This window comes from Akebia trifoliata, chromosome 7, assembly GCF_017979445.1.
Source record: "Akebia trifoliata isolate Shusen 1 chromosome 7, ASM1797944v1, whole genome shotgun sequence".
NCBI lineage: Eukaryota > Viridiplantae > Streptophyta > Magnoliopsida > Ranunculales > Lardizabalaceae > Akebia > Akebia trifoliata.
Genome location: NC_141381.1, coordinates 8,049,210 through 8,193,388, shown reverse-complemented (window position 1 = coordinate 8,193,388; position 144,179 = coordinate 8,049,210). Strand labels below are relative to the sequence as shown.

Genomic DNA, 144,179 nt, shown 5'->3' with positions numbered 1-144,179 from the left:
AGAGTCCGAGAAACGAGACTCCAGCTTTGTTTGAAATCATATTGAATTAATAGGATTATTTAAGTTCCTTAGCCTGAGAAGCTTGGCTACAATAGGCTCCAGTCCGATAAATGAGACTCAAACTTTTTCGAACTCTAAAAAGAATTTCAAATAGGATTTAACGAAGTTCCTACAATGTTATAACTCCAATTACCTTTGTTAAACCTTGCTATGATTGTTTTCGTTGCATAAGTGCATCTCAATTTTAAATCATTATTGTCAGTGAGAGAAGATCTCTAGGACCTGGCACATTTTTACTTAGTTTCACACAGCATCACACCATTGCACACACGTGCACTTTTGCATCAGTCAGGGAGAATCTTCTAAAATTCGAGGATCTGACATCTTCAATGAGAGTTCAAGCTCGAGGACCTGACAACCTTTTAGTTCGGGAAGAGTTTTACGCTCAAGGATCCGAACACCCTGACGAATTGCTAAATCAGGCTGCAAAATGAACTGTCACTAGCTTTGACATTCAGATATCGCACTATCTACCAAAATAGATTTGCTATCTAGTTTGCTTCAACCCTCTGCCAAAGAGGGGCATCTGTAGACACCCCATTTTTGCATCCGCCTGATTAATCAACTCGTCAACCCGATCGCAAGGATTCCCAATGATGGATGTGTATTCCATTGCTTTACTTTGTTACCAGATGTGTTTCAGAAATCCGGATGAGGTATCTCGAACTGACAAAAACTTAGAAACCACGCTATGCTAGGAAAATACGACCCCAGAAACATAGAAATCATCATCTTGCAGACCAAAAAGAAGTTTCACGATAAAAATCACTAAAAATTATCAAAATACCCCTAACCTCAAAACAACCCTAGAGCCTACGTTACGCTTAGAAAAACCCATTCGAACACATAAAATGACAAATCGGAACCAAATAAATTATTTCACCAATTTTAACATAATTTGACAAAATTACGAAAATGCCCCTCATACAGTTCACAACCATTTCACACAAAAAATTTCATAAATAACAAAAACTAATATTTCCATTGAATTCCTTACGAAAACCGATTCTAAAACATCTTGAAACATTAAAAACCGACTTAAAACGTGAAAAATCCTTTCGGGGGCAAAACGGTAATTTCACATTTTTCATAATAAAAAATTTCGAAATTAATAAATAAAATATTAAATAATTAAATTTAAACATTAATGAAATTAATTTAAAATTTTGAATCTAAAAAATCGATTAATCGGACTCTCAGGCAAAATTGTTGAGGGTTCGTGAGATATTTCTTTAAGGACCCCTCAATTTGGGGGTCCAAAGAATTAAAGAAATAATGAAGGGGGCCTTCTCCAAAAATTAAAAGTAAATCAAGCAAGACTAAAGTCAATGTATTAAAGTCAATCAAGTGAGACTGAAGTCAAAATTAAAGTCAATTAAGCAAGACTGAAGTCAAGTCAATCAATTAAGACTAAAGTCAAAACATTAAAAGTCAATCAAATAAGACCAAAAGTCATAATAGAATTCTAATTAAATAATAACTCTATCTAATAGAGTTCTAACTTAAAAATAATTCTACCTAAAACAATTTGAATTAAAACACAATTCTACCTAAAACAATTCTAATTAAAATACAATTCTACCTAAAACAAGTCAAATTAAAAACAACTCTAATTAAAAGATCTCTAATTAAACACTAACTCTATCCAAATCAACCCCTAAAAACATCTATAAATAGAGGTGCTCACACCCTATTTTCGTATCAAATTATAAACCCTAAGAGAAGTAGGTCTAGAAGCTCCCCTAGCCCCCCATAAACCCTAGTTTTGGAGCCCCAACTCCTTAGCTAACATCCCTCCTTCAATTTTAGTCTAGAAAACACCCAAAAGCCTTCTAAAAACACCCTCAAATCCACAACGAATTGAAGAGTTCAGATTCAAAAACAAGGAGATACCTTGCCTCGGAGATCCGAAGTCAAATCCGGAAGCAGAACGAAGTAAGGGAGCACGGTACAAGGAGTTCTTTTTGTCAGATCTGAGGGAACCAAGTCCTTGCCATCGGAAAGGTAAACCTTTTATTTTTATTTATTTTCTTATCTAGGTTTTAGCAATGTAATTTACTTGGGAATTTAGTAGAGACCGGCTTTGGCCGGGCAGGGTTGGTACCTAACACCTTCCAACCCCGTAACTTGATCCCCGAATTCAGTTTTTTTGGTTTTAGATTAGTTTTTATCCGTTTAGAGTCATTGATCGGTTCCTAGACCGTAATAACTAGGTGGCGACTCCCAAACCTCAAGGGTCAAAAGCGGATCCGCGCACCCCGCGGATCGAGGGCGCTTTCATATGGCAAGATCAAAGCCACTGGCACGATGAAAATCTCAAAAAGGACGTTGATGCGCAAAAATGTGGAAACCGGGTCTGGTGAAAATCGTAACTGGCACCAGGGGCAATAAGGGATAATAAAAAAAAACAAAAAAAAAAAAAAAAACAAAAAAACAAAAAAATAAAAACAGTAAATAAAAAAAACTCCTAGCCCGCAAGAGTATAAACTGTGAACGGCGAAATCCATCAAAAAAATCATGACCCAAACAGATTACAATCTTGAAAACACCAGGGCACTGGGAATGACTCTAAAGGAACCCAAAAGAGCAATTGACGTTTATATCCTCTGTGATTGGTAAAAACACCAAGATCGTAACAACCAAAGATTTTACAAACCCTGAATTTATCCTACTCATTTGATAAAGACATTTCAAAAAATTTTAAAAAAAAAAAAAAACTACTATTTTGGCCAATGATGAAAAATCTAGGACTTATTCAAACTTCAAGTTTTCAAAGCATTAGATACACCTGATGCCAGGTAAGTAAAAAACCTATTTTCCTTTTATTTCAAAAGCTTCACATTCAAAAAAAAAAAAAGTACCATCATTGCCACCGCAACGTCTGAAGCATCACGACTCACTAAGCGTAGTAGGAAACCACAATGGAGCCTTTCAAGTGATGACAGCAGAATTTCAAGTCCCTTCACCTCTGGTTCCGACTTGAGAGAGCTTCTTTGTAAGGTATTGTAAACAATATGACGAAGGGATTTGGGTGATGGTCGATGTTTCCTTTTATCATTGGCGTCCTAGCCCGATATTGAGATGTCGAAGAAGGCCATTAGGCTGTGTAATCCAAGAAATGTCAAATGGTCACTCCAAGGTTATATGGATCGAACATGTAGAAGTGGATAACAAAGCAGTTCACAGTATGCATAGAACACTGGTTAACTCTAACCTTAGATTTGGAGCAAAGCTATGGGTTGCTACCTTAAATCGATAGTGCGAACGCCTTACGAGTGTTATGGCTAGGACATGCAAGCTAGAGATATTGGTGTGATAATGAATCAAGAAGGGCGAAAGAGTATGAATACAATAGACTTATTCGCAACTTATGCACCTATTGATATCGTCGCAATAAATGTGTTCTTAATGGAGGCGACTCAGACTATATAGTCTTCCTGCCTTCAGATTTTGGTGGATTTGACTCCAACAACAAAATTCTCTCTTGGATTTGTAACAGCTGTTAACAACCATGTTGCTTGCACCATTGCAAGGATCAAAGACACCACTACAAGGGACAATGCATGAATAAAGAAGACTAACCTATGGTCCAACAGCAAAACTCTCTTGGATCTGTGACAACTGTTAACAACCATATTGTTTACACCATTGAAAGGATCAAAGACACCACTACAAGGGACAATGCATGAATTGAGAAAACTAACTTGTGACCCAGCAGCAAAACTCTCTTGGACCGATGGTAACTGTTAACAACCTTATCGTTTGCACAGTTGAAAGGATCAAAGGCGTCATTACAAGGGACAATGCATGAATTGAGAGGGTTAACTTATGGGAGAAATAAAGTGAGATAAAAAAAATAAAAAAAAACAACAACAAAAAAATCAAAGAATTTCAAAAATCCTTTCGAGTTGCACTCAACTCCGATATGTTAAAACACGACAAAAAAATATCCAAATTTCAAAAATCATCAAAATTTCATCAAATCCAAGATCTCACACGAGCTCCGCGCCATCGAGATCAAGGAATTAATAAGGCAAGACTCTATCAACCCCGTGCTTAAGTAGCCATTTTCTACAAAAGTCATCAATTTAACAAATAATTTGAAGTCGTGTTTCAACAAAGTTTTTTGTCCCGTACAAATAGGGGCTTAGTCTATTCTTTGCAGTTCTTTGCACGCAATTCCTGCAAAGAAGGGCAGCTGTAGACACCTTAATTTGAATGGGCCCATACTCGAAAGGGCCCAAAAATAGCAATGTTTCAATAAAATTGGCCAACGGGCCTCGATGGCCCGAATCATCGAAACATGACATTTTCACCAGAATCAAAGCCTCTAACACCTCTCAATGGGTTAGTAGGTCCACTAAAAGGATTCAGCATGCTCCCATTTACCCCGTCCAATTCAAAATATCGATTTTCCAAATGAATGGGCCAACGGGTCCCAAAGGCCCGAATCACTAAAAAGTGACATTTTGATCGAATCGAGGCCCCCAAGACCACCCAACAATCTAAGGGACCCACCAAAGGGATCGAACCCGTCCCATGATGACCCAACCTTCACCGCTCCACGCTTACATCCAAAAAAATTCGATAAAATCCTTCAACGAGCCAAAAAGCCCAATTTGCCACCACGTGGCATTTCTAATCAAATCAATGAGTTCAAAAATCACAAAAAAATTAATAAAATTAAAAAACGAGACTAGGGACGCCTACCACACCTATCCCTTCACAGCTCCATCTCCGAATTCAAAAAAAAACCTAAGCCCACCTATGGCCCATGAACCCTCAATTCTCCAAAAATCAATTTCTTATCTTAACCCCAACATAAACCTAATCCCACACCACCTAAAAACCTAAAACTTACCCACCCTAAAAAATCCAACCCAAAATGATCCCAACCCAATCCAAAACACCCCTAACCTTTCCTAAAACCCAAGCCCAATACCCCTAAGCCCAAGTCCATATCCAATTCATATCTAACCCACATCCCTAACCCATAAACCACAACCCACATCAACCAATCACTCATTTATCATCAAAAGATGACACATGTCATCATCCCCTCTCACCTCCCTCATCAAACCAACCACCCATCACTTTTCCCTAAAACATTAACTACCCACATCACATTTTCTCTCAAATCAAACACCATCAACCCACACCCTCCCCTAACCTACCCTCATTACTCCCTATAAACCTCCATTCTCTCAAATCAAACACCATCAACCCATCTTCCCTAACCTACTCTCATAACTCCCTAATCCCTATTCTCTCAAATCAAACACATCAACCCACACCCCCCCTAACCTATCATCATTATACCTCCCCCTAATCTACCATCATCATTTCCTATAAACCATCTCTACAACCTAAACCTATACCCATTCTCTCAAATCAAACACTCAACCTCTCCTATCAATTAAATCTAAATCTCTAACATCCACACATCATGTCACATGTCACCATCTCCTTCAACCTCCCAACCACCCTCTTACACCCTCCATTCTCTTAAAATCAAACACCACTCAATCAACCAACCACCCTCTTAAACACCGATCATTTCACCTCACCAAACACTCAACCCAAATGGTTTGGATAAGATCCAAACCATTTGGATCTAAACACTACCCATTTCCACTCATTACACAATTACCCCCACTTCCATTCTAAATTTCATACCCTTCACTTCTAAAACCAATGTCATTAGTCATTCTCCTAACCCTTCACCCCATTATACCCCTAAACATCCTCCAAACAACTATAAATACCCCTCCCCTCCTCCCAAAAATGGTTACCAAGTCTCCTTAAAAATAATCTACTCATCCCTCTTCTACTCTACTACTCTCTCATACCACCTTCTAAAAAAGTAACTTCACTCACATACTTCATTAATGATCTAAGAAGCATAGAAGAAGAAGAAGAAGAAGAAGTGAAGAAACTAGAGTGAAATTGGAGCTTCAAGGTGGGTTCTAGATTTCCCCCTCCCCTCTCTCTCTCTCTAACCTTCTTCTCTCCCCTCTTCTAACACCCCCCTCTTCTATTTTATTTTATCTTTTTCAATGATTGGGCCCGAAGGCTAAAAGTTCATAAGGGTCATTTCCATTAATGAAATGACCCTATGATCGAGCCGAAAGTAAATCCCTACTTAGGGTATAAATGCATCCACGTGGCAAATTTTTCACTTTCTTTTAAAAAAGTAAAATGATCGAGTTACGTAGAGGTTACTGTCACTTGGCGGGGAGAAAGGGGTGCCTAACACCTTTCCCTCTCTCCAACCGAGCCGCTTACCCGAATCTCTAAGTTTGATCAATCCTTATCTATCGTGAGTCACTAATTCCAAAAATATCATTTTTCAAAAAATGTTCATCGGGTGACCATTCACACCCACTTAGTACATGAATGGTGGCGACTCCAATTCATCGTAGATGTGGCCGTCATAATGACGAAAATCACGTATCTACAGTACTGATGCCCCAGTTTTATATACCCTAAGGTACGTGACTGGAGTTGTGATTTTCATGAATGACGTCATATCTCCGAAGAGACCGGACCACGCACTACTGCCACATTGGCTATATGGGACGTGCAAGCGTGCAAAATAGTAAACGTGCATGTGGTGTGTGAAAAATAGGGTGGGGTGTGCCTAGGGCCTTTTTCAAACAAAAGGGCCCATGGGCCTGATCATATTATCAGAAAATTGATACCACAAGAATACTAATCAAGACAAATACCAATCCAATCACATCCCATCACATCAACATTAAGATAAAAACTAAGCAATCAAACACATATCTTAATTACGATCATGGCACATTAGATAGGCAATCAACACAAGGACTAATAATTGGATCCAATCATTGAAACAAGCACATAATATTTAGTACAAACAAAAGAGACTTTTTTTTTATATTTTTTTTTATATGGTCCAATCAAGGATCGCTTTGGGCGACCCCCAAAACAATTTTGGGATTTCAATGACCATTGAATTGATGATAGAATAATAGTGGTTGGGATAAGGAGTGATGATTTTCTTTTTTTAAGAAAGAAAATTCTCTTTTTTTTTATCGCCACGTGATGAGGTCAATAACCTTTAGCAAGATTCGAAATCTTACTAAATTAGTGAGGATAACCTTACCCTTTGAATTCAACAAATTTTGAGGTTGGAAACCTTAAACACTAAAAAATCACACATTTTACACGTGGACAAGGCCAATTTGGTCTTTTAAAAAAAAACGGGTCCCTCACCATGATTTGTTTGTGTAACAAAACTCGGTAGACTTTTAGAATAAAAATTACAATAAATGGTTTGCCTAACTAGCAAAGGAAATTCTTTTTTTTTTTATTTTACTGCCGCCACCACATAATCAAAATTTTTTTTTATATATGTTGCTGGCAGTAACACCACAAACCTTTATGTTTTTTTTTTTTTTAGGGACAGTCTATAAAGGCAACTGGTCCAGTCAAAATTTCACAATTGAAATTCAAACTTTTGGCTGATGTGCTTAATACCTCTTCTTGCTTGTTTTTTACAAAACCAAAAAAACCGCATACAACGCTGGTAAAAATTGGTGTGAACCCTTCTCTGCCTTTTTTTTTACATAATAAAATCTCAACTTCATATCTTCTTAACTGTCGTCTTCGACATCATTGTAATCTAGTGAAAAGGAAAACTCGTAAACAAACAAAAAGGGAGAAAAAAAAATTGGACGAATTGAATTGGTGAATCAAGGCAAAAGAGGGACAGTTGCGCCATCAAAGTCGTCAACACAAAACTCGTCATCTTCGCCATTGTAGTATACAGATCTAACGGCAAGATCAAGTTGATCTTGGAACTATCTCTGCAACAGCCCCCTACCTTGGCTCTCTTCTTCGTTTTCGATCTAGATGACAATGGAGTTCCCTTGATCTCCTCCATCTCCAAAGAGAAGTCGGCAATAAGCTTTTCTTTAAAAAAATTTGGGTTTCAAATAAACTCAAAATATAAACTTTTGTCCGAAGAATCAAATCAGATTTTCAGAAAGAAACTACCACAAATTTTGTTTGTTTGTTTTTTTTTCTTTTTTAAAGAATTTTTTTTTTCAATTGAGATCCCACCCTTTCACTTGAAATCAATAATTTCCTATCGATCATAACCAGCAAACTCTAAAAAAATTTCAACAGACGAAAGTAAGATCGACTTTTAGTGAAATCGTTCAAGATCGGGTCAGTTTCAAGAGAGGCCAATGATTCCAATCTTTGCATCTTTACCTCGGCAGGAATCAGAAATCTTCTTTGAGTGCTAGGGTCCTAAACCGATCAGAATGGGAGGTTTCTCAAGTTTCAGTTGAAACCAATGGAACTGGGTATAAAATGTCTCTCTCTTGCGGTTGTAAAAAGAGATAGGTGGTAAAGAGAGAGAAAGAGAGAGTGAGGAGAGAGAGACGTCTCTCTCTTGCGGTTTTTTTCATTTTTGAACAGATGGAGAAGAAGATACAAACAGAAAAATGTGTTTTCTACTAATGGCACACCACGTAAAAATTTTTTTTTTTTTTTTTTGGAATTCTCTCATCATCACGAAAAATATTAAAAAAACCAATTTTTTTATTTCTTACCACATCACTCACAAATAATTTATTTTCACAACTCGCCGCCTATGCCTAATAACGTGCCAAAAAAATTCATCCAAATTTTCTTTTTTTTGTTTTTTAAAAAAAAAATCATAACTTTCATCCCAACCACCATCATTTCATCCTCAATTCATATGTCAATTTGAATATTTCATTATTTAGGATCATTCTAAATGACCCTCGATTGAACCAAAAAGAAAAAATTATATACCAAATCCAAAATATCCAAAATTGAACCAAAGGGTACCAATAAAGGATAATACAAACCCGAAAATAATCCAAATAAAAAAATGGGTCATTCCCATGTCATTAACCTTTGATATCCGACATTATTTAGGGGAATGACCCCAAATTGAACCATAACAAAGATGTGCCAAACAAAATATTCAACATCCCAATAATGATCAACAATAGAACCAAAAGACTTATAAAAATCAAAATAAAAAAATAAATAACTACAAATAAAATAAAATAAAAAATTAGGTCTTACAGGCAATGCTTCCCATACTTGGGATTTTTCAAGTTTGATCCTCAATAATCCCCAGTGGAGTCACCATTGAAAGCACCCTCGATCTGCGGGGTGCGCGGATCCACTTTTGACCTCTGAGGTTTGGGAGTCGCCACCTAGTTATTATGGTCTAGGAACCGAACTTGGACTCTAAACAGATAAGGAAAACTTATCTACAAAATAAACTAGGTCCGAGGATCATGTTACAGGGTTAGAAGGTTTTAGGTACCAACCCCGCCTGGCAAATGTCGGTCTCTACTAATTTCCAAATAGAACTACATTGTTAAAAAGATCTAATCAATAAAAATTTTAAATCTTTACCCTTACAAAGACAACGGTCTTGTTCCCTCAGATCTGGTAGAATAGTTCTTCGTACAGCACTCCTCGCTTCGTTCTGTCACCGAATTCGTTTCTGATCTCCAAAATAAAGTATCTCTTTCTGAATTTTTCTAATTTTTTATGGATTTGTGGGGTGTTTTAGAAGGATTTCTAGGTGTTTTTTGAGGTAAAGTTGGGGTATGGATGTTAGGTAAGGAGTTGGGGCTTCAAAATCAAGGTTTATGGGTGGCTAGGGAAGCTTTTTGACATACTTTCCTTAGGGTTTATTTTTTTATACGAAAATAGGTTGTAGGGACCCCTATTTATAGATTTTTTTGAGTGCTTGTTTTGATAGAGTTAGTGTTTAATTAGAATTGTTTTAGGTATAGTTATATTTTAAATAGAGTTATTATTTAATTAGAATTGTTTTAAATGGAGTTATAGTTAATTAAAATTATTTTAAATAGAGTTAGTGCTTAATTAGAATTACTTTAGATAGCTTTATAATTTGATTAGAATTCTTTTAGGAGTTTGACTTTTAGTCTCCCTTGATTGACTTTATGATTTTGACTTGAGTCTTACTTGATTAACTTTAAGATTTTAACTTTAGTCTTACTTGATTGACTTTAATTTTAATTAGGATTTCAATTTACATTAATTAATATTTTAATTATTAATTTTGAAATTTTTAATTATTAAAATTATAAAATTACTGTTTTGCCCTCGGAGAAGACTTTTTGCATTTTAAATCATTTTTCAATGTTTCAGGATGTTTTGGAATTGATTTTTTGTAAGAAATTCAATGGAAATATTGGTTTGTCTCATTTATGAATTTTTTTTGTGCGAAATGGTCGTGACTTTATGAGGGGCATTTTCGTAATTTTATCCAATTTTGTGAAAATTTGCGAAATGGTTTATTTGATTTTGATTTGTTGTTTTATGTGTTTAAAATGATTTTACTAAGTGTAATGTAGGCTCTAGGATTGTTTTGAGGTTAGGGGTATTTTGGTAATTTGGTCATTTTTTAGTAATTTTTATCGTAAAACTTCGTTTTGTCTGAAAAATGATGATTTCTATGTTTTTGGAGTTATATTTTTCTAGCGTAGTATGGTTTCTACAGTTTTGTTAGTTCAAGATACCTCCTCCGAATTTTTGAAACATATCTAGCAACAAAATATAGCATTGGAATAATCATCTATCATTGGGAACCGTTACAATCGGGTTAACGAGTTGATTAATCAGGCGAGTAAAAAATGGGGTGTCTACACATATATATAGGATATTATGTTTATTTTCATCAAATTTTTGAGTGCCTTGGAATGCCAACATAAATAGAGGAAACCATGTTAAAATTTTGAAGCGCCATCTAGTACCTCGAGATTTGACATTGAAATTTGTGTTAGTGTTTCGGCGTGCCACATAAATTATGTAAGATTCATAAACATGTATATAATATAAAAGATCAATAAAACTTTATGAAATTCAATTAAAAAAATCTTAAATCTTTATTAAAAATATAAGTTAAAAATTAAAAATTACAAAGCATAGTTTTTAATAAATCTAAATTGCATCATATTCTACACAACAATCCCTAATCCATTAGGGAACAACATCTAGATTATAACCGTCGCCTTCGCCATCATCACTTCTATGTCCATCATTATATGAATCTCCACCTTCTTCTACATGCATCTATTCTTATACTATTTCTTCATCATTTGTTCTCACTAACATCACATCTACTCCCAATGGTTTTTCAACTCCATCTTCATCATCTTCCTCTTGTATCTTGTTTTCATCTTGTAATTTGAAACGTCCTCTCCTTCTTCTTTGGCTTGAACATTATCCAAGTATTAGTGCAAAAGTTATTTGCTCAACTTAGGCACAAGTTAAGTCTTTTCCTTCAAACACTGGTTCTTCTTATGCATCGGTGAGCCACGAATGATCTCCACTCAAGTCTTCAATGAAGATAAGGTCATAAAATCTCTAATTCTCCTTCCTTTACTTGAATCTTTCATATAATTTTTTATTGTTTTGCCTAAAGACCAAATCATTGACTTCTTCTACTCAAGTTTATTTATTTTCTTTGTATGAATCTATTTAATACATAATAAATTTTAACTTAAGTTAGTAACTAGTAAGTAGTAACTACTAACTACTAACTAACAACAAGTAATAAGTTAAGTTGTTAATTTATTATACTATCTCAAATGTACTCCAATTTCATTCGCATTGTGATGCAGAACATGTTAGGCCAAGTATTCTAATAGCATATCTCTTCAAGGCCTTTGTAATTTGATCAATTCCATAAGCAAACCACCAATCGGCTGTATTTAATTATAAGTTATAAGTATTTTAATTTTAAAATACAAAGTACAAACAAAAACTAAATATATATTTAATTTTTTTCTAATTATTTATACTTGAAATCTTCGTAGTTCTATATCTCTTTACAATTTTCCTATCGAAAAATCTTTCGAAATTATTGTATCAATTTAGTTGCGACGAGATCATATCTTGTTCTTCTTGCATTGGAATCATCTTTTACAAGACATAAAAGTATCCAACCATATGCGTCGAATTTATCTCGTCATGATTGGCAGATTGGAAATATACGGTTGGATTAAGGATGTAGGCAACAAAATGTTAGATAGATGATATTTGATTATCTCATATCTTATTTATAATATCAACTAATTTATTATAATTTCTTTCTCTATATTGATTATTTTTCTTAATTTTTTTCTATTATTTTGGAGTGTAATAATCCAAACGGAGTGCAAAGGGAAATTTTTAAGTAAATGAATGCAATTGGTAATGAGGGTGTGCAACTAGTTGGTCCCTATTAAAAATAATAATAAATTAAGAAAAAAGTAAAAGAAAAACACTAAAGCTTGAATGGAGAGACAAAGGGAGCTCTATCCTTCTATCTATTGGATCGATAGAAAGGAAATGAAGAGAAACACGAATCAAATTATGAAAGAAAATACAAAATTTTCAAAATCAAGGCTATAAGAGGACAACGTTTGAAGAAGAATAGTACTTCTAGAAGGAAAAACCTCACCATCTATTTCTTTGTTTGAAAAGTCAAGGGACAAAGTCGAATGAGTTGAACGTGTTTACTCAACGAGGTCAACACATATGGTGAGTTGTGATTGATGCCAACTATCGATTCATCCGGTTAAATTTATGTTGAATCTCTAGGCCATGCACAAGTGGTCTGACTCAAGTCTCACAACTAGTGAACAATACTAAAGAAAATAAAGTTCAAGCTATGTATCTCTCTATCTCTCTCTCTCTCTTTCTCTTAACATTTTTACAAATTTAACCCTAATCCTTAGAGTGAAGCCAGTCTTAAAAATTTAGTAAGGTTTCAAATCTTACTAAGGGTCATTAAACTCACCTTGTGCATCCAAAAACATGATTTGATGCCACAAATTATGTAGATGACCAAATTCTATGAACTTTTTTATAAAATAAAATAAAAATAAAAAAGTATATTTTTTACATTAAATTCTTAATTTTAAATTTTGGAGTTGGATAAGAGTTCAGTAGGCATTAATTTCAAAACCTTGGTAAAAGTGCCTCAATCCATGGGTGTAGATCTGATATATGATTATTTTTTGAGAAAAAATCAGTTATATGTGATTTTACAAAGTTTCCACCTAGTTTTATGTCTTATAAACTAAAAAATGACTTTAAACGGATAAAATAAAAATTTTACGAAGAAATTACGAGTACGGGGATTAAGTTAAGGGATTGGAAAGTGTTAGGCACCAATCCCGTTAAGTGAAAGTTGGTCTATACTATTCTTAAAATTTTAAATTCAAACAAATGACTCTAATCTAAAATAAAAATGAAAAAATTACTTATTTTACTTGGGTGATTAGGATAATTGGTTTCCTCCTAAATTGACGGTGAGCGTTTCTTGTGCAAATTTTCTCAATTTGTATCCATCTCTAGATTTGTTTCCGAACTCCAATATGAGAATTTATGAATGTTTTTATAGTCAAGTCTAAGTATTTTTTAGGTTTTTTTTCAGGAGGAAAATTAAGGATTATAGGTTGGGTATTGAGTTTAAGGTTCAAATTTAAGATTTTGGAAATATTTTGACATGTTTCCTAGGATTTTTGAAGATACGCGGAATTTGGTATATGAGTTTCTTTTTTATAGAAGTTGTTGATAAGATTTGTATTAGATTATGTCTCTTTTAAATAATCCTATCTCTAACTAATGCTCTGGTGATTTTAGATAAAATTTCAACTGGTTCTAATTTGGATTCGATTCATTTGATTTATGTATAATTAAATCTTTTAATTTTTTTGATATCCCCAAGAGAGGGTTATTTATTTAATTATTTAAAATTATTTGATACCCCTATGGAGGATTCTTTAATTAAATATTTGGTGGGCCCTACTTGAATAACTGGGCATCACTTGGAATTGGGTCCATAGGCTTATTAGTTGCATTTATTTGTTTAAAAATCTTTAATTTAATTTATTAAAAGTTTTAATTTGATTCCACTTTACATTTATTAAGAATTTTAATTATTGGTTTCAGATTTCAATTTAAAATTTAAAAAATTATCGTTTTGCCCTTAAAAAGGTTTTTTTTTTCTATGGGATATCATTTTTCAACATTTTTGGATGTTTTAGAGCATATTTTTCACAAGGAATTTATGGGAACTATTTTTTTTTTTCATTTATGACTTTTTGACATGCAATGGGTTATTTTGATGAATTTAGTAAAAATTGACGAAGGGCTGTTTTTGTGTCAAGATTATTTTGATAATTTTTCTTATAATGTTTCTTTTAGTCTCAAAATGATGATTTCTATGTTTAGGGTTGCATTTTTCTAGCATAGTATGGTTTCAAGGTTTGTTTACGCGGATTATCTAATTTGAAAAGGTGTAAAAATTCACATAGTCTTTAAACAGACCAATTTTATTCCACCAATCCAATCTTATTCAGACTTGTCCAATTGTTTTAGTTCAAATAAATGCAATTGCAATCAACAAATAAATAATTATTTTTATAAAAAATATTATAACCTTCATTACTAGATGCCAAATCCAATTTAAAATATTAAAATTCTTTAACAATTTTACATCCTTACTATTCCCTTTATTTACATTTTTTTATTAGTATTACCAAGGTCAGTTAGTCAAAACGTTACAATCCCATGATCCCTATAATCGTGTTAGATAGTTTTAATCTTCTAAAATTTCAGGAAAAAATAACTTACAATACATTAAATAATGAACTATCTTATAGAATTGGATTATAAATTTAAAAGTTTTTAAGTAGTTATAAAAGAACGTTTAATAATAAATAAATCCTAATGTTCATAATACATAAGTGCACATGTAACTAGTATCTTGATAAATAATAATAATAATAATATAAATAAAAACTTAATAGACTATGCGATAGGGACATTTTTCTAAATTCACCCTAAGATTCTAAAATATTTCCTTCTTAGTGCCCCCACCCTAATAAAACTATAAACTCAATTAATTGAGATTAACGATTCAAATAATTGAAATCAACTATTTAAATCATCATCTTGAAATTTTGAATCATTTATCTTGATAATTCACGTTGAAACGTCAAGTTTGATGTTGTAACAATTTGAATTGTTGATCTTAGGACTGCAATCTAGGAAGATTAGGTAAGACGGGTAGGTTGGTGGGTATACCCAAGCTCAACTTAAGTGATAGAACCCTTAACCAGAGTTCAACTAAAGTTGAGCAATGAGGCTAAGCCCATTAACATAAGATCAACCCAAGCTTGAGCTTCTAAACTCAAGTTACCTAAATTAGGTGATTTTGGGCAGGTTGAACAAACTTAATTTTATTCTAAGTAGCAAATAAATTATACATCTTAAACAAAAAATACAATTAATATAAATAAAAATTGGGTATTTTAAAAACACGCCCTAATAAAATTGGTGATACTAGGTTTACCCCTTGCAAAATGCAAGATTAGGCTTGCCCCCTTGACTATAAGTCAACATTGTTTTTATTTATTTATTATGATTTAAAAGTGAAATTTTGTTTTTTTTCTCAAAATGCTCTTTAAATACTTAAATTACTAAATCAATTTTTTGAAAAGATTAAAATTTCAGTATTAAATCATCAAGAAAAAGCAATGCTGACTTACGATCAAGGGGGGTAAACCTAATCTTGCATTTTGCAAGGGGATAAACCTAATATCACAAAATTTTCCATGGGGTTGTTTCTAAAATACCCGTAAAATTATATCTTAAACAAGAAATAATTTAAAAACACTTTAAAAATAAATAAAAACATACTTAGATATTTGTATATTTATATATAAAGTAAAGCCTAGGTTGAGCTCGATCTAGCTTGCCAAATTGCAGACCTAGGTGAGTGATCTCAATAATTTATATTCAAATGTCAAGATCGATGATTTTGCCATCAATGGACTGAATAGTTCTAAAATATCGATCGCAAGGATTTGATCAAAGGTTGATCACACTCAAGTGAAAGTGAATTTCAAAAATATTTAAGTGTGTAAAAGCATCTTACATATGATATGTTAAGATATCAATTTATTACACTATGCTTCATTTGCTTACTTATTCCATCACTACTTACTCTCTGTTGCAAAAAAAAAAAAAAAAAATTACCACTTTTACAATTTAGGATTGAAACTTTTTAAGAGAATAAAAATATTTTTTTTCAATAAATTATTTATTGAAAAAAAAACAATCTTGTCTCCACTATTATCCTAGTTCTCACCTTAGTCAGTTAGAATAAAATAAATATTGATAACTATTACTATTTATTAGTAACTAAACACTCAATATATATTTTAATGATTGAAATTTCTTCTAATTAAAAGGATTTAGATAAATTTTGTAACTTCAGTAAATTTTAAAATTTTTAGCATCACAATATTGTGGTCTTCTAATTGTAATATTCACCAATTTTTCATTGCATTCTTTTATTTTTGGGGACATATATGACTAATAATTATTTAATAGGTCAAGATCCGTTGATTCCTAAGAATGACTCATCAAAAAAACACATGATCCCGTTCCAATAAATGGAAAATCAAATGGTTGAGATTTATCATCTGGTGAGTAAGTATCTCTGTAAAACCCCGAGTTTTCGATTCATATCTCGAGGCAAAATAAATAATAGACATTGAGAAAATCTTGAAAGTGGGACTTAGGATAAAACTTTAGGATTTTTTTATCATTTTTAATAAAATTTGACCTTACCATTGGATTCAAAATGATCGAAAAACATACTTTAGCCTGTAAGCACGCTCAAATGCGAGTCCCAACAGAAATGTTGTAAAATTACCAAGTCAGACCAGGTTGAAATAATGACTTTTTGTTAGAGTAAGAATTTTTAAAATTTAATCATACCATTGGATTCGTAACAAAAAATTATAAAAAATAGACTATTTACTTGTTATTTTTGGAGCCTAAGAAGTCGAATTATCGTCAAAAATGAAAACGATGTCAATTTTAGGGTCCCACTGTGCTAAAAAAGTAAAATTTTTCTAGAGATATAATTTGTAGAATTTGACCACACTATTATATCCAGAATAAAAAATTAAATAAAATAAAGTATTCATTCATCACTTTTGGAGTCCAAACGATCAAGTTATAGTTAAACGAAATAATAACTAAAATACCGATTTCGTCCCAAAAACTTATATAAATAAATTTTTTAAATTTTTTTACCATTCATCATCATTTTTAACTCATCAAAAACCAGCCAATGTAATTTAAACGAAAATTTTGTTTTTCTTCAAAACTTCAACCTCAAATTCACCGCGAACGGTCCTCTTTCGATAACCGACGCAGAAAGAAAAAAGGTCTGCAACCTCGACATCTACAAAACCCACCCAATATCTCTTTGTTTCATATTCTTTTTTGTCTCGTATCATCAAAAATCAGTCATATATATATAGATACGGAAGTTTTGAAACTTTAACCCTAGATTTCATCAGTTTCGATGTTAAACCATCTTTCATCGCAGAAGGAAAAAATGATGACGACATCAAAATCTTTGAAACCACCGGACCAGATTCAAAAATCAATCGTTTTAAAGTTTGACCTGTCTCGATTTATGTGCCAATCATCTCGATTTTCACTTACGCACTTCAATCATCTCGCATAGAGATTGTAAGGAACTCTCAATTTCTATTAGTAATTGTAAATTGTGAAAATTGCATTTAGGATTTTATTAAAAATTTGTAATATATATTTCTAAAAATATAGAATTTAATTAGTTATTTCAAATTCATGTTAGAACTTACATATTTGATATGTTTAATTGTATTTTATAACAAATTATACGTAGGTATGATATTTCACCGGGTTATTTCCATCAATTGAGTCTTATGCACTACTCTCAAATCAAATACTTACAACCTACTAAAAGCGCCCTCGATCCGCGGGGTGCGCGGATCTGCTTTTGACCTTTGAGGTTTGGGAGTCGCCACCTAGTTATTACGGTCTAGGAACCGAATATAGAGTCGAAAAGGATAAATCAACTAATCTACTACAAAAAATATGAGTCTGGGGATCACGTTATGGGGTTGGAAGGTGTTAGACACCAACCCCGCCCGGTCAATGCCGGTCTCTACTTATCCCAAATAAGACTACATTGCTAACAAAAAACCTAGATAGAAAAAAAAAATCTTACCTTCGAACACAACGATTCTATTCCCACAGATTTGATAAAATCGTTCCTTGTACCGTATTCCTTACTTCGTTCTATCTCCGGATTTGATTTCTGATCTCCGAGGCAAGGTATCTCTTTATTAGATCTAGATTCTTCAAATTTTTTTATGAATTTTAGGGTGTTTTTGAAGGATTTCTGGGTATTTTTCAGGCTAAAATTGAAGTATGGGTGTTAGGTAAGGAGTTGGGATTTCAAAATTAAGGTTTATGAGAGGCTAGGGAAGCTTTTTGACTTACTTCTCTTAGAATTTTTTATTTGATACGAAAATAGGGTGTGGAGGCTCCTATTTATAGATTTTTTTAAGGGTTTGTTTAAATAGAATTAGTGTTTAATTATAATTCTTTTATTTATAATTATATTTTAATTAGAATTGTTATAGGTAGAGTTATATTTTAGTTAGAATTCTATTAAATAGAGTTATTATTTAATTAGAACTCTATTAGGGTTTTGACTTTTGGTCTTATTTAATTGACTTTAAGATTTTTACTTTAGTCTTACTTGATTGACTTTAATATCTTGACTTTGGTCTTACTTGATTGACTTTAATTTTGACTTTACTCTTACTTGATTGACTTTAATTTTTTGGAGAACCCCCATTTATTAAATCTTTAATTCTTTGGGCCCCCAGATGGAGGGGTCCTTTAATAAATATCCAGGCAACCATCAACAATTTTACCTAAGAGCCTGATTGATCGATTTTTTTGGTTCAAATTTTTAACTTAATTTTATTAATATTTCACTTTAATTATTTAATATTTTATTTATTAATTTTGAAATTTTTAATTATAAAAATTGTAAAATTACCGTTTTGCCCTCGGAGAGGATTTTTTGTGTTTCAAGTCGGTTTTTGATGTTTTAGGATGTTTTAGAATTGATTTTTAATAAGAAATTCAATGGAAATATTTTTTGTGTCATTTATGAAATTTTTTGTGTAGAATAGTGTGAACTTTATGAGGGCTATTTTCGTAATTTTTTCAAATTTTGTTAAAATTGGTGAAATGATTTATTTGATTTCGATTTGTTGTTTTATGTGTTTGAATGAGTTTTTCTAAGCGTAACGTAGGCTCTAGGGTTATTTTGATATTAGGGGTATTTTGGTAATTTGGTCATTTTTTAGTGATTTTTATCGTAAAGCTTCTTTTGGTCTGCAAGATGATGATTTCTATGTTTCTGAAGTCGTATTTTCCTAGCGTAGGTGGTTTCTAAAGTTTTGTCAGTTCGAGATACCTCATCCGAATTTCTGAAACACATCTGATACCAAAATAAAGCATTGGAATAAACATCCGTCATTGGGAACCGTTGCAATCGCGTTGACGAGTTGATTAATCAGGCAAATGCAAAAATGGGGTGTCTACAGATGCCCCTCTTTGGCAAAGGGTTGAAACAAACTAGATAGCAAATCTATTTTGGTAAATAGTGCGATATCTGAATGCCAAAGCTAGTGACAGTTCATTTTGCAGCTTGATTTAACAATTCGTCGGGGTGTTCGGATCCTTGAAGGTAAAGCTCTCCCCGAACTAAAAAAATGTCAGCTCCTTGAGCGTGAGCTCTCACTGGCAGTGTCAGATCCTTGAATTTTAGAAAATTATCCTTGACTGATGTAATAACTGTGCAAGTGTGTGACTTAAAATCTGAGATAAATTTCAAAAAGTTTAAGTTGGAACTAAGTAAAATCTGAGCATAAAATGAATATAAATTGAGCATAAACTGAGCGTAATTTGAGCATAATCTGAGGATAAACTGAGCATAGACTAAGCATAAACTGAGCATAACTGAGCATAATCTGAGTATAAACTGAGCATAGACTGAGCATAAACTGAGCATAACTGAGCATAATCTGAGTATAATTTGAGCATAAACTGAGCATAATTCCGAGAAAACCCTCGGCGGTAACTGAGCAAAATCTAAGATAACCCTTGGCGGCAACTGAGCAAAATCCAAGTTTATCCTTGGCGGCATCTGACCAAAATCCAAGATAAGCGGCAATTGAGCACAATCCAAGTTAACCCTTGGCGGCATCTGAGCAAAATCTAAGATAACCCTTGGCGGCATCTGAGCAAAATCCAAGATAACTCTTGGCGGTGGCAACTGAGCAAAATCCAAGATAACCATTGGCGACAACTGAGAAAAATCCAAGATAACCCTTGGCGGCAATTGAGCAAAATCCAAGATAACCCAACTGAACAAAATCCAATATAACCCTTGGCGGCATATGAGCAAAATTGGTAAAGGAATGAAGGAATTTTTGGAAATAATGAATGAATTTGGAGAAGACTGATTAAAATGAATCGAAGAACGAATAAATCTGAAAGATAATGAATCTGGATGAGAATAATCGAATCCAAGAATAAATGGATCTGAAAAAGAATCTGAGAACGAAAGAATGCCATATCTCATACTCTAGGTAAATGAATTATTAGTTAATCTCTGGGCACAATCAAATGTGAGATCCGAAGTGCTTTTGTTTGAACCTCAAGATTTTATCCAAAAGTTTTATGAATTTAAAACCTGAGTTTTTATTTCTTTTGAACCTAAATGGTTTTTCAAAAAACTGGTATCAAGAGGGTAACCTTAAGTTTGGGGTTCCCATTATCTTTTAGGATTAATATTGCTCAAAAATAAAATGCCCCTAGTTTGACAATAAACATGGCAAACATCATGCAAAAATTAAAAATGCCCCTGGTATAATGAGGAAAATTACATATTTAAAGGAAAAAAGAAAATGCCCCTTGTATGAAGGTTTGAAATATTTGATTACCACAAGCGCAATAAAGATCGAACTTTTAATTTTGATTAATTTTATTGAAGATTTTAAGTCAGGCTCAAGAGAATAAAATATTTCCTTTTGAGACTCGTCATAGAATTCACCCATCTCTCCATTGGTTCACTTGGGGAAGTAAAAAATTTCAGATCGATCGTAGACGAGATACTTGTGGCTTCTGAGTCTGTGTCTGGTTTAAGCTAAGTATTAAACTTGATTATTCGGACTTCTGATGTTTCAGCTCGAATTGCTCTTAGTTTTTCTTCTCTTTGCTTTGTTGCTCTAACTTTTGCCTAGATCACCTTTTTAGGTTCTCAAACTAGCGAGCTTTCCTTTTTTTTTTTTTTTGATTATTGTCAAAGTTGTCCTTTCGGATTTTCAACCTTGTGAGCTTGCCTTAATTTTTGCCTAAGTCACCATTTTCAGATTTTCAACCTAACAGGTTTTTTTTTCCTTTCTTTCTTATGGAATTACTATATGATCATGTTTTGTATCTTTCCTGACTTTTCGCACGGTACATAGGAGGACTTTTATAGGTAAGCTTAGGACTGGGTATAAAAAGAAAGGGATTTTGAGGCTTAAAAATCTAAATGCCCCTGTGTGGCATTTCTTTTATTTTACCTTGAATTTTCTTCCCCATTTTGAAGATATTTCTTTTTTTTTCTTTTGAATTTTTTCTTGATTTTTTATTGTGTGGGGAAATAGATTTTTTCTATTTTGATGTGGTCAGGCCTGAAGTAACTTCTCAGGTTGTCTACGTACCCCAGAATTTTGGGATCAGACCAAAACATAGTTCGAATTCTTCCCTCCCCTGGGTTAGGTGATCAGGTTGAGAAATAAAAATTTTTTTTTTAACTTTATTTTTTTGAAAAAGGCTGCAAGGGGCTGAGAAAAGAGATATTGAACTTTTGAACTAGGTAACAGGAAATTGACTCGGCCGAAGATGACCTCCTTAAATGTAGTACTGCTTGATCTGGTCAAGGTTGGTTGGTTCTGGTAATTCGTTTCCATCATGATCTTGAAGTCTAACCGCTTTTCCTGGTAATATTTTCTTGATGATGAACGGACTACCCCAATTTGGTTTGAACTTCCCTCTAGGGTCAAAGATAGGTGTCTTTGAGTACCAAATCCCCGACTTGTAAGTGACGGACCTTGATCGTTTTGTCAAATGCATGGGCGACTCTTCTCTGATAAGCCTGCACGTGGTATAGAACTTTAAGTTGTTTTTCTTCAATCAAGTTTAGTTCTTCGTACCCTTGATGAGCCTAGTCTATTTTTAGCTATTGACTTTCCAGCAAGACCTTGAGATACGGGATTTTCATTTCAACTGGTAAAACTGCTTCCATATCATATACTAGATAATAGGGAATAGTTCTAGTGTAAGACTGTATTTGAAGTACAACACCTCCATAGTGTGAATGGTAGCTTTTCTGACCAATCTTGGTGCGATCGACACATTTTCCTGATGATAGTCTTGAAACTCTTACTAACTGTTTCAACCGTTCCATTGATCTGAGGACGGTAGGAGGATGATTTGTGATACCGGATCTTCAACTTTGAACACAGAGTAATGACTTATGCTTTGAAGTACGACCCATTATCAGAGATCAATTCAAAAGGTACCCCCATATCGACTGATAATATATGATTTGCAACTCAAGATGCAGTGAGGATAGCACTGATACATTTTATAACATCTTCTTTCATTCCATCGATATAGACGAGTATCTATTCCGTGTTGAACAATACCCAAGCTTGTACCTAACATACCCTCATATGATCACACGAACAAGTCTTTTGAAATTTCTGAGTAAATTCATTATCCCCTCGTGTTCCTCTAGGGATAAGATGATTTCTATTTAAATCTCTTTAGAAATTATTTTCTGTTTCGAGATCAAAGACCTTTCCTTTCTTGATTAAAGGTTGAGCCCAACTCTTATCTTTCTTGTTCAGAAGAGAAATCTATCAAATTATTAGTTAATTCATTAATGCGCTTGAGGTATTCAAAAATTTTCTTTATCCAATCAAATTCAGAAGGGGCGACAGACACCTCTATGACTCGACAAACTAAGTCTACTCAACAAAAAAAAGAGTCGACTTGAAAAGAAGACATGACCTTGCTGGAAAAAAAAGGACTCGAGCTAACCCAAATGACTCATGAAAACTCAAGACTACTCACAACGGGCTTAATTATGGACTGTGGATTCGAGACAATGCTTATAACCAGCAAGACTGAAACACTATGATCTTCAAGGAATAATTGGGCGATGTTAAGAAATTCTGAAGTCATTTCTGACTGTTGACTTGATATTGACGTTTGTTAGACTTATAACCCTAGCTAGACGATGGACGATTGAGCTTAGGTACAATGATAACCATTAAACCTCATTGAATGTGAATTTAATCAATTCCAGTATTACCCCCTTGATAACATTTTAAATGAACCCTAAAAATTCATGCAATTTATTTAGAAGGAAAATAATTCTATTACACTTTTGAAAATTATTGACAAATAATGTTTTTATTGAATAAAGCTTTTACAAATCTGATTATTTTTTGCATTTTCTTTTTAGAAAAATACATTTTAGTAATTTTTCAAAGTCCATGCAAAAAAGAAAATTTCCAAGGTTCATGCAAAAATATATATTTTGTAAATCATTTTTCCTTCCTTCTCTTTTCTTTTGAAAAATATTTTTCTGGAAAACACTTTTCTTCTGGAAAACATTTTTCTTCTTTTAAAATGGGTCGGAACCCGAATTTAGAAAATGATTTGATTTCCATTTTGATCTAAATGGCCCGGCCCATTATGATTGTTGGATCAAGATGGACTGGGTCATTATGAATTATTGCAAGAAATGAATTTTTTATTGGGTCGGTGCACCCATTTTAATTTCCAAAAGCAAAATTTTTTATTCTTGAGGACAATCATACATTCTGATCTCATACATCATTCACATACATTCATCAATCACAAAGTCTCATTCAATGAACAACCTGGGAACACCCATAATAAATTCGAGTCGTAACCTACAGGAAAAGTTTCTAGACTATAAGCTTAATACGTGCAATGCATTTTTATCTGGCCACCCTTGCCCAAGTACACCTATATACCTCTCGAGCGTACTCAATCAGACGATACGTGGTGACTTGGCTTAATATACCGTATAGGTGATAATCTAAAACTCCAACTCACTTCTCTGAAGTCAAAAACAGCTAGTTTGATCCCCAGTTGAGAGGTGGTGCATGATGCTGAGTAAGGGCCCACTTAAATACCTCTCGTCTAGAATAAACGTAGTTTATCCCCCTAGTACAGTAGGGTACAGCGAGGCAGGATCTCGCTTAGGCACTGGTTTTAACCAAGAAGTACAATTGATGTACTTAGATTATCTTTGATATACCTATGGGTACGAGTCAAGAGTTGTAGCTTTTATAAATGGTTTGGCATCCCACGAGGGGACCGACCACGTACCAGTACTACGTTGGCAAAGGGACATGTGACTGTGTGGCTTACAATAGGTCAAAGGCTCAGGTCACTCCAACCTGGGTGCATCGATATACCTTTCAGAGTCACTGGATCAGAAGGTACTGATGCCCCAGTTTGATATACCCTAAGGTACGTGACTGGAGTTGTGGTTTTCATGAATGACGTCACATCTCCGAAGAGATCGGGCCACGCACTAGTGCCACGTTGGCTATATTGGGACATGCAAGCGTGCAAAACAGTAAACAAGCATGTGGTGTGTGCAAAACAGGGTGAGGTGTGCCCGGGGCCTTTTCCAAACAAATGGGCCCATACGTCTAATTAAACCAATAATGAATCACATGAATATTTAATCAAAACAAACACCATTCCCACCACATAATTAAAGATAAGCACATCAAGCATATATTAATGTTAGAAGCAAGCATTTAATCCTTAGTCCGAACCCAAAAATTTTTTGATATATATATGGTCCAATCAAAGGTTACTTTGGGTGACCCTAAGAAAATTGAGGTTCCAAATAATATTGTACTAAGAATGGGATGATAATCGTTGAAATAATAAGCCATGATCATCCTTAAACAAATTGAAAGAAATAAGAAATTATATATATATATATATATATATATATATATATATATATATATATATATATATATATATATAGAAAACAAATTGACTTTTATTTTACCTAAAAAAACTCATTTTTTTTTAAATCGATTTTTTTTAAGAACAAAAGGAAACTAAATTTTTTTTTTAAATAACTATTACTAAAAAAAAAAAAATACTAAGAATCACACCAAAAAAAAACTATTGCCACACCAATCTGTTTGCTATTAAAGAAAGAATTTACGAATATCAGTCCTTTAAAACAATTGGGACAAAAATTGATATTACTAGCAACCCAATGTTTACTTACAACACACCAATTTTTTTGGAGAATAAATTATCGTTCATATATGGATTGGTATGTCTCAAATGAACATTGGTGTGTTAATAATAGCTTATGATGAACCGAGTCGAACAACTATGATTTCTGCCAAATTAAACGAAAATTACTCGAAATGCTTATTTAATTGTGGCTTCTCCCAATTCAGATCCTGAAATCAAAAGCTTGAACCGATTCCAAAAAATACCTCTTCCATCCAAATAATTCCCTAAATTGATAAGACTCCTCCGTCTTATTTTGGATACCGATATTGTGGATTTACAACACGTAAATGATAGAGAGATCCGAATTTCAATAGAATAAAAATGATTCAGATAAAATCTACAATTCTTTAACAGAAATCTCAGGATTTTCAGAACGAAATACCAATTCTTTTCTTGTTCAATTTGCACTAGATTCTTTAGGGAAAAGTATGAATCAATCGAAAATAAGAAGAATCAGATCCCAAACGCAATAAGAGGGGATTAAGATCACAATTCCAGCGTTCTCAGGCCGAATTTGAAGAATTTCACGAAGAAATCAGATCAAAAAATAAATTAGATCGGATCTAAATTAGACATTGATCGCTGGAGATCCGCTTAAATCGTTGAATCTCGATGAGATGCTGAAAAACCAACCCAAAAACACTAATTTCTTCAAACGTACAATGCAAGAACTAGTTTTTAGCGAAGTGAAGGATACTTGGTCCTCTTTGTTTTTTTTTTTTTTTTAAATCGGATAGGTGAAGAAAGAAAACATTCTTTCGGATGAGTTTAATCTAAAAAAGAAAGAACAAAGAAAAACATATTCGATTTTCAGAATTTAAGAACATCGATTAAAAACTTTCGATTGAAATCCAACCCTATGACCATCCTATCATTTCACTCCAAATCAAGCGCTCACCACCGATCGGAACCAGCAAGCCATGAAATTTTGTTCTTCAACAGCCAACAGAGACATCGATTAAAATGTCTGAAATTAGTTAAATTCCAAGAGGAATTGACGACTTCAGACCTTGCGTTGCAGCCTCCATAGAAATCAGAAATATCCTTCAAACAAAAATGGTTCTAAAAAATTGATCGGAAGGGAAAGTTTAAACCGATGGGATTGAGAGATAAGGTCGTTCGGTTTCTGCTGAAAATAATGGAGTTGGGGAAGAAAAGGAGTTGAAAATTGAATTAAATAAAGGTTTAAAAAACATAATAACGTTTTTATTAAAAACACACCACTTAAACCAAACGGGTTTGAAGATTAAAAGTGAGCATTCATTGAGGGCACCCCACCCAAACAAACGGGTTGCTGTTGCCAATCAGCACACCAAAAATCTCCTTTTTTTTTTTTTTTGCTGTTTTTTTTTCTTTTTGCTGCTTTTTGTTTGCTGTCAACGGACAACACAACAGCAACTCCAAAAAATCGTTTTTTTTGTTTTTCTTTATATTTTTTTTTGTTTTTTTTTCTTTGCTGTTTTTTGTTTGCTGTCAACGGACAGCACAACAGCAACTCCAAAAATCACTTTTTTTTTCTTTATATATATATTTTTTGCTATTTTTTTTTCTTCTTGCTATCATTGGACAGCACCACGTTTTTGCCTTAAAAAAATCATCACACTAAAAAAAAAAAAAGTAAATAAAACTAATGCTATTGAAATATAAACCGTTGAACTCCCTACAAATTATTTTTTTATTTTTTTAAGAAAACATTGTCGAAAGACAAATTGCACACATTACAAAAAAAATCTTTTTAAAAAAAAAAAAAAAACCTACACACACATCTAAATAAAAAAAAAATCATTATTCAACCACCATCATCCCATCTTCAATCAAACAATTCCTTTGAAATCTCGCGTTATTTAGGGTAATTTCGAATGGCTTTCGATTGAACCATAACAAAAAAAATGATAATATGCAATTATAGAATATCCATAATCCAAATACACAATCAATAAAATAAAATAAAATAAAAATAAGAACAGACAAACTAATAACTAGAAATAAAAAAGAAGTCTAGGTCGTTTTAGCAATGCTCCCATACTTGGGGTTTTTCAAGTTTGATCCTCAAAGTCCCCAGTGGAGTCACCATTGAAAGCGCCCTCTATCCGTGGGGTGCGCGGATCCGCTCTTGACCTTTTAGGTTTGGGAGTCGCCACCTAGTTATTACGGTCTAAGAACCGAATATAGACTCGAAACAGATAAATCAACTAATCTACTATAAAAAAATATGGGTCCGGGGATCACGTTTCGGGGTTGGAAGGTGTTAGGCACCAACCCCGCCCGGTCAATGCCGGTCTCTACTTCTCCCAAATAAGACTACATTGCTAACAAAAAATCTAGATAGAAAAAAAAAATCTTACCTTCAAACGCAACGATTCTATTCCCTCAGATTTGATAAAACCGTTCCTTGTACCGTACTCCTTGCTTCGTTCTATCTCCGAATCTAATTTCTGATCTCTAAGGCAAGGTATCTCTTTCTTAGATCTGGATTCTTCAAAAAAATTTATGAATTTTAGGGTGTTTTTGAAGGGCTTCTGGGTATTTTTCAGGCTAAAATCGAAGTATGGGTGTTAAGTAAGGAGTTGGGACCTCAAAATTAGGGTTTATGGGAGGTTGTAGACACCCCATTTTTGCATCTGCCTAATTCGACAATTCGTCACCCGATTACCGTGAATTCCTAATGATGAGCGCAAAGAACTCGAAGGCTTGTGAGTACTGTCCCTGATTCCCTTTGTTTCCATTATTTTCATATCCCCTACTCACTACGACTCGACATAGAAATTTACGCACGCTTAGGATCGCCACACGTCACACCCGATTTAGCAAGCACGTACGCTTAGGCTCGCCACATAGTTCGATAACCTAGAGACCTCGTCACGCTAGGAAAATACGACTTTGAAACATAGAAATAATCACGTTGGGACTAAAAGAAACCTCACGCCAGAATTCGTAAAAATCTGTAAAAATCGACAAAATGATGAAAATACCCCTCATAAATTTTGGACCTCCGAAAGACCACGAAAGTACCTCCATTGCACTCAGAACATGATTTCGAGTCTAACGTGACCCAAACCAATGAAAATAAAGAAATTTAAGAAAAATCATAAAAATGACCGAAATGCCCCTCAACCTCCAAATTCAACTTAGAAATTCCAATCCCTAGGAAAATGTAATAAAAATCAAAATCTAGTTAAAAATCCAATCTATTATAAAATAAAACTCAAATTAAAAATTAAACAATTCAAATTTAAATCAAATGGGAATCAAACTGAAAATTTAATAAAAAAAGCAAATCTAAGATTAAAAAATTAAACTAAAGTTTAAAATCAAAATTCAATGAAAATTAAAAATTAAAAATGACTCAACCGATTAAAATTTCATCGAAATTAAATTAAAAATCAAAGTCAAAATTAACTAATCAAAATCAAATTAAAAATTGAAAAACCAACCAACTAATAAATCGAAACCCAACTAAATTAACAAATTCCAAATCCAACTCAATCGAGAGACGAAACGAAATCAAAAATCAAATGGCCAATTAACAATTAAAACTCAAATTAAAAATTAAAATCAAATTAAATTTTTAGCCAAACTCAAAATAAAAACTAATCAATTAATAAAACTTAAAATTAAAAATTAATTAACAAACAAAAAATCAAAACAAAAATTAACCAAATCGATAAAATAAAAATTAAACCAACCAACCGTAACTCAACAACTCGAGACTACGGTGGTACGAATAGCGTGGGAACATTGCTCATCATCCTCCTAAAAGGGAATAAAAACTAGAGAAGGAAAAAACGTGTAAAAACAAGAGAAAAAGAAAGAGAAATAAAAGAATTAGAAGGAACAAAAAATGGAAATTTTGTTCCATAAAAGAGAGACGTCTCTCTCTTGAGGTTCTCTTGAAAAAGAGACTGGACGCTCTCTCTGACTCCCCTCGTTCCCAATATCTCTCTCTCACAGACGTCCTACACCCCCTCTCTGCCCCATTCCCGCTTCACCAAGCCTCTCACAGCACTTCCTCGCAGCGCCTCCCTTCACAGCATTTCCTTTCAGCACCTCCTCTAGCAGCCCTCACAGCAGCCCTATAATCGTCCCTATCTCTCTCTTTAAATGTCCATGACGCCTTCCCCACTCTCCTCACCTTCCAAGACTCTGCCAAGTTTCTCCTCCAGACGTTCTCTCTCTGTATCAGACTTTTCTCTCCCATATCCCCTCTCTCTCTAGACTCTCTTATTTCTCAGACTCTCCTTTCCTATTCTCTCTGATGACATAGCAGCAACTCTAAAAAAATAAAACAAAAAGGGACGCACAAAAAAGAAGAACTCTCACTCTTTCTCTCTCAGACCTCTTGGATAGCAAGTAATTGAAAGCAGAGAAAAGAAGGGAAGAAAAATAAGAGGAAAGGAACAACATACCTGCAACTCCCTCATTTCATCTCCATCAACACCCTTCATCCTCTTATATTTGCAGCCTACAACAACAGCACCCTTCTCTCTCTCATGTCCTCACTTCCTTGCAGCCGTTGCGACACATCTCGCTCACGTTCAGTCTCAGACAAGCAACGGTAATAGTAGCCATTTTTTTCTTTTCTCTTCTCGTATAACCGGCAGCCAGCACAGCAACTACTCACGGGTTTCTTGAGTTACGCCTGAAGGGACCTACAACAGCCACAATTTTGTGGTGGAGGTAAGTTGAGTTCATCTTTTATCGTTTATTTTTTTCTTTTTCTTCTTTCTCCTCTTTTTCGCGTTTGGTTATTTTGTATAGATGATTGTCCGATTTTTGTTAGTGAGTTCATAATGATCACTACATGTTCTTGATTTTGTTTTCCATTATTCGAGAATTTCATATACATACATGAATTGATGATTTAGTGATTTGCCATGCGCTAATATTTTTGGATACAGACATTTTGCATATGCATATGAATTGGTGATTCATCGATTTATCGCGTATTTCTAATTTTTTTATTTTAAAATTTTACATGTGTAGATTTTTATTCATCGATTTGCTTTATATTCACGATGTTTCGATTTAGAAATTTGATGTATATGTGAATATCCAATTCAAGAAATTTGTTAATATGTCAAAAGTGTTCATGATTTGATGATTTCGTATGATTTTCATTTTTGCCAGTTTCGAGATCCACATATGGTCATATTTTCTATTTTCTATTTCGCAAATTTCGGATTCATATTTTCTATTGTGTGAAATTCGTGTTTGAAACTTTCTAATATGGAAACAGCACAATTTTCTATTTTGGGAAGACATATATTTATAAATTTCTATTTTAGAAATTTCATGTTTTAACTACTTCCCTATTTAGAAGGTTTTGCATTTTCTATATTTGAAAATTTACTGTCTATCAATTTGGGTTTTCCTAGTTCAAAATTTTGATTTCTTTTGAAAGCCTCCCCTTTTGGAGGATTCAATTTACAAATTTCTAATTTGGGAATTCCGCATATATTGTTGAATTCTAATTTAGGAAACTTCAGATTCCAATTTGGAGATCCTAAGTTCTAGTTTGATAGTTTCTATTTTGGACAGTTTGGGAAATACTTGCAGGTGGAATTTCTTAATTGATTTTTAGATCATGGAGCTAATCAGGGCTTTTTCAAACCCTTCCATATTTTATGGAATTCAAAGAATGATCATGTAATAATTGGGACAATTTTAGCCATAGGATTTGTTTGGCAAACCCAATGTAAATTGACGATGATGATGGACTGTGACTTTGACTGTAGTCTTTGCATGTTGACCATAGGATGATTTTGGATCGTAGTAGACACCAATCATGTTGATCGGACGGGTTCGGTGCCTAACACCTCCGAAACTTGTAATCTGACCCCTTACCCATCTCTCTGATCCGTGGATCGACCCATATCCATTTGGAGTTAATTTTGGTTCCTAGACCTAAACTAGGTGGCAACTCCCATTTCTCAAAAGTCCCCCATTTACAAATCGGACCCCTATCCACTATTTAGTGAAAAGGGTCGAGGCCATTTCAGAGGTTAGGGAAGCTTTTTGACCTACTTCTCTTAGGGTTTTTTATTTGATACGAAAATAGGATGTGGAGGCTCCTATTTATAGATTTTTTTAAGGGTTTGTTTAGATAGAATTAGTGTTTAATTATAATTATTTTAGGTAGAGTTATATTTTAATTAGAATTGTTATAGGTAGAGTTATATTTTAATTAGAATTCTATTAAATAGAGTTATTATTTAATTAGAACTCTATTAGGATTTTGATTTTTGGTCTTATTTGATTGACTTTAAGATTTTTACTCTAGTCTTACTTGATTGACTTTAATATCTTGACTTTGGTCTTACTTGATTGACATTAATTTTGACTTTAGTCTTACTTGACTGACTTTAATTTTTTGGAGAACCCCCCTTTATTATATCTTTAATTCTTTGGGCCCCCAGATAGAGGGGTCCTTTAATAAATATCCAGGCAACCATCAACAATTTTGCCTGAAAGCCTGATTGATCGATTTTTTTTGTTCAAATTTTTAACTTAATTTTATTAATATTTCACTTTAATTATTTAATATTTTATTTATTAATTTCAAAAATTTTAATTATAAAAATTGTAAAATTATCGTTTTGCCCTCGGAGAGGACTTTTTGTGTTTCAAGTCGATTTTTAATGTTCTATGATGTTTTAGAATCAAGTTTTCGTAAGGAATTCAATGGAAATATTGGTTTGTGTCATTTATGAAATTTTCTGTGTGGAATGGTGTGAACTTTATGAGGGGCATTTTCGTAATTTTGTCAAATTTTGTGAAAATTGGCGAAATGATTTATTTGGTTTCGATTTGTTGTTTTATGTGGTTGAATGAGTTTTCCTAAGCGTAACGTAGGCTCTAGGGTTATTTGGATGTTAGGGGTATTTTGGTAATTTGATTATTTTTTAATGATTTTTATCGTAAAGCTTCTTTTTGGTCTGCAAGATGATGATTTCTATGTTTTTGGGGTCGTATTTTCCTAGCGTAGGTGGTTTTTACAGTTTTGTCAGTTCGAGATACCTCATCTGAATTTCTGAAACACATCTGATACCAAAATAAAGTATTGGAATAAACATCCATCATTGGGAACCATTGCAATCGGGTTGACGAGTTGATTAATCAAGCGAATGCAAAAATGGGGTGTCTACACCTACACCTCCCCCTAACATACCATCATCATTTCCTATAAATCATATTCTCTCAAATCAAATACTTACAACCTACACCTCCCCCTAACATACCCTCATCATTTCCTATAAATCATATTCTCTCAAATCAATCACTTACAACCTACACCTTCCCCTAACCTACCCTCATCATTTCCTACAAATCTCAATTCTCTCAAATCAAACACTTACAACCTACACCTCCCCCTAACCTACACTCATCAAACTCACACCCCTCTTCTCAAATCAAACACTTCTTCTCTCCCATCAACTCATCCAAATCTCTAATCTCCACACATTTTGACACATGTCACCATTTCCCTCACCCTCTCAAAAACCTAATTAATTACACTTTTACACAATCCATTCTCTTAAACCAAGTACCACTCCCCTTTCACCTCACCAATTAATTACCCTTTTACACACTCACATCCTCTCAACCACTCTCATTTATTTTATTCCACCTAATACTCAACCCAAATAGGTTGAAAGATCCAACCCATTTAGGTTACAAATAACCAATTTAACCCCCCTTCCTAAATAGCCTTCAATCTCCTTCAAATTACACACACCCCTCTCTTAAACCGCATATCATTCTATAATTTCTCATCATTTCACCCAACTCTACCCTTAAAAATAACTCTCAAACTCTATAAAATCCCCTCATTTTCAAGTCAAGAAGAAGGCTAATGAAAAATTTAAAAAAATACTCTCTCACTCTCAATTCTCTACACTCAACTTTCTATTCATTTCTTCACTACTTTCTCACACTAATCTCAAAAGAGTTACATTCTCATAACTCATTAAAGACTCAAAGAAGACAAGATAGAAAAAGAAGAAGGAAAGAAGGAAAAGAAAACTTTGAAGCTTTAAGGTGGATCAAAAAAACACCCTCCCCCTCTCTCCCTCTCTCTCTCTATCTTCTCCATATCCCTCTTCTACTACTCCCTTTCACTTCTATTTAATTTTTATTTTAGATAACCCTTAAGATATAATGTTTCCCCTTCCTTATCTCCAATGGATCGAACTTCGATTTGGTCGAAAGTATAAGGGTTATAACCACCTTCAAAAAGACAAAATCAATTTAACCCCTCAAATCATTTTGAGGCAACCGATTTCTGGGTCATTCTCAACTCATGAGAATGGATCCATAACCATCGCCAACACTTTTAAAAATGTGTTATTCCCAAAACTAAAAATCTATGAGGATCATCTCCTTTAATGGGATTGTGGAATCCCACCAAATGCTAACACAAATTCCCATGTCAGATCTCGAGGTACTAGGTGGCACCTCAAAATTTTGACATGGTCTCCTTTGTTTATGTTAGCATTCCAAGGCGTTCAACCTGCACCTGATAAACGACATACAATCCTACATATAAACAAACAAAATATAGTACTAGCGGAAGCCTATATACGTCTAATAACGTACAATAGATCAGAGTACGGAAGAAGAAATTTATACATGGGATTATACAAAAATTTCTCACTCTAACAAAAGTCCTAACACTCAGAATAAAATCTATAATATTTTTGGACAAATCGATACCACTAGAGGGTATAACCCCAATACTCACCAAGTGACGGACTTTGGCTATCTATCTGACCCACCAGATGATTCTCATTCATGTTCTACACCTACCTCGCTAAGCTTCGGATCTAAAACTAAAAAAATGGAGAATGAAAGGGTGAGTAACAATGGTTACCCAGTAGGGAAGCAAACAATTTCTGCCAATAACCCCTCCTAACATGAATGAATAAACATACTGAATCATTTTAAAATATACAAAATTTTACAAAAAAAATTACGATTAACTAGTACATATAGCAAGGGATTAGCAACTAAACATTTTAAAACTCACATTACATCGATCAACAATACTTACTATAACATTATCTTTTTATACAAGTCTAATTGATCAAATGAAAACATTAAACATTCATTTCAGTTTATATATCAAAATAAGACAACATATACATAATACACAATGGTAAAGTATTGGAATTAGAGAGTTGGGATTCACGACTGGATCGCTCCCAGTCGGGACATGATGTTACAATTATTCTCTGGCTTTTAGTTCTTGATTTTGTGGCCGGTCGCTGCACTTACCACGTTTGATTGACCATTTATCCGGCTCAGGCTGGTCGTTTGACGTAACCGTAAGCAATGGGTCTATTTTCAATGTGTCCAAACGTTCGACTACTATAGATTGTTAGTGACCACTGACTAATCATCTTCGTCTATACCTATCAAGCGTGCATGTGATTCCCAAATATATAAATCATTCGTATTCGACCACCTTTACATTACAAGTTCACTAGTAAAGATAGAGAGGAATAACCCGGATTCCAATTGTGACTCTACTCTCATACGCATTTCATACCACGTATAAGCTTGGTGGTCCCTACCGAACATCCCAAGATAGTACACCACTCCGGATGATATGACGCATTATCCTTTCAAGCATTCACAGACTCTTTAATAGTTCACAAAATAACTATAACTATATATATATATATATTATATATATATATATATATATATATATATATATATATATATATTATATATATATATATATTATATATATATATTATTTTCATTTGAAAACAAAAGAGAAATTAAGAATACAAGGTTGAGAATAGATATCCAGTTTCCTACCATGCAAGTATGATCAGCCGGTCTAAAATAAATAACTGAACGAAAACGTAAACAGCGCCTCGCGCTAACAGAAAGTAAATAAACATGCAACCGTATATATATATATATATATATATTTTCATTTGAAAACAAAAGAGAAATTAAGAATACAAGGTTGAGAGTAGATATCCAATTTCCTACCATGCAAGTGTGGTCAGCCGGTCTAAAATAAATAACTGAACGAAAACGTAAACAGCGCCTTGCGCTAATAGAAAGTAAATAAACATGCAACCAGTAACATTATCCCTGGATACCCGTTCACCAACCTACACATAACACAACAATGTAAAATGCAAACATCACCCCTTAGGTGTGATTCTGACATTTTACCGTTTTCATACCCATTTTTCCTTTTTTCGAATTTTACAATTTTTAATCTTTCAAACAAAATATCTACTTTATGATATTCATCAACTCAATTTGAGTTCATTGAATATTAAATCATTTTTTCTAATTATGAAATTTATTTTCTTCAATAATATTGAAAAAGTATAACACTTAGATCAAAACGGGGTCCAAGCGGTGCACAGGACCCAACTGACAGAAATAACCCGTTGAAATATCCTACCCACGTATAATTTGTTAAAAAATATAATTAAACATATCAAATATATAAGTTCTAGCGTGAATTTGAAATAATCGATTGAATTCTATATTTTTGGAAACTCACCACAAATTTTTAATAAAAACTTAAATGTAATTTTTACAATCTACGATTACTAATAGAAATTGAGAGTTCCTTACAATCTCTAGGAGAAAAAATTGAAGTACGTGCACGAAAATCGAGACGAATGACACAAAAATTGAGATAGTTCAAACTTCGAGATGACTGATTTTTGAATTTAGCCCGGTGGTTTCAAAGATCTCGACGCCATCGTCTTTTCTCCCTTCTACGACGGAAGACGGTTTGACCCCGAAACAGGTAAATTTCTAAGGTCGAAGTTTCGAAACCCCCGTATATGTATACGACTGATTTTTGACGATATCGGGTGAAAAAGAAAGTAAAACGAAAAAAATTTAGGTAAACTTTGTAGAGAGTGAGGCTGCGGACGTTTCTCCCTTTTACGTCAATCGACAACTACTAGCCGTTTGCAAAGGATTTGAGGTGGAAGTTTAAAAATAAAAAATTAAAAAAATAAAATAAAAAATGTTGGCTGTGTTTGGATGGGTTGGAGAAGACAAAGAAATAAAAAAAAATTAAAATTAAAATTTATATAAATTTTGGGACGAAATCGGTATTTCGCCTATTGTTTCGTTCGACAATAACTTGACCATCTGGATTCCAAAACTGACAAATGAATACTCTATTTTATCTAATTTTGCATTCCGGATCTAATGGTATGATCAATTTTTACAAAATTTGTATCTAGCAAAAATTTATATTTTAGCTTGAGGTGACCCCTAAAATTGACGTCGTTTTCGTTTTTTATGATAATTCGACTTCCTGATCTCTAAAAATGACAAATAAATAGTCCATGTTTAATAATTTTTTGTTACGAATCCAATGGTATACTTGAATCTTAATAATTCTTACTCTAGCAAAAAGTCACTATTTTAGCCTGGTCCGACTCGGTAATCAAGGATTTTGTAACTTTTCTATTTGAACTCGCACTTGAGCGTGCTTACAGGCTAAAGTATATTTTTCGATCATTTTGAATCCAATGGTAAGGTCGGATTTCATTAAAAATAATCAGAAACATCCTAAAGTTTTACCCCTAAGTCCCACTTTCAAGATTTTCTCAAAATTTCACTATTTATTTTCTTCGAGATACGAATTGAAAACTCGGGATTTTACAAGGATGATCCTATAATCAAGCCAAAAATAAATTCTTACTTAGGGTACAAGTTATCGACACGTGACACTTATTTTATTTTATTTTTTTATCAAAAATTTGACCGAGTTGTGTTGAGGTTACCACCAATTGGTGGGGAGAAAATGGTGCCTAACACCTTCCCTTTTCTCTAATTGAATCGCTTACCTCGATCTCAAGTTGATTAGCACCTTATCGGAATGACAGTCACTAAATGCCAAAAATGGCACTTTTTATAAAAAATATACATCGGGTGAGCATTCACACCCTTTTACAAAAATGAATGGTGACGACTCTAAACCTTCATAGAAGTGGGACTCGTAATCAAGAATCACACATCTACAGGAGTATTATAGATTTTGTACTGAGCGTTAGGACTTTTATTAGAGTGAGGAATGTTTGTATAATCCTGTATTTTGTTTATCCTTCCGCACTCTGATCTATCGTACATTATTAGATGTATATAGGCTTTCACTAGTATTATATTTTGTATGTATATATGGAGGATAATGTATGTCGTTTATCAGGTACAGGTTGAATGTCTTGAAATACTAACATAAACAAAGGAGACCATGCCGAAATTTTGAGGTGTCACCTTGCGCCTCAAGATCTGACATGGGGGCTTTATGTTAGTATTTGGCGGGTTGCCATAATCTCCAAGATTTCTGCTATCAAGATACTCATAAATCTCAACCATTGGATTTTGTGTTTAAAGGGTTGGGATCATGTTTTTTTTTTTTTTCATAAGTCATTTTTAAGAGTCAACGGATCCCAACCCTTATTTAATATCATAGAAAAATATGTAAATACGATAAATGGTATGGGAATCTTCATGAAGATTGGGTTTCCAACATTTTGAAAGTGGGTTCTCGTATTTTGAGGAGGGGATTTGGAGAAGGTTTTACTCCTAAATCACCAGAGCAAGAACAAGGGCAGAGAGTGAGAGTAGCACTCCTAACAAAAGGATTGGATTACTAAGAAAGTTGTTATTGACACCCCAACTTTTACCTTTTGTATCCCAATTAAAATAAAAAATGGAGAATTTTCCAAAATCGTGCAAACTTATGACAAAATTCGAATTCTAGTACACTAATCATTTTACGTCTCAAAACATATTTTCCAACGAGATCGTCACTTTTACAGTCAACAATCTCGTTGATAATTTACCAGCGAGATCACAAGTAATTTTAATTTATAATTAGCTTCGTTGATAGATTACCAATGAGATTATATGTCATATTTACGTCAAATACCCTTGATATTTTTAATGGCGAGATCAGTAATTATAAAAATGACGAACTCGTTGGAAAACATGTATTGGGAATAAAAATTTACATTGTACCAAAATCGAAATTTTGTCATATTCAACGCATGAAATGTTGATTACCCTAAAAAACAAGTCAATGGTTAAGAATAAATAAAAATTGGGGTGCCAATAAAAAATAAATTAATGGCTGTGTGTGTGTGAATTGTATTGAGCCTAATCCTAATTGTTTGAATGTGTTATAATGTTAATGTAAATAAATTTGAATGGTAAGTTTTTATCTTTAATTAGATTTGTTAAATAATTTATGAAATTGGAGCCTAATAGACTACACCAAGTCAAAGTGGGTTCCAAGACCCAACTCCCAAATGCAAATTGTCAAACTCGCTTAACACACTCCAAGTCCAATCTAACTCATCCGAATTCTAAAAACACACCAGATGACAGGGTTGTCAATGGGTATTCATTTATCCAGAATCGAACCAAAATAAAATATCATTCTAAATCCAATCCAATTCATCCAATTTCTAAAAGCACACCCGACGATAGGAGTGTTAATGGGTACCCATTTATCTGCAATCAAACTAAAATAGAAAATCACGATTTCGATTTCCCTTTTTATTGGAACCGAGTATAATATTAAATTGAATCGATAGGAACCGAAACCATTAAGTTCTATCTAATGGGACCTACAAGTACCCAAAATTAATTTATTTTGTCATTTATTTTTATATTATCTATGATTTAAAGTTTTTTTATATTTTAAAATTAATATATATTATATAAAATTCTTCAATTTTTCATATAAACTAAATATTAGAATTTAAAATTGGCCATCTTTTTTTAAAGTTTATTACATGTAAAGAAGGTGAATTTTATTTTTTTTAAAGAAAAATCATTAAAATTGGTGAAACAAATTATTATTAGGGTGATATGTTATAGATAATATGTTATTTTTTTAGAAGGAATATTTTAATTTTATTTTATAATAATTTTGAATTTTTTTATTTTATTATTTTATTATTTGATTCTTAAGAATTGGAATCGATGAACGCGGATCATTCTTGACGGTTCTTATTTTGATTCCACTTATTTTAAAATCGGAGCCGAAACGGATAATAACCGAACTGAAAAAATATAGTGATTATGGTTCTATTTTTCTTAGGAACCGAACCGCTCCATTGACACCATTACAAGTGGCCCACGGTCACGAAACCCTAATGAAGATCAACCTTCACTCCTATAAAACCCTAAACCATCAGTGTTTCCCTCATTTCTCCTCTGCATCTTCCCTCCTCCAAACCCTAGCTTGAACTCTAAAGAACACAAAGGGAGAGAAAAAAAATGGCGGAAACTCTGATTCTTCGTGGAACAATGAAGGGTCACTCAGACATGGTGACAGCAATCGCAACTCCAATCGACAACTCAGACATGATCGTCTCCTCATCTCGAGACAAATCCGTCCTTGTATGGCATCTCACCAAGGAAGAACTCAATTATGGAGTCCCCAAACGTCGTCTCACAGGTCACTCTCACTTTGTCCAAGACGTTGTCCTCTCATCCGACGGTCAATTTGCTCTCTCTGGTTCTTGGGATGGTGAGCTTCGTCTCTGGGACATCAACAGTGGTGCCACAACTCGTAGATTCGTAGGTCACACCAAAGATGTCCTCTCTGTCGCATTCTCGATTGACAACCGTCAGATCGTTTCGGCTTCTCGTGACCGTTCGATTAAGTTATGGAACACTCTTGGAGAATGCAAATACACTATTCAAGATGCTGATGGGCATACTAATTGGGTTAGTTGTGTTAGATTTAGCCCTAATACGTTTCAACCAACCATCGTTTCTGGATCGTGGGATCGAACAGTTAAAGTTTGGAATTTGACCAATTGTAAGCTTCGGTGCACGTTAGCGGGGCACGGAGGGTACGTGAACACTGTGGCGGTATCGCCTGATGGGTCGCTTTGTGCAAGTGGAGGAAAAGATGGGGTGACTTTGCTTTGGGATTTGGCGGAAGGGAAGAGATTGTACTCGCTAGATGCTGGAGCGATTATTCATGCTTTGTGTTTTAGTCCGAATCGGTATTGGCTTTGTGCGGCGACACAGGAGAGTATTAAGATTTGGGATCTGGAGAGTAAGAGCATTGTTCAGGACTTGAAGCCCGAACTGACCGAGCGCAAGACAAATCAGGTATATCTTTATTCAAGATTGTGTTTTTCATTTGGATCTAGGGTTTGTGTAATTGGGTTTTGTTTATCTCTTTTTTTTGCTATAATGTTTGTTTGATTCTATTATTGCTTGTTTATATCAGAAGGAATATGTTATATTGACACTTCACTCATTTCCAAGGGCGGGCAAAAGTTTAAAAAAAAACTTTAAAAGTTTTGATTTTAACATGAAGTGCCCTAAATAATATTTAGAGGTGCCCCTAAAAATATATGGACCTTTAGAGTTCATTGGCGTGTCAATAAAAATTCTCATATGTTAATTTTAGGGTTATAGTTTTATTGTGTTTATGGTTAATCGTGTTTTTCTTTTGGATTTAGGGTTGGGGTTTTGTTTGTCTGTTTTTGGTTGTATCTTCATATTTAATTAAATCATCGTTCATTTGGATCTGCTTTTTTTACTTTGTGTTTGTTTTGGATATTTTTCTTGGTTCGGTTTTTATCGATTCACATAAAATGTTATTCCATGTATCTGATGCTAGTTGTTCAAGGGTCAATGCTTCATATCATTCTTAGCCAATGCATTTTGATATTTTGAACCTTGCCTCTGGTTTTAAGGTTTTAATGGTTTGTTGTTTCTTAGTTAATCATGCTCATTTGGATATAGGGTTAGGTTTTTTTTTTTTTTTTTCCTGATTCATAGTAGTTTAATTAGGTATTATTTGGGATTTATGTTTTGTTCATAGTTATAACTTGTGTTGGTAGAGAAAGATCTCGATTCAAGTCTTTTTGAAGATTTTTGGGATCTTAACAAGGTTATGCCTTGCCCATGTTGGGACAAATACAGACTTGAGGTTGCTCAAAGGAGGTTTTAGAGTTCTGTACCATATTGATACACCTCAGTTTTGTTCTTAAATCGGAATGAAACATTTATACCTTGTCATTGCAAGTTTTGAGATTGTCTTGGCATGTTTTGGGTTTTTTGGTCGAACAGTGTCAATTCTCTTGACTGAGGCAATGCCATTAGATGTGATTTTAAACTGTAATTTGATGAAAAGTTTTGCTCTTCATATATTGAACTGTAATTTGGTGAAACCTGATTTAAAATTGTCGCCAAGATTTCTATTCAAAACTCCTACCTATCTAGAATAAAGACCTAGGTTAAATTGGGCCTCAATATTTTTGAACATTGATTCCCTTTTCCAATGTTTAATTGGTTGATCACACAACCTTAGTGTAAATTCTTCAAGTTCTATTTGGACATCATTTTTTCAGATGTACTAGTTATACAATTTGACTCATCTAACAAGTAGCAAAGTATCTTGGCTGCTCACTTGTATTTTTCAGAGATTTACCTTGAAAGATGTAGTGTGTTGTGGTAGTCATGCCATTTCGATATGTTAGAAACCCAGAACAATACATTCTCCCAAACATTGGATGTTTCAGGAATGCTTTAGTTTGTCTTGGAATGTTTTGGTCGAGAGTCTCATATTTTCTCCTAATCAAAACATTGCATGAGATGAGCTTTTAGACCTTTGCTGGTAGCTTTCTTTATCTTTCAGTAGAGTATTCAAGATGGAGGTTTATTTATTTTGACTAATTTTTGGATTTTTTTTATCAATTAATTTTGCAAGTCTTTGAGTCAAGTGTTGGTTTTTTGGAACATATTTATTAGCTAACTTAGTGTAGGATCAATTGCAAGCATAATTTGGTGAATTTTTCAAAAAGTTCAAAATTTTGAATAGCATAGTCATATTGATTAAATCATCAATTAATCTGTGATTTGTCAATTAATCATCACTTAATTGGCAAATCACTGAGTCTTCTTTTATTTGCTCTTTGATGAATTTGGGGCCATGTGCCTTGACTCAGTAAATCACCAATTCAAGATTTATTGGTCATTAGGTATTTTCTGGAACCTTGATTTTTTTTTTCTAAGAGTACCATTGTCATCGACCTTGATTCTCCTTCCAAAACCTTATTGAACATTGTTTTATTTCATTATTTTTAAATAAGAACATTGATTGTCTATTTCTAGAGGTTAAAAGTAAAACTTTCCTGATTTTTTCTTAAATCATTCCCAGATCTATCCAAATTTAAACAGAACTGACCACCTTTCAGATAATTATTGAATACGAATTTGGTTACTATGATTGCAACTAATGCTGTAATTGATTAATTTCTCATGACATAAAAAACTTTATAAATTTCCAGCCCATTGGATCTGTGTTTTTGTGGTTAGCATTGAGGGATGCAACTATGTTCATTGCATCTAAACGTTGTTATTCTTTTTTTAGTTATATTTCATACCAACAAATCTTCTCTCAGTAGAACATATTTAGAACATGCTTTTTCTAACTCATAAAGTGTTTCTAGTCCATGTTTGGAAAATCAACTTTGTTACCAAGTGAATATTAATATTGCAAATCATATTATTGGTAGTTATGTTGCATGGATTGTATGGTCAACATGAACTTGAACTTGTAAAGTTTTTCAAGTTCTTGTTTGGATAATCAACTTTGTTATCGATTGGATGTTCACTATCACTAATTAATACATTATAAATCTCAAACCTTTTTAAAAAAAATAAAAATAAAAGTAAAAGGGTGTTGTACTCTTCTAGTCCAAGGTTAAACTGGTTGACCTTATTTTCCTTTACACAATTTTTTGCAGATGTTGTACTGTACAAGCTTGAGCTGGAGCTCTGATGGAAGCACTCTATTTAGTGGTTACACAGATGGTGCGATCAGAGTCTGGGGAATTGGTCGTTATTAGAAGCTTTCTTTAGCTATTATGACTTTTTAGAGAGGGGGAGAGAGACTCAAGTTGTTTTTCTTGACACTTTTAGGCTTATGTTCTCTTGCTTGTGGTTTGAGCATGAGCATGTTAGGTTTGGATCTTTTTAGTTTTATCTCCCAACTGAGATTTCTTTTGAATAGGTTTGAGGTAGTCTTGCTATTTTAAAGCATATTGGTGTGTTCTCAATTTTCTTTAAATGCCTGGAATGCAATTTTCCTTTTTTTTTTTAATTTTTTTTATGGATTTAAATAACCACAAATCTCTTATTTCACTGATTGATCCTCTTGACAAAGAAGAATCCTTGGAGCTACAAAGTTGATCTTGAATCGCAGTGGAACTTCCATTAGTAGCCAAGACGTGGATTGTGTTCCAATTTTTTGGTTGTTTGAGGCCAGCCTTCCTGCTCAGAATTGGCCTTTGCAGGCTGAATGGAATTCGTTCTTGTGTTGGCTCTACAAGAAGTGCTATCAATGGATCCGAGTTCTGAAATGTCATCTGTTCCGACTGGGCAACTCTGGGTCTTGATGAAGGATTTGGGTTTTGGGAAACATGGCATTGTCTAATTCGTATGTCTAATTAATATAATAGTTGGGCTTAGACCCAACTGAGCTATGGGTCTAAGGCCCCAATGACAATAACAACTTAAATGAAGGATATGATGGTTAGCAGCAATCGTTTAATGATGAATTCGTGGAGTTTAAGATGAAATATAAGGGGGACATATTACCATGTAAGGTTGACATGGATAGATAGAAAATTATTAAAAATTGGGATTCATATTTGTAAAAACGCCTAATTACGTGGATGTTTCGATTTGTTTAATACAATAAATGAATGAATCGCAGAAAATTTGTGAAAGTTATGGATTTTTTGAAGAAGTTGAATTGCATGGTAGTTTTTAATCAATTCTTGTTCATATATAATTTGTAAATGATTCATTGCTAATGGTTTGAACTAGTGTCAACTTTTTTTTTCTTTTTTTTACAATTTAAGATAATTACTTGATTATAGATTGAGGGAAGGGTTTGATATACTAGTCTTGTTGCTGATATGTTCTTGTCAATCAAATTGAATCCATGCTTTTAAGCTCTGAGAGTCTGGATTCTGAAGCTCAGTTGCATTGTGAAATTCAACTAAAATTTTTCTAAGTTTTGACAAGGGATAGGGTATGTAAACTTTGTAGAGAATTATTTTTTTTAAAGAAATCGAGAAAAAAAACAGAAAAAAAGGCTCATAAAATGGATTTACTCATAAATGATTGCTAGTGTTTGATTGCACTTGGAAAAATCCAAAAAATACAGTTGGTAAGGGAAATCATTTTCTTGGGAGAAATGATTCTAGATGTGCATATACAACTTCAAATCATATTTTTCCATTTAAAAAAAAATAAAAACAGCTAAGGAAAAGATGGAACAGAGGGCCTCCGGATACTGTGTAACGATATGGGTGAAAATCTGATCAACTGCATAAGGTACAACTCAAACTTGAAAGCTCACTATGCAACTGGAATACGAAGATGGCTCTACCATCGAACCCAGGCAAGAGTAACTAGACTTTCAAGCTGATTATTGATTACGATTAGGTGTTTTTTTTTTTTTTTTTTTTTTCTTATCTTCCGATCCCATCTAAAGAGAAAAACCCTCTAACGGCCGCAAAAAACTTGGACCAATAAAACGTTCTCAAATCTCTCCTTCCACATAAAACGCGCAAAAAGGGTAATTAACCAAAGTATTCTCTCTAATTTGATTTTTCAACAATGAATTTGGAGAACGCTACAAGACCTGCAAGAGGGATGGCAAATGACTCCAAATTTCAGAAGCAAGAGGACAATAATGAACTAGTCATCAACCTACTCACTTCTTTTGCAAAGAAAACAGAAGTCTAGCAAGATGATATGTTTGTACTTCTTATTTTGTCGGTAGTCTTGTGTTGGCAGAATGTTTGTACTTCTTATTTTGTTGGTGGTCTTGTATTGGCAGAATGGACTGTGTATCAAGAGCGAGAGTGATTCCGTGGGGGGAAATATTTGGTAAAATGTTACTCCAGAAAACGATGAAAGGGCTCACCTTGACCATTAGGAGTCGGTAAACTGTTCTCTATTTTTTGTTTCTATTGCAAGGAAACGGATCTAAGCCTACAGGGACCCAAATTTTTTGGACTGACTTTTTCAAAAAAAATTTCCTATGCGCAGTTTCGTCTTTTTATGGATTTTAAATTCATAGCCAACTCATTTAATGCTTCTATATGGATTTCTGTCTTTTAGAGAAAGTAAGATAGAAAAATTGTAACCCTGATTTGCATGGAAATAGTGGAAGTATTCACATAAATTGTCTTGTTTTCTTTATTTTTTTATTGCTATTGGTGCTTCTCACAACCAATTTTCTCTATGGTCAGTGTGGATGTAGACCATGACTCCCAATCTGTACCTTAAATGCAGCTTAGAAACTCAGAAGCCAATCTTTATTGCAAATATGTAGACTTACATAGAACCCATATGGGATTTTATCACAGAACCCAGACAAGAACAAGATCGGCACAATGGTTGCATAACATCAGAGTCCTATGTAGAGTTCATACTTCTATCCCCAAGTAATTACAAGCCTTCCATGATAAAGGGTTCAAGTTGGTCAATGGGAGGAGACTCGAGCTGTTGGGAGGGTTCAACTTGGTCAAGGGGAGGAGGATCAAGTTGTTGGGACCATCCAAGTTGGTTGATAACAGTAGGCTCAAGCTGCTCATACTGTTGGAGTTGATTAATGGGAGGAGACTCAAGTTTCTGGTATTTAGGCTTGTTTTTCTTAAGTAGAAGGTAAGTAATATAGTACCAAAACATGAGTATTCTACCTTGGGCCACCATTGTATCCCTAATTCGACTTCCTCCGAAAGATAGCCTCTCAAGTACCTGTCAGGAAAAATTACAAAAGATTATATCAGATGTTTTGATAGGGTTAGAAGTTTCGAAATGGACTGATTTTTTATGAAGATAATCTCATCATAGAGACCATCCTCAAAAAAATCAGCCCATTCCATAACCTCTAAACAATGCATTGAAAAAATGTTTGGCACAATGTTTGACTCTCTTTAGGGCCTCCAAACGCCACCCATATATATATTCCATATTTGAGAGCTGTGTAGGCACCCCAACTTTTACTTATTACACCCAAATTAAAAATAAAGAAAATAAGTGAATGGATGAGAGTAAGTAAAAGTTCGGGTGCCAATAGAAGCTCTCTCAAAAAAAAAAAAATTCTTTTCTTTTTACTAGATTTCTATCTTTTGGGTTTAGGATTTTATATGAGCCTAATCATAGTTGTAAACAATTACTGAAATTGTTTGAACAAGTGTTTTATAATGTTAGATTATAATTAGAGCAAACCTTTGAAATGTTTGAAGAGTGTGTTTTAATCTTTAATTGGGGTGTGATAAATAATATTTAAAAATTGGTGTAATAAGTAAAAGTTGGGGTGCCAATAGCAGCTCTCCAATATTTTGATATGGCTCAACTCAAAAGCGCATTTGGCACTCAAATCGAAGTAAGGTAATCTTGCTATTTCTCATACTCAAAACTTAAAATTAGATGTCATCTAATACAACCAATAATGGTAGAAGCGATGGTTCTTGAACACTTCTGAAGCCCTCTTGAACTCTTATATTCAATTTATTTTACCTGATGAGATTTAAATCAACATTACTTGGTTAAATGTGCTAGATCCAAGTTAAGAGTAGAAATGCACCGTAATCTTGTAAAAGAAGGCTACATAAGTATGCATAATAATCTATTTTGGTATGAATTTTGTGGAGAATAATTGTAATTAAATGACTTAAAACCAGAATAGTATCTCCTTTGCCAAGACAGAGTTCCATTTCATTAAAGATTAAAGATAATATGGGTTTCATGCTCTTACCTGTTCTCCAGTTTGGATATCAAATGAATGCTGATGATCAAATTCTAGAGCGCTAAATTCGTTTATGCAAAACCCTTGAAATGCCCTGAAACAATTACGCCCATTCAATTTCCCTATATGAAATTCTCAAAAAGAGGTTTGGATATCAAATAGACCGTTTAACTCACAAAACACATACCATCTTATGAGAGAAACTCGAGGAATCCAGCGGAAGACCACTGGTGTGTTCTCGGCATTTACATAATAGCCTCCAAATACAATAAAAACTGTCATAAGAGACGGCCCCAAGGCCATTGCTGCTTCAGTGGTTGGAACCATAGCCCCAACAGTTAGACCCATTGCAGATGCTGCAAATGACTCCACTGTCACAATTCCACAAAACTTCCCGAATCTGAAAATTCAAATTTCATGTTAATACATTTTACTGGAAATATACAATTTGTTCCCTTACATTTACCCATCATCCAAGATCTAATACCCAAAAAAAGTGTGATTCCCTTATCTTAATCTTAGTCAACATATATTGTGAACGACCTATAATTAAGTGTCACATAGCAAACCATTGCGAAATCAACTTTAATTTGAGTCACTGACATGCTTATTCAAAACAAAAATCAAAAACAAAAAAACAAACTCCAAGTAATTGACATTGCAGCTATCAAGAAAATGTTTTTTATTTTTTATTTTTATGGGTAAGCTGGACTTGAACCCACGACCTTACTTTGCAATGTGTCAAACCAACTGCGCTATGATGGGACTAGGCCCAAGAAAATGTTATTTCAAATAATTGTTGAATGTGGAAAGGTATTTTAGTCTTTCCTCCAGACTTTCTTATTTCCCTTTAACCTCATTTTACCTTAAATATTATTTTTTTCCAGTTGTATTGTTCGCATTATATCTGGAATTGATCATGTTCCATATTATATCAGGAATTGATCATGTCCTCTCATGAACTACTCTGCTAAATTGTTGTGTATTGCCTTGGGAGATTTACTTTTCTCTTATAAGCTAGTTAAGGAAACCGATAGTTTATTCTCATACTCTATAGCACTCTCCTATGAAATCGTTGCCCATTTCCTTGAAGAGACTTTCAACACCCATATACTACACTAACAACAAACAGAATCGAATACGCATTTTGTAATTGTAACCAATGTCAGAAAAAACAAACAGATATGTTGGTAGGGCATAAAATGGGTCCGATTTGAACTGAAATCCGAGTGATCCGAAATCTGAATTTAGCGGTTTTGGGTCCTTGAAGTATATCCGAATAAAAAAATGGGTCAAATATGGTTCAATGTACCATGATGCGAGTTGGATACAGATCTGTCTATATATCCACCAATCTCCGAATTATATATTGCTTTGAAAACTATAATTTTAGGTTTTTCAAAATATCCTTTTCTACTACTTCAATATAACAAAAATGCATATAAAATAAAATGATTATAACGGTAAAATAGAATAGTATATATAGCATTTAACAAATAAATATAGAAGAAAAAAAGTTGAATTATCCAGAATCAAGCAATTCGTTCGGGTCAGGTCTGGATCCATATTAAGTGAAATCAAAATGATTCAGATATTCTTTATCTAATAGGATCCGAGTCAGATTTGGATTTGGATTTGAATATGGATATACTCAGATCCAAGTAAAACCCGACCCATTTTAAAGCCTATATGGTGGGAACAAATAGTGCAGAGAACTAAGGGAAGTCACCTGGATAGACTAGGATGAAGACGAGCCATTGGATACAAAATTGCACCAAATACTAGAGGAAATGCTGCTCCAACAGGAAACTCAGCTAGCAATTTAGAAAGTAGATATGGTCCTAAAGCATAAGAACCCTTAGCACGTTCTCTATCTACAATCGCACGTTCCTTGGGAAACACACTCACAGTCTTTGTAAGTGCAGCCATTGCTGTGTTTATTGCAGCAACCTTCAGAAGGATAATCCAGAGAAAATTATCAACTTGGATCCCATTAGCAAATATGCACATTATTCTGAGTAATAGCGTAGAAACAACATTCATAGAGCTATTAATACCTTATGAAAACATGTTTTGCTCTGTTTTCCGGGGAACATATATTAAACATCATTAACTTTGTGTGTATCTTGACCACGAAAAGGACACAAGACATGTAGATAAGTATCAAATTATCGACCATGAGTAAAACTGTAATTATAGCCCCACCCCCCTGTATCGAAACAAATTTTTGTTATACTTGATAAGGTATGCACACGTGCACGTGCACGTGCAAGTCAATTAAAGTTGGGTGAGATCATGGTCTAAAGTTTTGTCCCATTTTAGAATGTTTCATCCAAGACATTCGGTTTATGGCTGAGACCAAAAGAAAACATTGAATGTCTCAGAATGTTACAGGTGAAGGTGTCTCGGTTTTTCCTTCAACCGAAACATTACCTTGAAACAAGATTTTAAACCTTGGGCAAGATAGCTTTGGATTCAACTAAATCAAGTGAACAGCTGTATGATCACCCTTGCGTCAATGATAAGAGAATATCATTGAAGAGGAGAAAGAATTCAGTGAGAGGAGGTAAAGGAGGTTTTTAGGTGATATTTGTAGTTCTCCGTTAGTCATCCCTTTATTTCCAGTTGTGATCCTCTTCTTAATAACCCCCAGAGCATAGAAGTATGGGATGATATTAAAGGAAAATGATGGCCTCAACTAGTTATGGCTTGCCTCAATGGCATTGACATCTACAGGGGCTTGGCAACACTTGGCAAATGTGTCAGCCTACTAGCCTAAAAACTGCCACATCATTAGCTCCTTTTCAATAAGTGACCTTACACAGATACTTTTATCGGTCACACGACATCATCAAAGTATCCATAGGTTTCCTCCCCAACCATTGTTTTGTCACATGCATGGATCGGACCCAACCCCCATTATCAGAAATCAGTACGTATGGCACTCTTTATGGATACTAAAATCCACTCAACTGATGTGGAATGTGCACTGAACCATAGATTTTTTTTCCTTGTGTATCTCAAGGAAAAAAACTATGGTTCTGTGCACATTCCATGTTAGTTGAGTGGATTTGAGTATCTTTCTTTGAGTCAGTTTATCATGGTTCTCTACACACACTCACGTGCATATATCAGCCATCAAGACAGGCTTAGATTTCAGTGAAATGTAAATGTTTCATACCTGAAGCAGTCCCATCCTGTCCTGTATAGAAGTTTGAGATCTTCCCATTCGCCAGAAGACTGACCCAAATATTACAGCTGATGCAATAGACATTCTTGCCCGAACTTTGTTCGTAGGTCCATCACGAGAAGCCTAGGCATTAAATTATTTGGAAGTTAGGCACTAAGAGGAAATAGTTTGGACTTTGGACTGGACTTGAAACGTAAAACAACTACTAAAATAATTCAGTCTCTCATCCTTGCCTATAAAACCAAAAAATAAAAAATGAAAATGAAAGTCTCAAAGCTTCTGAATCAAAAAATTTAATGAAGATGTCATCAAATTAGAAGATACTGTTCTAATCTTATATGAATTTTTGTTGGAACTCACATGCCTGGAAATGATTATATCATATGAGGTGATTATGCTATATCAGTAGCTATGATTTTCATGGTTAATTCTTTTTTTTTTCTTTTTTTTTTAAATCTGTCTGTTCACCTTTTAGACAACAAAATAAAGAACTTTAGGATTACATAAATGCCAGAAACTAAAGATGCATGGTATTGATGAAATAAATGGTCAAAATGGACCAAATTATGGTAGGTCTCCTTATTTTTGTAATCCACTTTCTTTCATTTCAACAACAATCGCACTTCAAAAAAACATATTAAAAAGACAAGGCTCCATCGGGATAAATCAAACAATTGGTTAATAAAACATAAGATACAGAGAAATCAACCCATATCATCCAATTGAAAAATTGATCGGTGACAAGAAAGACAAGAACCTGCATCCATGCCCGTTTAAGGAGCAACCAGAACTGCCTCCACCAACCACCTTTCCTCTTTACAATAGATTTCCTGTTAAACTTCATGGACGTATTATAGCCTTCTGTGGTAAGTGGAGTTGCATAAAGAATAGTTGATGTGTTCTGTGGGAATGCCTCGACAAGACCATCAATCCTCTTTTGAGAAGAGTGGACACTCTCAGAGGAACTATAGTCAATGGATATGAGATCAGCCAAAAATTCGGCAGGATTCACATGATCTGGGCAATGATATCTGTTTGGTTAACCATCAATTAGTTAGTTCTATTCAAAATTAAGAGAACAAAATCTAGGATTATATCTACATAAACATTAATGTATAAATATTGTCATGCATAGTTTCATTAACTAGCGAATGATTTAAAGCAATCGGTAATTTGATAGAAATTGAAATTGAATATGCCAAAAAGAAGACAGGTTATGCAATGTGGTGCGGACCGAAATCTCAAAAAACTGAGTTAAACTGATTAATCACTGATAATTTCAGCAAAAAAATGAATTTGAAAGGGAAACCACTACAAGTAGAACACAATAAAAGGACAGACCATTTTGTAATACATGGTTACAAAGGCCTTAAACCACTGTATGCATGAAACACATATAACTAAGTTACATGAAAATAACAAACCAAAATCTAGATGTTGTGCGGAAGCTTAACAAGAGCAAAAAAATAGAGACAAAATCGAACACACAAAGAAGACAAGATTTATGCGGTTTGGCAAATTGCGTACATCCACGGACATGGAGAGAGAGAGAGATCCACTATCAACGATAAAGATTTCAAATCTCTACAAGTCTCTTAGCCGCAAGGAACCTCACAGGGAGAAAAACATCAAAAAACCCTACCCGGAAATACTACCCAAAAAAATGCCCCTCCACTTCGGAAAAGGTCCACTTTGATACTGTTTTGCATCTTGAAGCCCAAGTCCAATAAGAATACTAGACATCTCACAATACAAGAGAAAGACAACATGGTGAACTGAACCTTGAAATATTAATGAATACTATAGAATAGAGGTTCAGCTAACAACCCAAACTTCAAGAAGTATACTAGGGGTTCCCCATGTGCAGGTCCAGCATAAACGAGTGCACCTTCCGCTAGCAACAAAATGTCGTCGAATTTCACATACACTGAACCTCTAGGCTGGTGTATCGAACAAATTACAGTATGCCCATCCTGCGCAAGTTGTCGGAGTGTCTCCATTACCTTCTCTGCCTGGAATGCATCAAGCCCTGGATGCACCACAAGTATTTCAGTCCCATTTTCTTAAAAGCTAAAATAAGTACATAAATAATCTTTAATTATAGCTAGACTGACAACATCTAAAAGGATGGCTACAGAATTTTCTTGTGATAGGGTTTTTAATTTGAATTCATGTGTAAAGCAATCAGGTAGTTTAAAGGAAAACCATGTCTTATGCATTTGGAGCTATTTATAACATAAGAATCCTCCAAAAGAAATAGAAATGATCTACTTCATCTTATAGGAGCAAAACTAAGAGATAATCTTAGGAGACGAGGGTACACTAGGCTTTTATCAATTAAACTAATCTTAGGAGAGCAAACAATCATAGCGGTTATGCACCTAAAGTAGATATTAAGAGATAATTTTAGATAATAAAAAAAATTAAAAAAAAAAAACAGAAATCCCAGATGGAAAGAGGATATTTATGAGGATCTAAAAATGGATGTAGGGAAGACAATTAAGGATAATGGGATGTTGCACAAGGAAAAGGATTTGGAGAAGAAATGAGATGGAAATTACTTGAGAGAGTAAAATTTTGCATAGGAAGTCTGCCAAAAAAAAAATCTTGCTCTTCTGTTGTTCTCTGCTCTGATGACTAATTCATTATGCCAACTGTTGGTGGACAAGATCCAAAAGAAACTAGAAGGATGGAAGTCAATCTTGCTATCATCTGCAGGGAGAGTGATGCTTATTTGGCTGTTCTCAATAGCTAGCAAATATATTGGAGCTCAGCTTTCTACTTTCCAAGGAAGACAACAGAAAATATTGAAGCCATCTTGTGAGATTTTTTTTATAGAAAGGGCCTTCGCTTGCACATTCCATGCATGCTGTAAGTTGGAACCGGGTTTGTAGACCTAAGGAGGAAGGTAGAGTCAATCTTCATAGAATTACGGATAGAAATAATGCACAGTTGATGAAGATGTTTTGGTATTGGTTGTGAACAAGCACTCCCTGTGGAGAGGTAGTGTGAGGGACCGCAAATTACCTTATGAATGCTCTTGGGTTTGGAGGGCATCCTCAGGGCTAGAGAGTATGTGAAGAATCATTCGAGGATTATTGAGGAGATGGATAAACTACATTGTCTTGGGTTTGGAGAGGCATCCTCAGAGTTAGAGAGTATGTGAAGAATCATACGAGGATTATTGAGACTATGGATCGTCTACATTATTTTGGAAGGTTCCGTGGACAAGCAATGAGCCTATTTGGGAATAGTTTGGCAATTGCATCATTTTACAATTTGAAAGTCACAGTCAAGCAACGGTGAAGGATATGCTTGGCAATGTGGGATGGTCTCTTTCTACTCCATATACTTCCCGTATTCAACTTGTGTTGAAAAAGATAGACCATATATATATATAGTGTTCGGAGGCCCTAAAGAGAACCAAACATTTTTCAAAACATGGGTTAGACGTTTCGGAATGGGCTGATTTTTTCGAAACTTCTAACCCTAGTTTACAAGTTGAACAATCGTGGACCGTCCGATTTTTTAAAACACTTTTGATGAGGTTAGAAGTTTCAGAATGGGCTGATTTTTCATGAGGATGATCTCTATGATCATTTCAAAACTTCTAACCCATGCATCGAAAAAATGTTTGGCTCTCTTTAGGGCCTCCAAACGCCACCCTATATATATATTTTGGAGGGATAAAGTGAAGAAATTATATGGGAAATTACCCCTCCATGATTTCTCAATCAAAAACCCACATTTGTTTCCCAAAGTTAGATGGAAGAAATTCATATGGCACAAATACGGATATCTCGATACTTTGAGAACTTGGTAAAAGGGAGATTTTTTATTCCTTCAAGGTGTGTCTTATGTTGGAACTGTTATGAAACTAATGATCATCTGTTTAGTAGATGCGTTTTTCTTAGCTGGATTTGGAGATATATATCCTTTCAGTGGGAATCATCATCGTCATTGTTATTATTATTATTATTATTATTATTATTATTATTATTATAAAACACAACGGTAGACTCCACTCAGCTACAGTTTTGTGAGATATAAAGATTGAGACAAATGAGTGGGGCCCTATAACGCCCCAAATTTTTAAACCCATCTCGAGAAAATTCGTAGGCTAACAAATAGGATGATTTTTTTGAAGTTGGAATTTTTCAAAACCGATTACACCATTCGATCTGCATGGAAAAATTAATCAAAATAGACTATAAGATCACGAAAATCAAAGTTCTGGACATAGAATTTTTAATTAAAACAAAATAAATTGAACAACGACCGTTACGTCTTTTTAACACTATAAATATTAAACCCACGAAAATTGCAAAATTAATCTTTTATTTCCCACGTTCTTTTCTTCTAAAAACAAAACTCTAGCCTCTATCCATCTTCAACCTAGGTTATCATCTACTTAGAGGATCCGTTAGACTTCCGCGTAGAAGAAAAAATCGCTCAGTTCATCACAAGCTTTGAGGGGAATCAAAGAAATAGCATTTCTAACCACAACTGATACGAAACCTTTGACCCAACCCAATTTTCTTCGCTCTTCGGATATTTTTTGACGTAAATTAAAGGTAGGGAATTTCTAGATCTTCCTAATAGTCGTAAATTTCTATGCATTGTAGTTTTAAACCAAAAATCTATTCTTTTATTGTTATAAAAAAAAAAAAGAAAAAAAACCGTCATTTTGAAGAATCTATGATTCTCGTCACTCAAGGAAGATTTGTGGGGTTAGCTTGTAAAATATGTCGAGAACTTGTTACTCATCCGCTTTTGACAATCTATACATCATTGGAAAGATCTGGAAATCCTCTTTACAGAAAAATTTAAATACAATTTTCTATTATGAGAAGTCAACTTGTAATGCAAGACTGTTATTTTAGTCTTTTCTTTTTTTGAATATTGTGTTTTTTTTATATTAAAGAAAATAAGATCCTTGAGATGAGAGAGACGTTAAAATTCTATTAGGATAGTTTGAACATCATTAGTAATCATGTAAGTTTTATTTATATAATTATTTGGTGTAGAAAATTGAAAAGATACAAAACGGAGAAGAAGGAATCAGATTTCATTAACGGATTCCAACATTGATTAAGACAGCTTCTCACGACATATCTATTTATATATACGTAGTAAATAAAAATTAAGTATATACCATGGTTATGTGTTTATCGATGAATCTTTAGTTATCGTGATAATGTTTGTATTGAAACTGCATGAAATGTTCTTTTAGAAGATGAATGTGAAATTGCATAATCATGGACATGCTTTAGAATGATGAATTGAGCAATTCAGGACTTAAGTCCTTGGGTGAAAGACCTTAAAGGCCCTCGAGGAAGGTTCTGTGTTTTGAAACAGAGTTTGATCAAGCTGTTGGGAAAATCAATAATGATGGTAACAGCCAAATTGTTGGGAAAATTAGTCATCATTGCATGCATGATTGTTTTGGAACAGAGAGTCTGACCGAACTGTTGGAAAAATCGGTGATGATGGTAATGGCCGAGTCAGTGGGAAAATTGGTCGTCATTGCATGCATTGATTGTTTTAAAATAGAGAGCTTGACTGAGCTGTTGAGAATATCGGTGATCATGGTAATAGCCAAGCCGGTGGGAAAATTGTTCATCATTGCATGCATTGATTATTTTGGAATGACTTGGTTACTTGATAATAACATGATCATATATTTCTTTTTATTTGTATGTATGTATACATAGATGTTAGTGTAGCGTTGACTTTCTTGCAAACTTTAGCTTACCAACTCTGTCGGAAAAACTTTTCAGAAAATGAGCATTGAGATTGAAATTGGGCATTGCAAATTCATCAGTGGAAATGGTTTATTTATATTTTTTTTTGTTAATTGTTTAGTCTCTTTAGGATTCAAATTTATTATAGTTTTGTTTTATTTTGTTATATTTGGTTTGAATGTAATAAGTACCCAAAGAGTATTACTACACTTGACATTTTGAATGGGTTCTAGGATGATGCTCTCCATTTTGATAAGCATTAATTTCTATTTGTTTTAATTCTTTCTTTTTAGATATTTAGTTAATATGATTCAATGGTTCTTATTTCTTCTCATACCCTAAATTAGGATCTTGAACCGGATCATGGATCGGATCAAGATTCGAAATTTTTAGGGTGTGACAAGCCCACACAACCCCACTTTATTGCTTTTTCGCTTTTGCCTCCTTCAACTTTATTGTCCCCCCCCGTAAAATAATACCTCTTAACTTTACTATCATTCCTCTTTTACCCCCTTTTACCTCAAAAATGATGCTTGTGCCATAGGCACGGGCAAACTCTAGTATGTATATACATATAGGAGCATATTTACAGTAGGGGAACTTAACCCCACATGAATTTTTAAAAATTACACGATCCTCCTAATAGTTTTGATATATTTTGAGTATTTGAAAATTTTCCCCCACCCCCACTCAATTTTTTTTTATTTATTGGAACCCTTTTTTTTTTTTTTTAATATTTAAGATACCACTTGTGTTTTCTAATGGATGACACACCCATTTTGACCTTGTTAACCCCCTCAATTTTTTTATGAATATTTGAGACACCCCTTTGCTTTCAAACCGATGACATGCCCATTGAATTTTTAATGGATATTTGAGATACCCTTATGTTTTCAAATTGATGACATGCCCCCCTCCCCCCAATATTTTAGTTGATTTGGACACCCCTCCACATTTGAGTGAATATTTGAGATGCCCCTATGTTTTCAATTTGAAGACATGCCCTATTGACCTTGTTCTTCTTTTATATGCTAACAAAAAATAACCTCAATACCCACATCTTCAACCTGTAACTAAAAATCCTTCATTTTTTGTACTAAAATCAATCATCTTCAAACTCTTCAAATTCTATGCATAATTAATTTTAATCTATTTAACCTTGTCTTAATCCATTGTTTTGAACCTTGCCTCAATCCCTTTGTAGAAAATCCTAGAAATTCTTTCAAAAACTCCCATCTTCTACTTCAAAAATCCTATATTTTTCTTTAGGTTTGAAGGTTAAGTAGATTAGTCCTTTGATCGAGACTAGGGTAAAAAAGCTCAAACCGCACCTTAACCCCTTCGTAGAAAACCCTAGAATTTTCTTTCAAAAAATCTCATCTTCTACTTCAAAAATCCTATATTGTTCTTTAGGTTGAAGGTTAGATTAATCCTATGATTCAAGACTAGGATAAAAAAATGTACCCTAGATGTTGAAGATGACTGGCTTTGGAAACATAAATCTAAGGGTTTTTATTTAAGTTGAAGGTAAGGGTATTGAGGTCATTTTGCATTAATCTTAGAAAAGACAGACGTCACAAAGGCACGTAGGCGTTTTGGTCAACATTTGAGATCCTTATATATGTTTTTAAATGGATGATTAATGATTTTCCCCCTTGACTTAGTTCTTCTCTAAGAGACTAATGAGAAATGAGCTAAATGCATTTTTCTTCAACTTTAACAACCCTTGAATTTTCTCCTCAAAATCACTCATCTTCATGCTCTTCAACATAGTTTGCCCCCGTACAAGAAAATCCTGGCTCCACCCCTGTATATGGGGTGGCAACCAACTACTAGGCCAATGCATTTTGTCCCATATGGGTTAGAAGTTTTGGAACGGGCTGATTTTTTATGAACATGATCTCTATGGTGAGGAGATCATTGTCTCCAAAAATCAGCCCATTCCGAAACTTTTAACCCCATCAAAAATCTTTTACAAAAAATGGACGGTCTATGATTCTTCAACTTGTAAAGATGGGGCTAGAAGTTTTGGAATGGGCTGATTTTTGGTGAGGATGATCTCCTCGCCAAAAACAAGCCCGTTCCAAAACTTCTAACCCATGTAGGACAAAACACGTTGGCCAAATAGTTGGCTTTTGAACATTACCCATATATATAATAGTGTTAAATAATTCTGTTTTACTAGACATTTTAGTCTTATGTCCTTTTTAGTCTTTTCCATTTATTAGACTTTGTAATTCCCCTTTAAAGCCTAATTAGAACTAATCAATTAAATAACTTTTCTCTTCATCTTTTTAAATTGGTATCAGAGCCTACCCCATCGAACCCTTCTACCTCCATCAACCCCTTCTCTCTTGCTACAAACTCTATCATTCTTCTCCTCCCTTACATCCATCTTCAACACCTCTAGTCTTTAGATTCAAACATCACCCCTACGAAGGTTATTTATCGCATCATGCGATAAAAGACACTGTAGCCTAAGGCAACAGCAAAGTTACTGTTTCTTTTTTTTCTTTTTCTTTTTTGTAGTTGTTGAGCCAAACGATGACCATTGAACTATCCTCAGTAACCTGCGGCAGCAGCCCTTTGGCTGTTTGACATCTACGACAACAGCAGAGGTGCTGTTTGGAACCTACGACAACTGCAGAGGTACAGTTTGAGGCTTGCTACCATAGCAGAACCTTCATTTGGGACTTACGATCACTGCACAGGTGTAGTTTGGGGCCTACGATCAATGCAAAGGTGCAGTTGGGTGGCTGCGATCATAGCAGACCCTTATTTGGAGGCTACGACACTCCAGACTTTGTCTTTTGGTGGCTGCGAGACCTGTGATCACTGCAGAGGTGCAGTTGGGTGGCTACGATCACAGCAGCCCCTTTATTTGGAGACTACAACACTCCAGACTCTGTCTTTTGGTGGTTGCAAGTCTTGCAATCACTGCAGAGGTGCAGTTGGGTGGTTGCGATCACAGCAAACCCTTTATTTGGAAGCTACGATCACTCCAGACCCTATTTTGGAGGCTGCGATCACAGCAGCCTTATTGTTTGAAGGTTACAACAGTCACAATTTTTTTTTTTAATTTATTTATTTGACCTCCTTTCAAACCAAAGGACATAGATTCTCTTGATGGCCTCCGAAACGTCTTCCTCCTCGATCACAAGTAATAGTGATGGATCGGGAGGTCTTCCCTATCATTCGACCGACTTCCCAAGCATCCAAATTATCACCGTGAAATTAGATGGTCCTAATTACCTTCTTTGGACTCGATCGGTTGAACTGTTTATTGGTGGAAAAGGGAAGATCAGTTACCTCACAGGGGCGGAAAAACAACCGGCACCGACTAACACTACTTATCCCCAATGGTTTGCTAATGACTCTATAGTCCGTTATTGGCTAGTTACATCTATGCAACCACACATTGCGGCTGGGTTCATGTCCTCCAAGAGCGTAAAACAAATATGGGATTCCGCAAAGAATATCTACTCGCAACGTCAAAACAATGTCCGGATCTTTAACTTGGAGCGTGAGATTTCCCACATTTCACAAGGTGATTTTTCAGTCACCTCCTATATATCCCAGCTACGTGCTTGATGGGAAGAGTTGACCTTCTACTCCTTGTCCTATGCTTGGAATGACTCTATTGATGAGGCATTATATGCGTCGATTCTAGATAAGAATCGAGTTTTTCAATTTCTAGCCAAGCTCCAGGATGAGTTCGAGTATGCGAAAGTTCATTTATTGGATATGGATTCATTTTCGTATCTACATACTACATATTCTTATGTCTTGACTGATGAGAGTCGTCGCGCAGCTATCCTACCTCATTCTTCAGGAGATCACTCAACTATGCTTGCTCGCCTACCTTCTCCATAGCCTCATAGTGGGTCTCTGCCTACCCGTCAACAACATAAGTGTGATCATTGTGGAAAGTTGGGTCACGTGAAGACTCATTGTTATGCACTTCATGGTCGTCCTAATCAACAATGTCAACAGACCTAACGATATTCAGCTCCTATAGTCTTTCAGCCGACTATTGATCCAACACCTTCTTCAGCTACTACGTCCTCCTCGGATTCGGTTATCTCTATCCTAGGCTGAGATTGACAAGTTGAGGAAAATTTTCAATCAGATGGAGACTTCATATCAGTGTCTCTACTTTCGCTCACTTAGGTACATTTGCATCTACACACAGTGTTTCTACCACTTCCTCGCCATGGATCATTGATTCTGGTGCCTCCGATAATATAACCGGTACGTCCTCCCTATTCAAAACCTATAGTGTTTGCTCTAGTCATTGCAAGGTTCGCCTTGCTGATGGTTCTTTATCTTCTATTATTGGTCAAGGCCATTTTTCTGTTACACCTTTATCCTTAACTAATACATTGCATGTTCCTCAACTTAATACTAATCTTATCTCTATTAGTAGCATTACCAAACATTTGAATTGCAATGTAATCTTTTATCCCTCTCATTGTATTTTTCAGGATCTAGAGTCGAAGAGGACGATTGGCACTGGACATGAAGTGAATGGTTTGTATTTCTTTGACACACCTGTTTTACTTACCACTCATTATATTTCTCAGCTTAGTTGTAGTAGTCAGTCTAATAAGGCACTTGTAATGCGTTGGCACTTATGCTTAGGCCATATTTCTTTTGGATATTTGAAACACATGTTCCCTGGTTTATTTCATAATAACAATTTACTTGATATTTCATGTGAAACTTGTCAATTAGCTAAACATGTGCGTTCTCATTATCCTATTAGTATGAATACTACTATACCTGATATGTTTGACCTAATTCACTCTTATGTGTGGGGTCCTCCCCCGTTACATCCACTCTCGATTTTCGTTATTTTGTCTTGTTCATTGATGACCACAATCGCATCACTTGGGTCTATCTTATGAAACACAAGAGTGAAGTATATGGGATCTTCAAACAATTTCTTGCCATTCATACCCAATTTGGTCGTACCGTCAAGACATTTCATTATGATCATGGTATTGAGTACACCTATAGTGAGGTTTTGAAACTTTGTTTAGAGACATTGAGCACCAAATGTCCAATGTTAAGACTCTTCAACAAAATGGTGGATCCGAAAGGAAAAATCATCATATTCTGGAGTTAACCCATGTCCTCTCTATTGGCATGAACATGCCACAATCCTATTGGGCCGATGCAGTTCTTACTGCTATTTACATTATTAATCGGACCCCCTCCCGAGTTTTTCATTTTGCTACACCCTTCTCTTAGCTTCATCCGGATCGTCCTTTGTTTCCACATCTTCCACGTGTGTTTGGGTGTATCTGCTTTGTTCAAATTCTTGACCAAACTTGTATTAAACTTGACCCAAAGGCCATAAAATGTATCTTTGTAGGTTATTCCTCTACCCATAAAGGATACCGTTGTTTTCATCCTCCTTCTCGTAGAAAGGATACTGTTATTATCATCCTCCTTCTCGAAGGCGTTTCATTTCTCGGGATGTTTCCTTTTTTGAGTATACCTCATACTACAATGGGTCAATTGACATTCAGTTCGAGTGATTTCCTCTAGATTCTCCCAATGATGATCCCTCTCCCTTGTTATTTCCTCTTCCCATGCCTGTACCTCTTTCTCCACCCCCTGTCAGCTCGTCACCTCCTTCATTGCAAGTTTACTCTCGGCAACCACACAATACGACCATCACTTCTATTCCAGACCAACGTGCTTCCTCGCCTCTACCTCCGCCTCCTACTGTTCCTTGTGATGATCGTCTTATCGCTACTCGCAAGGGTAAGCATACTTGTACTGATCATATTTGTAATTATATATATGATTCTGCTCTCACCCTCCTATTGGAGCTTTCTTGTTTATGTTTCCGTTGTTTCTCCTCCTAATACTGTTGCAGATGCTATTGCCCATCCTGAATGACGAACAACTATGATTGATGAGTTGAATACTCTTGAAAAGACTCAGACTTGGGAACTTATTCCTCTTCTGCCTGGGAGGAAGGTTGTGGGATGCCGCTGGATTTTCACCCTTAAGTATAATCCCGACGGTTCTATTGCTCGTTATAAGGCCCGTTTGGTGGCCAAGGGTTATGATCAAACTTATGGGATTAATTATCAGGAGACATTTGCTCTGATTGCCAAGATAACCATCATTTGAGTTCTCTTTTCTATTGCCGCAATCAGAGGGTGGCCTCTCTTTTACTTAGATGTCAAGAATTCATTTCTTAATGTTGATCTTCAAAAAGAAGTCTATATAGTCCAACCTTCTGATTTTCTCATACCTATTTTTCCTACGTCATCTTCGTCGCTCTCTCTATGGACTGAAGCAGTCTCCTCGTGCATGGTCTAAGCGTTTTACTAGAGCAATGCATCAGTTTGGTTTCCATCAGAGTTTCGTTGATCACACTCTTTTCTTGCGACATTCCAAGAGCAAAATTGTCGCTCTAATTGTTTATGTGGATGATATTGTCCTTACTAAAGATGATAGTGTTGGCATTACCGAGGTCAAATCCTACTTAGGACGTCAATTTGAGATTAAAGACATTGGCCATCTTCGCTATTTTTTGGGTATTGAGGTTGCGCAGTCCTACTCTGGTATATTTATCTCTCAGCGTAAATATGTCCTTGATTTACTCCGAGACTCCAATCAACTTGGTTCTTGTCCCGTTGATACTCTTATTGAGCAGAATCATAGGTTGGTTGATTCTGAGGGGAGTGTTTGTCATATATTGGCCAATATCGGCATCTTGTGGGAAAATTGATCTACTTATCTATGACTTGTCCCGACATTGCCTATACTGTTAGTGTCGTAAGTCAGTTTATGCACTCGCCTCGAACATCTCATCTTACTATTGTCTATCACATTCTTAGATATCTTAAGGGATGTCTTGGTCGAGGTATTTTGTTTAGTAATCATGGTCATCTTCGCATTGAGGAGTGGACAGATACAGATTATGTTGGGTCAATGACTAATAGACGATCCACTTCGGGATACTGTAGTGGTGGAAACTTAGTAACTTGGCGTAGTAAGAAACATGATGTGGTTTCTCGGTCCAGTGTTAAGTCAAAGTACAGTGCTATAGCACTTGGAGTGTGTGAGTTGTTGTGGCTCAAGACTTTACTAGCTGACTTGTATCTTCCCGTAACAGTCCATTTTTCACTATATTATGATAATAAATCAGCCATTAACATAACAGCAAATCTGGTTTAGTATGACAAAATGAAACATATCGAAGTTGATCAACATTTCATTAGAGAGAAGATTGTTTCTAGCCAAATTTATACTCCATTTGTTCCTACATCTAAACAATTCGCCGATATTCTTACTAAAGGGGTTAGCAAAACCACCTTCGAAGGTGTCTTGTCCAAGTTAGGCATTGTTGATATCCATGCACCAACTTGAGGGGGAATGTTGAATAATTCTGTTTTACTAGATTTTTTAGTCTTATGTCCTTTTTAATCTTTACAATTTATTAGACTTCGTAATTCCCCTTTAAAGCCTAATTAGGGCTAATCAATTAAATTACTTTTCTCTTCATCGTTTTTAACTAATAGTATCTTTTTTCCTATGATAAACACAGCAAATTGTGCTATGATATTTCACATATGGAAAGAAAGAAATAGAAAAATACTTTAAGGGTTCCATAGGGAGAAGAAGCTTGTCTTGTGAGATATAATTGAAGATGTTACATTCAGATTAGTTGAATGCATGAGCTTCATGATTGCACTATCTTCACGTCCATCAACCAGGTCAGAATACGTAAGCCAGACAGCATTCAACAACAATGCAATCAATCACAGACTGTTCTAGGGGATGATAAAGCCACTAGATGTTCCACCAAAAAGAAAGTTCCAATCGTTACAGTCAACTACAGGGGTTGAGTTTTGACCAAAGAGTTTCGTTTAGATGTGACCTAATAATATGTTGTGACCCTTCTGCACTAGTTTGATTTGCATGACACATACTATTCTTAAAGAGTTTTTTAGTGTTTGATATTCTCCAAGGACAGCAGGCAATTATGAAAACCATTAGCTGGTCAAATTGTATTGAAAATCAAAAGCAGAAGATTTACTCCCTTTAGAAGATTACTGAAAAAAGCGTACCAGTTGTGGGTTCATCCGCAAATATAACAGATGGGCTTGCCATCAGTTCACATGCAAGTGATAAACGTTTCTTTTCCCCACCACTGATTCCACGGACTTTCGCATCACCAACGTTAGAATCAGCACAATTGACCTTTTTAAGGAATAAGAATAAAAAGCATACCCAAAAGACGAAGCTCATAAGTTTCACATTATTTTATCCATGAGAACTAAGTTTTTAATCCCAAATCCATAAAAAGTGAAAGGGCAAGCAAATGACTGAAGACAAAATTATAAGTGTATTTATTTTATAGTGCTGCTATTGGCAACCCAACTTTTACTTATTACACCCCAATTTCATAAATGATTTACCACATCCTAATTATAGATTAAAACACACCATTCAAACATTACAAAAGTTTGGTTCAAGTTATTAATTCAGTATTACAAAGCATTATAGCACATTCAAACAACTTCAGTAGTTGTTTACAATTAGGATTAAGCCGGTATAAAATCCTAAATCTAACAAATAAAAATCTTTAAAAAAAAAAAAAGTAGAAAGAAAGAGAGAGTTTCTATTGGCACTCCAACTTCTACTTATTGTCAACCATTAACTTTTTTTGTTTTCTTAAGAGAGCTTCTATTGCCACACCAACTCTTGCTAACGCCACCCCAATATGTGTGCTAATTCTTTGGTGATTTACATATGAATAGGGGAGGCGTTAGCAACGTTGGTGTGTAAATAGAATCTCTCTATTTTAATTGGGGTGTAATAAGTAAAAGTTGGGTGCCAATAGCAGCTCTCTTATTTTAAGCACTTGGTATTATGGTATACCAGCCAAGAAGGACATAAAAACTAAAACAGAACAATGGAAATTTATCTTGGAGAAAACTTAGTAACAAATCCAGTCTTACCAGGCCCAATCGGAACAAAAGATTGTTCACATACTCGTCTCTATCTTCCATGGAAGATACGTCAGGAAGTTGGAGTTCAGCAGCAAGAGACAATGTCTCCCGTACAGTCAGCTGTGAAAAGAAAAGGTCCTCTTGTCTCACATAAGCAAACCTACAAAACCAAAGAATAAGAAGTTAAATCATGGTTTTAAATCTCAGACAAGACCAAGACAACTTGGGCGAGTTTTCGGTCTCAAAAGGCATCCAAGCAAGATTTCCATGACTCAGCCATTCATAATGAGATGCTCAGCCTGCTCAAGAGCAGATCGAAGCAATTGCATGCTAGGGCCTTGGGTGGTGACTTATAAACCCAAAGGTAACCCCACAATTAGATGAGTTCAACGCTAATTACATATGATTATAATCATTTTGAGTTCTCTATACAGTAATTTTAATTCCTGATAAAAATGGTCAGTGATCTCCCAATTTTCTTAAATTGATGTAAGGATATTAAATCTTTTTTTTTTTTTTTAGCAAATTACCTCAGTATCAAATCTACAACAGTTCCCCTTTGTGCCACATCTTACATCCACTAGCCAAAATTTCCAACACCCTAGGTGGCAAGCTTATGTTGGTGCTCTTTGCATAGAGGTCATTGGATATAATTAAAACAACTTCACTTATGTGGTGACTTACACTTTAGCCAGCTTTTCGAAGGACACAAGAATGGAAAGTAGGACCAGAAAACATAGGGCATGAAGCATGATAGATTAAGGATACTTTTCCTTGAGCAAGATTTCTGAGCCCTAGGTCATCGCATCCAAGATTTTGAAAATCTGGGTTGTTTTTTGAGAACTTGGCCGAGTCAACCGGTATACATCAGTTTTGGTGTTTCTTCATATAAATATAACTGATTTTTAAGAATTTAATTGTTTATATATATATATATATATATATATGGGTGGCTTTGGCTCACAACCTTATTCTCACAAAAGTCTCACAACACGTTTTGTCCTATGTGGCTTAAAAGTTTCGGATTGGGCTGATTTTTTGTGAGGATGATCTTTATGGTGAGGAGATCATCCTCACCAAAAATCAGCTGAATCTGAAACTTCTAAGTCCATCAAAAGTGGTTTTAGAATAGTGAACGATTGTTTACCGAAAATTTGTAAACCACTTTTGATGGACTTAGAAGTTTCAGATTCGGATGATTTTTGGTGATGATGATCTCCTCGCCATAGAGATCATCCTCACAAAAAATCAGCCATCCGAAACTTTTAAGCCACATAGGACAAACGTGTTGTGAGACTTTTGTGAGAATAAGATTGTGAGCTCCGAATGCCCCCTATATACATATAATGATGAAAATCTATTAGACTAGATTTTTCTATGCAGCGAAAAATATATAATTTTAATATTAATCTAGCTAATAACAAACAAACAAAAATTAATATTTAAATATAAATACTGGCAATAATAAGACCAGTTATTCTTTATAAAGTTGAATGTTCAGCGGTCAAGAAGTATCATGCTAAGAGATTAAGCATAGCAGAGGTAAGAATGTTGAGATGGATGAATGAAAAGGCTAGGAAAGATAAAATAAATGAATGGATTCGAGAAAATGTAGCATTAACTCCAATAGGCAATAAACTAAAAGAAAGTCGATTGGGATGGTTTGGGCACATTCAACGAAGGTAGATTACAACCCTAGTTCGAAGGAATAAGCAAGTTGAAGGTGCTAACCCGACGAGAGAGACCCAAAAGAACGTGGATTGGGATAGTGAAAGTAGACAAGAACACACTTTCGATAACGTAATATATGGTTCTAAAAAAAGTTGAATGAAGGAACAAGATTTGTTTAGCTGACTCCAAATCTTTGGGATAATGCTTTGATATAATTTAAATATAAATATGCACTAAAACAATCCATCTGAAGCAGGTTAGAAAAGTTTTCATCCAAGTCATCTCTTTCTCTATGAGTGTCAAGACAAGACAAAAAATTGATATTAAAAACCTTGGCATAAAGACATAATCGGAATAACCACAATTGTATGATCATCAAATCCAATCATGCAAACCAAACGTACCTATAAGCTTTGTTTGATTTCAATCTCCCATTGACTTCCAGAATGCCCGACAAATGTAATCGAGGTGACGCTGCTAGCTGCCCTGCAAGAACATTGAGAAGTGTCGTTTTTCCTGATCCTGACGGCCCCATGATAGCAAGCAATCTTCCAGGCCTTGCCTCCCCACTGACATGTTTAAGAAGGGATCTCACCTACAAGGTAAAATAACAATATATTATATATTTTAATGAAAAAAATGGTGTTTGAAAAGTTCAATTTAGTGGAATCTTTACAAGGCTAAAGCCATCCTCTAACATTCCACATTTATAGTTTCATTATTTGGGGGAGGGTAGACGAGGGGTTAGTCCTACAATTATGTGTCTCACATGGAGACCCTTACTAAAAATTTTTTGTTTATCTTCTTTAAAAGTGGATCTCCTTGGTTTGGCTTGCACAACTAAAAAGAAAGAAAAATAGCAAAAGAAAAAAATTAGATCTTAATCTTATTTTTCCTCAACAAATTTCCATTGATTTTTAATGGTTTTTCTTCTACTTTTCTATGTTTTTATTGGAGTACAATTACCTGAGTTTTTCCTTATCCCAACAATGTTGGTTTAGTGAGAAAAAGACACTTGAGTACTAGGAGAAGAAAAGAAAGAAGCCAATTGACCTCAAACTCAATGAGTTGTAAGGCATCACCTTCTTTAGGATAACATACAGAACAAGAAGCTTGGTTAATGATAAGTCTTTCTCTATCTATTTTTTTTAACGTATAAATTTGTTTTTATAAAATTGAGTGAAATTGATGGTTGAGTTAACCACCATAAAACAAAAAATGCTCATAGTTAGTAGAAAAAGTAGATCAAGGTTTTTGTGTTCTAGGATTTTGGAGAATGAAGAAAAGAGAGACAGATGAGAAAAAAAAAAAGAATAGGATTAATGTGTTATGTTACACACTCTCCCTCCATCTTTCATAGATGTATAAGAGAAAAAACACTAATGCCCTTACAATGGAAAATAAAGACATGAAGATCTATTTACATAAATAGGCCTAATTACATAAACCCCTCTAACATAAATAGCTTCTCTCAACACTCCCCCTCAGTTGGAGCAAAGATATCAATGATTCCTAACTTGGAAGAAATCTGAAACAATCGAAGCTTATTCACTCTTAGTCAAGACATATGTCAGTTGAAGTTCTGTAGTAATTTATGGGATGCAGATTTGTCCATCTTTAAGCTTTTCACAAATGAAGTGTCTATCTATTTCAATATGTTCAGTTCGGTTGTGTTAAATAAGAATATTGGCAATATTGATTGCAACCTTGTTGTCACAATACAAATTCATAGGATCTTGCACACCAAACCCATAAGCCACCAACAATAAATAATCAAACCCATAAAACAAGGAAATGAACACATTTTTTTTAGGAAACAATCGAATGGATGAAAGAAAAATTACCAAACAGTTCCACAATTCTGTTCACAAAATACTATTCATGAACGTTGTTCACATGTATGGCTTACCCAATATACTATTCACAAACATTATTCATGAAAAAAAAGGTTGTACCTTCGCTCTGATACCAAGTTGAAAAAGTGGATTGAGGTTTTTGTGTTAAAGGGTTTTGGAGAATGAAGAGGAGATAGATGGTAAAGAAAAAATAGAAAAATAGGGATCATGTGTTATATATATATATATATATATATATATATATATATATATAGATAGAGAGAGAGAGAGAGAGAGAGGGAGAGAAAAGAAGAGAACAAACACTAATAGCCTCACAATGGAAAATAAAAACATGGAGGTCTATTTACACGAATAGACCTAATTACATAAATAACCTTCTAACATAAATAGCTTCTTTCAACATAGGTAGCCTTTCGCCTCATAAGTGTCCTTCCCTCTCAACAAAAGATCTTCGGAAAATAGCCCCTAATTTCTAAACATAGTTAGCCTTTTGCCTCATAAATGTCCTTCCATCTCAACATAGTTAGCCTTTTGTTTATTGAAAATGAGTTCATATTTGATTTCACTATCTCTATCCACGTTCTTCTTGGTCTTCTTTACACTATTTTTTGATCGGCAAAGATAATTTTATTGAAAGATGAAAAAACAAGGGGGGTGGTCGAGTAGACCAACCCAAAACAAAGAGAAAGAAACAAGAAAAAGAAACAAACTACAACGAAAACAAACAAGAGAGTCTCACGACAATAAACAAACCCTATCCCATCTCACAACAAAATCTTCAAAGAAAATCCCCTTAAACTCCTTATAAAGTTTACTCCACGAGAACAAGAGCTCTAAAATCTTCACTCTTTTAAGACCTTCAACTTGAATATTTCTTCTAACCAAAAACGTAATTAATCTCAGTTGACAAGCCCAAACCATCTTAGTTAACTTTGTTTTAGGTTATCACTTTGGAGCTACTCACAGTCTCCTACATTTTCTTGAATGTATTCGTTTCTTATTCTATCTTTCCACTCATCCATTTCAAAATCTTCACCTCTTCTATGTTTAATCTATTAACATAATGTTTTTTAACCCCTCAACGTTCAGTTCCATAAAGCACAACTAGGCTTACAATTGTCTTGTAAAATTTTCCTTTTCAATTTGATTAGTACACATTTGTTACATAACTTTCCAGAAGTGCACCCCCACTGTAACCATCCAACTCTAATTTTATAGATAACATCTTCCTCAATCTTTCCATCCATGTATATAATAGACTCAAGGTAAGGAAAGTAATCGCTTCAGGGTATTTTTAGAGCATCAATTTTTACTAGACATTCTTCCTCATAAGTGTCAGTATTAAATTTACAATCTATATACTCGGTCGTGCTTGTATTTCTTCTAAAACCAGTTAACTCCAAGATCTCTCTCCATAATTCTAGCTTTGTGTTGAGTCCCTATCTAATCCATGGATAACCTACACCAAGATAAGTAATATTGAATATGACCCATTACATCATCTTTTTCTTAATAGATAAAGGGAAAAGAAATACAATGATAAATCGAGATGACCTACATAAAGAAAAAAAGAAACAAAACAAGAATAGGACAAGATTCGAAAGAAACTACGCCTCCAAAAGATTACAATCACAATCCCAACGGACTAGGAAGTCGAATGACGATCAGTAATAGAGCCCGCCCAATCAGCATCAGTTCATGCTTCCACACTTATGTGCCATGGGAACAGAATAGTAAGCCTTTCCTCGAACATCCTTTCAGGTATCGAAGGATGCGTAGGGTAGCATCAAGATATGTCATAAAAGAGGCATACATGAATTGGCTAACAATGCTTACAACATAGGCAATGTCAAGTCACGTAAGAAATAGGTAGATGAGTTTACCCAACAAACGTTGATAACAACTGATATCTTAAGGGCTTCACCATCACTGTCACTCAATCAACGATTAGGTTCGATTGGAGTATCAACTTGTTTAGACCCCAAGTTTGCCCACCTCCTAGAGTAGATCTAACACATACTTGCGATGTGAGATAAAAATGTCTATCTTGGACTGAGCTACCTCAATACCCAAAAAATATCTCGAAAGTCCAAGGTCTTTTACTTCAAAGTGATTTCCAAGAAGACGCTTCAAAGTTTGGATCTCAGTGGGGCAATTGCTTGTAATGACAATGCCATCGACATACACAATAAGAACTATAGTCAGAGGTCTATAATGTTTGACAAATAGTGTGTGTTAGACCCAAAAACAATCCTCCTCATTAACTTTAGCTCCTTTATCATTCTTCTCAAGTGAGGCTTCCTGATGTAGATAGGCTTGCCAACACTTATCTCAATGCCTATGATAGAGTTAAGATGCATCGAAGAAATAAATCAACAGCATTGACCAAGTCAACTAGACCTAAGCTTTGACGGTCCACAAAACCTAGTCCAACTTCTCTTAAGACTCTTTCTTTCATTGAGTTTCTATTTTTTAAGTAGCTTAAGTAGTCCTAGTACGTTTTTATTTCAATTTCAGAAAGTTTCTTTTCCTAGTTAGTTTCTAATTTGTTTTATGTTCAAAATTCGTTTTTATTCTTTAAGTTATAATTAGAAGTCCTTTTAGATATCCAAATTGAGTTCTAATAGGATTAGAAGGTTAGTAATATGTTATAGATAGATTAGGAAGTTACATTTTAGTATTTTAGAAGGTTTGTAAGTTGTTATGAAGGAGTTATTTATATAAGGAGCTCCAATAAACAAATTCAGTGAGTTAGTTTTTTTGAAGATTGATTAATAAAAAATAAAAAATAAAAGACTTCTTCCCTTTCTTTGTTTTTTATTTTTTTATTGTGAGTTTAAGAACCCGATATTGGTTCTTAATTTTAGTGTTTGCGATTGATTTTCATTAATCTCAAACCTATATTGAAGTTTCTAGTCTATTTTGCTCGACATAGAGATTTTTTATTACCTTTAGTTCTTGGGATTTCACCCTAGAACCAAATTTTTAACATAAACTCTAGGTTTGTGTGTTCTACCCTACATCAATTGGTATTAGAGCAATAATCTTTTGTTCTTCATCATGCCGATGGGTACAAGGAGACACGATCCTTTGAAGGGAGACGCACAAGAACATATTATGCACAGAAAAGTACGTAGTGCACTTGAGAAAATTACTACTCGGTTTGATAATGTTTATCAATCAATTGATGTGAGATTGGAGGTGGATTTAAAGCAAATTCAAGCAAAGTACGACAAAAAGTTGGCAAAGCATGATAGAGAAATGAAGGAACTTCGAAGGAAGAACAAGCTACTGAAGAGAGACTCAAATTACTTTGGAGTGAAATTCAATCTGTGGTCAAGGCCGAATTAGAACAACCACTACAAAGGGTTCGCTAAGTTAAAGAAGATGTTTTAAAACTCTCTACATGGTTGTATTCTCTTCCTCAATTTGCTGGTTTAGGTATCTCTTCCCATCCCCAAGCCGTTTCCATTACCAAAAATCCTCCCCAAAATCTCTATAGCCAAAATCGAAATTCCCTACCCCCAACCTCCCTCCCCGACAAACATCTCACTTCATTGGTGGTTTAAGGCAGAATACTAAAATTCCGTTATTACAATACATGCCAACAAGCGTTACAAAAGCCTTTCAATGGGCATAGTTGATTGAGTTGCAATTCTCCAAGAATGGCACTCCTTGGACTTTCTCTTATTCCAACCCCAAGGTCATGACACATTTATCCCTTTAACAAAGGCTGCTACTTTAGGAACCAACACCAAGGAGAAGAGTATTCTTTTCAGTAGGAAGTGCAACATATATTAGAAGTTTGAACACAAGGTTGAAAATTGTCCAAACAAAAAGAAGATTATCGCTGCCTTATTGAGTTCTAATGATGATATTGATGATCCTCCAATTGAAGACAATGAGGAAGTGTAGGACATTGAGGCTATAGATCAAGAAGATTATCATAGCGAAGATGGACAAACACTTTTAGTTGTTAAAATGACCTATTTCACATCCCAAAGGCCTAATAATGAGAAGTGGTTAAGACACAAAGTCTTCCAAACTACTGCTAACATTGGAAGAAAAGTAGGCCACGTCTTGATTGAATCTGGAAGTTGTGAGAATGTCTTAAATCAACTGGCGGTTGATAAATTGAAGCTTCCTACAAAATCACATCCTTTTCGGTGCACGCTTCAGTGGTTCCAAAAGCATAACAAGGCTCAAGTAGACAAGTAGTGTTTGGTGCATTTCAACATGAGCACCTACAAAGACAAGGTTTGGTGTGATGTGATCCCTGTGGATGCATGTCACTTACTTTTGGGTAGGCCGTGGCAGTATAACAAAGATGTACATTATGACGACAAGAAAAACACGTATTCCTTCATGTGGAATGGCAAGAAGATGGTTCTCTACCAAAAGAAAGATGTTGCACCCATTCGTCTTCCTGGTAACAGGTACTTGCTTGCGAAAAGGAATTTTAAACACGTGAGAGATGCATCATCGGACATTCATGCTCGCACACGGGAAAAACTTTTAGAAAGTACTCAGAAATACGAATCCCATGAAAATACTTCAAGGTGTTTGGTTGACTTTGATGTTGGTGATCTTGTTTGGGCTGTCCTAACTAAAGACAAGATGGCTTCGGGAGGAAAGCTTGCTTTCAAAAAGATTGGGACTTTCAAAGTGCTAAAGAAGATCAATTTTAATGTCTACCTGCTTAAACTACCCGCTACTTTATGCATTTCCGATTTTTAATGTCAAACACCTATCTCCATACTTTGGTAATAATCCTTCCGATGATGTTGCTACGAATTCCAGAGAGAATTCTCTCCAATCTAGGATGGATGATGTAGATAGGCTTGCCAACACTTATCTCGATGCCTACAATTGAGTTAAAATGCATCGAAGAAAGAAATCAGCAGCATTGGCCGAGTCAACTCGACCCAAACTTTGACCGATCCACAAAACCTTGTCCAACTTCTCTGCAGACTATTTCTTTCATTGAGTTTCTATTTTTTAAGTTGCTTAAATAGTCCTAGTAAGTTTCTATTTCAATTTTAGAAAGTTTCTTTTCCTAGTTAGTTTCTAATTTGTTTTATGTTTAAAATTTGTTTTTATTTTTTAGGTTATAATTAGAAGTCCTTTTAGATATCAAAATTAATTTCAAATAAGATTAGAAAGTTAGTAATATATTATAGATATATTAAGAAGTTACTTTTTAATATTTTAGAAGGTTTCTAAATTGTTATGAATGAGTTATCTATATAAGGAGCTCCAATAAACAAATTCAGTGAGTTAGTTTTTTTGAAGATTGATTAATAAAAGAAAAATAAGAGACTTCTTCCCTTTCTTTGCTTTTTTATTTTATTTTGAGTATAAGAACCCGATACTGGTTCTTAATTTTAGTGTTTGCAATTGATTTATATCAATCTCAAACCTAGATTGAAGTTTCTAGTCTGTTTTGCTCGACATAGAGATTCTTTATTACTCTTAGTTCTTTAGATTTCACCCTAAAACCAGATTTTTAACATTAACTCTAAGTTTGTGTGTTCTACCCTACATCACTTCCTGAAGTACCCATAAACCCAAGTTAGCCCCAACCAGCTCCCCTAGCTCTGCTTCCTTCAACTCTTTCTGGATACCCACCTCTTTTTCCACCATCTTCTCCTCTGTTTCGAAATGAACCTTCAGTCCCAAACTCAGACCCCTCCACCCTTTGCCACACGCACCTTCAGGCAGCACAATCAGTTGCGTTCTGAGCGTATCCTGGAACAACTGAAGTCTAACAAATTTTCCACTTGTTTCTTGTTCTCTGAGGCAACAGTGTTCTACCATTAACCACAAACTTCTCCCACATCACTTTAACAAAAACCCCCACTAAGGCTAAAACCTTGCTCAGCCATAAACCTTCCTCAGACAAAAGCACCATCCTCGATACTCCTCTTCTACTCTCCTCTTTAATCACCACTCCTTTCCATTTCTACAACCAGCAACTTCTAAGAGAGAACAACTTTGATTCAACCTGAATCTCCTTCTTCTTATTCATTTAATCAATTTCTTGTTTTCATCACCTCTTCATTCAATTGTTCAAAATCTCTACCGTTGTTCAAAAGTTCAATTGTTCAATCGTTCAATTGTTCTAACACTATTTTGATTTTTCCCCGTTTTTTACCCATTACTTCATCTATAACAAGAGAAAATATATATATATATATATGAACACAAAGCCAATGCCCAGTGTCGACCAATTTTAACTCAGAACTCATTTTTCTCCTCTACATTTACCCTCACACTAGCCACGCTAACACTTTTCAAGTCTACTACTGTTGGATTGTACGATTGAACATTTGTTGTGATTTGGAACACAATCTCTACCAAAAAATTGCAACTGATCTATGAAAATATTATTTTTGTTCATCTTCTTTTTTTTTTGTGTGTGTACAAATATTGAAAGAATTTAGCACAGTTGGAAATCCAAATTTCTGGACTCCTAATTTCTAGCACAATATGTTGACAATTTTCTTGAAATAATATTACCAATGATTTTCTTCTAAACTAGTCCAAGATTTCTTCTCCAAAAATCATACTAAAATCATTCTAACCTATGCCATTCCAAACCCATATTGTGCTGACATATGCATCTATGTATCAGTTTTCGAATTCATTAACAATAGAATAAAGCTTACTGTTTTTCCAGATTTGTCTAAGAGAGAGCATGTGATGTTGCTCCAGCGAATTGTCACCGGAATAACTTTTCCTGGGACCAGAGATTCTGAATCTTCGTCTTTTCCGGCGGACTTGTCTTCGTCCTCGGCCTCATTTTCCGGTAATAGCGCTGGACCAGGACCAGAGAACAAGCGTAGCAGGAAAGCTGCAGCCACAGCTACCAATATCTGACCCACACCATTCCCGCCAAAATTCACCATCTGACCCACTTTCTTCCCGCCAAATGCCACCATCTCTTCTTCCACTGTTTTGTTTATCTGCCTCTCACTCCAAAGGAACTGATCTCGTCAAAATAAATGAGTGAAAAATATATTTATCTTCTGCATTTTATTTTTTTACAATAAAATGAGTGAACAAATCTTTATCCATCTTCTCCATTTTTATTTTGTGGTGTCCAGGGACTCCGTTTTTCACTGCGTTTCACCCTGCGTTGATGAAGAGGTGCGCACGTTACCATAGATGCTTTGCCCTTGTATCTCGAGGAAACACATCTACAGCCATCACATCAATACAGTGTGAAACACACTCTAAGATCTGCTTTTATTTTAAATGACTACGGGATTTATTGTGAGATGCTTCGACTTGTCAATAGGATTAAATTTTTTTTACTAAAATGCCCCTCAAGCAATTTTAAATGAAGAAAATAGATAAATAAACGCAAAGATGAAATTAAACCTCTTCAATCCCTCACAAAACTCTGAAGTACATAAATAATAATAAAAAGAGGAGGAAGGAAAAAAGATGAAGGAGAGGAGGAGGAGGAGGAAGAAGGAGAGTATTTTTTTTTTTTTTTTTTACAAATTCACTTAAATGGGTGTGATTTGTCATTTCAATGTGTGCAATTAGATCGACTTTTACATTTATTCAAACTATCTTTCATGTTTTATTTGTTCGTTTGATATGAACTCGGGTTCATGGTTCACCATCTTATAACAAATCCGGTTGGTAGAAGTAGAAAGAGATAACTTGTTCAAGTTCATGAGTTCAATTTGCTCATGAATAAATATATATTATGGATGCATGTTATATGTGCAACTATAATATTCAAAAATTCTTAGTTAATATAAATTTAAAATATAGTTCTAAGTTAGTATAAATTTAAAGGGAAAATTTATCAAAAAAATTATAATTTTTTTTTCATTTATTACCAAATCATTATCGGTTTGTACCATTTTCTCAAAACAATATTGTAATATGCAAAAGAGATCAAATTACCCTCAAAAGGTGAAGTCAAATTTTCTAATTTGATGTGACTTAAGAGAGAAAAAAAAGATGACAAAAGCTTGTTTTACAAGTTTTCATCATCTCTTCTTCTTCCATTTTCTTTTTCTTCTGCATTGTTCTTCCTCCATTTTTGTTTATGTGACATAAGGTTCAAAGGATTTCGACATCATTTTTTCTTTTTTTCTTTTTCCTTCATTTTCTTATACTTCTTCCTTGCGGTCGAGGTTCAAATGATCTTATTTTTCCTCATTCTTTTTCCCTTCTCTACTCCATATTTATTATTGTACAAAAACGCATAAACGAGCTTGTGGACATGGGATTTTCGTGTTTTTGAAACATCCCTCCACTTTGAGGTATTTTTAGAGTCGCCACCATTCATTTTTGGTAAAGGGGTGTGAATGATCACCCGATGTCATATTTTTTGAAAAACATGTCATTTTGACACTTTGATGACTCTCGTGCGAATATGGTACATAGTCCAACCTTGATTCAAGGTAAGGGGGTCCATTTATGGAGTAGGAAAGGTGTTAGGCACCCTACCCCATCCATGTAATGTGGTAACCTCGGATTCAATCTTTTAAAATAAAAAAGAAAATGAAATCAAAAAATAATTCAATGTGTGCCCTCAAATATGAGGGGCTTTCGATATTGGTTCAAATCATTGAAAGCGCCTTTATGAAGAAGGGGCCATTTGGTGATTTAAATCATCGTGGTGTGTGTGCAAATGTGTAGAGAAGGGGGTGAGCAGAGGAGGGAAGTTAGAGGGGGTGTCCTTTATTCAAACCCACATTGACCCAATCTTGATCTTCCTTTGACTTTCCTTGATGAACTTCTTTTTCTTTTATTGATTTGCTTGAGAGAAAGTTGAGAGTTGAGAGTTGAGAATTGAGGGTTGAGAGTAGTAAGGTGAGTTGAGTAAGAGTAGAGAGTTGTGAGTTGTCTTTTTTTAGAAGATTTTTTTGTCAAATTTTCATTAGGTATTGAGAGTTGAGAATGAGTGGGTATTTATAGAATTTGAGAGTTATTTTGAGGGGTAGAGTTAGGTGAAATGAAGAAAAATGATAGAATGGTTATAATTTTGAGAAAGAAGTGGGTGTAATTTAGAGGAGATTGAAGGGTATTTAGGGAAAGGGGGTTAAATGGGTGAGTTTTGACCCAAATGGGTTGGATCCTACCCAACCCATTTGGGTGGAGTGTTTGGTGAGGTGAGTTTAAGATCGTGGTTGTGATTAAATAGTATTTGATTTAAGAGAATGGAAGATTTAAGGAAGTGGTTGATGATATTTTTGGAAGGTGAAGGAGATGATGACATGTGTCAAAATGGGTGGAAATGAAGGGTTGAGATGAGTTGATAGGAAAGGATGAGTGTTTGATTTGAGATGATAGGTGTAGGTTTAGGTTGTAGAAATGAGTTTTGTAAGGAATGATGGGGGTAGATTAGGGGGAGGTGCAGGTTATAAGTGTTTGATTTGAGAGAATAGATAAGATAGGTTAAGGAGGGTGTAGGTTGTAAGTATTTGATTTGAATGAATGGATAGGATGGGTTAGGGGGGTGTAAGTTGTAAGTGTGGGCAGATGGTATTTAGAGGAAAGTAATGAGATAGTTAAGGTGATGGGAGTTGGTGGTTGGATGAGAGAAGTGAGATGGGGTGATGACATGTGTCATATCTTGATGATGTTGGGTGATTGGTTGTGATGCTGGGCTTGGGTAGAGAATTGAGCTTGGGTAATGTGTTGGGTAATGGGTGGAATAAGAATGGGTTTAGGTTGAATGGGCTTAGGTAATGGGTAGAATAAGGATGGATTTGGGTTGAATGATTTGGGCTTGGGTAGAATGTTTTGGTTGGGCTTAGGTTATTGGTTGAATAGGAATGGATTTGGGTTGAATGATTTGGGCTTGGGTAATGGGTAAAATAAGGATGGGTTTGGGCTTATGTTGGAATGAGTTGAAGAGTGTAAAGGATGGTAAGGGATTTGGTCCATGGGCCACGCGAGAAACCTTAGGCCATTTATTTAAAAATGAATGACAAAATTCATTGGATTTTTGTAGGTTTAGGCCTCGGAACCCATTCCAATTTTTACGATTTTTGGGGCATTTTGCGTTGAAGGCCCAATCAAATTTGGGTGTCTACAGAGCTAGTATGTAAGGGATTAAGGTGAAAAGATTTTGATTTTTTTTCAACAACTCGAAATTGCCTTGACCCATCTTCACTAAATAGCAAAAAAGGAATTCGATTGGTAAACGGGAGATTTGTCTGAGAATTAGGAGTTGCTACCTAGTTTAGGTCTAGGAATAAAAAATAACTTCAAAATGAATTCAGATCGATCCATGAGAAAGAGAAATAGGTAAATGGTCAAATTACGGGTTTCGAAAGGTTTTAGGCATCGAACCTACTCGATCGAGATAATTAGTCTCTACTACGATAAAAAACTATCATATAGTCAATGGGCAAAGATTAAAGTCTGATCATCATCAATTTATATTAGATTTGTTAAACGAATCTTTTGATTAAAGTTTTTTCAAATATTTAAATGATTCATACAAAAAAGGAAATTTTATAATAAAAAAAGTATAATTACATCCCATGTTCTAAAGTTCATGTGGCAATCTACTTCAATTAAAAATCCACATATGCACATATTTTGCAATTCAGTAAAAAATAGGAATTTGTAAAAAATTTCTAAATTAGAAAATCATGAATGTGAAACAACTAAATTAGCAACCTATGAAGTTTCTAAATTAGAAATTTATAAATATATAATGAATTCTTAAATTAGAAATTTATAAAAATAAAATTTCCAAAATAGAAAAGTACAAATATAGGATAAGTTACCAAATTAGAAATTTGTGAATACGAATTTTTCAAAAGAACATAAAATTTTCAAATTAGCAAATCATAAATCAACATGGAATTTCTAGATAGGAAAATGTAAAACTCCTGAATTGAAAAATTACAAAAACACAAAATTTCTAAATTAAACATTTATGAATATGAATTTTCCTAAAATAGAAAATTATGGAAATTTCTATATTAGAAAGCTCCAAAAATAAATTTTCCAAAATAAAAACTTTTGATCATGAACTTTCCAAAATAGAAATTTATGAATATGAATTTTTCAAAATAGAAAATATGAATATGAAAATTTCAAAATATACATTATAAATATAAATAGAAAATCTCAAAACATATGCAATTTATAAATTTTCAAATTATTAAATTATGATTGTGAAATTTCTAAATCGATAAGTTACTTACATAGACGAAATTCCAAAATTAACAAGAAAGAGGTATATGCCAGAAAATTTTAAATTAGAGCAAAAAAATTCACGCATAAATTAACTTTGAACTTATGGTTAAATCATGAACACTCTTCGATTTAACAAATAGTTATCGAATTGTCAAATGACACATCACATATTAGGATTTATAGAATTTAACCGTTATTTATTCTTAAACATGAATAATTGCTAAAAATAATTTGAGTATAATTTTTTTTTTCCAAGTTTTCATTGAAACTTGTAATTTTCCAAGTTTATATTTTTGTAGTTTTGTAATTAAACAACTCTTCCAAAATCGATTTTAAATTCTTTGAAACTTGAAACTTAACTACTTTAGATCTTTAAGAGTGTTCCCAATTGTCTTTGTGGATTTGACCCCTTACTTGTCAAACACTTAAGGTTTATTTTTATTTGTTCCTCTTCTACACGTTGTTAACATTGCGATTCGAACGCCTACCCCCGAAAAAGACAAGTATAAAACCCCCTTTCAAAGACTAAGAGAGGGTTCCGAACTTGAATTCCGATTTGGATATCTCTACATTTGCCAAGAAACTATATTATTCATCTTCTCATTCATCTTATACTATTTCCAACTCCATCCACCTTTTCTCAGCTCATCCATATTCCTCGTGTTTCTAACTTGATTGTTAGACCATCTTTAGTAGCGCTTCCACCTTCTCTCATTCTCTCTTTCATAGAGCTACCATTGACGATAGTTGAAGGAGCAAGCCTTGATTAAGAGCACACTAACTGTTAGACTAGGCAAAAGCCTATCCTAGAAGCACTCTCAGATCTAGAAGAGTGGAAGGTAAGAAAGGTCTCTACAAGTGTAATAAGTAAAAGTTGGGGTGCCAATAATAATTAATTTTTAAATATTATAATTTGGAGCACAATTTTAAAACTTAGACCAGGTCCAATTGACTCAATGAAATTGTTGAGTTTATCAATTTAAACGTAGTTTTATGTTAATTTTAATAATTTATGATTTTTTAAATAAATTTGTTTTAAAATTTAAAAAATAATTGTATTTTGGGACTACACATGCACACTCAAGTGTGTCAAACTTTTAGATTTCAAAACACCGGTTTTAACCACTTCACAAATTATAGACATTTTATGATAGAACTAAGTAGTCTCAAGTCGACTCAAACGATTAGACAATTTCTATATAACTTAAGTCTAGTTTTGGATTGGCTTTTTGGCGATTTGAGCTTTGATTGACTTTTTTGAACCTGACTAATTGTTGGGTTGGGATTGGGTTAAGGCCTTTGCCAACCCAAATGTAATCACTACGTCTATACTATAATAATAAGAGAAGTGTGCTTATTGGAAATAAAATTACACTATGTTATTTATTTTAAAATATAATAGTACTTTTAGATGGATTAATTAGTGTATTTAAAATAATATTTTTATTTATTAAATTCTCTTGAGAAGTAACAAAATGTGTACCAAATAAAATAAATGAGAGATTTATGATACGATCATATAGCCACTAAGGGGCCTCTACTAGTCAAAAAAATTAAAATATCATCAAATAAAGGGTATATAGATAAGTCCCCCTATTGTTTTGCCAATATTATACATACCTCATATGTTTTCAAACTAATGACATGTCTCTTGACCTAGGTTTTTCTTGGGAAACTAACAGAAAATGACCTAGATGTCATTGTCTTCAATCTATATTTGATTTTCTCTCCAAAATCATTCATCTTGAATAGTTGAAATTTTTTACCTTCATTTTAAAGCTTAAGATCATATCTTTCTTAGCCTTCAAGCCACAAGACCAAGATATGAATTTTGGAGATAGATGGAATTTTGGGTAGACGAATCAAGGATATCTACAATCCATTGAAGACATGATTAAATATGTAAGAAATAATGATATAGGGTTTAATAACTTAAAGATGGGTCCCGTTCAACACCAAACATTTTGGCTAACATTTTAGCCAACCATTTTTGTCCTACATGGGTTAGAAGTTTTGGAATGGGCTGATTTTTGGTAATGATGATCTCCTCACCGTAGAGATCATCCTCACAAAAAATCAGCCAATTCCATAACTTCTAACCCATGTTTTGAAAAATGTTTTGCCAAAATGTTTGATGCTGAACATTTCCCCTTAAAGATTATAGATTTAAATAAGATTCTTGGAGAATTAGAAGATCAATTGAGTTTTGGGTTGAAAAATCAACGGTTTCTACATGATAATTGAGTTTTCATCAACCCCAACATTCTATATCCTTAAATTAATCTTCAAATCCTAAGAACACTTTAGGAGCTATGGAGAAGGATGGATTTTGGGGTAAAAAAATCGAGGAATTTCTAAATTTCATTAAAGAAATAGGTTGAAGATGAGGTTCAATAAATAAAAGTTAAAACATTTTCTAGAACATGAAGCTGAAGATGAGCTCAATAAAAGTTGAAATAGCAGATTTTTCAGAAGAGAAATTAAGGGTTTTTTGGCTTGAGGTGGTGGCAATCGTATTTAGGTCATTTTGTGTTTGTCTACTTGACAAAACCAAAGTCAAGGGGCATGTCATCCGTTTAAAAACACGGAGGGTATCTATAATATTGACCAAAATGTGAGGGGGAATGTGTAAATCACCCTTAGACAATTTAAACCGATTTAAACGGCAAACGAGAGGTCTCGAACGCGTCAACTCAGTATCCCTCTTAAAATTCGCGACAATCGTTTGTCTCTCGTCTCTGCAATTCTCCTCTGCGAAATCCTAAATTTCTAGGGTTTTTTTTTTGTATCTCGACATCACTTTGTCCTCTTCGAAATCTTTATTTCTAGGGTTTTTTGATCCTCATCCATCATCTTTGATCGCTATTACCGCCAGATCTTCTCAGAAATGGCGAACAAGAACAACAGTAAAGATGAACCAAGCACAGCTCCTCATCCCGATCGATGGTACAATCTGAGTCTTGGTTCCTCCTTCAAAGATCATTCATCCACAAAGTTCTGCACTTTGCGATGTAAGTTTCTTGAAAAAAAAAAAACCCTAGAAATCCATTTTTTCATTTTTTTTCTGTTTATGTTCTAGGGCTTTGTAGATTTGCTCATTATTTATTGTATTTTAATGAATTTACGCCTTTCACAATCTTAGATGAGTTTAAACCTGCTTCAATCGATAAAAGTCAACCAGGATCGCTCCACAAGAACAAAGAAAATAGGGTTACGGTAGAATTCCATAACAATCAACCTGGGAAACATAAGGTATCATTTGAGGGTAGTAGTGAAGATTATAAGGACAATGACGCTGTTCTGTTCTTCGACGGTAAGACCTTTCGATTAGAGCGGTTGCATCGAGCTGTGAAGCGGTTGAGGCATGTTCGTCTGCATGGTGAGTCCGTCGCTGCTGCATCAACTGTGGGAATGGTTGCTTCTGGTGGTCCGGTTGTGGAGTCACGATCATCTCCTGTTGGGAAGGCTGTTAAATCACAGCCTCTGAATAAATCCTCAGTTCATTCTGTTCCTGTGAGTTATTTCAACTCTGATCTTGAATATTGATTTGTTGAAATTATTAGAAGTAACTTCTTTAAATGCTGTATTTTCATAGATCCATCTCGTAGTTTAGAATTATAAAAATAATGATGTCCTTTGATATAGTCTTGCTATATCTACGAATTTACGATGCTTGATCAATTCATGGCATGGTGGGGCACCATTATTTTTAGACCTATGTCTATCATCCCAATTTGCATCATACTACAATATCAATATCAAGAACTAAAATCATTTCTAGTCATGGGTATAGTACACAACTACACATTGTGCCAAAGATCCAAAGTTTCTTTTGGGAGGATTTTTTTTTCTTCATTTAAATGTTTAAAAATATTGACAGTGTACCCAAATCATATTACAATCAAAACCAACATATTGGTTTTAGGAGACCTTTTCAATAATGGCCTAAGAACAGATAATAGTAGAAATGTGTTAAAATAGGTTCCAGTTTTGGTTACACTAATACCCAAATAATTAGAACTGACCTATTGACACACCTACTTAGAAATGGGAGTTGTAACCATCTAAGCAAATAAATATTGTGGTAGTGCCAAGTCCATATCTTACAAATGATGTACATTAAGTACAAAAACTTAATTAATTGGTGTTGGGGTGTTCCCTTCGCACTGAAGTGAACCAAATGGGTCATAAGGTTTCATTCATGGCAATCCTTCGAGGGTGAAATTGCTAAGTACCAAAACGCACGGGAAAAGTACTTTTACGAGCATAAAAAAAAGTACTTATATGAGTATCGTACGTGATTTGATGTGGTGAACCAATGATGGAACTAGTGTGCTGGTGCCAACAAGCTTAATTGGTAATGTCTTTGAGTGATGATACCAGAGACTTGGGTTCAATTCCGCCAGTACCGAGTTACTAAACTCTATAAAAACAAGCTTACCGATAAGAATAATATGATGGAATTAGTGAGGGTTGCTTTGGTGCAAGTTGAAAGCTTAAAAAGGTTAGAGGAAGGTTGAAAAATTTCATGGATTGAGGTAGTAAAATTTTTTTTGATGAAGGCACATGTAGAAAATGTTAACTGGAGAGTTTTTTTTTTCGGATGTCGAATCCAAATGGTTGGGTGAGGCATTGTAAATGATGATGATAATTTGATTCTTGTGTTTTGTATATGACATTGTAATAGATGTTAATGATTCAGTTCTTGTGAGGTGTGGGTAATGAGGGACGCAAATAAAGTGAATAGTCTAATTGATGGGGATATCAATCATAAGCCATATTTAGTGGATTTTATAGCCATTGCCGGGTTGGATAAATTTTAGGGATATTAGAGTCTTTCTTGTAATATTTGTTTTTTTTTTTTAAAGGTTATTCTAAATCCTACATGTTTTAAGAAGTTTGTTATTTGGTCTTTTAAGTTTAGTAGAATTGTTTCCCGAATTAGAAATCTTAATTTTTGTGGAAATTTTCTCTTTCGGGAAAGTTACTTTGGAATACAAGGTAGGGTCAAATTAGAAGTTTTTTAGGTTTTAGCAATTGATTTTTTATTTAAACAAAATAGATTGTTTTAGAGACAATGGATGAATGAATAAAAAGAATTAAAGAAGTTTATGTTTTCTTGCTTGAATGTTGGTACATTCAGCTTGATGATGCCATGGAAAGCATTGGTGTGGTTCCATGGTAAATCTATCATCTTCCATTCTTTATTTTTCATTTATTTCCCATTTTGAGCTAATTAAGCTTCCTAGCCAAGACCTTGAGTTAAGAGAAATTACCTAAACCTACCTTAGTGCATGTAAAAACTATCCAAACTCCTTCGAAACTCAGATTGAAATCCACAACCTTCTTCAACCTACCCCAATTAATTTTGACCCCATTGTAAATTGTTTTTTGATAGTTAGTTACCCTTTATAATATAGTCAATTGGCCTCGTGAAACCTTTCACAGTGCCATAAAACCTTTTGGGCCAATATTTTTTTCTTCATTGTCACTATCTATTTAGCAAATTAGGCTTCCATCACTTCCTAAAGTAGAACAAACCAACCTAGAATTGATAAAACCGAGGTTGTCCTAATCAGTGGGGGTGTGAGTGCAGGTGAGTGGTGGCTTAGTTTTGATATAATACAGTTAGGTAGATATGTAATATACAACATACTAAGGTAGTAGGTCATGGATTCCATCAATTTCACAATAGCTGTTTTTAGTGCTATATTATTACGGTAGTTTCATTCTTTTGGTTAGATTATATATGACCTCCTTTATTCTATTTGGATTATTCTGGATTGGTTATTACCCCAAAGCTCATTAATGATGTGGAAAAACACAACATTTATTTTGTTTGTCTGATGTCGTAATAATTCTGTGTGTGTTTATAATGGAAAACCTCCATGCATACGTACAATAATGGCTCAAATCATTTTTGTTGTGCGTTGGTGCAGGTTGAAGTTGAACGAATTGACATTGGCGAGTCAGAGAGCTCAGGTTTGTCTTTTTTGCTCATATGATTTCAATCTTCAATATTGATTTCTTTGATTTGACAACTAGGTATAAGTTTATTCTCCATTCTATTTAAAGATGAACTCTTAATGATGATTAGAACTGGTTGATAAAATTAGTTTTGACTTGAAAATGCCTAACAAATAAGACAAAATTAGGTGCTCTATGAATTAAATTATACTGGATAGAGTTGTTCTCTACTTGCCACCTTTTAGGTATCCATTCTGGATCTTCTAGAAATGCTTGATGCATTTTGTGCCATTTCATATGATTTGTCGTTTTATTCCATCTTCATGTATTCTGAACAGATTTTGTGCTAAAACATTTTTGAATTGCTGACCGAAGAAGAATGTTTTGAGAGTGTACTCAATTTTTTTTATATTGAATGGTGAGGTGTTCAAATGACTTCCTGACACCTAAAATAAGGAGAAATAATGTTATTGCAGGCTAGCAGCCTTTTAGTTATCTTATTAAAAAGTGTTTCGGAAGCTACTTTTATGAGAATATGTCAGGTGTACAAGATCCTTGAGTGTACCATCCTGAACCAAGCTATTGTTATAATGTTTTTCCCAGGTCAATGAAAAGATATGCCACCTTGCTGGGACTGTTGTTTTACCTTTTTTAAAATTTAGAGCTTCACTTCATTGAAGGTTTTCATGGCTAAGATGCACGTCACACGACAGTTCTTTCTGAGAAAGTTTTCTCCATCCAGAAAGACTAGTCTGACTGTTCCTTCTGTTCTCCATCTAGAAAGACTGTAGTTACCTTTCTTGTAGCCATTCATATGGAAGAAAGACAACTGATTATGCTAATATGGTGGGATAGGAGCAGAGCTTTGGTTTTTATGGTGTCACTCAAACCAGAGTAGTATATCATCATCTCTCATCCTAGGACCAAGTATTATACAGCCAAACATATAGTTGACATACTTGGGCATTCTTTGGTAGTTGTGGAGGGGCTCAACATGTATACTACTGACCATCCTTGAATGTGAAGTTAAAGAATGCTGGTTTTATTGGGTAATATCTTTGAAGGAAAGGAAGACACTCTATAGGAAGTGATCCTTGGTATCTTAGGTTTTCTATTTTTTATTAATTTTTTTTGGTGCATGCTTTCTGATGAGTTTGAAGAGGTGCTTTTTGAGGATTTTTTTTCTTCCAAATGGAACCTCGTATACTTGGTTCTATGTTAGACAGTGTTCTTATGCTTGCAAATATGTAGGTCTTCTCGATCGCCTCATTCTTCAATAAAGTTAGAGAGATTCTATTGCCACACCAACTTTTGCTAACAGCACCCTGATTCATATGTACATCACCAAAGAACTAACACACATCTTGGGGTGATCTTAGTAAAAGTTGGTATGGCAATAGAAGCTCTCTAAAATTATACACATCAAAAGATTGAAAAAAAAAGGATCTTTCTTTGTGCTTGCCCACACACAGACACACACACACACACACTACTGATTACTAACGTAATGAATGAATCTTCAAAGAACTTAGAATGGGTACTGTAAAAATGAAAATTATGAACCAGGGAAAATTGCACAAATCTTTCTATAATAAGCAAGCTTACTAAGAAGCTTTTCTCAAACTTTATGTTAGACTATGTAAACCGTACTTGTGCATATAAATATGTAGAGCTGTGAATCTAATGGACTTTTTTCTGTGTCACCAGGTGCAAAACCTACTAACAGAGGAGCTGTTGATTATCCGTCTGCTCTGCCAACTGTCTCACCATACTCAAGGAATGCTGAACTTGAGGAACATCTGAATTTACTCTTTGATGATGATGATGACGACGAAAAAGTTAATGCTCCTCCTGAAAGAGAGAGCAAAAGTGGGTTTGATATCAATGTACCGAATCAAAATGACACAGATGATGAGATTGCCGATGTGGATGCCAGTGATGATGAGGCAGATAAGGGTCCCAATGCTGCCGAAGCCCTGAGGGCCCAAGTGAATGCAGAGGTAGGGAGAGGGGGACAGACTTCGAGTTCTAGCGGGAGCAGCGGTAGTGGAAGCAGCGCAAGTGGTAGTGGAAGTGGGAGTAGTAGTAGTGACAGTGAAGCGAGCGATGACGATTCAGTCAACTCTATTTGAATGATCAGAGATAATGTTTTCTCTTAACCCATTGATGATGAGAAATTCGTGGGAGTGTTACTTGTAACTTACGTGGATTGCATAGGGGTTCACAGGCTTAGTTCTTTTAGTAACCTTTTTTTTCTTCTATATCTGAACTCCTATCCTGACTGGCGACATGATTTCTTAGTGGCTTAGATCTCATAATTTATGCATTGAGCCATTAAGATCTGTCTTATTTCATATCAAGTTGGTTTGTTTGTTTTTTTGTTTTGTTTTTGGGTGGTGTAATATCTATTGAATTTATTTTGATGTTCAAGTGTAAATAATTTCATTTTGATATTCTCTTATTGTCCAACATTTGGGGGTCATTTCTTTTTTCCCTATTTTACGTCTTAGTGGGGGAATGGAATTTGGAAGGAAAGGAAATTGAGATTCTTAGATGGAAAGGATCACTCTCTGCAAGAAATTATTTTCAATATCGGTCTTGGAGGCCACGTGCCTCTTTTGCTCTTATTTTCTTCAAAAAAATATTTTCAATCTATCAAATCCAAATAAAATAATATAAAGTCTGACTTGGGGACGAATTAAATAAATGATTTAGTTTATTTATATTGAACGATCAATAGGGCTTGGATTGAGGTCTTCATTTGGATTTTGGAACATGTAGACTGCTACATTGGTCTAAATGATACCTCGACTCTCTCGGAATCATGGTTGGATTAAGCTTAAAATAATTCAACTGCTTGATCTAAGATTTTCAATAATGAATGATTATTAAACTCCTAAATTTAAAATGCATTGATGAATAGTGAAAAAAATGTCTTTTGCTTTTTAAGTTCTTAGATTTTATGCTATATTCACATGGAACTTAATCATGTGTATAGAGTTGCACATGGATGTGCATTCTTATTGATAAGTTCTCCTTTGGTCAACTAATTATATGTTGAGAAAATCCCAAGGGGTTGAATGGAAATATCAGATTGATAAGCGGTTAATGCCTGTAGATCGTGAGTTCGACACCCAGTATAAGCATTAATTCCTCAAGGGTTACCCACGAGGGAGCACCCTCACTCACCTTATAATTAGTAGCAACATTTGATAATATAGATTTGGTATCTCTACATCTTCTAATAAACCTTATCATAATAATAATAAAAAATTAAAAATCGGAAGATAAGACCAAATATTTGTCAAATTGGTTGAACCATAATCAGGCCTTGGCTGAATTCAGTTGGGCTGATATAAAAACATAAAAATGTTTAATTATCAAAACAAAATATGTATAAATTTTTCTTAAATTACCTTTATTTATATTCATAAAAGAAAATCCTCAAAAAAAAAAAAAAAACCGAGGGTTCATTGGTTAGAACACATTTTATTACAAATTCTGGTCGGACCGATCCAGTTTTTAAAACACTGATTTAAGCCGATTTAAATTGCTTCATTCTCGAGTTTCAATAACATTTTCCAAATAAAAGGGAAAATCTCACTCAACTCATCAACTGACCAACTGAATTCAATTAGATCTCACTGTATTTCAAATGGGTTTCTCCAGATTCTTCACAAACTTACCTAAAATTAAAGAAAATCCCAATGTTTCATCTGAGAAAACCATCCAATCAATCCTTCAATTTCCCTTATTTCCATCTCTTCTTCCAAATCTTGAAATGGGTTCTCTTAATTCTCTCACTAGTTCTCTAAACACCCCAAAAAATCCAATTTTTATTGATAATTTCATCTCAATTGTTCAAAATCACTTCTCGATACACCCGAATCGTCTGCGAAATCCATCTATTCTTCGATTTCAATTTACAGCTTTTCGCAGATCAATCCATGTTGATTTAGATGAAAAGAACCCAAATTTAGTTACCAATCGAATAGCTGAAGATACGGAGAAAATCTCTAAAATTATCTCGAATCATTCCAATTGTTCTTTAGGAATTGAGTCCTCCCTTAATGTTTCTGCTGTTAAGGTCTCACCTGAACTTGTTGAACAAGTGTTAAAGAAACTCACAAATGCAGGAGCTTTGGCTCTTTCGTTCTTCCGTTGGGCCGAAAACCAAGAAGGGTTCAAATATACGACTGAGAGCTACAATGCTCTTATAGAAGCTTTGGGAAAGATCAAACAATTCAAATTGATCTGGACTTTGGTCAATTCTATGAAGGAAAAAGGTTTATTAAAGAAAGAGACGTTTTCGTTGATCATTCGGAGATACGTGAGAGCTAGAAAGATTAAAGATGCAGTCAATACATTTGAAAAGATGGAGAAGTTTGGGTTGAAACCAGAATTGTTGGATTTTAACCGATTCATCGATGCACTAAGTAAGAACGGGCAACCTAAGACAGCACAAGAGGTGTTTGGTGAAATGAAAAAGAGAAGATTTTCGCCTGATATCAAGACCTATACAATTCTATTGGAAGGATGGGGTCAAGATCAAAATATGGTGATGTTGAAAGAAGTTTATAGGGAGCTGAGAGATGAGGGATTTGAACCCGATGTCGTTACTTATGGAATTATCATCAATGCTTATTGCAAGTCTAGGAAATACGATGAGGCAATTGAGTTGTTTCGTGAGATGGAAGAGAAGAAATGCAAGCCGAGTCCACACATTTATTGTACCCTAATTAATGGTTTAGGTTCCGAGAAGAGATTGAATGAAGCTCTAGAGTTTTTCGAGCAATCAAAGTCTAGTGGTTTCATCCCTGAAATACCCACTTATAATGCAGTTGTGGGATCTTATTGTTCCTCGATGCGGTTACATGATGCATATCGGGTAGTTAAGGAGATGAGAGAATGTGGAGTTGGTCCGAATTCTAGGACTTATGATATAATTCTTCATCACCTTATAAAGGCTCGTAGAACAAAAGAGGCCTACTCGGTTTTTCAGAGAATGGGTAGTGAGTTTGGCTGTGAGCCAAGTTTGAGCACTTATACGATTATAGTGAGAATGTTCTGTAATGAGGAGCGAGTCGACATGGCTTTGAAGGTTTGGGATGAGATGAAGGCCAATGGTGTTCCACCTAGTATGCATATGTTCTCATCTTTGATTAATAGTCTATGTAATGATAATAGATTAGATGAAGCGTGCAAATACTTTGAAGATATGTTAGGTGTAGGTATTAGGCCACCAGGTCAGTTATATAGTAATCTGAAACAAGCTCTTCTTGATGCTGGAAAGAAGGATTTGGCTGTTAGTTTGGGTCTGAAGCTTGATAAAATAAGGAGAACTTCAATAGTTGGGTGAAGAGATATGTAGTTTTGTATCGAAATGGCAAATTTTTTTTAACAAATGCCATCAAACTTGGTAGAGTTGGCAGTTGACATGTTCCTAGGCCATCCGCCATGTCTCTTCTGTGTGAAAGAGTTGAAACAGATCGGATGGTTTATCCAAAATGTTATGTGGTAATTATTAATTTTTGCTCATTTTGCGAATCTAAAGGTGATTCAGTTAATCACCTCCCCTCATGCATTGTTGATTGATGGTATTTAGGTCTTTTTAACTAATCTATTAGAGAAGACCGAGTTCAAAGAGGCATGCCATCAGTTTGAATTTTGAAAGGAGGGGGGTATGCCTAAAGTGGTTCTATTGGTACCTCTACCTTTTACTTATTACACCCCATTTACTTAATTTATCTAATCACTACCCAACTAAAGATTAACACACAACATTTAACATAGGAATTAACATTACCACGTCAAAATTATCCCCATTAGACTTGCACAAAATTAAAAAAAAGACAAAAAAAAAAAAAAAAAAGCTATGAGTTGCCACTACCAGTACCAATTCAGAAAAAAGAACAAGTTGTGACATAAATGATGATCATCAGAATCTCTTGATGTTGATCCCGTGCTCTTCACTCTTCGATATCTCTCCACCAAATAGAAGAAAATATCCAGACCTAAGGTTGAGAATGATATTCTAACCTTATTAATTTTTATCTTATAAATTTATGAGTATAATAAGAAAAAGTTGGGGTGCCAATACAAGTTCTCATGTCAAACAACCATTAATTTATTCATATAAAATTTTTTGAGATCAACACTATTCAATATCTCAGTCAAATAGAAGAAAATATCCAAACCTAATGGTCTTTAAACACCCCCCCCCCTTTTTTTTTTTAATCTTTTAAATTTAGGTGTAATAAGTAAAAGTTGGTGTGCCAATAGAAGTTCTCATGTCTAAGACAACCATTAATAAATAATAATAAAATGTTATCAGACAAGAACCAAATCTTTTTATAAAACAACTTACATAGACTTCAGTTTCACAAAGGTAGATTTTGACAGTAGATCTAAATGCATTAAATATTGTAACTTGTACAGAGTACATGTAAAAAACTCCCCACCCCTTTTTCTCTCACCATGTGTGATCTCAACTTCAAATATTCAACTTAGTTTCCAACTTTTCTATTGACCTCCAAAAGACACCATTGTTGGGATTGCAAGTAAAATAGAATGTAACTCATACTGGCGCAGCGGCTTCCTTTCCCTGTTCAGTGCCTTCTTGGTCCCCTTTGTACCCACCATTCTGTAAAATCTTCTCTTCTGAAGGCAAATTCTTCTTGGCTTTTCTACTACCTTCGACTTTCCACATATCCCATACACGGGTTTTGGGTGGAGGTGTAGCATCTCCAATTGGTGCAACCAGCCCAGGCTTTCCATCATCGATAACACCATCCACCAATCCGTATTCCATTGCCTCCCAAGGATTCATGAAATTATCACGATCTGTGTCATGTTCAACCTGAAAATTATAGAAAAGGGTAATCAACCCATTTGCCAGATATTTGTAAAATATATTGTAATTAGCCGACTGAAGAGAGAGAGCTCAGGAAACCAACCTGCTGCTCAGGCTTCCCAGTGATCCTTGAAAGTATCTTGTTCAGCTTAACTTTATGGTACATCATTTCTCTTATTCTCAACCCCATCTCTGTTGCCTAAATCACAAAAAATCTATCAAGGACTATAAAAGTCTTACAAGACAATCGTACACGCCCACCATGAATACTCCCTCGCAAAATAGAGGTAAATACACTTCAAGAAAGCTCCTACTGTAACTAGAGAAATATGGAATAGAGCCTCACAGAATGGAGTGTGCAATCGAGTCACAAATAAGAAATTAATATAAAAAGACAAGTCATGTATTAGTGGTATATCGGGCCGTTTTTTTTACCAAGTAAAAAAGGATTTCTTCAAACAAAGAAACCATAATAAGTAGACAAGGTCCCATCTAAAACCAAATATTCCCCTTGAGCTCTCCATGTGCAACTTGGCAAATGGAACATACTAGCTTTAATGAGGATTGACTTGTTGATATTTTTCCTTATTTTCAAAGCCTATATAGCATCTCTCTTTCCAAAAGATACCAAAATATATCAAGCTCTTCTGGCATTGTTTGCTTTCTAATTAATCGGATATTTTCTGTTCTTCATATTTTCAATTTTTATAATTAAATCATCCACTTATTCAGTGAGTTTGTCAGTAGTAGTAGTAGTAGTAACTTTGAATAAAGGTTATATATATATATATACAAAATTACCATCAATTGTTAAATTCTCAGGAAAAAGGTGTTTGATCAAACCGAGAAAAGGTTGTCCAAGATGTCCATAATTATCTTTTGAAGGAAAAAATACCAATTTTTGCGATCTCCTAAGATGAGAACTAGAAAGCCTCAGTTGCTCCTCATCCAATTGTCTTCCTTCTAATGTTGCTCACAGTGTTATCACATGCGATCTCCTATTTGGGTCTTCCCTTAGGAGCGTCGTATAATAGTAAGAGCATCTAGGATGGTGTAACTGATAGAATGGAAAAGAAGCTCAGCTCAACTTGTGGAAGGCGAGATATCTCTCCAAGGGAGGTAAGGTGACTTTGATCAAAAGTACATTGTCTAGTATCCCCCTCTACTTCCTCTCCCTTTTCACTATGCATAAGTCCGTAGAAACCTGAATGGAAAAAATCATGAAGAATTTTTTGTGGAATGATAAGAATGGAGGAAGGAAAATACTATATGGTTAAGTGGAAGTTGATTTGTAACTCAAAGAGGTATGGCGGCTTGGGGATAAGAGGCCCGAGGTTAACTAATAGAGCCCTTCTAGGCAAGTGGTTATGGCGATTTGGTGAAGAAAGATGTAGTTTGTGGAGGAGGGTTGTTTGTGCAAAATACGGGGAAAAGAGGTTTGGTTGGTATAGCATGGTTGTAGTGTGCGGAAGGGGATTCTCAAGGTAGATGAGAATTTTGAGAGAGAGATCAGTTTTAGAGTGGGTTTAGGGAATAGGGTGAGGTTTTGGGAAGATAGATGGTGTGAGAATTCAACGCTATCAACTCAATACACCCATCTTTGTATGCTTGTTCTCTGAAAAGATATTGCTCGATTAAACACTGTTTGATTCGTAATGAAATCACTAATTCTTGGGATCTGGGTCTTAGGAGGAATTACAATGATTAGGAGATAATCGAGGTAACATCCCTTCTAAATCTCTTGAATGAAATCCAATTTAAGGAGGGCGATTGGGACAGGTGAGATTGGGTCAAGACAAAGGATAGGAGATTCTTTGTTTGTTCCTTCTACAAAGTCATGCTCCCAAGGTCGGAGATTACTTATCCCGTTTCCCTTATTTGGTCATCTCTTGTTCCCTCAAAGTTTTCCTTTTTCGTTTAACTTGCCTCATTAGAGAGGATTCTTACTTTAGACAATTTGATATCTCGTGCGTGGATCACTTCTAATTTTTGCCCCCTTTGCAAGAGTGATGGCAAATTTGTGGATACACTCTTCTTCATTGCTCATTCCCCCTAAGTATTTGGTCTTTGTTTCATATGTATTGGGTTCTCTCCCAGAATTTCCTAATGATGTTTGAAGGGTGGGCGTATAACATCTTCTCTCATAGGAAAAGGCACCTCTAGACTATTCTTCATGCGGCCATAGCTCGGGGTCTTTGGAAAGAGAGAAACAACAGGATGTTCCAGGGTAAGGACAACAACTTGCATACGACGTATGTGGAGATCTTAAAGCTGCTGTTTTTTGGGCTAAATTAAGCAAGGATTTCTCTGGGTTCTCTTTCAAGGACTTTGTTTTTAGATGGGATAGCCTTTATAACTAGTAGGATCTTTTTTCTTTTCTGTTTTTAGCTTTCCAGCTTGGGGGCTGTCTTGGACTCCTTTGTACTCTCATTTTCTTTCTATTATTTATAAAATCTTATTAAAAAAAAAAAACATAAGTATGCCATAGCATATTTTCCCAATCATCAAAACTTGACCATTTGATGAAAACTTACTATTTTTTTTTTATAGATGTCTCATTATCACCCCCTCCCATTCCTATAACACTTTAACCTATTTCTATTCTAATTTTAACTCTATTCTACTCTCATTTTAGCTTCTTTCTAACTTCTATTTTTATTTTAACAATCTAACTATATTTTCTACGTCTTTTATTCCTCAAATCATCTGCATCAAGCTCAACTAAAAGAATCTAGAATCAATAAGTATGATTGAAGGATTTTTCAATATTCATGAATTAGAATACATCATCCAAGAAGCAAGATTTCAGGTTTCTTTCCAAGTCATTTGAGTTCATGCATTCTTACATGCTTGTTAAGCTTAAACCTACAAATATAATTAATTATAATAAAATTGAAAATACAAATAATGCAAAAAAATATTTTCTAAAATTATTGTAATAATTACAAGTTTTCCAATTTTTTTTTACCTTTTTTTATTAAAAAACACACTAAAAAATATTTTGCATGATATGCGACTACATGTGTTATTGTGCCATCACATGGGGGCATAGCATATGCGATCTCACATCATTGCATATGCTATTTGAGAACACTCTCCATATACAATTCACAAACCTGTCGAGAGATTGGGTAATAAGTTAAAGATGGAGTATGAAAGGAAGAACATTTAATTCAGGGAGCCAAGGCAGCTCACATGCAATCTTCTATTATTTTTTTTTGATAAGTATAAGATTATATAAATGAAGAAAAGAAGATGGGGAGGCTGAGATAGCCCCCAAACAACACACAAGAACCAACAAAAAGAAGGAAAACAAAAATAAAGAGAATTACAAGGATTGACACTAGCTATTACAAATGGTATCCCAATTAAATAAGAAATCTTGAAACCGCACCCCTTCAAACGCTTTGTGCATCTTAGACCAAAGGAACATAAGCCCAATAATCTCTAAAGTCACTGTGTGTAACGAGCTCTCCTTGCTATGAAATACCCTGTTGTTGCGCTCTTTCCAAAGACCCCAAACAATGGCCGATGGAAGGATAGCCCAAAGAAGTCTCTTTCTAGAAGAGAAGATATTCAAACTCCAACCCTCTAACAGATCAAAAAAAGATAAAGGAAGAACCCAATCCACCCGGAACCGGGAGAGAAAGAACATCCAGATAGCGCGGGAGAAAGAACAATGTAAAAGAATGTGATTAACAGACTCCCCATCCCTCGAACAAAGAAAACAAAAATTTGGAGTGACCCAACCCCTCCTGATCAAATTATCCAAGGTAAGAATTCTTCCCCTAGAGGCAAGCCAAACAAAGAAAGACACCTTGGAAGGTAAAAGAGCGGACCAAATAATGGAAGGAAATGAAGAAACCTCACATAACGAGAGCAAACAACTATGAAAAGACTTGACAGAAAATTTCTTATCCTTAGCCTTGACCCATTCTCTCCTGTCCAGCTCGTTCTCCCTGCATTGGATAGAATTAAGGAGACCTAGAAGAGATATAACCTCCATCATTTCCCAATCATTGAAGTTTCTTCTAAATCCCAGATCCCAAGAGTCTGTGACCCCGTCCCTAATCAGACACTGCCTAACTGAGTTATTTTTTTTCAAAGAGCAAGAGTACAAGGATGGAAATTGAGTAGACAAAGATGAAGTTCCACACCACAAGTCCTCCCAAAATCTAATCCTGTCCCCCATCCCCACTTTGTATCTAATCTCCCTATCAAACTTATGAACACCCTTCATGATACCTCTCCACACACTGCACCCATAAGTTCCTCTGGCCTCGTTGCTATACCACCCAAATCCCTTCTCTCCATATTTAGCTTGAACCACTCTCCTCCACAAGTTGTCTCTTTCTTCTCCATATCTCCAAAGCCACTTGCCTAGGAGAGCTTTATTAGTAACTCTAAGTCCTCTAATCCCCAGACCTCCATACTTCTTAGGAGTACAAACCACCTTCCACTTCACCAAATGATATTTTTTCCCACCATTCTTATCATTCCACAGAAAATTTTTCATGAGTCTCTCAATCTTCACCTCCACCGACTTAGGCAAAGAGAACAGAGATAGGAAATAAATCGGGATACTCGTTAAGGTGCTTTTGATCAGAGTAACCTTACCCCCTTTAGAGAGATATTTAGACTTCCAAGTACTCAATTTTTTTTCCAATTTCTCAATAACTCCCTCCCAGATATTCTTACTCCGATACGGTGCTCCAAGTGGTAGACCTAAGTATGAAGAGGGAAGCGACTCACTACTACACCCCAAAGTATTGGCTAGAACTTGAAGATTTGACACCTCGCCCACCCCAAACACCTTGCTTTTCTGGAGATTGACATGTAAACCAGAAATTGCTTCAAAGCAACATAAAAGAACCCTAAGAACTCTCACTTGTTCCCTAGAAGGATCTAGGAACACTATGGTGTCGTCAGCAAATTGCAAATGCGAGATTAAAGGTCCCTCATTGGTTACTTTGAAGCCCGACAACCTCCTGATTTCGACGCCCCTCCTGAACAACTTACCCAAGGCTTCAGTCACTATAAGGAATAAAAAAGGGGATAACGGATCCCCCTGTCTCAAACCCCTAGAGCTCCTAAAGTACCCAGCCGGACTACCATTTACTAAGATTGAAAAAGACACCGAGGTAACACACTTCATAATCCACCCAATCCACTTAGCGCCGAACCCCATCCTCCTCAACATATACTCCAAAAAATCCCAACTCACATGATCATAGGCCTTTTGCATGTCAATTTTACCTAACAGCCCCGCCTTCTTTTCCTTAATTCTAGAATCTAGACACTCATTAGCCAATAACACTCCATCCAAAATCTGTCTGCCCCTAATGAATGCACTTTGCTCAAGGCCAATTAAATTTTTCACAACTTCTTTCAATCTGTTAGCCAAAACCTTGGAAATAATTTTGTAAACCGATCCCACTAAACTAATTGGCCTAAAATCACTCAAGTCAATCGCCCCCACTCTTTTAGGGATCAACGCCACAAATGTACTATTAAGGCCATAATCTAAGCAATCTTTGTCTTGTAACTCCCGAACCACCTTCATGAAATCTTTGGCTATAATATCCCAACAATGTTTGAAAAATTCCATTGTAAAACCATCTGGCCCCGGCGCTTTACTCCCTCCCATTGAGACCACAACTAATCTCACTTCCTCCTCACCAATCTGTCTTTCCAACCACACTCTTTCTTCTTGAGTTAACATATTGAACTCAAGATTATCAGGCCGAGGTCTATTCTCCTCTTTTTCCCTATAAAGCTCTTTGTAGTACCCCACTACCCCATCTCTGATACACTCTTCCTGTTCTACCATGATCCCATTTATCTTCAACTTGGCTATTTGATTATTCTTCCTATGATAATTAGCCACCTTATGGAAAAATTTTGTATTATTATCACCCTCTTTGAGCCATTTGATCCTAGACTTTTGTCGCCAACTTATCTCTTCCATCAAAGCCACTCTTTGAAATTCTAGCTTAATCTCATTTTTTCTCACTCTTTCCTCCATTACGAGCTCTCCCGTTTCCTCCTTGGTCTCTAGCTCATCAATCTCCTTGAGAAGCTCCCCTTTTCTCACTTCTATCCTCCCCACCACCTCCTTATTCCAACCTTTCAATTTCTCCTTCAAATATTTGAGCTTATTCCTAAACACAACGCCTGGATATCCCACCACTGGACATTCACTCCACCAAACTTTGACTAGATCCGCAAAATGTGGTTGCAAGAGCCACATGTTCTCGAAACGAAAAGGAATTGGGATAGTACTACAATGCCCAGCCTCAATAACAATGGGGGTATGATCCGACACTAGACTAGGGGCTGCCGTTTGCACCACATTGCAGAACCTCTCCTCCCATTCCCCACTCATCAAAAATCTGTCTAATCTAGATCTCCTAGGGACAACTTGGTTATTAGACCACGTAAATCTTCTGCCTAGCAAAGGAAGATCCATTAAGGCAAACCTATTCACGAAGGTGTTAAAATCCCTCATTGCCTTAGTGATGCGTTGCCCCCCATTCTTCTCATTAGTAAACCTTATGACATTGAAATCTCCACCTAAAATCCATGGCTTATCCCAATAACCCGCTAGATCCTCCAGTTCTTCCCAAAATTGTTGTCTCTCCCTGCTAATTGTGGGACCATAAACCCCTGAGAAAACCCACTGAAACTCCTCTCTCACACACTTACAAAGAATAGAAACAGAAAAAGCCCCAACTAGGGTATCGATCACTTCAATGAAATCCTTATTCCACATCAAAATAATGCCACCAGCACTACCAATAGCTGGCAACGCCACCCAACCAATATTCCCCCTCCAAAGATCCCTAATCTCCTTATCCTCGCAAACCGAGAGCTTTGACTCTTGGAGAGTGACTAAAAAAGGTCTTTTCAATTTAATAAATGCTTTCACAGCCGCCCTCCTCCTCCTATCCCCCAATCCTCTCACATTCCAAGATAGAATCTTCATCGACATAACAACCAAATAGAGCCCTAAATCCAACCACACAACTCCTCGACCATTATACCACCTCATTAGCCAATTTTGGCCTATAAAACCTCTTCACTGAATCCATAGACGCTACCACAACCACCTCATTCGAATGACCATCCCTGTAGGTTTGAATGACCTGATTGTCTGACCCGTCTAACCCCAACACTTCATCTCCTACTCCACTTTCTTTGCCTAATTCCTGCAATTCTGCCTCGAGCAGAGCTCTATCCTTCGAATCTCCTATAGCTACTCTTAAAATAAGGGAGCAATCCTTATCATCTGTCTCATGAACTATCCCAAATTCCTCTGCCATACTAAAGGCTTGACCCAGCAACCACTCGACTGTTTCCATCTCTGTTTGCGCTAACATTTCCTCCACCTGAACCGCGTTTGGATCTCCTGAACCTCTATCATCCCAATGTCCATCGAAATACTCTTCTGTCTGATTCGAACCAGTCACCTCCACCTGAATCTGAGAAAAGGGAACCTCAGATGTGGAAAGCCGAAGGACATCTCTAGTGGTCTCTCTCAATAAATCCTCTTCTTGAGATAATTCACTGATCTTGGGAATTTCGATCAAAGCTAATGGAGTTTGAAACCTGTTAACTGAGTATGAGGGGGCCACATAAAAACGAAAGGAAGCACAAGAAGAGAAAGAAGTGTAAACCCGCACAGATTCCAAACCAAAAACCCACAGATAATTGTTCAAGAAAGGGATGTGAACTAAAACAGAAGAATCCGTAGATGAGTTTGAAATACCTTTACCAGAAGAAACTCCTCGACTATCCTGCCACGATCCCAAACTGTTCGAGTTCCCTGTAACGATCGACAACCCATGATGATCCCAAAGATCGCTACGAAGCCTGTTCCAAATCTTGGAGACTGGAATAAGAGAGCCTTCTGTGCATGTTTCCTTCATCCTGATCAGCTCCTCGTCATCACTTCCTTCTTTACCATTTTCTGAATCTGATGTAGAAACCAAAAATTTGTAGCCTGCCCTAAAACTCGTTCCCTGTGCCTGCCTTCTTGTCCCTACTGTTCTGCTGAAAGATTGAATACTGGGTAGCTTTGTAAGCGTAGCTACAGAGTCTTCATTCACGCCTTCTCTTGAACGGAAACTACCGCTAATCTGCCCCTCCCTTACCTCCTCTGTTTCCCCCCTTCCATTTAACTTGACCTGACCTTGTGTAAATGAACGCGAGCCACTAGCCCCTGTTCGACTGGAGGAATCGATTAAAACAGCAGACTGCCCTTCTCCTTCCTTTTCCCCGCCTTTTCCCACATTCACCTCCTCCTCGTACACTAATCTTTGATCTCTCTCTCTGATCTCAACCCCTTCGTCACCCTGAAACTCGCCCTCCGTGAGTAGCTCTTCTTCAACCTCGAAACCCCTCCAGACCTCCTGAACTACCTCCTCCTCTGAGTTTGTATCTTTCGGTTTTGGATACTGGGGAGCTGTCCACTTTGACACTCTCCTTACGAACCATTTAAAGAACTTGGATAATTTTTCATTACAACCACAGGCCTGTTTCAGCTTAAGCCTATTTCTTTTGCTTTTCTTCATTCATTTTACAGTTTTATGAAAAGCTAAAAATAAACAGGTAACTACTTTCCACCCTTAGATTCATATCAAACACTATTAACTTCCTGTAAGGCATTCATAACAGCCATTGAGTTACCACCAAAAGTTCCAGTTGACATGAATTAAGAATTATACCATCTTCAATGGAGAAGGGAAATGAATGAAGGGTAGAACCTTTGAATTAAGAATTATATAACCTCCGGCATTTTTAATTAATACATGATTCTACTGAAATGTATTTTCTCACTGGACTCAAGCTGGTGGCATTCCTATAAAAACATTTGTACCCATTGAAACACTGAACTTCATAAAAATTAAAAAATGTTTTCCTTAATGAGTAATAATAAGAGGTCAAAGCTGTCACATCTGACTTCATATAGCCCAAGCGAAAAATACAAGTTGTGCAATCCGAAGACTTGATTTATTGGTTGAAACAAGATGCATAAACTGATACAAATGATTCAATAAAATAACAGTAGGCATTAGCATTTTGAAATGTCATTCTAATCATTGAATCTTTGTCAAAAGAGAACGGGAAAGAAGAAACTAAGCAACTGATGCATTGCTATTTGCTAGCAGTCCAATGACACAATTGTTGCAGGAGCTGATGAAAAGATAATTGTTTAGTGGATGAAAATTTTGAGTAAAGCTCCTAAATAACAGCATTGAGGTACTTAGGATTGAAATTGCCAGATCAAGAAAAGGCAGTGTCATTTATGGAACGAAATACTTGTTGATCTGTTGGGACCAGAGTCACCAAATCCTCATTCCCTGGTGATTTATTGAAATAGTTGCAATCAAATTGCGACTTTTTCTTCATCAATTTAATCGGAATTATACAAAACAAGCCACCTTTTACAGTTTTCTTTACAGAAAAAAATCAAAATAAAACCTAAGCCTCTACACTATCTCCTCTCTTTCTTGGTTTCCCCTCTTCTCAAGTCTCAATCCCTTACCCTCTCCCTATCTGAGTCTCAGGTAACAGGTACTAAGAATACCCATAATTGATAATATCAATGTGGGGTTTGGTGATTTATTATTGTAGTTTAATATGATATTTGATGATACAATATGGGAACACTTAGTAGGAACAATTACACAGCCCTAACCTAACTTTCCAAATTTCGCCATTTTTTATTTTTGAAATTCCCCTTGTTGACTGATCTCTGAACCCTGACTTGGTGAATATGCTTGGGGAAATACTTCCAAGTATGGAAGTTTTTTTCACAACATATCTAGTTATCCAAGGCCTTCCCCTAAAAAAATGACGTAATGTGTGCTTCTCAAACGTATCATCAAATACTAGGTTAAGCAGGGTTAAGAGGGTTGCCTCCTATGCTGCTAAAGAACTCTGGGCTACAGCACATTAATGGAGAAAATTTGGGCAACTGAGAAAAATTTAAAACTAATTGAGATTGCTTGCTTAGTTGAGGACAAAAGCACATACCTAGAGATATTTTATTTATTAGGACATTAGGGTACTTAAGTCATTTTTTTTATTTACTCCGAAAAAGTATGGGACTTCACTTAAGGGTAACTTGTAAAACAGTAACCACGACTAGTAACTAATAAACAAAGTGGAGAGTGCGGCATAGTCTCTTCAATTATAGATTCATTGATGGTGCAATGGAGGCTCCTGATTTCATTGGCACCTTGTTGATGCTATCAGGCCAAAAGAAACCAACACGTGCTCGTTGAGAGAGCTCAGTTTTACGTGTTCTAGGAAATCATTTTCACTAGCCAAGCTCAAACAGTTTCGACATGAAAGATTGAAGATGGCAAGACTGTTGGTTTTTGTTTTTGTTTTTTTTTTTTTTCCCTTTTTTTCCCTTTTTTTCTCTTTTCTTTTAAACATCTATATACAGGTAGACATTTCTAAAACAACGAAGAAGAACTACAAAAATAGAGAAAATTAAGAAAGCCCTTTAGAGAGGAAGGAAGGAAGAAACAATCCTATGAATGCCTCCCTTTGCAAGAGGATGTGCCATACTTTCTGACCTTGACACCAAGAGCACAAGACATACATAGACAACATCAAATCCCGGATATCTTTAACGAAACGAATAAACAGTCCATTTTTCCTTCACTTTCCCAAAAGCCCAACTTAATTCTTAGCTTGAATCCCCTTCAACCATAATTTTTTTTAAGAATAAGCTTTTGGATAGGCATGGACTATATACACCCACTTTTTTGCTCCTTCACCCCCTTTTCCAATAAGTCAGCAAAATTACTCGTCACACCCAAAAGACAATTTTTTCGTTCAGTAGGAAGATTCTGTTCGGTAGGAAGCTACTGAAAATTTACATTGCAACTAGGTAGGATCCTACTGAATCCACCTAAAAGAACTCAGTAGGAACTTACTGAATGAAACTTTGTTTGAATTTTTTTTTCACTAATGAGATTTTCTAACAACTATTACATTAGGAGTTGAGGTTTCCACAATCATTACTAATCTATTTTACAAGTTCTAAGGGTATTGCTTCTTGCAGAAGAAAGAGGACGAGGACGAGGAAATAGAGATTTGGTAGGGATGGTGGGCGAATGCAGTCAAGTGGGTGAATGCATAAAAAAAGTGGGTGTCCATAGTCCAGCACCTTTGGATACCCTTTATCCTTTAAGATGTGCTAAAATTTCAACCTTGGTAAAATTACCTTCCTCAACCAGACCGAACAAACATGAGTAATTCGCCTCTTATCGTCGTTTTCAGTGCTTATCCTGAATACTTGAAAGTTGAACAACATGAATAACCCCTCCACGCTAGAACCCACCCTCAACATTCCTGAGAAGGATCCCGATTTTGGAAGCACCTAGGTTAGCAAATGAGCACCATCAAATCTTACTTTAAGTTCATCCTTCCTAGGGGGCCAAGTCATCGCATGATCAACATGGTATGGAATGAGCAAGCTAGGAGGATTGAAATATTTCCAGACAAATTGCCCAAAATTTTCTGTTGAATGATATTGGAGGAACGCAGAATTGCATCTTGTCAAGTGAAAGTATGTTTCCACTCCTAAAAGGGTAATTTTTTTGGGAATTCACAGTTTTAGAAAATGAACATCATTTTTGTTAGCAATATAAATAGAAATGGTAGTTTGGATCCCCCCTTCCAATAATCTCAAGCCTAGAGAACCAATGGAGTGAACTGGAAAGTGTAACATTAGATACCTCAGAGCCAGATAGAATTATCCGGAAGCCTGCTATTAAAGGTAGGTATTCTCTAAAGTCTGCCTTTAATGCTTTGACTAACAAAAATCCCAAAGTAAGATGATACAAGTTGATCTGGTTCAGTAACAAAATTCCTAGACAAAGTGCTACGATTTGATTAATGCTGAATGACATAAATCCCTAAGATATACTGATGAAGAGGAGAGTGATTAGTAGCTCATTTGTGTTTTCTACATGAACTCAAATGAAGATGAAAATCATTTATGTCAGGGTTACCGCTATGCAACTAAGATTTGGAAGCTGATCATGAGGTCTCTGATCTCCAGAAGTAACTGTAACTGGTAGGATGAGATTGAATGAATGTGTTCTGCATTCAGAGGGAAGAGTACCGACCACATGCATAAAAAAACTAGCATTTATGCTCATATATACCATATCTAGCTAGAGAGATGTAGGAGCGTATTCCAAAATGAATATAAACGAGCAAAACACCTAGAATATCTTATCGAAATGGATGTTAGATAGAGATCGAGTGACACTGCCATTGCAATGGAAGATACCAGCAACAACATAGAGTTTATGGACTCCTAGGGGATTCAAGCAGACTTCTATCACAAAATTCCTCAGAAACTTTATTGGATCAGACCTCCTCCTGTTGGCCACCACACGCTCTATACGGATGGATCTTTGTGTAACCTACGAGGGGGAGAAGGAAAATCATCAGGAATCTAGAGGGGATCTGCCACGACTGAATGTCTAGAGGGAAGAGTCATTTTAGCCCATGAACTTGGTGCTATAACTGCAGGTCTGAGGAAGGCCATGGAGCTCAACATCAATTAGATCCATGTCAGATCCGATTCCAAAGTAGCAGTGGATTGCATCAATGGAGACAGTGAGGTGCCATGGAGAGTCCACAAACAAGTGAGGAGGATCAAGAGTATGATAGAGCAATTTCAAGAAATTGAAGTCCGATTTATTTATAGGGAGATGAATAAAGATGTAGACATTTTAGCTTCCATGCTAGATTCTACAGGTACAGTTGATTTAAATCCCCATGAATTTCCAAATGATCTTAAGGATATTGTAACCAAGGATGCCAATGGGCACAATTATGAAAGAATGTAAGAGGGTATCTTTCCTTTGGTTTGGGGGTCCATTAATTTGAAAAAAAAAAATGGCTAGGAAAATGACTCTGGAGATTTGGATGGAGCATAAGTTTGTGGAGGGGCATTATCTAGTTCAAATTCGAAGGGGAGGGTTTTGGGTGGGAGAGTGACACGGTCACTTCTTCATATGATTGCAATGTCTGGAAGGGCATTCAAGATTGGTGCCTAAATTCAAAAAATGATGGCCTTCCAAGTGTGGAAGGACAATAGGGTGTGATTCTAGGAGAATTGTCAACATGATGTGACCCCTCTCAAGATTCAATTTAACGAGTTAGAGCCATCTTGTCCAAGTTTTTCAGATTATGAGTATTTAGTGGGTTCTCCCTAAGTTGGTTTTGCTCCTTATCTAAATTGTGAACTGGTTCACATTTCAGTTCGTGTTGCTTTAGTATAAACAATGAGCCCGTGATCCAGGTAACATAGAGTAGGATTCTCAAACATTTTAGTTCGAGCAAGAGGGTCCTGTGGGACCTTATTACCTTATTCTATTTACCATCTGCTATGGTTTTTGAAAGGCAATGAATAAAAGGGTGTTTAAAGGGAAGGGGCGTACAGATGGAGTTATCAGCTTTAGTGTTACTGGCATGTTGTTTTAATGGTACAAGATTTATCATGAATTTGGAGGCTTCTTTTTTTGAAGACTTCATATTTGGATTGGATTGTCTTCTTTTGTACTTGTTTTGTTTTCTCAGTTCTTCTGGAAAGGTCTTCTCCACCTCCTTCTGAATGTACTGCTTTCTTTCCTCTTAATGGAAAATTTATGCCTATTAAAAAACTAAAACTAAAAATAAGAACCTAAGAGCTTACTTTCCCTCCAGCAGTTCCAAGTGGTTGATGGATCATTACTCTTGCATTCGGCATGCAATACCTTTTCCCTTTCGAACCAGAAGCAAGTAGAAAAGCACCCATAGATGCTGCAAGGCCAAAGCAAACAGTAGAGACATCTGCCTTGCACAACTTCATTGCGTCATATATTCCCATTCCTGCATTCAGTAGTAAATTAGAAAATGAACAAAAGAAGAGCAAGCGAATTCCTAAAATGTGATATGGAGAAGTTCATAGAGGATTCTATGTCATTGACAATACAATGAACAAGGATTCTAAATAAAACTTAACTAAAACATAAAGGAATAAATTAATTTTGAACTAGAAGCATTCCTCATGCATCATCATCACTATCCTGTGCCAAAGGATAGAAGAAAACAGTTTGTATGGATGGCACATTCCTCTGCCTAGCATATTTCTTTTACCAGTAAAACTAGTTTGCCAAAACCATATTTTGCCCTACCTCTTCCATCTTCTCTTCAATTCTTCCATAAGAAACTCATTAATCTTCACAATTATTCTTTTTTTAGAACCTTTTGGGTGCAGATTCAAGTTATTATCCACTGTTTTTTTGTAAATAAATGAAACAAAATAATATTAAGATTTTGTTGTTTTGTTGATAGCAAAGGGTTAGTTTGGGTTCAAGGGGGGTTTAAACCTAGGACATGGGAACTACACTCCCCATGTCTTCCCAACTTAGCTAAGTTGGCAATTCAAAATTAAATTAAGCTAATATTAAAATATAAGGAATACAATCTGATACATAACAAAAGGTACAAAGGTGGCCTGAGATGACACTGCAGACTTCTTACCTTGTTATTGCAGGGTGGCTTTCCATGGAAATCGTAATGTGGATTATCTAAACTTTTTTCTATAACCAACCAAAAATAGCACTTTCACTGATGAATATTGACCCTTTAATTGTTAAATTATTTAATAGACAAAAAGAAAGAAACCTACACTCTTTTTCTGCTGTGGAAGAGTTTGTCTGGGTTAAAAGTTGCTACAATGAGAGGGGGTTTAAGTGACTCAAAACTTGGTCCAACAGGTGGCACTTTGGTTGTGCATCAAGAAACCTGCCTGGCAAGGATTGATGTATGTTGTGTCACATAGGGTATTGTGTTTTAGATTTTATATATTGGGATGTGTGTCTCATGTCTCAAAAACTAACACAAAGTCATGGGGATTCATGCAAGAATTTTGGAGTGTGACATTGTGCTTCCAAAGCACAAAAATGTAAGGTGATCAAAGTAACGACCTAGCTCACATCTCAATTTATCATCATGATTCCTAGTAGTAGTGGTCAATATGCAGATTACACAAAATTTTATGGGCTAAAATTTCTATATAAGAGGACAAATTTCCTAAAACAAATAAGCTGGAATTAAGTTCATTCCTTAGTGATACCACAAACAAGACCTAGATCAAATGAGTCAATCTATGCATGAGCATCAATTAAGAAAAAAGATGATAAATTTTGTTTAAGGATATCATGCATAGTTGGAATATGTATAAACCAGATCAATCTTACTTGTGATCTACTTGATCTACTGATTATAAAGGAATGACAGAGCTAACGAAAAAAAAAAAAAAAACTACCAAACCAAATGATTGCAAACATACCGGCAGTTACAGAACCACCAGGTGAATTTATAAATAATTTGATGTCTTTTTTCTGGTCTTCGGCATCCAGAAATAAGAGCTGACTAATGATCAAATCAGCAGTCATCTCATCAACCTGCCCATTTTCAGTTACAGAGAAAAAAAAGGGGCATTCAATACATGGGCAGTGAACAAAGTTACCTGAAACCCTGACAATTCACCAACATTTTCAAACTATAAATAAGTTGAGATCACCCATCATAAAGCATGACTCTAAATCCTAAACCTAAATCATTATAAAGGGAAAGTGATCAACGACAAGGAGCTCAGTTATCATAAGTGTTTTGGGCTTAGTATTTATTGGTGTAAGTTGTATCAGGATTTTAATGGGTTTTTCTTTGAACATTTTATTTTTAGATGGGAGTCTATGATTGTTGGGGAAATGTCATGTGGAGATTTCAGAATCCTTTTTTTTTTTTTTTGTTTTTTTTTTTTGGGGGGGGGGGGGGGGCGGGGGAGTGGATTTTTTTGTCCGATTCAGGGGGTTTCAGTCTTTCTAGGATGGTTTCCTCAACCTCATTCCGACAGCACAATTTTTTCTTTTTTAATGAATTCATAACCTAAAAAAGAGAAGAAGATCATCGATTCATTAAAAACCAAACCTCTTCCGACATTTTAAAAAAAAAATGTCAATAAGAAAGAATTAGCAAAAATCCACCCCAGATATTTCATCTTTTAATTTTTTTTTAATTTTTAATTTGAGCATAAAAGAGATGGAAACTGAACCAACCTCCAACATCTTTAGTGTTAAATACAGATTTTTTTTTTTGATAAGTTAAATGCAGAATTAAAAATACTGTAATCAGCTAAACAGACCTCAGATATCCATCCTTCATTTTTAAAAAAAAAAAAAAAAATGATGATTAAAGAGAGGAAAACTAATTAAATCCTTGTACATATTTAGAGCTAAATACAGAACTAAAAAAGCTGTAATCAGCAAAACCCACCTCAGATATTCAATCTTTCAACCAAAAGACTACTTTTTTTCTTGTAAGATAAAAAAGAGGGAAACTAAACCAACCTTTGTAGATATTTAGAGCTAAACACAGAATTAAAAAGTTTTAATCAGCAAACCCCACTTCAAATATTCAATCTTTCAATTAAATAAAAAATAAAAAAATTGAGGATAAAAGAGAAGGAAACTGAACCAAACCCTTCTAATGATTAGAACTAAATACATACAGAATTAAATATCTGAAATCAATAAAACCCACCCCCGATATTCAATTTTTCAATTTTTTATTTTTTTTATTTTTAAAAACAACTTTATTTAGGATAAAACCGAGGGAATTCAAACCCACCCTTCAACATCTTTTGAGCTAAATACAGAATTAAAATCTATAACAGCAAAACCCATCTAAAAGACTCAATTTTAAACCATCAAAGAGAAGATAAGACAGAGATGGGAAAAAGGTTTTTGAACCTGAGAACCCAGAAAGACGATTCTCTGTCGTAGTAACATATTCGAGGTATCGAGCTCATCAAATGTGGGAATCCATGGAGAAGAAGAAGAGTTGGAGAGATTCCAATCTGTGGATAGGGTTCTTCTGGAGCTTTGGATGGGTTTAATGGAGATGGATTTTCTCCTAATTGATGTTGTTGGATTGAAGTGAAATTGGGTCGAGAAACCATGGGTGAAGAAGCATGAAGATTGTGAGGGTGCAGTGGTTAAAGCTAAGCCTCTCTCCATTCTCCTCTCCCTGTCTATTCGACTCTCAAAGATCTTTCAGTTCCTGTAATTTGTAGAATATTACTTGACAGGATTTTGACACGTGGAAAATATGAATAAAATCAAATTTGATTGGTGATTTTGGATATGAGGAGGGAAAAAAAAGTGATTTAGACCTTGACCTAGGTCTTTTCTGAGCGATTAATGAAAATAACCTAAATGCCCTCATCTTCAACCTCTAACCTCTGCTTTGTTTTTCTTCTCCTCCCAAAAATCAGTATGATTTGGGCTCTACATTCAACTTTTTGGGAAAATTACTTTTAACTTATTTGAATCTTGATGGATAGTCTTTGACCGATGATATCAAAGCCTTGGGCTCAAATCTTGTCAACACCAAGTTACTGGACTCATTAAAAAATGGTTTATCAATAATAATAATAATAAAAGATGTGTTTTTAATGATTGAGATCAATAAATCGGTGTCGGCAAGAATTAAACCTAGTTTATGATATCATTACCAATTAAACTAGTTGGCATATTCAAGGGGTTATAAGGATATTGGACTTTTTACCTTTATCTATTTATGAAGATGGCATATTTTAAAATTCATATTGTTGATTTTAAATTAATATTATCAAACAAATTAAATATGGGGCCGGTTCGACGGACGTCTCAAAAAACGTCTCAAAAACTGATGTTTGAGGGTCGTCAGATTTCAGTCAATCAACGGCGCACATACTTCCGCACGTCAATTCATTTATTAAAAACGAAAATTTCAAAATTTGCAAGCACACCCCTCCATTTTTACAAATTTCAGTCGAACTCTCCTTCTCCCTTTCTACTCGACAGAACGAGAGAGATCACTCGTTCTCTCTCTCTTTGCTCCATCAAAATCTTGAGAGCTCGCTCACTGCTCGCTCACTCACACACACACTCTCTCTCTCTCTCTCTCGATAGATCGATCGATCGAGTCTCGATAGAAAACCAACCAAACCCCGAAAACCCTCTTTTCATCTTCGTCTCCACTGAATTCCCTCTCTCTCTCTCTCTCTCGCTCACTCTCTCTCGACTCGACAGAAAACCCAACCCATTCATCTCGACAGAAACCCTTCGTCTCATACCGAAAACCCAGATTTGGTGGGAACCTTTCAACAGAAAATTCGAAAAATTGAAAGGGGATAACTCAGAGAAATCGGTCGATAGACTTCGATCTCTTTCTCGTTCGATTGACCGATTGGAACCCAAAGAATCTGTACAATTTAGGAACTCGCACAGGTGACTTATCGATCCCAAATTTCTATTACAGAATTTTTATTTTATTTTATCCATTCTTGATTATTTTTGGGTTTGTGCATTTTTATATTTATTACATCCTTGAATGCTTGCCATCTTTCAATTGAATCGAACTTTTGGCTTGAAATTATTGATCTTTCGTTGAATTGTGTGCTTACCTATAGAAGATGATGAATGTACGTACCTAGGAGAAAAATAAAATTAATTCTAAATTTTGATTTGGAGCGGAAGAACGATCATATATAACATTCTCAATCTTCTCTCTTACTAAAATTGTTTTAGAAAAAGAGAGGACCCAAAAGAGAAGGAAAAAAACCCCCACAATAATGAGATAGAGAAGTTCACCTGTAAGTCTTCCATTTGGGATTCTAGTTTTAGTCTGGTAGCTTTAAACCCATGTTTCATTTTGTATGTTTTTCTCTTTCCTTGCTGAATTGTTTGAAACTGAGTTCTATTTTGACTTTAAATCTCACTAGAAACAAATAAACTTGCAAGGGAAAAAAAGGGCCTTGTTGCCGTTGTGGGATCACGAGTAAGTTTGTTTCCTCAAGACTTATCATACTTTTTTTTCTTAGATATGATTGTTCTTGTTATATAACCGAAATGGTGATTCTAACATGTTTTTGAATTAAGAATCTCAATGGGTCTGAATTAGATTGTAAAATATCATTGTTTTTGTATGTTTCTGCTCTGTTTTTAAAACTAATTTGATGAATGGTATGTGTTTCTTTGTTTATTCTTTGTTCACTTTCTCTTATAGGATTCAAGGCCAGTTTGGATACATTGAAATATTTATATTTCTAGATATTATCATTGATATATGTTATAGTTATTTGGATTTTGTTTCTTGCCATTGTTAATGAGGAAAATATTCTGAGATGGTTAGCCGAAAGAAGAATGGACCTTAGTTGTAGGAAGCTTATGCTTTGGTAATTCTCCGATTCCCAAATCTTGCCTCCGTTCGCATTCTCTGTTCATAACTTTCTGTCTCTCATCTCTGATTAACGCTTTAGTGTAGAGTATGTTCAGATCCACCAACAATCTGAGACATATTGAATCATTTCGGAAAGTCTATGGTTGCTCAATTGTATGCCCCCTTATCCCTTGTGAATTATGTTTTTATGCTTCCAAATCATAATTGATTTCGGATGATTTTCCCATTATAGAGATCATCCTCACAAAAAATCAGCTTAATCCGAAACTTCTAACTCATATTTTGAAATTTTATTAATGTTACATTGTTTTTACATATGTTTTTTCATATGTCCCTTGATCTGTTCCCTATATATATAGCAGTTCTTATATATCTTCCCTATTGCATTTTTGTTTGTGTTGAACCATAATGCACATTGTCGTTTTAAGTGTTATTGATATTAAAACAGATTTATTATAGGAATAATTATAAAAATTCCTAAAATTTTGTGAAACCACTCACAATTTGTTTTGTCAGGTTTGCTATCAAAATGGCCAAGTTTTATGTTGTCTTTGTAGGGAGAAAAACTGGTATATTTTCCACTTGGGAAGAATGTCACCAGTATGTAGATAGATATCCGTCAGCTTGTTACAAATCATTTTCATCGTACGAGGAAGCCAGTAGTCACTTTATCAAAGATATGCATAATCGTGATATAGTTGAAGAAAAATTCCATGAAGTAGAGGATCAATTCCATGACGTGAAGCAAGAATTCTATGAAGTAAAGCATGTAGAGCTCAAGAAAAATTCTAATGTATTCAAGAGATTGCATGTAATTTGTATAATTATTTTCATATTATCTTTGTTCATGGGTATGTATTTTCTTTGAACTGGAATAATTGATTTTGGATTTTAATATGTAAATGTATATTGTATTGCCTTTAGCCTATCTTATTTAAGTTGGACTTGATCTTGCTAAGCTCTTCCTTATCCTCCTCCAGAGTATGTTATTTATTAACAAAGAAATGCCACAAATCTCATAAATGTTATTTCCTCATTTTCTTCTTATATAGGATTTGGGAGCCTATGGACGATAAGGTAACTGCCATGCCAACTTGTAATGAAGAGTCCAAAGTTTGCTTAAAACTTAATTTGATAAGTTTACATGTTGTCCCATCCCAAAAAAGCTAGAAGGGTTTATCCTATAATCTTCTATTGTAATAAAATTTGGCTTTACAAGATCTAAAAGTGGTCATTTTCACGTACCCAACATGAGCAAGATTTTGACTTCACATGAAAGGATCAAGACAAGTATATTTGTGAAGGAGCCCACATATCATATGTGACATTGAATTACTTGTGAGAGCAAATTTAAGGAAATTGACTTTAGTTCAGGGGTCAGGTTCAAGGGCCATATGTGAAAACATATGTAAAAACAATGTAACATTAATAAAATTTTAAAATATGTGTTAGAAATTTCGGATTGAGCTGATTTTTTGTGAGCATGATCTCTATGATCGGAAGATCATCTGAAAAAAAAATTAGTCCAATCTGAAACTTCTAACCCCATTAAAAGTGATTTAGAATGTGGACTGTCGATTTTTTATCAATTTTTGTCACTAATTTGTAAATCACTTTTGATGGATTTAGAAGTTTCTGATTGAGCTGATTTTTTCTAAGGATGATCTTTTCATCATAGTGATCATCCTTGCAAAAAATCTGCTCAATCCAAAACCTCTAACCCTTATTTTGAAAAACCATTGTTTTTTCATATGTTTTTACATATGGCCCTTGAACCGCCCCCTTAGTTCAGTTTGATTCCAATGGAATTTGGTTTGGTTTTGGTTCTTATGTAGTGGAACCGACTTATGTCGGTTCGATTCCAATTTGACATCAAATCCAACCAAGTTGCACCCCTAATAAAATCATGTTTTATTTATATAATAAATATTTGGTCGAGATTTTCAAAATATCCCTGTTGACTCGGCCGAGATTTTCAAAATATTATCCAAGACATCTCGTGAGCCGTTGTGAATGTTGAAACACTATGTATATCTGTATCATTGTTGAACAATACCAAGATGACAAACCAAGTAACTCAAGGCAAGAGTTTATCTATATAGGAAGAAACAAATCACACCAAACTTGAAATAAATCATAATAGACAACAATGACTTGGCATTAATCAAAATGTGGTTCGGATATTACGAACTAAATACAATTAAGAACAAATAATGCACAACCATGCATCTTTGCTTCAATTGATATTGTTTCTTTCGTCATCCCGTAGTTTTTTCCACTCCATACTTCACGATGCTTGCATGAAGCTTTGCTCAAGTTTCTCTTAAGAAATGCCTTAGCCAAAGCACCACAAAAAATTGAAAAAAGATACATATGTTTCTCCTGCACAAGCACCACAAAAAATTAAAAATTAAAAAAATAATCCCTAACTAGAAATTCCAGATTGTTTCCACTACAATAACTTAGCAACTTATCCTAGTATCACCCAACACCATCCAGAACATATCTCAAGACCAACCATCAAAATATTAGCTTTCAAAAGTTATTGACACCTAATGACCGTGGATGGAATTAGATAAGTTGGCTTAGTCACTTTAGAATTTATACATTTGGTAATAGTTTTCATTAAAGATCAATTCTGAATATGTAGTTGGTGTTCACCTTGCTCCTTTGGATGATAATTCCAGCTTCTGTAATAAAGTTGGCGAGGAATCTCACATTCTGCATGAAACCAAAGAAAATGCATAAATGTTGAGATACAAAGTACAAACCACCTCAATCAGCCTAAATGACTTGCAATTACAAACCTACAGCTATGGTTACAAGAGAATGATTACAAGGTCAACAACTATCAATGCAAATACATACCCCACTTGCAATTACAAACCTACAGCTATGGGGAGCCTTGATGTCAAGCATATTAATCAAACATATTACATAGTTTGGTATCTCATGAAAAAAAAAGGTTTCAGGCTGAGCCATTTATCTAGTGAGGTCTCCTCTGCAAGTGATTATACTACAGACGTGTGATCAAAACCCACCCTCAGCTGTTTACCTACCTAAAACAAAATCTTAATTTATTGAAAAGGGGTTCAAATAGGCATTCTGCCTCTCTCTCACCAAAGATGTTTTGAGGCTTTCATGTTTAGATAAAGGTAATAAAGGTCCTATGAGCTAATTGATCTCTGAATTCCCATTATGGCATTGAACAAAGCAAAATTACTAAAACAGTTTATGTAATATTCTGTTTCACACACAGTATATTAGAACTCAAAAAGACGCATCTGATTTGATCACTTTCAATTACTGAGATGACTTGAAGTTACAGTGCATGGGCTTTCTTAGTTATTCATAGGATTGTTTATTTTTCTAGCAGTTACTTACCTTAACATCTCATATGGTGGTTGGTAGAATTCATTGTCTGCCAATTGTTGAAGTAAAAAGGAATAATGAAAATATAAAACATTGCTTTTCGATGAACTCAAAGGGTTTTCTTCGAGGAATTCATGTTCAAAGGAATTCATGTGACTCATTATACTCAACTTGATTATAGTGTAGTTGGTTCCTTGTTCTTTGTTTTTCCTGTTGGGTGGCTAAATTACACATATCAGAATAAAAATAAAAACTACGACACTGCTAATCCTTGCTGTCCATAAACTCTTGATAAATTGGTGTGAGATTAAATTGCTCTAACCCTTGGTCTACTTTCCTTCAAGTCATCTCAGTGAGACCCATCTTCGCGCCGGCTTGCAGCATTGCTCTGACCCTTGGTCTACTGTATTCCTCCACAGCTTGATCCATCAACCAATAAGAGTTCCACCCATTCACATAGAAAACCTTCCCATCAACCATGAATTGATTTCCATTACAACCCACAAAAACCATCTCAGATGCTTTAAAATAATCAAGTTTCAAGTCCCCAAAAGACATGTAAATGAAGGCAAAACATGAAATAAAACCAAGAACAGTGTACCACAGCCCATTGCCTACCAACATTTTCTTTGTATAATTTTGGACCCCAAAATGACTGATTAAAACAATAAATGGGTTCAAAGTTAGCAGGGATGTTGATTTGTCTTCTTGGATGTTGTGAAAGAAAATTATTAGGAGTGAACCAAACTTCATACCTACTGATTCTCAAAATGGTTTGAAATCATAGAATGAAGATGGGGATATGGGATGAGGAAATGGGTTGAGTGTGGTGGAATGTTGGTATCAGCTAGGTTTAGTGGTCCACCAGTTTGCAAGGCTTTCTGAAATTTGAATACTCTTGTACCAACTGCCCAACCAATTTAATTTGAAACAATTGGGCCATCAAAATCTAATGTCAGGTGGTGGGACATTTGGTTTTACAAATATTTATCAAAATGTATATATCGATTTTGGTATTTATTATTTTTATCAAAATTACCCATTGGAGGATTACTTCCATGACTTTACTTTTATACGCTTACCCATGTTGAAAAACATAATGTCATTTGTATGATATTCACAAGCTATCAAGGTAAGGTAAGCTCAATAAAATGATGGTTTAGTGGGAATCAACAACACTACAAGAAATATATGTTTCATCATTAAAGCTAAAAATAGATCTAGGTGAAGAATTTCAATAGGAAGTACCTTAAACAAAAAATCTTGAACCATGATCAATGCTTTAATAGAACCTTCTTATTCAAAAGGTTGTTGTAATTCATCCGTCCATGCATGATGTTCCCCTACGTCATCTGAAAAAAGGAAAAAGCAAGCATGTGATGTTCAACTCAAATTATAATTAACATCTTACTGAAATTATAATTCATACGATAAACATGAAATTACTTACCTTGGGTAGATCCAATCTTCTTTTTATTAGGATTTTCAGGACAAATTCGTTTGTCATGGCCAAACTTTAGACATAATGCACATTTCCTTTTTTTCTTCTGTTGGGATAATTCAATACTGCTCTTCAATCTACCAGGATTGAAAATCTTTTCTTTTCCCTTTTCATCTTTCTTCCTACCCTTCGTATGAGAGATATTGGGATCTAAGAGTAACACTTGGGACAATTGAGCTTCATTATTCGTAAACTTTCCACCTGAATCAATTGTAGGATCTGACATTACATGAGGTGCAAGTTCACTAAGTTTTTTACACATTTCATCGTAATTATCTCGTAATAATTTAAATCCCTCAATTGAAGATGCGGCCATACATGCTAATTTGGTACCGTATTGACACAGGTATTCAAGTCTCATTGGTTCAGACTGTTCTTTCTCATCACCCATTTTAAGTGAATCCCTTACTCTGAAAGTACGATTAGCTTTTTTCGTCCATCTTTCCTAAATAAAATGAGATGGAATAAAATCAATGTCATGACGAAGAAAAACTTTTAAAAAATGTCGACAAAGTATTCCCATAAATTCAAATTTCTTGCATTGGCACGTACCCTCGTATGTTTCTAAATTAAATTCAACTACAAACTCCTCGGACGCACCAAACTTAGTTTTCACAATATACGATTGATATCCACCATCCATTACTCGTTCTTCTTCAATTTTATAATTCATCACATTCACCCATTCATTACTGAATTTTTCAAACAAATTTCTGGTGTACACATTTGCCCCATTCTTTAGAAGTAATTCGTTATCTTTGACACATCGAAACCTGTGCTCTGAATGAAAATCTTCTTTTCTCTCGTCATTTATATTCTTCTTCAAAGCTTGCTCATGCTTAGTAACAAATTTCTTAAGATTTGATCTCGAAGTAACAAACCCATCAAAAAAAGAATTAATGCTTTCACTACGGCCCGTAGTATTCATACCGGCAAAAAAAATATTACGATTATAAACAGGTACCCATGACTCCCGTATTTGAAACAACTGTTGTAGCCATTCATTCTGTTCCAAACCATTTTCCTCGATCACAGCTTTCCACCCCTTCTCAAAATCCTCCTCGGTGTATGTCGACCAAATACACTTTTGTATTTTATTCTTGAATTCCAAATTCTTAAAGTATACATGTGGTAACTTCTCGGTGAACTTCTTCTCGATATGCCATATACAAAGACGATGACACGTGTTTGGAAAAATTTTGGCAATCGCATTCCTCATTGCCAAATCTTGATCGGTGATTATTGATTTTGGATGTCGTCCTCCCATTGCTTCTAACCAGGTCTCAAACAACCATACGAAGGTCACCTCAGTTTCATCTTGTAGAAGTGCACCCCCAAATTGTATAGATTGCCAGTGGTGGTTTACTCCAGTAAAAGGGGCGAATGGCATAGCATACTTGTTTGTACGATAAGTTGTATCGAATGTCACCACATCCCCAAAAGATTGATATGCCATTCGTGACCTAGCATCAACCCAAAAAAAGTTAGTTGCCCTCCTATCGTCATCACACTGTATTGCATAAAAAAATTGTGGGACTTCAAGTTGTTTTCGTTTGAAGTACATGAGCACTGACTGTGCATCTCCCCCTTCTAACTGCTTGTGTCTAACATTTCTCAAATGATTGTAACAATCCCTATTATCGAAACCAATCGTATCACCACCAAGGATTGCTGAAACTTTACCAACTGATAGATTTTCTCTTTGGAATGCTTCAACTAAATTTTTAGCCGTTCTTGGCATGTTTCTATTTGATCTCATACTCATTCTCCTCCCTGGTGTAACGACCTTATGATTATGGTTGTCTCTGAAGACCGTCACTTTCCATCAGGCACTATATATATCATGTATAATTCGCATTGCCGCCTCACATCCACATTTAATAGTTGAAGTACTCCTACTTATCTTTTTTACAATCTCGTTCCCAACTGTTACCTCAGTTTTTTCCATCTTTGATGTGTATTTACCTTGATGTGAACAAAAAAATGTTATCCCAGTCACCTCATTTGAACTTCGTCGTGATTTCGTATTATCTCGAATACGAATCCAAAATCTATTCCGACATCCGTAATCTTCATAATATTTTTGAGCTTCCATACTACAATAAAAAAGCATCCTTACATACGGTGTTAAAATTTCGACGTCTTTGTTTGGGCTCTGACATTCAATATGTTCACCCCCATCTACTTCCATTGTCGAAGATCCCACAATATCATCAATAGGCACGTCACCAAAAGTTTCAACATCGATAGTATCCATGATGGATTTCTACAACTGATAACAGACGAAAACTTATATTTTCAAATTCAGAAGAATTCATTTGTAATAACAAGTACATTATAATTATTTCTACAACAGCAACAATTCCATCTCAAGACACTTTTATCCATATTCTACTCATAAAACCTATCTAAAATCCCATGTTATGACATCAATTAATCCATTTTCATTATATAAAGATATAAACGTTGGAATCCCTCGATATGTCAAATAACATTAAAAATAAGAATTCAAAAAAATGAATTTGAAGCGAAATGACATTCATATTTAAAATAAAATAAAAGTTCCAAAACTTTAACTTCGGAATTGAACGCCTTATAAATGAAAGTTATAAACAATAAAATGGTCATCATACACGTATTATATACCAAATAATGTAACAAGATTGCAGCAATAATGTTGCAATGGCACTAGGGATATTTTTTAAACCATACCTTTTGCATCTGATTTATAATTGTAATCTTTATTTTTCCAATCTTGTAGGTTTGCAAAACTACTTTCAAAAGAAAGGAGATCATGAGGCAAAATCACCACACATCATAATAAGTCCGGATGGTGTTGTACTTTGTTTAATAATGGTTTGTAATGTATTAGTAAGGGTGAATTATTCATTCTTTTATTTTTTTTAAATAAGTATTTAATTATCTAGAAAATAATGGGCAATTTGGGAGTCTTTCAAGTATTATGTAAGGGTGAATAATTCATTATTCTTTTATTTCAAGTATTACAAGGAGGCTATGCTTCCAATTTCTTTTGTAGCATTATGGACTAAAGACTATCCGGACTCGAGTAAACAAGGATGAGCCAAAAAACCCGATTATCTTATAGATTTTAAAACTCAATTTTCAAACATTTAAACTATGTAGCCAATGTACCTAGAGAGCAAACACATCAAGAACCATAACACTAACAACCAACGGAATAAGAGCAAACACATCATAGAAAGTCACTTTCCATACAATCAAATATACCCTTAGATTTAAAATATAAATCCAATGGTGGAAGAAAACTCTTTTTCCAATTTTATTTTGCAGGAGTTCATAAAATTTCATGTTCTATATGCATGTGGCGTCAGATGGTGTATTTAGGCGCTACTTTGACATGTGGTTCATAGAGATAGATGGTCTTTTAGTCCACATAAATGGATCTCTCTCTCTCTCTCACGCTGGCGCGCACGCACACACATACACACAGAGTATATGTATATATAATTTCTCAATTAAAATGGAGATTAATGCGCCCCTATTTTAAAGAAAAGTAATATCATTGACTCTAGATGGACTTTAAAAGGTACATGAATTCATAATTTGGTAAAGCTCAAAAATCATTCTGAACCCAATCAAAGCTCTTTAGGTTTGGGATTGGGCTGCATCCTTAAGATTGGGTTAGGGCTCATGAAACCCACTCGAGCCAGCCCACTGACAGCCTTAGTCAGTAAGCCAACAGTGTAATAGATGGTATGCAAAGGAGACTAGAGTTGAGTTTCAACCCACTATCTGCACTCCAATGCCAGACTGAAACTAGAATCCCAAATGGAAGACTTACAGGTGAACTTCTCTATCTCATTATTGTGGGGTTTTTTTTCCTTCTCTTTTGGGTCCTCTCTTTTTCTAAAACAATTTTGGTAAGAGAGAAGATTGAGAATGTTTATATATGATCGTTCTTCCGCTCCAAATCAAAATTTAGAATTAATTTTATTTTTCTCCTAGGTACGTACATTCATCATCTTCTATAGGTAAGCACACAATTCAACGAAAGATCAATAATTTCAAGCCAAAAGTTCGATTCAATTGAAAGATGGCAAGCATTCAAGGATGTAATAAATATAAAAATGCACAAACCCAAAAATAATCAAGAATGAATAAAATAAAAAAAAATTCTGTAATAGAAATTTGGGATTGATAAGTCACCTGTGCGAGTTCCAAAATTGTACAGATTCTTTGGGTTCCAATCGGTCAATCGAACGAGAAAGAAATCGAAGTCTATCGACCGCTTTCTCTGAGTTATCCCCTTTCAATTTTTCGAATTTTCTGTTGAAAGGTTCCCACCAAATCTGGGTTTTCTGTCGAGATGAATGGGTTGGGTTTTCTGTCAAGTCGAGAGAGAGAGAGAGAGAGAGAGAGAGAGAGAGAGAGAGAGAGAGAGGGAGTTCAGTGGAGACGAAGATGAAAAGAGGGTTTTCGGGGTTTGGTTGGTTTTCTATCGAGACTCGATCGATCGATCGAGAGAGAGAGAGAGAGAGTGAGTGAGCGAGCTCTCAAGATTTCGATGGAGCAAAGAGAGAGAGAACGAGTGATCTCTCTCGTTCTGTCGAGTAGAAAGGGAGAAGGAGAGTTCGACTGAAATTTGTAAAAATGGAGGGGTGTGCTTGCAAATTTTGAAATTTTCGTTTTTAATAAATGAATTGACGTGCGGAAGTATGTGTGCCGTTGATTGACTGAAATCTGACGACCCTCAAACATCAGTTTTTGAGACGTTTTTTGAGACGTCCGTCGAACCGGCCCCATTAAATATACATATATATTACTAACAATGACTCATGAAAAAAAACACATGATGCCAACCTTTTAAACACAAAATCCAATGGTTGAGATTTATGAGTATCTTGAAAACATAAATCTCAGAGATACTTATTTCGAGGATGAATTTTAACCATTGGAATTTGCATTTGAAAGGTTGGGATCATGTATTTTTTTCATGAGTTATGCTTAGGAGTCAAGGGATACTGATTATATATATGTGGGGTAGAATCATGGGGCATATGTAAAAATAATGTAATATTAATAATTTTTTAAAATATGGGTTAGAAGTTTTGGATTAAGTTGATTTTTTGTGAGGATGATCTCTATGATGAGAAGATCATTCTAAAAAAAAAAAAAATCAATCCTATCTGAAATTTCTAACACCATCAAAAGTTATTTAGAATGTGGACTGTCGATTTTTTACCAATAATTTGTAAATCACTTTTGATGGACTTATAAGTTTCAGGTTGAACTAATTTTTTGTGATGAACTAACGGCATACCATGCATAAAAATAATAAATTTTTTTTTAATTTTTTATTTTTTGCGATTTTTTATTTGGATCCTCTCCTCATCACGAACAACATTAAAAAAATAATTTTTTTTATTTTTTAGCGCATCACTCACAAGTAATTTATTTGAGAAGAAGATGAAAAATAAAAAAATATTTTCTGCTAACGGCACACCACACACAAAAATACTTTTTGTTTTTGTTTTTTTTTTTTTTTTTTTGCGATTTTTTTTCTTGGAACTCTCTCCTCATCACAAACAACATTAAAAAAAGTATTTTTTTTTTTAATTTCTTAGCACATCACTCACAAATAATTTATTTTCACAACTTATCACCTATGCATATTAACGTGCTAAAAAAAATTTCATAAAAAAAAAAATTCTTTTTAAAAGTCTATGGCTCCTCGTCCCAATCACCATCATTCCGTCCTCTGTTCATATGTCAATTTGAATATTTCATTGTTTAAGGTCATCCTAAATGACCTTAGATTAAATCATATAAAGTGATACTCCAAAATAACATACTTACAATCAATTCAAATAATGCCAAGAGAAAATAATACAACCCAAAAATATAATATAAACTAGATAAAAAAAAAAGGTCAACAATCATTATTTTATATCATTACCCTTTTGAAATCTTGCATTATTTACGGTCATTCCGAGTGACCCTAGATTGAACCATAAAAAAATATGTCAAAACAAAATATTCACCATTCAAACAAGTAATCAATAATCAGCTAAAAAGAATGATAAAAAATAAAAATAAACAAAGAAACAAACAACTAAAAATAAAATAAAAATCTAGGTCATTCTGGCAATGCTTCCATACTTGGGGCTTTTCAAGTCTAATCCTCAATAATCTCCAATGGAGTCGTCATTGAAAGCATTCTCGATCCGTTGGATGTGCGGATCCGCTTTTGATTTTTGAGGTTTGGGAGTCGTCACCTAGTTATTATGGTCTAAGAATCGAATATTGACTCTAATAGATAAAAATAACTAATCTACGAAAGAAACTATGATCCGGGGATCACGTTACGGGGTTGGAAGGTGTTAGGCACCAACCTCGCTCGGCAAACGCCAGTCTCTACTATTTCTAAAAAAATGATTACATTGTTAAAAAGACTTAAAACAAATAAATAAAACAAATAGAATAAAAATATATCTATACGATGATCGCAAAGATTTGTTCCCTCAGAATTGGTAAAATGGCTCCTCATAAAATACTCCTCGCTTTGTTTCTATCACTCGATCTATTTCGGATCTCCAAGATTAAGTACCTCCTTCTTAGATCTGAGTATTTTCTAAATTTTTTTAAGAAATTTCTGAATATTTTTTGGAGAGTTTTTGAAAGTTTTTTTTTGCAAAATCTAGGGTTTGGATGATAAGTAGGGAGTTAGGGCTTCAAAATCAGAGTTTGGGGAAGGCTAGGGGGACTTTTTGACCTATTTTTTTTAGGATTTATTTTGACCTGATAAATTAGGTTGTAGAAGCTCTATATTTATAATTTTTTTTGGAAGAATTAGGGTTTGACTAAGTCTCATTTTAGATAAGATAAGGTTGTTTAATTATGATTTTGACTTAAGTCTTATTTGATTGACTAGGTTATTTTAGATTAGGGGTTTAATTAGGGTTTTGACTTAAGTCTTATGAGATTGACTTGATCTTTTAAATTATATTTTTTAATTCTTACGAACAATAAAAGAATATATTTTTGATTTTTGAAGAATCCCCCTTAATTATATTTTAATTCTTTAGGCCCCTAGATAGAAGAGGTCTTTTAATAAATATCAGGGGGCTCCACTTAAATAAGTGGGCAACCATCAACAATTTTTCCTGAGGGCTTGATTGATTAATTTTCTTTGTTCAAATTTTTAAATTAATTTTATTAAGATTTTACTTTACGTTAATTAATGTTTTATTTATTAATTTTAAAATTTTAAATTGTTAAAATTAAAAAATTACCATTTTGCCCCCGAAGAGAACTTTTGTGTTTCAAGTCGTTTTTCGATGTTCCGAAATATTTTGGAATCAATTTTTCGTAAGGAATTCAATGGGAGTATGCGTTTGTTTCATTTATGAATTTTTGATATGAAATGATCGTGGACCCTATGAAGGGCATTTTCGTAATTTTCCGAAATATTTTGGAATCAATTTTTCGTAAGGAATTCAATGGGAGTATGCGTTTGTTTCATTTATGAATTTTTGATATGAAATGATCGTGGACCCTATGAAGGGCATTTTCGTAATTTTGTCATATTTGGTGAAAGTTGGCGAAATTGTTTATTTGATTTCAATTTGTTATTTTATGTGTTTGAAAGGATTTTCCTAAACGTAATGTGGACTCTAAGAATATTTTTATGTTAGGGGTATTTTGATAATTTGGTCATTTTTTAGTGATTTTTATCGTAAAGCTTCTTTTTGTTTGAAAAATGATGATTCCTACGTTTTTTTTGAGTCATGTTTTTCTAGTGTAGCGTGATTTCTACAATTTTGTTAGTTTGAGATATCTCACCCGAATTTCTGAAACATGTCTAGTAATAAATAAAACATTAGAATAATCATCCATCATTGGGAATCGTTGCGATCGGGTTGACGAGTTGATTAATCAAGTGAATGCAAAAATGGGGTGTCTACAATTCACTTTATAGATTTTCACATTAAACTCATTCTTGATTGTTTTGTGCCCTTCGTAGTTTGATAACTCAAGTTGAATTGCGAGATCGAACACTTTACTCTTTTAGTGACACTTTTTCTTGAGTAATAAGTCTAGACTCTCCTCTCAAGTTCTTTCAATGATTTTTCATAATGCGATGACTTTACATTTCAAATCATTTTTTTTTCCAAATATCCGACCTGACCTCTCTTCTCGGGTTTTCTACTTTGGTGGTTTGAAATCCAAATTGAGTAGCAAGATCAAATATATTTTGACGTTATTTCCTATGACATACTTCCACCATTACTAAGTTGCCTTAAATCGTTCCGTAATCTGAAAGGACTTTAAGTAGGACGAAATGTGACTTAAGTTAAGGTTGTGAAAGGATAAAGAAAGGCTAAATTTGTATTTATTGAAGGATAGAATAGAAAAGGGATTTTTTTTTATTTTTTTTGAAAATATAATTTATGTCTCCTCCTAGTGTCTTTCAAACTTGTTTAGGCAAGAGCTTTAGGTCGAGTTTAAGGTCAAACATTCGAGATTTTTTTGATTTTTTTTTTGGTATTTTTAGCCCTTCACGATTTATACTCTTGTGGGTTAGGAGTATATTTTGGTATTTTCTTTTGACTTTAGATCTTTTTTCGTTGCTTTTCTTGATAATGGTGACTTATCCCGGTCCTAAGTTAAAAAATGAATGTGATGACTCAAAAAAGGTTAACTAAGATGGATAATTATTCAGGTAGTAGAAAGATGGTCTCTCTTCATTTCAAGGTATGACTGTATGTGTAATATTTCTTGATGGTATCAGCGTTGATCGATTGTGAAAAGACTTCCCCGTCTATTTTTGTGAGAATTAGTGCACCCTTAGACAATACCTTTTGGATGAAACTTTTCTTTTGCATGTTCTTATATTGGTAGAATCTTCTTCAAAACTAGGTCTCTTGGTATAAATTCTCGAGGTCGAACCTTCTTGTTAGAAGTTCGTGTTATTCTCTATTGATAAGTTTGATTGTGATAGATTGTTGAAAAATATTTCTCCTCTATTAAGCTCAACTGATCGAATTGGACTTGGACCCTCATCTAGTTCAACTTCTTTCAAAATTCAAAGGGAGGGAATCTCTACCTCAATAGGCAAGGCTACTTCCATTCCGTAGACTAATGAATAAAATGTTGCCCTAGTCGAAGTTCGAATTGATGTTCGATAAGCTTATAGAGCGAAGGGTAACATTTCGTGCCATTCCTTATAAGTGACAACCATTTTCTGGATGATCTTTTTGATATTTTTATTGGCGGCTTCGACTGCTCCATTCATTTTAGTCTGTAAATAAATAAATTGTGATGGGTAATCTGAAAATCTTTGTACATTTTGGGCACATATTTGTTTTTGAGATTTTTGGCGTTATCAATTACCGCTTGGGAGGCCGTATCGACATATAATGTTGTTCCTCACGAACTTCAAGACGTTGTCCTCATGACATTAGAATAGGACACAACTTCTATCCATTTCGTAAAATAGTCGATGGTGACCAAAATGAAATGATATCTGTTAGAGGTTTGAGGATTGATCTGCCCGATAACGTCCATGCCCCAGAGTGAGAAGGGCCAGGGAGAAGTCATGTTGTGCAATTCTAAAATCGCCTCGACCCACGGGCGTCTGCTAAATAACGGATTAGGGGTTTGATCTACGTGTCTCGGGGATTTTAAATGAATAAGGAGTCGCCACCTAGTTTAGGTGTAGGAATCAAAATTAACTCTAAATGGATATGGGTCGGTCCACAGATCAGAGAGATGGGTAAGGGGTTAGATTACGGGTTTCGGAAGGTGTTAGGCACTGAACCCGCCTGATCAAGATGATCAGTCTCTAATACTATCCAAAAATATCCTACGGTCAACATTCAAAGACTAAAAGTCAAACTAGGGTCCAATCATCATCAAATCGCATCGGATTTACTAAACAAATCCTACGGCTAAAATAATTACATGGATTCTCGAATTGCATAAATGAATCCCACGATTTAATAAGGTTTACGTGGCGCCAAAAATTAATGGATCAATTCGGTCACATTTTGGATAATATGAAATCGATTTTCAATACCACGTATACAATATAAGTGAATTGGTTCAATGACGACATTTTATCAAAGAAATTCAAATTTTTTTTTTTGAATTGCCACGTGCATTAAAATCAGTGAGTCGACTCATATATTTTTTTTTATCAAAAAGATTCAATTTTTGAAATGCCACGTGTATTAAATCGGTGAGTTAACCCATGTGCCTAATTTTAAAATAAAATTGATTCAAATTTTCAATGTCCCCAAAACCAGCGAGTCAACTTGCAATTTCTTAATCAAAAGAATTCAAATTTTTTTGGAACCGTCACGTGTATTAAATCGGTGATTTAACCCACATGCCTAATTTAAAAAAAAAATCGAATCAAATTTCCAATGTCCACAAAAATCAGTGAGTCGGCTTGCAATTTTTATTGTGAAAATTGATTTTTATTTTTATTTTTATCTCTCGTGTACACCGTTAATTTTTATTGAGTAGCTCAACATTAATGAGTTGACCCAATAACCTCAAAAATCGACAAATCAACCTAATAAATATCAACAATGAGCCAGTCCATCATCTTAATATTAGCAAGTTAACCGATTAATTCAAAAAGGAAAAAATGAGCGAATTGATCCACTAATAGTTTGGAATTGTAAAGATTGCCATGGCGCCACGCATACCTCGAAAATCGGTGAATTGATTGAAATACATTAAAAAATGCGATCGAGTATGAAATAAATAAATAAATAAATACAAATAAAAATAAAAACAAAACAAAGGCATAAATTTTTTTTCTTCTAAACCTATCAATAAACAAGTTAACAATATACATATTCTCTTATCCTATTGATATGTGAAAATAAACAAAAAAAATAAAAAAAAATAAATTTTTGGAAAGAAATTAGAAATGCATTTAAAAAAATATTTTAACCCGATGAATATGCGAAGATAAAAAAAAAAAAAATAGAAATAATATACAAAGAAAGCAATATTTTTTTTCTAATCCTATCGGTATGCAACGAGAATAAAAAGATATATAAAATAAAAAACTAAAAAAACCTTACTTATAGCATGAAGTAATATCGAATGGATTCCTTCAGGTCCAATTCGGAAACTCGCGAGTATTTGCTGTTGCGGGTGATGAGAATTGAATAAGAACAATATCTTTGTTCTAGAGTAAAATGACAAAACTCTTCTTATTACTTTTGCATGGTAGTCATATGCATTTAAATACATAATTACAAACTCTATTCTAGGAAACTAGCTTAGAGTAAGGCTATACAAAGTTGACTGTTTTAGAGAATTAATGTGATGAACTCTATTATAGGAAATTAGCTAAGAGTAAGGCTGTACAAAGTTGACTGTTTCAGATAATTAATGTGCTGTGATTTATTAGCTGTACAAGCATGATTTTCGGCTATTTGTCTGATTTATTGTCCTTTGCTTGATTTGTGTGATCTTCCCTTATACGTCCCCACAAGATGGGGTTGCCATCAGCAAATCCTATCTTGTTTCTGAGTTGTTCTATTCGTTGCCTTGACATTGGTTTTGTTAGAAGATCTGCAAGCTGGTCCCGTGTATTGACATGATAAACTTGTAGTGTTCCTTTTTGAACCATATCACGCACAAAATGTAGGTCAATCTGTATGTGCTTCATGCGAGAGTGTTGTACAGGATTGAAGCTCAATTTTGTTGCTTCCAAGTTGTCACAAAGCAGCTTTGGGGTTGAGGATATTGGGAACCCGAGTTCTTGAAATAATGCAAGTAGCCAAATTGTTTCTGACGCTGCATTTGCAAGAGCCCGATATTCGGCCTCGGTGGATGATTTAGCAACTGCCCTTTATTTTTTTGAGCTCCAAGAAATTGGATTTGGGCCAAGGAAGCTTATGTAGGTTGAGGTTGAAGTTCTATCATCAAAGTTACCTGCCCAATCTGCATCCGTGTAGGTTGTGAGATTTGAGTTGCTGGTTTTTTTTTATGTGAATCTCATGGAAAATTGTTTGTTTCAAGTAAAGTACGAGCCTTTTTGTAGCTATCCAATGAGTTGCAGTGGGTTTATGTATAAACTGAGATAGTTTATTCACTGCAAACGAGATATCTGGTCTTGTAAGAGATAAGTATTGAAGAGCACCTATGACACTCCTGAATTCGGTGCTGTCCACTGAGCTTGTTCCATCAATAAGTTTGAGGGTTGTGGTTGTGGATAATGGTGTTGACACATCTTTTGCACCCAACATATTGTGTTTGGACAGAACTTCTCTAATGTATTTATGTTGAGACAAGAAAAGTCCAGATTTTGTAGGTATGACTTCCATTCCTAAAAAGAAATGGAGGTGTCCCATGTCTTTTAGAGAGAAATAATTGCCAAGTTTTTCAATTACTGAGGCCACAAAGTGATTATCACTGCCGGTTATGACCAAGTCATCCACATACACTAGCAAAAAACATGTGACAGTGCTGGTTTTATATATGAAGAGTGAAGAATCAGTTTTTGAATTGACAAACCCGAGCTTCATTATAGTATGTCTAAGAGCTGAATACCAAGCTCTTGGTGCCTGTTTTAGGCCATAAATGGCCTTGCATAAACGGCATACATGGTTTGGCTTGTGCACATCTTTAAATCCCGGAGGTTGTACCATGTATACGTCTTCCGTCAACAGTCCATGTAAAAATGCATTATTGACGTCGAGTTGTCTTAAAATCCACCATTGCATGACAGCAATAGTCAAGATAGTTCTTATTGTTGCAGGTTTCACAATAGGACTAAATGTCTCTTTGTAATCTAAACCCGGGTGTTGGTTGTACCATTTTGCAACAAGTCTAGCTTTGAAGTGATCAATAGACCCATCATATTTTCTCTTCACACGAAATACCTATTTACAACCCACTGGTTTACAGTGTGTGGGTGGGGGAACTAGGTCCCATGTAGCATGCCTCATTAATGCCATGAGTTCTTTAGACATTGCAGTCCTCCATTGCGGATCACTGAGTGTTTGTTTCACACAAGTTGGCTCAATGGTTGGTTGAATGGGATGTTTTGTGACTAAGTTAAATTGTTTAGGCTTGTGAATATTATTTATGGAGCGTGTGGTCATGGTACGGGTTCGGGTTGGTTCAGCTGGTGGGTTATTGGTTGCTGGCTCATGGATTTCAGCATTTGGGTTGTGCGTATCTGTCACGTCCCGAAATCCCAACACGAATCCCTATGATTCATTGGTTAGAATCTTGAGGTGTGAGGTAATCAATCACACAATCTGACAGAACATTCATAAATAATAATACTTATGAAAAGAAAATATACGCAGCGGAATAAACATTTAACTAACATCTATACGAGAGTCTAGAGTAAGCAGAAGAAATCGACAAACACTGATATAAGTCAAGATCTTTAATCTCATAATTCATCAGATTACAAAAATTTCTAAACTAACATGTTTCTTATCTACAACCAAAAACCGCTAGGATCCTCTACTAGTCCTCAAAGACATGACGGCGGCAAGACATCAATCTGATCCTCCTCAAGGACCTCCTCAAAGAACGGTTCTTCAAAAGTTGAATAATCTGAAAGGGGAAGGATAGGGTGAGTAATAGGGGAATGTTACTCAGCAGGATGAACGCCGTTCTAACAACGAGTCATACATGCACGAGTAATCAGTTGAACAGTTAAATAATGTAAGTTTTTCATAATGTAAAATACGATAAATGTCTAAGCATATTCAATAAACAGTTAAATAATTTCAACCTATCATTTCTATCATTTAAAGTAACCTATGCATCTTTCAAATAAAAACATCCATCAAACATCACAAAATAAGAAAAGATACATAATAAGAACACGACGGTGTAATCGATAAGAGAGCAGAGGAACACGCCGATATAACCGCCTCGGCTATGGCAATACGATATTTCAAACTTAACCTCCGATGTGGAATCCCATCGTTATAATCTGATTTTGTGGCTGGTCTAGCATACCACGGTTAGATGACCATTTATCCGGCTCAGACTGGCCGTTGACCAAGAACCCAATACTGAGTTCAACTAACGGTGAGATCGACCGTTTGACGACTACAGACTAATAGTGATCACTAACTAGCCTAGGAGACCCCTCGCGTTGAAGCCTATCAAGAGGCAATGCATGTGAACCCCGCCTAGCTCTACACTATACAGAGACCGCCTTTACACACAACGTTCCCCAGAAAATAAGTAGGAGAAATTCCCAGATTTCATAAGCTGTAATATGCTCTAAGGTATCCCATACTACCGAAGAGCATATGACATCTAGTGTTATCCTAGATTGACTCGCCGCTTCTGGATACACAGCAACGCGTCACTCTTTATGGGTTTTCTACAAATCTTTACTGGTAAACAAAATAATTTATTTTGTATATAATATATCATTTCTTTTAATCGAAAATACAAACAAAATCTGGTAGTGCCCTCCAGTGACAGTTATCTGTCATATCCATCCATCAACCATCTCATCCCTCTATCTATCTATCACGTTTTACGTGGCATGGCCACTACGTAGAACTGGAGGCACTGTCCCATCAATCAGTCGAGAGCATACGTTCTCTCTATCCATCTATCAATTAAATCGATCAATCTATCATCTAATTTCCTACATATCTATTAAAGTAATTTTACTTTTAAAGTAATTCGAAATGCATAAAGCATCAACCAATTCCATTCGATGGTTTTGGTTGAGTCGAGAGACTCGAAAACAAAGATAAAACCATAAGACATAAAAGCTGAAAATCTATGTAAATTTAACTAAGTGTTGAAAAATAATTTTTCAAAGTCGAAATTGAAAACGAACTATTTATTTATTTATTTAAGAACTTAAAGTAATACTTAATTATTTTTAATGAAATAAATGTAGGCAATGGGTATACATACTATATGGAAGTAACACAAAACAATTAGAACCAAACTCAACATTCGGATACTTTTCCGAATTGCTGATTTTTCGTTGAAACTCGACCAAAATCGATCCAAATATCATATTAACTATAAAATGATTATATTACATCAAATGAACTAAAACCAATCATAAATAAGCATGCAAACATGATTCCAATCGTTCAAATATGTATAAACTTAATGAAACGATCGATTTATCAACAATCACATGAATTTTCTATGAAATTATTGCATAACTAGAAGGTAGAAGGGAAGGCAACCTACATCAAGCTATTTTCAACGGTTGAATGGACTTTAAAATTGCCTCCGGCCAATCTCCAAAATTTTCTTCCGGCGAAAATCGGATTTCTTTGCATCCACACGTAACCCTCGGCGAGAGGAATAACTTTCCTTCTTGTGCCTAAGCTCGGATCGTTCTCGTTTGGCGTAGATCTGAGTTTCAAATATTGAAGAAAAATGGTTGAGATTTGTTTAGAGAGGAGAATAAGAAAAATCTGATTTTTCTAATAGAATTTAGATATTTATATCACTTAAGTTGGGACATACTTGTCATTTTGAGAATTATTTTTCCCAAATGCCGAATTGGACAAACTTATACTCTATTTCGGGTGATTTTTCGACACGAATCTAATGATATGATCGGTTTCCTCAAATTACGTCTCTAAGATGTCATTTACCTATTGTAAAATATCTAACGCGAAACTCGAGGATTTGATAACTTTTAAATCAATGCACGGATCTAAAATTCTTTCCTCGAGATACATTTTAGGATTTTTAGGTCATTACAGTATCCGTAGTGGGTAAGACCATTAAATGAGTGGACTCATTCATGTGTGACTTGTGTGGTGCGATTGAAGAAATGGAATTCAAATTGGGGTAAGTATGAGAGAAGAAATTAGGAGAAATACCTGAGGGTGCAGTGGAAGACGACGTGCTCTCGGACTGCACTGGTGGTGGTTGTGGTATAGGTTGCATTGAGATAGGCAGAGCAGGAGACTTGGACAGTGTGCTGGGCTCTGGTTTCGCAATGGGACTTCTGATTTCATCAAAGAGGACGTGCCTTGAGAGATACATGCGGTTTGTGGAGAGGTCAAGACACTTGTATGCATTTTGGGTTTGAGAGTAGCCCACAAATAGACATGGGATTGACTTGGGCTGAAACTTATTTGAGTTGTAGGGCCGGGGTAGAGGAAAACACAGACATCCAAACTTTCTTAACTTGAGATAGTTTGAATTTTGTTGAAATAAGGCTTGAAATTGTAACTTGTTGTTCAACAATGGTGTTGGTATTCGGTTAATGAGGAAAACAGCTGTTTGGAAAGCATGTGGCCAATAAGATTGAGGTAGAGAGGCATCTTGTAATAGTGTTAGACATGTTTCAACAAGATGTCTATGACGACGTTCGCAAACCCCATTTTGTTGAGGGGTATGGGGAGCAGTCGTATAGTGGCTAATCCCATGGATAGATAAATATTTTTTAAGTGCCACAAATTCTCCACCATTGTCAGAGTAAAGACATTTGATTTTTTGTTGAAAACGATTTTCCACAGGATGTTTAAATTGTGGAAAAATAGTGCTTACTCCAGATTTATTTGTCAAAGGATAAAACCACATATATTTGGTAAAGTGATCAACGAGAATCAAGTAATATTTTGAACCATCAATACCAATTGTGTGTGAGTGACCCCAAACATCAGTGTAAATGATATCAAGAAGAGCATTGCTTGTTAAACTATCTGACCGAAATGGTTGTTGATGTGCTTTATTCATAGAACAAAAAGTACAAATTTGAGGCACTTGGTCTTTTTTTATTGGAAGAGAAAAAGATTTGATAAGATGATGGACAATTTTTTGTGATGGATGTCCAAGTCTCTTGTGCCACCCATCAATCGATGTCTGCTCGTGCACATTTGCAACCTTTTTTGAAGTGGAATTCACCAATGAGTCCGGGAGGGTATAAACACTGTTTTCACATGCACCTTTGAGTATAGTTGCCCCCGTGATCTGATCCTTGACAAGAAAATAATTTGGGAGAAATTTAAGAAAAACTTTGTTTTGAGTGGTAAAATGGTAAACATAAATTAAATTCTTATGGATACTTGGAACACAAAATGTATCATTTAAGTAAAAAGTGCGTGTTGGTGATTGAAAAATCAAAGAGCCAATATGTGAGACACGCAAACTTGAACCGTCACCTATTATCACTTCATCTGTCTCGTCATATTCCGAGTGTACTGGTAGATTTGAAGGTCACCCTTAATATTATGGGATGCTACAGAGTCAATGAGCCACTTAGTGTCCTGCTATTGAGAACTGGAGACACAGTTTGCGGTGGCTTAAGAAAATGTCACTCTTGGACAGTGTTTTGCAATGTGGCCCAGCTGGTCACATATTTGACATTTGGGCTGGAACTTACACTACCCATTGGATCGGCCCGTGTTTTGGTTTCTTTTGTTCTCATGCAGGCCATTGTTTGAGCGTGATTGGGCCGAAGAGCCTTTAGGGACTTGCTGCTTAGTTTAACTCCTAAAAGAGTTACCGTTGTTTCCATTCGAGGAAGACGAACCAGAGCGTCGATTCGTGTAATTAGCTGTGGCAAGCAACTGCTGCGTGAAGGTTTTAAGACGACGAAGATATGTCTCATGACCCACGAGTAGATCATGGAGTTCCTCAAAGGTGAGAGATCTCTCTCGCACCCTAATTGAAGCAGCGATTTCACGATAATCGGAACCCAGTCCATTGTGGATGTATAAGGTGAGGTCATCGTCAGAAATGGGATGATCAATGACAGCGATTTCATCCGCAAGTAACTTTACGATGTGTAAGTATTCTTGAATTTTTTGGTTGCCCATTTTTATCAAAGTGAGTTCTTCTTTGAGTTGCATTGCCTTGGTTCGGGATTTGCTGGCATAGAGAGTATTGAGTTTTTTCCCTACTTCTTGAGAGGTTTTGGCAGTGGAAATGAGAGGAGTGATGGTGGTGGCGGTGGAGGCAAGAATAGCACTCAGAATGAGCTTATCTTGCCTTACCCAATGTGTTTTCTGAAGAGATGATATGGGAGTATCGGCTTGGTGGGGGCAAGGTTTATCAGTGACATAGTTGAGGAGATTGTACCCAATTATAAGAGTTTCAAATTGGGCATGCCACTGTGGGAAGGTGGAGGGAGTGAGTTTGTCATTGATTTGGGCTGAAATATTTAGGGCAATCAAGGGAGTATCTGTTGGAGAGGATGGGTTGTGGGTGGGGTTGGGGAAGGTGGGGATCGAATTTTCTTGAGAGGATGGCTGCTCTGATACCATGATGAGAATTGAATAAGAACAATATCTTTATTCTAGAGTAAAATGACAAAACTCTTCTTATTACTTTTACATGGTAGTCATGTGCATTTAAATACAGGAATTACAAACTCTATTCTAGGAAATTAGCTAAGAGTAAGGTTGTACAAAGTTGATTGTTTCAGAGAATTAATGTGCTGAACTCTATTATAGGAAATTAGCTAAGAGTAAGGCTGTACAAAGTTGACTGTTTCAGATAATTAATGTGCTGTAATTTATTAGCTGTACAAACATGATTTTCGGCTATTTGTCTGATTTATTGTCCTTTGCTTGATTTGTGTGATCTTCCCTTATAGCGGGTACGCAAGAAACGAAAATAGAGAGATGGAGATCCTTATGGGTATTGCAATGGTACTACAACGATGTCTTGAAAGAGTATGGGCTACTGTGATGGACTATAAAGAAGATAAAGGGATTGTTACAGCTTGTTGTGATGGACTATGGAGGTATGGTGTTACAGCAAGGGGACGTTGCATATTTTTGTTGGGGGGAAAGATGTGCTGAAATGATGAGGGCATTAATGGTAATGAAAGCTGTGAGAGGAGGACAGAGACTGGAAAAGAAAACAGAGAGTTGCTATTTTTTTTAAGGCACAAAAGAGAGCAACAATGGGTTGAATTTGCAAATTGTTTGGAGGCACAGCAGGGGGCAGCAATGTAACGATGGAAGGAGGGCCTGATAACTACTATTTTTGGACGTTTTTAGAGATGGAAAGAAGCTGCATCGGTGGCTATTTTTATTCCAAAACGTGGAGAAGAAAAGGTGTTGATTGGATTCTGTTTTTGGACATTTTTTGAGATGAAATGAGGGCTACCATGGCTGCTGGTTTTACTCCAAAACGTGGGGAAGAAAAGGTGATGAGGGTCCTATCTTGGTTCTCTTATCCAAGACTCCTTTAATCCAAGGCTCTTAGCCTATTCTCTTATTTTTTGTATTTTCATTTTCTAGTTATTTTCTTTTGGCTAAATAGTCTTGTAAGAAGTAGAAGTAGAAGAAGAAGAAGTTGTAAGTTTCTCCATGAAATGAAGAAAAATTATTTCATCTCTTATCTTCCCTCTCTTGCAATGACATTGGGCTAAGTTCCCCTCTGTTGGAGAGTGGAAAAGTCTAGAGCAAGTTCTTGTGTTATTTCTAATTTCATGCCTTTCTTTTATTTAAAATGCTTATGAGTTATCTTTAAGTTTCTTGCACCTTTTATTCTTAATATAGATATTTTATGCTTAGATTAAATCAAGATAAAGCATGCTTAAACTAGATAATTGGTAGTAAGAAGTTTTCAAAGAATTCTACTTTGTTTATGTTCCCTTATTTCATTTCATTTGCAAAACTTTTCGATCTAAAGAGCTAACACCAAGCCCTTACGATTAAGTTATAAAAAGGCTAGAAGCTAGGAATTGCTCATCAACATGTTCTAGGTAGATCCACCTCCAATGGTGTTTTAATTTCATAAGTTTACTTTCTTTTAATTTCATTTACTTTAGTTTATTTTATAGCAATTTTACATCTACTTATAAGTTCAAAAATACAAAGAAAAACAGTTTTAATTCTTTTTAGTTAATTTGAATTTTATCTTCTTAACTTAACTCTATTCCTTATTTCTCTTGGGTTCGATCCCCTACTTGTCCCACAAGTAAGATAAAAGTAAAATTATTATTAACTCCGGTGAGAAAAACAACATAGTCTTACCAGAATTTTGGCGCCGCTGCCGAGGAAAGGTAAAGGTATTAGTGGCAAGTTTTGATTTAAAATTCATTTATTTCATTTTTATTTTATTTTATTTTTTTCTTTTGATTTCTTTCTATAAGTTCAAGTGTTCTTGAGGTTTTAAGAGAGAAGGAAGAAGAAAAAACATTGAAAAAAAAAGTCATTCCCGTTTTCTTTTTCACCCTAGACAGCAGAACTTAAACTGATTGTAACTTTCTTCTCCAATCTCCAATTATCTATTATAATATATCGATTTGGGGTAGAACAAAATTTTCTATAAAATGTGACAAAGTTAGTAAGATTTTTGTAAGTCAGATTCTATTTTTGAGTCCGTTTACTATCATTTCTACTAACATTTCTATTTTGCTTCTTGTAGGTGAACATTTTTTTTCTTTTTTTCTTTCAATTTCCTTGAATCTTTAGTTAGATTTATTTTTCTGTTTTAGAAACACTTGTATAAGATTCTTTGTAATTTTTTTAATTATCCAAGAAGGCTTGGATTGTAATAGACTAAGGAAGGACGACGGGTGGACAATACCATCACGGCTCCTTAGGTTCGCACACTAAAATTGGAGTTGGTGGCCTAAGTCAATTCAAACCTTCTTCACCTCGTCTAGCACGGGAGGTAATCTCGAAACACCTACGCCTCTCTTTGCTAGTGGGTTACTCATTGCCTTTGTATGTTATTTTTCAAATTTGCACACATTTTAAATAGTTAATTAAGTAGTAAAGAGTACCCCTCTCCTAGGGATGGCATGATAAGATAAGGATTGGAAGTCATTACCAATTCCTTGCTCTAATTAGGATAATCAACTTACTAGTTATCTAATCAAATTAATTAAAATCAATTAGACTTGACTATAGGGCCCACGAGCTCAATAGGAGAAATTTCGTTTCAACTTGTGCCAATTACGCTTCTTGGTCATCTTTTGTATCTAGTAAGATCTTGCCCTTTGAGGGGATAAACTTAGTCTATTCAAGAAAGGAAGGTGACTTAAGAGTGCCTTTGCTTATGCATTGTGCGCCACTTCCGATCTGGAGATTTGAATGATTCAAACTTGACTTCATAGAACCGAGTTAGAAGGTTAGTTGTGCTATTTCTACCCAGTTATGAGCTGTCTAGCTTTAGGCAACCCATCTAGGTCCAGTCTTTTCTTTTCGTGATTGTTTGATCGACTGTGTGATTTGCATGATTGGTAGACGTTCACAAAACATCGTGTTAGAACCATTTGATCCTGAGATCGAACGTACCATTAGTAGGATACGCAAGACACCATCAGTAGGTATGATGGATGATCGAGAGTGAACTCTTAATGAGCTCTTCGCTCTAATTTTCACATCTCCTCCTACATGCATTGTGTTACAATTGAACAATGCACCTCAGTTTGAAATTAGGGCTGCCACCATCAATATGCTCCCTAAGTTCTACGGTTTAGAACATGAACAACCTTATACCCATCTTAATCGATTCTTGACTATATGTCAAACTTTTAGAAATCAGAATTTAGATAAGGAGAGTATCAAGCTTATTCTGTTCCCGTTATTCCTGGAAGACCACGCAGCTGCATAGTTGAACTCCCTAACACCCAATTCCATATCTACTTGGGATGTTCTATCTAAGAAATTTATGGTCAAATTCTACCCCGTGGCCAAAACTGAGAAAATGAAGGATTTTATTAGAAATTTTAGAGCCCGTCCTGATGATGAATTTTCCCAAACTTGGAAAAGATTCAATGATTTATTGGTCAAGTGCCCACACCATGGCATTGACAAAGCACAGTTGGTGCAAAGTTTTTATAGAGGATTAATAATGAATCAACGTACTTTAGTTAAGTCAATGCATAAAGGTCAGTTCATGAACCAGACTCCCAACCAAGCATACGATTTCCTGGTAGAGTTATTCGAGAGTACTCAAAATTGGAGCACTAACCAAGAAGAGTTTGATATAGATGATCCGGTTAGAAAGACAAGCATGTATGAGATGAAGGCAGACCCTGATCTCAAAAATGTTATGTCTAGTCTAGTGAGTGGGATGAACAATCTCACGAAGAAGTTAGATGCCTTTACCATCTTAACATCCAAACCTAACCTAGACCCTCGTACAATTTCGCAAGTGACTGTTGAACCGAGTTATTTGTGCGTCATATGCGACGGCAACGACCATTTGGTCGAGTGGTTTCCCACCTTGCCTCAAATCAAAGTTGAACAAGCAAATGCGATTAATGGCTATAGTACTTTTAGGAAGCCAACTCTGAACTCTTTTAGCCAAACGTATAACCCAGATAATAGGTTCCATCCTAATTTCTCGTACAGACAGAACGAACCTATTCAATCTAGTGGTCCGTCAAGTTACAATAGGAGTTTTCCTAGGCAATCTGGTTCTTTCACAAACCAAGCCATTGTTCCTCAAGTCTCTTATCAGTCCCAACAATCTATAGATTGCAGAGCCATCATACCAGATCCCATGACCAATTACCAACAACCTGCCCAACAACAGTCATCCTTAGAATCTATGATTGCCGAGTTGATGAGGCAGCACCAGCAGTTCATCCAAACTCAACAACAAACCCATCAAAATCAAACTCAGATCAACCAGGTCACTACGCAATCCATAGCTAAGATGGAAGTTCAATTTGGGTAGTTAGCTCTCTCCTTGAGTGGGAGAAAGAAATGTCAATTTCCTAGTCAGACTATCCCTAACCCTAGAGGTCAACCTTTGATTTCAAACGGATCAAAAGGTCAATACGAAGTAGGAAGCTATTTTGGAACTCCACAAGACTCAGTTCAGGCTATCCACACCTTGCATTCGGGAAAGAAGGTGGACAACAAGGTCCAACTTATTGATAAGGGAGAAAAAATTCTAGAGAAGGACAAAGTTCAAAAAGAATTCATAGAGTCTCCAAAAGAGAAGGAGAAAGATTTGAAGAATCCTTCCATCATTTTGCCAATTCCAAAAGCTCCATTTCCCCATCGCCTTAGAGATTCTAAAAAAGGTAAGTAATTTGAGGGTGTCTTAGAAGTCTTCCAAAATATGCATATCAATATCCCATTCCTAAATGCCATTAAGCAGATACTTTCTTATGCGAAATTCCTAAAGGATTTGACCACAGTTAAAAGGAAAATACTGTTTCCTCGGGAAGCCATCATGACAGCCCAAGCTTCGTCGCTCATCCAACAAACGATTACACCAAAATTTAAGGATCCTGGATGTTCGACAATTTCCATATATATTAGAAACCAAGTGGTCGAAAAATGTCTCTTAGACTTAGGGGCTAGTGTGAACCTTTTACCATATTCGATTTATAAAGAATTAGGTTTGGGGGTTTTGAAACCCACCGATATCATGTTGAGTCTAGTCGATAGGTCCATAAAAATTCCAAAGGATATAGTTGAGGACGTGATAATTTAAGTCAAAGATTTCTTTTTTCCTGTTGACTTTGTTGTCTTAAACACAGAGCCAGTCATCAATTCAAACAGTCATATTCCTATCATCTTAAGACGTCCATTCTTAGTCACGTCTGGCGCAGTCATTCGTTGTAGAAATGAGATTATGACTTTAGCATTTGGGGATATAAAAGTGAAACTAAACGTCTTCCACAATTTTCAAGGAATAGATGTAGATGATGGTATGGAGGAAGTGAACATGATAGATACGCTAGTCAATCAAACGTATCAAGAGTTAGGGTACTCTGATCCCCTAACGAAATGTTTGGCTCACTTTGACCTTGACATGGACGTAGAAGAGTCTATAAGCGAAGTCAATGCTTTGCTTGAGTCCGTTATACTTTTAGATTATGTGAGGTGGCACGCAAAAGCTGAAAGTCTTCCTGTGCGCACATCCAATCTTGTTCCTTCTCATGTCGAGTCTCCAAAATTAGAACTCAAGTCGCTTCTAGAGACCTTGAGATATGCATTTCTTGGCATGAATCAAACCTTGCCCATGATCATTTCCTCTCACCTTAATGAAGTTCAAGAGGAACAGTTGTTGGGAGTATTAAGAGAACATCAAGAACCTATTGGTTGGAGCATAGCTGACATCAAGGGAATTAATCCATCTGTGGTGATGCACCATATTCGTTTAGAGGATTTTACTAAGCCTTCCTTAGAACCTCAGAGACGGCTAAATCTTGTCATGAAAGACGTGATTTGGATGGAAGTGATGAAATTGCTAGATGCATGTATTATCTATCCTATCTCTGACAGTCGTTGGGTGAGTCCTATACAAGTAGTTCCTAAGAAATCTGGTATCACTATGGTAGTGAACTAAGATAACGAATTAATCCCCACTCGAGTCCAAAATGGATGGAGAGTGTGTATCGATTATAGGAAAGTCAACTCGATGACTCGTAATGATCATTTCCCTTTACCTTCAATTGATCAAATGTTAGAGCGTCTAGCAGGACATTCTTACTATTGCTTCTTAGATGGTTATTTCGGGTACAAACAGATACCTGTTTCTTCAATCGATCAAGAGAAAACAACTTTCACCTGTCCCTTTGGAACTTTTGTATATCGTCGCATGCCTTTTGGATTGTGCAATACACCCGCTACTTTTCAACGGTGTATGATAAGTATATTTTTCGACATGCTAGAAAGATATCTCAAAGTATTCATGGACGATTTTTCAGTTTTCAGACCAAGTTTTGAGGAATGTCTCTATCACTTGACTTTGGTCCTTGTACGTTGCAAAGAGGTAAATCTAGTCCTCAATTGGGAAAAATGTCATTTCATGATAACATCGGGGATTGTGCTAAGGCACATTATTTCTGCTAAGGGGATTGAGGTAGATAAGGCGAAGGTAAGTCAAATCGAAAAATTACCACCTCCTCAAACGGTTAAAGAAATTAGGTCATTCCTAGGCTATGCGGGTTTCTATCGTAGATTCATTAAAGATTTCGAGAAAATCTCGAAGCTTTTATGTGAGCTATTGGGAAAGGATGTTCCTTTCAACTTTTTAGAGTCATGTCTCTCTGTGTTTAACAAGCTCAAATTCGAGTTAACCTCAGCACCTATTATTCAACCTCCAAACTGGAGCATTCCATTCGAAGTTATGTGCGACGCTTCGAATTATGCAATAGGCACTATTTTGGGTCAGCCAATCGAAAAACAACCTCATGTTATCCAATATGCTAGTAAAACCTTTAACGATGCTCAGCTTAACTACTCTACAATAGAGAAGGAAATGCTAGCAGTGGTCTATGCCGTTGAAAAATTCTGCCCTTACCTCATAGGATCTAAAGTTGTGATCTACACAGACCACGCAGTATTGAAGTACCTTCTATCAAAGAAAGATGCTAAAGCAAGATTAATCCGTTGGATTCTACTGCTACAAGAGTTTGATCTCGAGAGTCGAGACAAAAAGGGGGTAGAAAATGTCGTAGCTGATCACTTGTCTAGGATAGTTAACAAGCTATCCGAGGAGTCCTTACCTATCTCTGAATCCTTTCCCAATGAGCAACTTATGGAAATCTCTCAAGCCAACGCTCTATGGTATGCAGACATTGTCAATTACCTAGTTACAGGTCAATTCCCAATCAAAATGACTAGTAAAGAGAAACTCTGTCTTCTATCAAAAACAAAATGGTATTTCTGGGATGAGCCATACTTATTTAAGTATTGTCCCGATCAAATCATTAGACGTTGTATTCTAACCTGTGAGCAAGTCAATATCCTAGAGTTTTACCATAATCATGCCTACGGAGGGCACTTCAGTGGTAAGAAGACCGCTATGAAAATCTTACAATACGATTTTTTCTGGCCTAGTATTTTTTGTGATGCCCACGAGTTTAGCAAATCTTGTGATAGATGTCAGAGATTAGGAAAAATATCGAAGAGAAATAATGCCATCAAAATCTTATCCTGATCATCAAATTTTTTGACGTGTGGGGTATAGACTTCATGGGACCATTTCCTATCTCCCAAGATTACCAATATATCCTAGTTGCCGTTGATTATGTGTTAAAATGGGTCGAAGCTGTGGCATGTAGAACTAACGATTAAAAGGTTGTGATAAAATTTATCAAGGAGACGATTTTTTTAAGATTCGGTACTCCGCGAGCTATCATAAGTGATGGTGGCTCGCATTTTTGCAACAAGATATTTGCTGCGTTGATAAAGAAATACCTCATAATGCATAAGGTTACCACACCTTACCACCCAAAAATAAGTGGGCAAGTGGAGATTTCTAATAGGGAAATAAAGACTATCTTAGAAAAAATAATCAATCCTTCAAGGAAAGATTGGTCTTTGAGATTGAGTGATTCACTCTGGACCTATAGGACTAGATTCAAGACACCCATAGGGATGTCTCCTTATCGGTTAGTTTTTGGTAAGGCCTGTCATCTCCCTGTAGAACTCGAGCATCATGCATATTGGATGATCAAGCACCTCAACTTTGATTTTGATAAAGTCGGTGAGAAGTGAAAGTTACAACTAAACGAGTTAGAAGAGATTAGAAATGACTCGTACGATTGTGCCAAAAGGTACAAAGAACGTTCCAAATTCTATCATGATAGGCACATTCTTAGGAGGAATTTTATTCCTAATCAAAGAGTTTTGTTGTATGATAACAAACTCCACCTTTTTCCAGGAAAACTTAAGTCTCGATGGACTGGTCCATATATTATCCAAACAGTCTACCCCCATGGTGCTGTTGAAGTCCTTAATCCTAAGGATGGATCCACTTTCAAAGTGAATGGCTAACGTCTCAAATATTTTCTCGAGTATGTTCCGCATGAGAAAGTTCTTCTCCTCGATGACCCTATTTATCAAAATTAACTTTGTTTTTCATCTGGCTAAAGACTTTAAACTTAGCGCTTCTGGGAGGAAACCCACATGTTTCAGGGGACATTGTGTTAAATATCAACAGGACTGTAAGGTCTTTCTCAGGTGCTATCTAACACATTTCATTTCATTTTGTCAATTTTAATTTTACCTTTGCATGTATATGTTAAAATATTGAGGACAATATAATATTTAAGTTTGGGGGTGTATGGGTCAGATTTCCACTTATTATTTTCTTCTTTTATTTAAAAAAAAAAAAGTAGTTGGTGACTTTGTTGTATTTTGCTCAAAATCGTAGCTTGTATCTTTAAGCACTTGGTCAAAAATATTTAATGAGTCTTTCATTGGAAGTTATGATCTGGAGTCCCCATTTATGTTTCTCTTAGGCAAAAGTTAGAGTAAAGTTATCTTTTGGTTTATAGTCACTTCTAATAAGGTTACCAAGAGTCTAGATTGTATTAAGAGAGCTTGTTACCTTATTTCTGCCTAGAGTTTAAGGAAAAATTGGTTTGATGAACTTTGACTTCCTATTTTAATTGGTTGGTTGATTAGAAGAAAAATAGAACTGGGTTGTATACACTTTATACATCAACTATTGAATTAGACTGAGTACC

At 35.1% G+C, this 144,179-nt stretch overlaps 6 protein-coding genes across 6 annotated transcripts; 3 read left to right on the top strand and 3 right to left on the bottom strand.

Moving 5' to 3' along the window:
- Window positions 1-39,589: 39,589 nt before the first annotated feature.
- LOC147398173 (small ribosomal subunit protein RACK1-like) lies at window positions 39,590-43,461 on the top strand. Its single transcript, XM_086447324.1, has 2 exons — window positions 39,590-40,518; window positions 43,167-43,461. Exons 1-2 carry the CDS (start codon window positions 39,673-39,675, stop codon window positions 43,266-43,268), a joined length of 948 nt encoding a protein of 315 aa, XP_086303450.1. The 5' UTR covers window positions 39,590-39,672; the 3' UTR covers window positions 43,269-43,461.
- Window positions 43,462-45,730: 2,269 nt separating this feature from the next.
- ABCG7 (ABC-2 type transporter family protein) lies at window positions 45,731-75,634 on the bottom strand. Its single transcript, XM_086447323.1, has 11 exons — window positions 75,296-75,634; window positions 67,176-67,366; window positions 65,110-65,260; window positions 64,216-64,348; window positions 52,206-52,407; window positions 51,136-51,409; window positions 50,370-50,501; window positions 48,918-49,138; window positions 47,376-47,588; window positions 47,198-47,282; window positions 45,731-46,194 (listed from the first exon to the last, which is right to left on the bottom strand). Exons 1-11 carry the CDS (start codon window positions 75,566-75,568, stop codon window positions 45,886-45,888), a joined length of 2,184 nt encoding a protein of 727 aa, XP_086303449.1. The 5' UTR covers window positions 75,569-75,634; the 3' UTR covers window positions 45,731-45,885.
- Window positions 75,635-82,506: 6,872 nt separating this feature from the next.
- On the top strand, window positions 82,507-88,244 carry LOC147398171 (RNA polymerase II transcription elongation factor). Its single transcript, XM_086447322.1, has 4 exons — window positions 82,507-82,819; window positions 82,951-83,321; window positions 85,748-85,790; window positions 87,483-88,244. The coding sequence occupies exons 1-4, from the start codon at window positions 82,696-82,698 to the stop codon at window positions 87,905-87,907; spliced, it is 963 nt and encodes a 320-aa protein (XP_086303448.1). The 5' UTR covers window positions 82,507-82,695; the 3' UTR covers window positions 87,908-88,244.
- A 1,082-nt stretch (window positions 88,245-89,326) lies between these two features.
- Window positions 89,327-91,313, top strand: LOC147398170 (uncharacterized). The gene has a single exon (XM_086447320.1). It carries the CDS (start codon window positions 89,431-89,433, stop codon window positions 91,132-91,134), a length of 1,704 nt encoding a protein of 567 aa, XP_086303446.1. The 5' UTR covers window positions 89,327-89,430; the 3' UTR covers window positions 91,135-91,313.
- A 787-nt stretch (window positions 91,314-92,100) lies between these two features.
- Window positions 92,101-109,767, bottom strand: CLPP3 (CLP protease proteolytic subunit 3). The gene is made up of 5 exons (XM_086447321.1): window positions 109,461-109,767; window positions 107,999-108,113; window positions 106,358-106,533; window positions 92,732-92,827; window positions 92,101-92,634 (listed from the first exon to the last, which is right to left on the bottom strand). Exons 1-5 carry the CDS (start codon window positions 109,725-109,727, stop codon window positions 92,353-92,355), a joined length of 936 nt encoding a protein of 311 aa, XP_086303447.1. The 5' UTR covers window positions 109,728-109,767; the 3' UTR covers window positions 92,101-92,352.
- Window positions 109,768-115,644: 5,877 nt separating this feature from the next.
- On the bottom strand, window positions 115,645-118,547 carry LOC147398168 (protein FAR1-RELATED SEQUENCE 5-like). Its single transcript, XM_086448930.1, has 3 exons — window positions 117,359-118,547; window positions 116,756-117,025; window positions 115,645-115,826 (listed from the first exon to the last, which is right to left on the bottom strand). Exons 1-3 carry the CDS (start codon window positions 118,545-118,547, stop codon window positions 115,645-115,647), a joined length of 1,641 nt encoding a protein of 546 aa, XP_086305056.1.
- Between the last annotated feature and the right edge of the window lie 25,632 nt (window positions 118,548-144,179).

Bases quoted from the DNA above. Each gene is read 5' to 3' on its own strand.
- LOC147398173 (XM_086447324.1), top strand. From the start codon at position 39,673: ATGGCGGAAACTCTGATTCTTCGTGGAACAATGAAGGGTCACTCAGAC. The intron at 40,519-43,166 runs GTATATCTTTAT...AATTTTTTGCAG, and splicing joins CCGAGCGCAAGACAAATCAG to ATGTTGTACTGTACAAGCTT.
- ABCG7 (XM_086447323.1), bottom strand. From the start codon at position 75,568: ATGGTGGCATTTGGCGGGAAGAAAGTGGGTCAGATGGTGAATTTTGGC. The intron at 65,261-67,175 runs GTACGTTTGGTT...TTGGTTTTGTAG, and splicing joins AAATCAAACAAAGCTTATAG to GTTTGCTTATGTGAGACAAG. The intron at 52,408-64,215 runs GTACGCTTTTTT...TGGTGCATCCAG, and splicing joins TGCGGATGAACCCACAACTG to GGCTTGATGCATTCCAGGCA.
- LOC147398171 (XM_086447322.1), top strand. From the start codon at position 82,696: ATGGCGAACAAGAACAACAGTAAAGATGAACCAAGCACAGCTCCTCAT. The intron at 83,322-85,747 runs GTGAGTTATTTC...GCGTTGGTGCAG, and splicing joins CCTCAGTTCATTCTGTTCCT to GTTGAAGTTGAACGAATTGA. The intron at 85,791-87,482 runs GTTTGTCTTTTT...CTGTGTCACCAG, and splicing joins TGGCGAGTCAGAGAGCTCAG to GTGCAAAACCTACTAACAGA.
- LOC147398170 (XM_086447320.1), top strand. From the start codon at position 89,431: ATGGGTTTCTCCAGATTCTTCACAAACTTACCTAAAATTAAAGAAAAT.
- CLPP3 (XM_086447321.1), bottom strand. From the start codon at position 109,727: ATGGAGAGAGGCTTAGCTTTAACCACTGCACCCTCACAATCTTCATGC. The intron at 108,114-109,460 runs GTTCAAAAACCT...GAAAATGGGCAG, and splicing joins TCGTCTTTCTGGGTTCTCAG to GTTGATGAGATGACTGCTGA. The intron at 92,635-92,731 runs GTTGGTTTCCTG...TATAATTTTCAG, and splicing joins CTGGGAAGCCTGAGCAGCAG to GTTGAACATGACACAGATCG.
- LOC147398168 (XM_086448930.1), bottom strand. From the start codon at position 118,547: ATGCCAAGAACGGCTAAAAATTTAGTTGAAGCATTCCAAAGAGAAAAT. The intron at 117,026-117,358 runs GTACGTGCCAAT...ATGTAATGTCAG, and splicing joins TAATTTAGAAACATACGAGG to ATCCTACAATTGATTCAGGT. The intron at 115,827-116,755 runs GTAAGTAATTTC...ATTATTTTAAAG, and splicing joins GAAGATTGGATCTACCCAAG to CATCTGAGATGGTTTTTGTG.